At 44.7% G+C, this 144,179-nt stretch overlaps 3 protein-coding genes across 3 annotated transcripts; 1 reads left to right on the forward strand and 2 right to left on the reverse strand.

Moving 5' to 3' along the window:
- Positions 1 to 17,651: 17,651 nt before the first annotated feature.
- On the reverse strand, positions 17,652 to 29,011 carry DCTN6 (dynactin subunit 6). Its single transcript, XM_066616086.1, has 7 exons — positions 28,927 to 29,011; positions 25,312 to 25,376; positions 23,833 to 23,938; positions 22,676 to 22,764; positions 21,420 to 21,467; positions 18,961 to 19,103; positions 17,652 to 17,928 (listed from the first exon to the last, which is right to left on the reverse strand). Exons 1-7 carry the CDS (start codon positions 28,968 to 28,970, stop codon positions 17,830 to 17,832), a joined length of 594 nt encoding a protein of 197 aa, XP_066472183.1. The 5' UTR covers positions 28,971 to 29,011; the 3' UTR covers positions 17,652 to 17,829.
- A 2,248-nt stretch (positions 29,012 to 31,259) lies between these two features.
- Positions 31,260 to 40,025, forward strand: MBOAT4 (membrane bound O-acyltransferase domain containing 4). The gene is made up of 3 exons (XM_066612633.1): positions 31,260 to 31,378; positions 35,513 to 35,737; positions 39,026 to 40,025. Exons 1-3 carry the CDS (start codon positions 31,260 to 31,262, stop codon positions 40,023 to 40,025), a joined length of 1,344 nt encoding a protein of 447 aa, XP_066468730.1.
- Positions 40,026 to 47,443: 7,418 nt separating this feature from the next.
- PRAG1 (PEAK1 related, kinase-activating pseudokinase 1) lies at positions 47,444 to 97,611 on the reverse strand. Its single transcript, XM_066617584.1, has 5 exons — positions 97,276 to 97,611; positions 77,378 to 79,224; positions 60,613 to 60,770; positions 54,703 to 55,436; positions 47,444 to 48,659 (listed from the first exon to the last, which is right to left on the reverse strand). Exons 1-5 carry the CDS (start codon positions 97,609 to 97,611, stop codon positions 47,640 to 47,642), a joined length of 4,095 nt encoding a protein of 1,364 aa, XP_066473681.1. The 3' UTR covers positions 47,444 to 47,639.
- Between the last annotated feature and the right edge of the window lie 46,568 nt (positions 97,612 to 144,179).

Consider the following 144,179-nt stretch of genomic DNA (forward strand, 5'->3'; position numbering starts at 1 on the left):
TTGATGAATTGCTGCCTGTTTTCACAAGAGAGAAACAGCAGAAAGGACAAGTTCCCCATTTAAAAAAAAAAAAAAGATTGAGAACACTTCAGAATAACCTGACCACACAAAAACAAAGCACACTGCGGTGGTGCTGAATTCAAGCAACAGATTTCAGAAGGCCGCTAATCCAGGGAAGCCCCAATGAAGACATTACAGAACGTTACTGAAGCAGAGATTCTGAATCCTCTTTAAAAACGTATGGTTGGGATAGGAAGATAAATGGTGTTATCAGCAATGTGGAAAGAGCGAACACAAACAGGATTAGAACGTACTTGGAGAACTGACTGGAATGCCTTTTCGTTCTCAAGAAGCAACTGTGGGGGTGGGGTAGGGGCACAATTATTTCTTCATATATGTATTCACAGACACATGCCTCCTTTTTTTAAATGTAAGAGTGAAAGTTTGCCTCCAGTCTTCTTCTTCTCAACAAAAAGAGTTCACAAAGTGGGTTACAGACAAAATCAAATAACTAAATGGCTCCCTGTGAGCCCTTTTGGATTGTGATCTTTAGAAAGCACAGGAAAAAAAACAACCCAGCAAACAGCCACTAGAAAAGACACTGCTGGGGGTGAAGAGGGACAGTTAGGGCCAAATCCTATCCAACTTTTCTGCCCTGGTGTAGCCGTGCCAATGGGGTGTGTGCTGCATCCTATGGTAGAAAGGTAGTTATGGAGGCCTCCTCAAAAGCAAGGGAACATTTGTTCCCTTATGTCCAGGCTGCACTGGATAGGATTGGGCCCTTAGTTACTCTCTCCCTGCTAAATACAAGAGGGGCAGCACTTGAAATGTGCCTCTTTGCCCAGTTAGCAGAGGTATTGAGAAGAACATGTTGCTGCAGGCATCAACATTTTGAGGAAATGTTGGCTAGTGGTATGATTCCTGGTATGCAGCAATTTTGCCACCATCCTAGCAACTGTTATCCTGCACATCCCTGATCTTGTCTGATCTTGGAAGCTAAGCAGGGTCAGGTCCGGTTAGTACTTGGATGGGAGACTGCCTGGGAATACCGGGTGCTGTAGGCTTACACCATAGTCTTTTGAGACTGAAGGTTGCCAACCAACCAGTACTGGCTGGGACAAAGATGCTTTGTTGCTCACTGCTAGTGACAGTAGCAGTGACAGAGAAGTTCTACAGTGTTTTTGCTATAGTTAGAGGTGTTTGAAAAGCATGTTATTTATTTTACTCAGAAGTAAGCCCATTGTGTTCAGTAAGGCTGTGATCCTATCTCACTCATCAGAAACAAACCTTTCTAAGCTATAATAAACTGGCTAATGAGAGCACACATTTTTATTTATTTATTTAAACGATTTATACCCCTCCTTTCCTCTTCCAGAGCAAATGTTTGTTCCCCTCGTGGTTTTGTTCCTAGTCTCACTTCACCGTGTCATTTTAAAGAGGAAGAAAAGTCCCATTGAAAGCTTCATTTCTGATATAATTTAATGCTTGCTCTTCCTCAGCAGACATAGGTTGGGAGGCCAAGAATCTGCAGTAGGATGTCAAGCCTAAAGACAGAGACAGAAAATTACGGATTGCAAGAGACTGCCAGAGATAAAGGTGATGAAGAGCAGCTGTTGACAGCCTTACTGGGAATTCGCAGCAGCGAGAGCCTGATGGTGCACCACGTATGACTCTCCAGTTGGGCCTAATGTTAGGGCCTTGCGATTTGTTTAGTTGGGTTTTTTTGGGGGGGGAGGGAGAAAACAATTTAAAATGTCAGATTTCATATTTCCATTTACAAAAAATAGTCTTCTTGAGAAACAGGGATCGTGAAGGGTAAAAGTCACATAGATTCCATTGACAGCTCAGCTGAGGTGAATTCCACCCAGGATACTGTTGAAGTTGTGATGTCACAGCCAAGATCAGGGGAGATTTTTTAAAAAATGTATTTAATTTTTATTTTACATGAAAAATTGTATCCTGCTTTCCCCCTCCAAAACAAAAGCATCCAAAGAACGTAAGAGCCCCTGGATCTGGCCAAAGGCCATCTAGTCAAGCTTCCTATATCTCACAGTGGCCCACCAGGTGCCGCGGGGAGCGCACAAGACAAGATACCTGCATCCTGGTGCCACTCCACTGCATCTGGTCTTCTGAGGTAGCCTACTTGTAAAACCATCATAGCTTGTAACACGTGATTGACTTTTCTTCCAGAAATCCGTCCAATTCCCTCTTAAAGGCATCTAGTCCAGATGCCATCACCACATCCTGTGGCAAAGAGTTCCACAGATTAATTACACATTGGGTAAAGAACCAATTTCTTTTGTCTGTTCTAACTCTCCCGCCACTCAATTTCAATGGATGTCCCCAGGTTCTTGTGTTGTGTGAGAGGGAGAAGAACAACCCTCTATCCCAGCCATTTCCAACCACTGTGCCATGGCACACTGGTGTGCCACAAGTGGTCTATAGGTGTGCCACAGGAATTCGGGGGAGAGTCATTTATTAGTAAGGCCAATGAGGGATGTGAGTCCCCCTACTGGCAGCATGGTGTGCCTTATCAATTGTCAAAAACCTGATAGTATGCCTTGACAATTTTAGTGCCTTGTCAATGTGCCATGAGATGATAAAGGTTGAAAATTGCTGCTCTACCCACTCTATCCATCCCCTGCACAATTTTGTACTTCTCAGTCATGTCTCCCCTCAGGTGCCTCATAAGAACTGGCAACCGATCAAAAACAAGATCACAAACAATACAAATGATAAGTCCAAGAGAAATAGAGCTGGATAACCATTTCAACAAGAAATAAATGAAAACTAGTCCAAGAATCAAATCAGGAGCAAAAGAACTTGAATAACAGTGCAGCAAATCATTAAACCACCACACTGAATACAGAGAGCGCTTGGGCAGGGGTGTTGGCGTGAGAATAGGGTGTTAAGAATGTGCAAGAGAACCCCTATTTTCATCTCTGAAGTGCTGGAGGAAATGCATTAATGAAACCACACAAAAGCCAGCAAAGGAGGCAAGTTTGAGCACACAGATGGGAAAGCCAAAAGTCGCAGTGACCGAGTAGAAGGAAGTGAGGCATCTCTGAATGTCAGGGCTTTTTTTATCTCCCAGAGCCTTGCATAATTATTTTGTACAGTACCCCCCTCCCCCCCCCTCTGGTATAGAAGCTTGGATTGTGACATACAGAAACTTGAACTATCCCTCAAAAATGCTAGCTGTGTAATAAACTTTATTTGGCAGAATTGCCCATTTCCCTGTGCAAACGGTCACTGCCTGACAGCATTTTTTCCTTGTTATTCTAGCTACTGTAGTACTGTTCTCTTTCCAGTGGGGAATGGGCCTCCCGCTGGTATGTATAGAAGATAAACAATTGAGAAATGGAGCAGTTAATCATAGGAGCTCAGAGACCTTGGGTTGAGAGCCTGAGCAGCAGAATCTGAAGAACGCAGCGGAGAGCAGGAAATCAAAATGGCAATTTCGGTGTCCCTAGATTTAGGAATGGGGTCAGGAGCAGACCAGGTTGGGCACTGACTGCCGGCCCATCCCTATCTGAGGACCCTCTTGACCACGGCAAGTCTTGGACCCTCAGTATCAGGGGTTGTTCCTAATGCACCATCAGGGGTTGGGCAGGGGGAACCATGCAGAATTCACTGTGGGGCTTTGCCCCCTGGCCCTCAGCAGCCTCATGTCAGCACTGCCTTTTGATTTCAGAATATGGAGTTGGGGAGCAGGGCGCAGAGACTATGGACTGGTAGAGCTAAAGCAGGTCAGAGATGGAATCTGGAAAGAGATGGTTGGAGCCTGACAGAATCTGAAGTTCACTGACTTTTTCAGATCCCAGTAGTGTTTTCCCTGAAACAGAACACGGTTTTAATGGTCAGAGCAGTGAAACAGGGGTTGACTGACACCTCTAACCAGATTCTAAAGTAATTAACAGAACTTTTCCAGTCTTTGTTCACTAGTATTGTGTACAAATAACTAGCAGCTGAAAGGTCAAGCAATTTAACAATAAGCAAAGCAAGGCTTTTCACGGGATAAATGTCTTACAAAACAGTATCACAAGCGTTTGAGTTCTGAGAACTTTCCTCAGGCAAAATGGTATGAGAGTGATATGGAGGACAAGGGGGCACTGGTTACAAACCAAAATTTGCAGCATCTCTCCAGTTATATTTTCTGACTTCTAAAAACTCTTTTAGCTTTCTTTGAATGAGCCTCAGATGTCCCTTGCGTGTTTCACCTGAGGAAGAGAAGTTCAAATTCACTTCAAATTTTGGTGGCATTTCTCGTTACAAATACAAACATTTTCAAGCTGGGGATAGTTGTCTACCGATAACATTTTCAGGACCTTGACATATGTAATGCATTGGGCAATGGACTGTTTGAGCAAGGTACCCTGGATTCAAGTCCCCTGCTGCATACTTCCCTCCCAGTCTGCAGAGTCACAATCACAGTCTGAATTTAAATCAAGATTATTGCTAACTCTGTGTCAGATTATGGCCTCTGTGCAGAGGATACAGCCTAATGTGAATATACCAAAACAAAAGAAAATTATACCAATACCAATTATGCTGTTCAGGCAAGAATTATTTCCCCTTATTGATGGTATTCAGAACTATACATAGCCTCTGGAACAAATTAATTTCTTGTATGGTAACAGCACTCTGCAATGAACCACACTGTGTAAGACCTTGTCACCCATTCTAAACTCTGAATTAGTCCAACATAATGCGTTTATTTCAATTCAGTTTTTTTACTATGTGTTTATTTTGATCAATGAAACAAACAAATAAAACATAAAATGAAATTTGTTCATTTTGATCAAACAATTATCTTGTCAGAAATTTAAAAAAATAGATAGAGATCAAGTCATATATAATCAAATTACACATAAGAGACTTTATAAAGTTAATTAAAATATAGTCAGAAAAGAAAACAGTAGAATTCCTCGTTATCCTTATGGCAACCTACTTACTACATGGGTTTCCATATAAAACTGATATGGTTTTACCAGCACAAAAGTACACAAAGCCACCTTTTCTGATGTTAACTTATTCAGAGCTGGACCAAGACCTCCTTGGCACTTGAGATAGCATGCCAAATGCTACCCTTACTCACTTGGTGATGTGCCTGTTTCTGTTCCTCTCACTCCCTGGATTCGAGAAGGGAAAGGGGGATGGAGCAGAACAATTATGGATATAAGAAGAATGTGAAGAGAAAGAAATTCTTCTCCCATTCTCATAATATTGGCATTAGGATCGCTCAATGACATTGATTTGCAGTGGGTTCAAATCTGAAAAGAGAAACTGCTTCTTTGCACAATGTATAATTAAGGCTGCAATTCTGTAAATTACCCTGGTAGAAGTCCAAGCAAACTCACTTGGTTTTACTTTGAGGGAGACATGCACAGGATTGCTTGGTCAATTATGTACGGCATTACTACAAAATGCAGCGATGACTACCAGCATTTTGATTTATTTTTAATGGTTAGTCAAATCTATGAAGGAGAGGTTTATCAGTGTCTGTTATCTGTAACAGTGAAATGGACCTCCAATTTCAGAGGCAGCACACATCTGGATAGATATGATTTTTGAGTGGGGGACCGGCCACAAAGACCAACGACCTACTTCATGCTCTCCTTGTAAATATCGCAGGGACATTGGGATGGCTGCTGTTTTCAACCAAATGCTAACCTGGATGGACCTTGCTCTGTGCCAGTAGTGCTCTTCGGATGTTTCTATTAACCTGTACCCTCTGTGACTTCTCAGAAACAGTGCCTGAGAAATTCCCTAATGCTGTCTAACATAAACAGATAAACAGGTTTCTCTTCCTCTGTGGTTAGAGAACAGTCCTTCCATTGTTTTAGAATACCTTGGAGTTACAGAGCTTCTGATGAACAGCATTCCTTTCTCTATAGAGAGATGCCCGAGGACTCCTCAGTTTACGGTTCAAGCGCTCCTGGAAACCTTCAAGGTGTTTCAAGCAAAAGCCGTATTGATTATCAGTGGGTAGCTATAGCTCCCAATCTTTCATGGCTCCTGAGATTTTTGGCTATACAGGCATCCTGTTTAAGAACAAATCTTTTCCCTCTGAACGGCCTTGGGTTGTCCTTGCCTGCCTGGATATAAGCCCAGTTGCCTTAATTCACATCGGTCACGGTTTCTCAAATTTGCAGGCATAAGCAAGCAAGTTATCTTTCATTGACCAAAGCATTTGCTTTTACTGCTCCAAAAGACAATTGCCCCCCCCACCACCACCACCGGTCTTTGGGGGCTAGTTCCAGTGTATCCATTGGATATCCAACCCCATGTAAAGTGTTTGCCTTAGCTACACTACAAATTGATGTCAGGTTTGTTTTTTATACCACTTTAGACATCATGGCCCCCCCCCCCCCCAAGAATCCTAGGAATTGTATTTTTATCATAGAGCCGCAAAGTATGTGAACATGGCCAGCATTCCTGAACTGTCCCTGTTCCCAGAGTGTGTCTGTGTTAGTTACTGGTTTCCTCTTTGCAGTTAAAGCAATGACTCATTAATCTTTTTTTCTTTTTCAAGATTTCAGTTGTGCAATTACAATAATGAAAAAGAAAAGAAAAAACAGGAGCAGTTGCTCTGGCTGCAAAGAAAAAAAAAATTATTAGGCCCAAAACACAAACTGACTATATAACACATTTCAGATGTTACCTAACTGTAGAGACCTCGCCTGGTGGGAGACATCCCAAGAGCATGCTGGCAAGTCCCCCACCCAGGGCCAGCCAATCCATGAGGGTGGCTGATGCAGGTTACAGCAATGGCAGATTGCAAGGGGTTCGATGAGGTGGCAAATCTGGGGTATCTTTCACCCTGAGTCTTCCACTACTGCTGCCACCACCACTATGGTCACCCTCCTCCAACCTTCCACCAATGTACATCTCCTTCCACCAGAGCAAGAGCAATGCAAGATCTGCTTCCTGCTCTCTCAGTGTGAAGCAGTTTATTCCCCTCCTTACCATGTTCCACACTTGCTGTCATCAAATATAGAAGTGTGGGACTTCCGATTTTACTTACACGCAAAGCTTTGTTCACATTATCTCTGTAAATAAAACTGGAAGTCCTGCACTTCTGGGTTTGATGAAAGCAACCCAAGAGCACTGTAAATATTTTGGGGTATTTTTTGTAGCACAGAGGTGGTGGATCTGAAATTGCATCAGGTGGTGTTCCAGGTCAGAGGTGCCCAAACCCCAGCCCTGGGGCCAATTGCGGCTCTCGAGGCCTCTCAATGCGGCCCTCAGGGAGCCTCCAGTCTCCAATGAGCCTATGGCCCTCCTGAGATTTGTTGGAGCCCGCACTGGCCCGATGCAACTGCTCTCAGCATGACGGCCAACTGTTCGACCTTTCGCATGAGCTGTGGGACGAGGGCTCCCTCCATTGCTTGCTGTTTCACATCTGTGATGCAGCAGTGGCAGCAAAGGAAAGGCCAGCCTTGCTTTGTGCAAGGCCTTTTATAGGCCTTGAGCTATTGCAAGACCTTCATTCATTCATCAGTATTGGCAACCTTCAGTCTCGAAAGACTATGGTATCGCGCTCTGAAAGGTGGTTCTGGCACAGCGTCTAGTGTGGCTGAAAAGGCCAATCCGGGAGTGACAATCCCTTCCACACCGGGAGCAAGTGCAGTCTGTCCCTGGTCTGTCTCCCTGGCTATGGGCCTTCCTTCTTTGCCTCTTAGCCTCAGACTGTTGGCAAAGTGTCTCTTCAAACTGGGAAAGGCCATGCTGCACAGCCTGCCTCCAAGCGGACCGCTCAGAGGCCAGGGTTTCCCACTTGTTGAGGTCCATCCCTAAGGCCTTCAGATCCCTCTTGCAGATGTCCTTGTATCGCAGCTGTGGTCTACCTGTAGGGCGCTTTCCTTGCACGAGTTCTCCATAGAGGAGATCCTTTGGGATCCGGCCATCATCCATTCTCACGACATGACCGAGCCAACGCATTCATTCATATAAGTTCATCTTTAATATATTCATTTTTGTAAACTTATGTAAATTTATTCAAATTTTAAATGTAAATTAATTCTTTTTTTCCCCCGGCCCCCAACACAGTGTCAGAGAGACAATGTGGCCCTACTGCCAAAAACTTTGGACACCCCTGTTCCAGGTCATGCCACCTCTGGCCCCACCTTACCACTAACATCCTTCCTAGCTCCACGCCTGCTATCTATGGAAGTGGAGCAAGGCGGCTGTAGGGGAAGGGTTTCCTGGTGAACTCACCAGATTAACTGTGGAGAGCCTCCACAGTTAGATAATATATTACCTGAAAAGGGCTTAATTAACTAGGCCCTGTGAGCGTACAGGGAACATGTAATTAAAGTGGTAGAAGCCAGGAAGTGGAAGCTGGAAGTGGAAGGGGGAAGAGTAAAGATAAAAAGTAGCTCTCCACACAGCACTTTGTCAGCCCACCCTGGACAACCTGGCATGCTTTCAAAAAATCACCAAAAATCAGGACCAAAAATGGGGGAAGGCAATACAGTGCAATGGGTTGGCAATAATGTTGACCGGCTTCTTCATAAAAACTGAGTAAAGGAATAATGCCCATTTCATGACACATTTAACTGTGGATACATCCCAAATTTGGATGGCTTCTCCCACCACCCACTTTCTTAGACTAAATTTCCAGGGTGCTTTCTTTGGCTGGCTAAATCAGTCATAACACAGCAAACCATTTGTCTGGGATGAGAACATTCATACAACCATATTTATTGGGGAGGAGGGCGACAGGCACCCAGTGTTGGCAAGGCCCATCCTTTCACAGCTTGGGGGACAGCAAGTACCTGGCACAGAAGGGCAGAGTGGTAGGGCAGCATATTTCCCCCCCCCCCCAAAAAAAAACAGTTTGTCCCAACTGAGAGAAGGCAGCAGATGTTAGAGCTGTTGAACAGACCAGAGCATGAGACAGATTCCCCAGAATCATGATTAACAGGGCCTGGAAGATTCTGGCCTGTCGTTTTAGTATCCTGACTTGAACTGCCTGTTAGTGTCTTTTCTGATCTGGTGACAGAGAGAATAGGAAATTGGTGCTTGGCCCACAGCACTCCTGGTTTGAACCCTGTGGCGCCTGACAGGATTGATCCAAAGGGCTGCCTGCTGTTTAGCTTTGTAAAGGAAGTCAACCGCATAAACAGCATGACTAGATGTCCCGAATCAAGTCAATTTAGGCACACACACCCCCCCAAAAAGTGCAGGGTTGAAAAGCCTTCTTGGCAAGCAGACAAGCTGTCAACATGATGTGGAACACACCAGAACTCCGGCAGTGGGCTGGTAAAAGTCAAGATAACTAATGGGAGAATGGCAAGTAATATCAGCAAACAGACAGCTGGATAGAACTACAAACCAGTGGGAACACCCCAGAAATGTTCCTTTGAAGAGGAACCAAAATGTTTAAGCAGCTCCTGAACTTGTGTACAGACCAACACTGTACACAAGACTGAATGACAGTGTGATACAGCCATTGTTGCCTGCAGTGCCCACATTCGTTTTGTGTTTTCCTTCATCCATTGCACAGCGGTCTCTGTTCAGACTCGTTTTGAAGGCTTCTGGTATAACTCAAAAGCCTGCCAAATCTGGTTGACCAAATAGGACATGGAAGAGAAAATGTGGTTGCTATCCTATGCATATTTACCTGGGAGTAAGCCCAACTGAACTCGGCAAAATTGTTCATGAGTAAACATGTGTAAGACCAATCCATCAATGCACATTAAAGGCCGTACAGATTCCACAAGTGTCATAGTCTTATAACCCACAGTCAACTCACTACCCCAAGATGAGACAAACATATAAGCTAGATTCCAAACAGGATTAAACAGGATGATGGACGATAGTTCTGTCAAAGGCTGTTAGCTTGGATAGGACTTACCCCATCTGACTGTCCTTACATCATTAGGGCAGGACATGCAGTCAGAGGAGGCACCTCCCCTATCCTGTCCTGCTCCATTGAAAACACATCAAGTACAGGGAGAGGCTAGAACTTGTGGCAACAGCAGCTAAGCCTTTGTTGTGATTACACAGGCACTAGGGTAGCCCCCTGAATGCCTTGAGCTGTGATGTCATCACATCATCATTATACTTCTGGGTCTGCCTCCCCAGTCTTGGACCTCATTGTTACTGGGGTGCCGACTGATGTTCTGGCTCTTCCCCTTCCTTCCTATTTGCAAAGGCTTTTTGTTTGCTCTTGTGGCTGATGCAGACAGATCTGCAGGGTGAAGACATGGGTGTGAGAGTCACTGTTGCTGCCACTACCGCAGCGGGGTGGTTTCAAGTGTCCCGTACATAAAATGATAAGCTAGAGTTGGTTCCTTAATGCAAATGTAGGAGAATACATAGCTGAAGGAGACACACTAAGTGAAAATGCTGCTGCTGACCTTTATTCAGTAACATTCCAGCATTTCTAGAAATAAATAAATAGAAGTCTGGCGACAACCCAAGGTTCTGGCTTTTACGCAAACGTTCTGGCAATTGGCCTGAAAAAAAAATGGTTGGACTGATTTATTTCTCATCAGTTAACCACTCTGAGGCCCAGTTCCACATGATTTGTTTTTAATTGACTGGAAGATTACATGAAAGGTAACAGGTAAAAGAATTTAAAGTATGTAACAGAAATTATCCTAGACCAATACCGTCACCTCCAAGAGGGAACAATGAGTAAAATCTGGGATGAGTTAACCAAGGATCTGGCCCTTAAGTGTTTAACTACTGAAAACTCACATTCCCACTGCTCAGATAGACTGCTCCTGCAATCCCAGGATGACTCAACTCTGAAGCTGTTGCGCAATCACGCTGCTGATTCCTGCTGTCCGGTACGCAATAGCTCACCAGAGTTAAATGACTCCGACGGTCTCGTCCCCTTGTATTGGTGTGTCAGACTGCAAACACAATGAGAATTGTGCCATTTTGCCTCACGGACTGTCTGTACAGTTCCTCTGTGCAAATTGATATCTGGCTTTGCATTGAACGTGCATAATTATTCCAAAACGTATCGCAACTGAACATAATTTTAATACCTGTCAATGTATCATGCTCTTGATGCTGACTTTACATCCCCTTCCTCTCCACTGCACCCAGCGCAGGGACACCCCCTAAACTGATGCAGCCTCATACTTCCACTCTAATCTCAGAGTTAGGTAGATCTTGGGAGGTATTAGGAAAGGTTTTTACCTCCTCAAGGCCATTCCTATGGCACAGCAGGGTTACTCCCTTGTTGTCCAATTTCCTGTGCTTTCCTCAGCATTATTTAACATACTTACCAGTGTCTGCTCTAAGCTTTTGGGCCTCCCAGGGGTCTAGCTATACCAACTCTCTTATCAGTGAAATATTGACTCATTAGCCTCTCCTCTAATTACTTTTTACCATTGGAATGCAGGGAGGGAGATGTTCCCCTGCATTCCTTTGATATCCTGGAAGCATTGTTGCAAACCTTAACACGTTCTTGGGAAATGATGAAGAGTAACCAAAGAGCATATTATTGGAAAGACAAAATGATGACACTGATGAAAAGGCAATGTTTACCTGTTGCTGTTTGGAAGGATGCATTTGATAACGTCCTTAAAGAAAGCAGCCAGGATCCAAAGTACCATACAATAAGTCCTGTGCACCCAAGGGGAATCTTCAAGACTGTAATGCTCACTCAGCAACTTCCACTTCAGAAGAATCCTGCTGGATCAACCAAGGATCTGTTTGACTTTATGCAACCACCAGGTTTTAGAGGTAGCCTATCTCTGAATACCAGGTGCAAGGGAGTGGCACCAGGATACTACTATCTGGTTGCCTTGAATGCTCTCAGAGGCATCTGGTGGGCCACTGTGAACTACAGGATGCTGGACTAGATGGGACCCTGGCATGATCCAGTGGGGCTCTTCTTATGTTCTTAAGCATGCAACTAGTCTGCAATCTATGCCTAGCCAGGCTTCCAGAAAATCATCTGCAGGACATGAAGATTAGGGTCAAACCTTCCCCTTTTCCTGTCCCAGTAACAAACCAAACAAAGTGGAGGTTCAAAAGCCATTTATAAGATGGCAGAGAGGTCAACCCTTCACATAAAGACATGAATCATGCTACTGGCAGTGGACTGGGTATACCTAAAAGATCTTGGCCTGCTTTATTTTGACATATCTTTTAAAAGTTTCATATTGAAGAAACTGCTCTCTTTGCCCCAACCACCTGATCAAAGAATGAGAAACTAAAGAACACAGCTTTCTAAAATTATTCACTTTTGGTCAGCCTGTCTAACATCCCATCCTCCCCCCCCCCCCCAGCCTGCTTTTTGTCTTCAGTACTGTGAGGTTTCTGCAAAGGCTGCTCTCTTTCATAGGTGAAAGAGAAGGAGCTATCTTTTCCTCAGGGGACTTGATTCTCTGTTCATTGCCTACTCTGGACCATTCATTTGGCCATTTTGTGGTTGGGCTCTCTTTCTCCACCTATTGGAACTTCTTCCTTTTTCACAGCCTGTGCCACAAAGCACTCCTGTCCCTACGTCTTGGAAGAAGTTTTACATCCAGTCCAATTGACAATTTTCCCTTCCTTCACAGAAGCTGAACTGCAAACATTTGGATAAACTTTATTATCTGAGTAGTTGGAATGCTTAGGAGCTGTGTTTTATGCCATCGCAATAGCCAATCGGGCAGAGGTCTCACTGACACATTGCACTGCTAACACCTGCTAACTGGGCAAAGACCTTTCAAAGTTGTATCCTCTTAGATTTAGCAGGGGAAGAGTAACTGTCCTTCACCCTAGCATGATGCCTTTTCCAGTGGGTGTTGCCAGTGTCACTTCTGTACTTTTTTTTTTTTTTAGGAGTTCGAGCCCTAGGGGGACAGGAACCATTGATTGATTTCTATGCAAACCACTTTGTGAAGTACACTGTTGAAAAGCAGTATGGAAATATTTTTTAAAAAACACTTTTTAGTTTTATTAAAAGCAAACACACACAAAAATGTGTGTATGTAAATATTCTTAATGTATGCAGTATGCAAATATTCTTAATACAGGTTGAGGCTCATTATTCGCAAGGGTTCCCTTCCAAGAACTCAAGTGGATAGCAAAAAATGCACTATAGCAGTTCAATTTAAAAAACAAAGTCTCTTTGTTCTGGTGATTTAAAAACAGCCTTGCTGACCTTTGTAATGTACACAAAGTCAATCAGTCTCTCTCCAGGTGCTTAGGCTTCACTAGGAGGCATTCACCAGGAGCCCCAGCAAGGGGGAAAGAATGGAGAAGGTGATAATTGCTGCCATTTAGCCTTTAGCCATTTAGCCTTCTTTCACTTGCTCAGGGGGAAGGGAGGAGTGAAGCCTGCAGAAAGAATGATTGATGGATTGTCAGCCGGCTGCCCTCTCTGGCATTATTAAACAACCGTTTTCCTTTAATTTAAAGGACCCTTCCCCTCAGCTTTGAGAAAGAAAAATCTGTGGATACTTAGGTTATACCTGTAATCCCTTGTATGACTGTCTCTCTGCAACAGTAAAAAGCAGTTTTTTAAACTGTGATTTTAAAGGGATGCATTTTTCCCCTTCTCCAGGGATCAGCACATTCCTTCTCATTTGCAGGGGCCATTCCTGTTGAGTCAAATCCATGTACAGTATACAGGCTGGACCTGTATAATAAAATGGCCGTGTTGCTTTCGTGGCATACATGTACTACAATTAACATTTACTGAACCTGCAGTGATCTTTTTCCAAATACAATATCCACTGTTACTCAAAACAGTTTCAGTTTAAGCACAGGTGCCATTATTGATTTTTCACTTTTGTTTCCTGCCATTTTTTCATCAAGTGCAAGGTGACATACATAATATTACCCCATTTTATCTTCGTTGTTGCCCCATATAAACTGAGAGCATGTTCTACATACTCAGAAGTTCTCTGTAGTTGCACCCTGCAGAGATAAATAGGTAGCAATGTGTAAACTCCCTCTCAGCAACACCTGTGTGCCATTACTTGAAAACTAGGCTTTAATACATACAGGACATTCTTTTTTCCCTGCCAAAGGGAAATACAACATGATATCCACTAGATGGCAGTCAACATTTACAAAAGGTTTTGGCAGCAGCAGAATAAATTCTAACCATTGAATGTTCAGTTGTGGCTAAAACCTCCAATAAAAAAATATCTAACAAGGTTCACAACAAGCCCTAAACTCATATTTATGCAATGAAAATAAAAGGAAATGCCTGGGAGACACTCAGCCCACAGACATGTGTGATGAATGTGTGTGTTCTGTATACACAGAATGAATGTGTGTGTGTTCTGTAAAAAGATATAACCATCTTTTTAAACACATGCTGGTTGTGTTATGAAATCACATTGCCTTTTAAAGTGTGTGTATGCCATTCTATTTTGAACACTATAACACAGGCATGTCACCAGGGTTGATGTCACCGGGTGTAAGAAATCATTGTGGTACCCCCATGCACTTCCTCCCATACCAAATCATAGAGAATCCTTAGTATAGGTGGCGCCTCAGTATCTGTGAGAGATCTGTTCTTGCACTGCCCCACGGATTGGAAAAACTGCAGATAATGAAATCCATGTTTTTGGTCCATTTAAATAATCTGGAAGCCAACAGAGCTGTGTTCCAGTTACCTCCAGTCACTCAATGTGGGTCCCCCAGACCTGCAGAGGCCACTGGAGTTCTGCTTCAATTGCCTGTGAAGGGCTTTCTGTGGGCGCCCATGGCCTCTGTGGGATTCAGAATGGCCGTTTCAGCAAAAAGAATGCAACTTCCAGTTTCCCTAAGGGAAACTGCAAGTGACGTTTTTGCCCTTATAAGGCATTCTGAGGCTCAGGGAAGCCCTCCAAATGACTGTTTCTCCATTGGTGGCAAGCACTCGTATATAAAATCTAGCAGTCACTTACCGCAGACACTCGCCTATAAGTCGATCTCACAGATAAGTCAAGGGAGGTTTTGAAGCAAGAATCATAGAATTTTCTATGACCCTCAGATTCTAGGGGATCATAGAATTTTCTATGACCCTCAGAATTTTCTATGACCATCAGATAAGTCAGGTCAAACTTGGGGGGTGGGTGGGTGTCCGATTATAGTTTTGTCTGATTTTACCCTAGCCCAGATCCTGAAAAATAACCTACCAGTAACTGTTACCCAAGAACTGAGTCTCTAATTTATTAAAAATATAGCAAAAGATCGTAAAATTCATTTTTATTCATAAACTTTTAAATTCTGGACTTCACCATCTTTTTGTAAACACTATCAAAGAGTAACTGCACTGTAAACATACTAATAGAACAGTGGTTCCCAACCTGGGTTTAATATACCCCCAGGAGCACTCAACAGGACCTTTAGGGGTACTTGAAAGAGAATGGAATAGTGGCAGTGCTCCAGAATGCCTTGCAGGGCCAGCAAGGCAGGAAGGGAGGTAGCCAGTTGACTGTGAAAGCCCCACCACTAGCTAATTTTTGGCAATCAATTCATGTATGAACCAGTGATTGAAAACCAGTACAGGAAAAAAAACTAAAACATAAAGAGTGATCTATCACTCAGAATTTCTCAGGACATTTCTGATGCAAAACAGTGCAAAGGCAGAGTCTTCTGCTCTTAAGCCAGAAGCTCTACATATAACATACAACTTAGAACACAACTGGGAGTGTGCAGTTCAATTCACAGCAGAGATAAGCAACAGCAAATGGCTGTGACCAAGTGCAGCTGCACATAGCTAAAACCCTATTTACTCAGAAGCAGACCCACTGTTTTCCCTGGATGTTATTCCTAAGTAATGGTGCTCTGAATTGTAGTTTGTGAGACAATTTGATGGGAGTGTTTCCACTTTCAGGGGAGGTGCATCCTGCAGCTGCAACAAGCCCACCCTCACCTGAGGGTCTGGTCTGAGGGCTGATTCCTCCTCTTGATTTACAGCAGGATCAAGGCTGTCAGGGGGGTTTCACTCTTAAAGAGGTGGGGTTATTCTGGGGAGCCAGTTCAGCTCTGCTCTCTGTCTTGGGGGGGGGATGTGCAAATGGAAACTGCTGACAGTTTCCTAGTCAGTTCCCCTGATTGCATGGCTTGTAAAAATGGGGCCGAGGAAGAGGGACAGTGAGGAAGGGAGAAGAGAAGGGGGCACATCAGGTGGCTCGGAAGAAGCAAATGCAGAGCTGTAGACTCTGCATGAAGACATAGCCCTCCGTCTCTCTCCCCCCATCTTTAAGCTATGATCTTTTCCTGGGAGTAAGCTCCATTGACAATAATGGAACTTACTTCTGAGTAGGCATGCACTGGCTTGGGCTCAAAGGCTGCCATCCTATGTGCACTTTCCTGGGAGTAAGCCCCATTGACGACAAGCATGGGACACGCTCCTGCTCCCTTTCCTGTCCTTTCAAAGACTACCATGGGTGGAGGAGGAGGAAGTGAGAGGCGAAGAGACCAGGCTTGGGGAGGCTCCTTGCCCAGGAGGAGGATGGAGGGGCAGGCAAGCTGAGCAGCTTTGTCAGGCTCCTTGCTCCAGGTGGGAAGCACGAAGTGAGGGAGCTGGTGGCGGGTCACCCCCCTCCCAGCAGCACCACTGCTGCTCCACAGTGTTCCTGAAACAGCCCTGACCCTTAGTGGCCCCACAGATAAGGCAAAGGGTTGATTCAGGAGCTATTTGCTGGGACAAATTTATCGCCCTATAGGCGAGTATCTATGGTAGATCCATCTCCAACACTGAGCAAAACAAACAGGTCCTTTACAAGGCAGAGAACAGCTGTAAAGAGAAATGGAAAGAGGATCACAAAAAATCCAAGGGGCTGGTTCAGTGGGTATAGACCCAGATTCAGTAATGTGGCAGCATCAGATGATCCCAGACATTTTACTGGGCCCCTTAATCCACATAGATCTAAGGGTACGGAAATACCATCAAACACACTGGACCTTAAGCACATGGCACTAAACATTTAATTCCTTCACTTATAACAAGCTTAAGGCCTCTCAACATTCTCCAGGTGCACCTTTTGTGCAGCTGGAGGAAAGAGATCAAACCCATATTAAGTCTATCATCACTTAATCAGGTTAAAGCATGCGTGTGCACACATACATTTTCACTGTTAACTGGAGTGCATACAGTGGATTTCTGAACTGCCACCAGGAGGGAAGCAATTCCAGGTGGTATATTTAGGGGCTCATCCTTGCATGGATTTTTGTCTGATAAGAGGCAGTATATAAACAGAACAAGCACTTCTACAATGCTATTCAGAAGCACTGATTTCAATAAGCATGTGTTTCACCCCTGCTAACTAGTAAGAGGCACTCTTTCAAGTGGGTGCTCCTCTTTTATTCAGCAGGGGGAGAGTAACTGGCCCACCTCCCCCCAGCAGTGTCTTTTCTAGTGGCTGTCTGCTGGTGTTCTTTTGCATATTTTTAGATTGTGAGCCCTTTTGGGACAGGGGGCCATTAGTTATTTGATTTTTTTTCTGTAAACCGCTTTGGGAACTTTGTTAAAAGCATTATTATTATTATTATTATTATTATTATTATTATTACTTCATCATCTCCCACAGAAATCAGGGAACTAGAATTGTTTAACTTGAACACCACAGGCACAATTCAGGCAATGTACCTCAATACTCATGAGAGTGCTTCACCTTTGTGTTAAGACACGCTTCGCTGCATCAAATATTAACGAAATTAGGAAGATTAGAGACAATGTAGATAACCAAGCCCACTGGAAGTAACAGAGAAGTTTTATTTTTCTTATTTAATAAATAAAATCAAGCTTGCACACTGGAATGAAGGAATTACCAAATTAGTGAAAGGGCTATTACTTGAAGAAAAGGATGCACTGAAAGCACGGAGGCCTCACTCTTATTGGAACCTTGTCATCATGCAGGAGGTCAAATGTGGTCAGCTTTTCACAGGAGTTGAAGTTGCTTTCATGGTCTTCTTAAGATGGTGATAGTTGGGCAAGATTTTCATTAGGAAGTCCAGTTGCAATGTTTGGGGCTAAAAAGAACAGCAGTGTTAGAAGAACAGGACATGAGGCAACACAGGCAGTTTGAGCTGTTGCCAAACTCTACTCTGGTAGTAGCACAACATACTGATCTGATCATTAGAGCTAAACTAAAAGCACCACTGACAGTTAGGCAAGGATGGCCAATCCAGCCTCCAGAAGATTTCCATCCAGCATGCCCCTATACCAAATCATATCCCCCAGTGGTTTTCTCCCTCAAGATCACAGGCTGAGAGCTTTAAAAGCTCACTCTCCCTTTCTCTCCATTAGAGACTACAATGGAACCACTGACCAAGTTCTCTTTAAGCATCGCTGTCACAAAAGCTACCTGCCTTGTCCGAGTTCACACCAAGGAAGAGGTTATTAAAGAGCTTGTTGCTTGTATTTCTGTTGCACCATCCTCCTACAATCCATTATCCAATATTACTCGGTCCGTGCAAACCATGGTTTGTCAGTTAGCTAGTCCTGGTTTGAAGTACATTCAATTTTATGCAATGTCCGACTCAAAAGGCTATAGATACAGCAGTTGCTCCAGCCCTGCACCATAAAAATTTGAGTGTTGGACAGATGAATACAAGACCATATATCGGAGACAAACCAGACATAGGTTTGGCATGATGTCTATATTAAATGAGCATAAAGTGTCTGAGTAGATAGTGCATTTTGTTTCTTCAGAAAACAGTCAGTGGTTCATTATTATGCCACTGCTACATAGTGAACTGAAACTGGAAAAAGAAAGGGAATCCCGGGATGATCCACCTCTCTGGTACTCATCTACCTTTGACTGACCCGCTTCCCTTGTTCTTGTATTTCTGCATCAGGTAATCATGCAGACCACTAGCCGTTACCTATACTGTAGCTACACTTCTGCAAACCTACACATTTTCAGAGCTCCCTGCTCAGACAGATGAGCTGAACCCAAGTCATCTTCCCATAACAAACTGGGTTGCCAAAATGCACACTGCCTCAAGGGAGTACAGCGTACTATAAAGATACTGTGAATTGATCTCTGCTCATGCACTCACTTGCGGCCGCTCAGTCTGCACTCGACGAAGACAATCTGCTCCATAGATTACTGTGTTCTCCGGAATTACTTCATAGGTGTTCACATTGCAACAGGCACCAATGATGCAGCCACTAGTCAAGATCACATTTCTACCCACATATGCTGCAAAGGAGTGCAAGACACACATTACCAAAATGTCAAAGAACAAACCACCTGGGAATCAAAGACAAACAGATCATCCAGCCCAGTGCCATACCTCTAGACCAGGGGTGTCAAACATAAGGCACAGGGGCCGGATTCAGCCTGCAGAAGTTTTTTATCCAGCCCTTGGGCTCCAAGCTGCTGAGCAGTGCTGAGGTGTTACTGCTGAAAGGGTGGCCTGCATGATAATTGGACTCTGCTATATCTTGAAATATGATCAAGTTCTGCATACTCTCTCTTCTGTCATTTGCCGCTAATGTGTTTCTAAGTGAGAAAAGTGCTTCTTTCTGGTTATGACCTGTTTAAATCACATCACTTCCGGCCCTCAGCATGCTATTCGGCCCACTGTCTAAAACAAGTTTGACACCCCTGCTCTAGACAAAGACAACTGCTTGAGAAAATTAAGACTATGACAGGAAAACAATGCATGTGGTTCCCTCCAAGCCCTTTGTAGCAATTTCTAGAATGAAACTTGCCAAGCTACCCCGCACTGGGCAAGAACCTGCAATTATATTTCCAGTGCAATTCTATGTATGCAAATATGCACAGGATTGCAGCCCCAAACAAGATGGCCCACTCTTGCCTTCATTTGTGAACAGACTGAGGCAAAAAGGTTAAGGCAGCCTCAGTCCTGTTGAAACCTGCTGCCAGATTCTGATCTTTCCCATCTTAATTTCACTTTCTCTCAAACAGCATTCTGGTCAACTTGTTGCCACAACTACCAGCCTTTGCTCTCATTTCTGCAAAGATCTGGACTAAGTGAAAAATGCCCCTTTGGAAGCTCAGGCATACAAGAGGATTGGTGTAACAGATCAAGTGCAAGGTAGTCTTTACTAACTGCAAAGTTGGCTTCTCCAAGGTTTTACTACATACATCATTTGTGTCTACCATAGTGGTTCTCAAACCTTTTAGCACCAGGACTCACTTTTTACAATGACAATCTGTCGCGATCTACCAGAAGGGATGTCATTAACCTGGAAGTGATGTTGTGGCCGGAAGTGACATGAACAAGCAGGAAAATTTTTAACACCCCCCATACAACAAAAATCAATTAATTAAGTTTGCAGTAAGTTTAAAAATTTACTTACAATAAAAGAACCCTCCTAAGCAGTTGCTGATCAGTTTAAAAAATTTCCCAAACATCCCAAAGGCTGCAATCCTATCCACACTTAACCTGGGAGTAAATCCCATTGACTATTATTGTTTAAAGCATATACATAGTAGCTTGTTAAAAGTACAGATCTGTAACATTTCCCCAAATGCAGTCATACAATATGACAGCATCAAGTCTAATATATAAAAAACACACTGAAATGTATGGGACCCACCTGAAATTGGCTTGTGACCTTCCTAGTGGGTCTCGACCCACAGCTTGAGAAACATTGGTCTACCAAAATATGTAGTCAGAGAGCCATTTAATAATTCTGTAATTGGCACACTCCCAATTAAAAAGATCCTATGCCTTTATACACCATTATTCACCCAGTTCCAATGTTGGTGATGCTTTACAGACCACCACCAACAAAGGAGACAGAAACCTGCTCCAAGCAGCTTGCAACTGAAATTTGAATAGGAGGGAAGGGAGACAATGATGGCAATTGCAGCTAACACATACCTGAGCTTACTTTCTACATGAAGACATTAAAAATATTCCAAGTCACTTCCTTGTCTGAAAATGCCATAGTGCAGTGGTTTTCAAGATTGGGATTTTGACAAGCAACCCCTGTGCATCTGCCAGAGAACACCAACAGACTGCTGAAGATCCAGGGTCATGTCAGATACTGGCTAGGTATATCAGGCCTCATTGTTACCTCACTTGAAGTAAGAGTGAAGCACAGAACACATCAAGCACTTTCCCTGTGGCTGTGCCTTTCGGGGGGGGAAGATTTGCAGTGACAAACAAGATGTCACAGGAAGTCACCTGCCATTGGTAGTCCTCTCACTGACACCCTCCCCCCCAGGATTCCCTTATGTTGCAGAACACCATTTAACACACTGCCTTATTGAAACACCCAAGGCACCAACACCAGAGTTGAAATTCTATGCCTTTAGAGACCAACTTCCAAGTTTAATATCTGACTGGATGTGCATTGCAGAATACTTTGAAGTCTTCCAATATTTGCAGACTCAAAGCCAGTTTCTCACGTAAGTCGTTCCATTATCATCAGGCATGAAAGTGGTCCTTAAAAGGGGTAGGGAAAAATCTACAGAGAGCACATAGTACAATGCAAGAATTGGAGACATCACATGACCACCAATGAAGTTTTCCTTGCTTACCTTTGGATTCAATTACATTGTTATCCCCTATTTTCATTGCCTGTGAATCTACAAGTCTTAGTTAAGAATATTTCAGTGCTTTTGGTTTGCATACTTCTTTCAGTCTGGATTCCTCTGAACCAAGTTCCTTTTGCAGTTCCTTCCTATTCAGGAAATACAACTCGGGCAAGTACTGTACATTGCTGTTTCTATAGCACAGCAAGAGTTAAACTGCTTGTCAAATGCAGATACCATCTTATAATCAGTTAGTTGACAAAAGGCCAACACAACACAACTGATCCACTTCAGCTAGATGTCACTTGAAAGTTCCTGGAACACCCATTATTGTAACCTTTAGTTTAGTCAGAAGGAGCCCATGGGCCCCAGAGGGTAAATTCTAAGGATTCCCCATTGCCTCAAAGCAAGCAAATATGTGGCCCTAGGTTTGACATTTGAGCAGTAGGTTTACTTTCTAGAGGCATAAAGATCATTCTGCAATTTCAGAAGTTGGTTGCCAAGTTTCTGAACAGCAGATCAAGGGACTTGGGAGGGGGGAGAACAACAGCATTAAGTAAGTAGTGCAGTTCCTAAGAATGCTGCTTACATCCGAACTACAGTTATTGTGCTCCAATCCAGCAAGCAGTTATAGATGAGGCATGATGCACTCAACTACTCTCAGCAGAACAAGTTAGAAATAGTTGGAGCATCCAATCGTTGTTCATGAAGAACTTCAACTGTGAAAGAACCCCTACAGCCACAAAAGGTCTTTTAACTCAAGTTCTGCAGGCATAGGCAGAACAAGCATAGCGAGTTTAAGAGAACTCACAGCTTATTTACCAGGACACCTCTTAATGCACAAAATGTCATTGTATCATGAAGTTTAACCCGTTTTAAACTGCCTTCAGGGCTTGGAACTCCCAAGAGCTGATCTATTTAACTTCAACAAATCAAACCTCTAGGCCTCTTAACCCAGAAAGCTAAGCAAGACAGAAGTCACTGCCCATAATATATGCTTCCTTTCATGCAAGGGAACCCCACAGATGTTTTTATTGTACAGCCTGCCACTTTCTAAGCAGACACGCATCCTCTATTATTAGGAAGATGTCCTATTAAATGTGACTAAACTGCACTAGAGGAAACCCCTGGTTACAAAAACCAGTAAGAGATGGAGCATCACTGGAATGGTTCTTCATTACTACAGCATTCTCTAGCCATTTTTTTCCGGTGCAGATATGCAGCTTTCCCCATATCTTAAATACTGGTCTTCAGAAGGATACAACAGCCAACTTCAAACACGTTGTTGGTACCAATAATCATTGGTTTGGCTTCTACATCTTCTGTATCAGGGGTGATGTTTTCAGGATAGCTGTAGAAGGAAATATTTTACGTTAAAAAAAAGACATCCTTATTGAGAACCAGCTATCTTTGGCAACAGTAAAGGTTTTACAGTTAAAAATTAAAGCATATGCATTAGGACAAAGCTTATCTTTCCATTTCCAGAGGACAAACCTGTTTTTTCTGGAGTACTGAAGCAGAAACAAACTTGTAAGAATGCTTTGGCAAACAAACGTGCAACAGAATTTTGTCATTAAGAATAGCAACATCAGGAAACCAGAACATTTCAGTCTCTGAAATCCACCTGCCGCAGATTTTAAAGAGACAGTCCTTCAGCAGAAACCGTCTAAAGGAGATCAGATTGTGGAAATGCTGAATTAGAATTTACAAGACCGAGCACCACCACAGGAGGTCTGAATCATGACAAAGGCTTCCTTCATTATATCACACCAATGCCAAGTCAATTATCACTAAACATAAGCTGTCACTCACTTACCTTCATAATTTTAAATTTGTTACAAGATCAGCCTCACTTCATTTCCACTTGCAAATTCCCTCTGCTGTTTTCAATTTCTCTTCTATGCTCACTTCTAAAGATTTTCCTTCATATGTTGCCCACAAAGCTTATGCTGAAATGGCCTCCAAGATGTCAGAAAACTGTATTTGATGTTACAGAACAATATGGCAACCCCTCCTGAAGTTTTTACCAACGTTTGAACTCTTTGATTCATGAAGTGAATTGTGAACTGAAGTTCTCCTGCTTATTTAATACAATGCCATTAGTGTGCGTAGCACATTACAAGAGAGAACACATTTTAATGGAAGAATTTTTCTTCTTAGCTGTTGTATAAACTAAGTTGTAATACACTGACACTTCATACAGCATCCCAAAGAGGTTCAGTTCACCTTATGCAAGTTTAAATGTAATAGTGGAAAAGGCAGACAACTAAAAATCTATTAAAAATAGAAGTAATTTCTATTACGGTAGTTTATTGCATTTAGCCCCGCAGCTCTTGGTGGCAATTACTGCAACTACATTGGTTCCTTGGCAATGCCCTCGTTAATGACACTGATGTACAACATACCAAATGATACTAACCCATTTATGATAATTGCCTGTTCTTCTATGAGGTTACCTTCCCCAATCACTATTGGTCCAGCTTCTGCAATAATCCGTGCTTTGGGGTGAATCACTGTCCTAGGACCTGTGGAAGAGACCATAGCGCTGAAACAGGAGTAAACGTTATTTGAGGTATTTCAAGGAATCAGATAATCTTGATCAGGAGTCTCAACTGAAGACACCGATTTGTCTCCAGTACACGATTGCCACATTCATTACTCTATAAGGAACCAAAGAAAAATCTTCAGATATCTCACAGTTATATACTCAAGAGACATCAACCACATTTTCAAGCACTGGATAAGGCTTTTCATGTTTCCTGCAGCGAAAGAGTATTTCAGACCCAGTGCAATTCCCTCCCTGCCCCAAGCACCTATTATCTTTCTCACAAATGGCCTGTTCAGATTATCTTCTCCCCAAGTATAGTGGGGAACCAAGATTGCTTTCCCACTCAGCCTCATGGCATGCCTGTTCCCCACCCCCAGGCATTTATGTATAGGTGTTATGTTCACATAAATGCACAGGCACACACTTTAACACAATGATGCGTAGGTCCAAACAGCAGAACGTACGTACTACATACTGTTTGAGAATTGACTGTGCAACTTTAGTCTACAGTAATACATCTCACAACATGGAGGAGCCATTCCAGAAAGTTGGGTGCTGTGTAAACCACACTATTAAAATTATGTCTATGAGACAATAAACTGGTGCTAACTGGCCCCAGGCTTCCCAGAATATATTGCTCCGATTGGTTAAATACCTGTTAATCACGCTGGGACAAAGAGAGCTGTAACAAATCAGTCCTAAAGGAAGCAGCATTATGGGAGGTATTACTGTGCACAGATTGGATTTCATGCAGATAACCTTATTCAAAAGTTACACCCACATGTGGCTGTCCAGCATGACAGCAAAATAAAGTAAGAAGGTATTATATGCTCACTACACACACAGAGAAGCTCATCTAGTCTGGCCTATTTTAATCAGGTCCTTTTTTAAGAAGAGACTAAGTGATTTTAAAGCATTCTATGATTACAAAAATTACCTATAACAAATGCTTTTCACACACTGCTCCCACCCACCCCATGTTCATCTTGAATATATTCAAGGTTTTAAAATCTGGTTAAGAATTATGCACACACACCAAGAGTAGGGGTGGGTTAAGTTTTCAACTTTTAAGGCTCCTGGACCTTTAACAATTGTGTAGCAGGGATTTCAGCAGGTGCAGCTTGTCTTCTCACAGAGTTGGAAGGTTGACCACCTCTGATCTACAGCATCACTCTTGTATCCTCATCACTACTTCTGCTCATTCCAGCTTTGAACAAGTAGCCCCAGGGCCTTTTAAGTGATTCATTATCATCTATTATCCAAGACATATCACCTCAAATGCTTTTTTAGGTTCAGAGAGTTGTTTAATTAACCTCCAAGGTGCCAGTAGTAATAACAGCACACTCTTACCAATGGTCACATCTCCCTTGATTTCACTCTCCACACAAACAACTGCTCCAGGAGCAATCTTGACACTGGAAAAGAAAACATCAGCAGAAATGAAAACAATGCCTGGTATTCCTAGCCAAACAGACACATGTGAAAAGAAGTCCACCCAATTAATTTCAAGGGAACATACTGCCCAAACAAGCATACAAAGAGTTCTAAAGCTATACAGGCCAAGTTATTGAAAGAGCCAACCTGAATTCCCACAGCAAAAAAATTGCCTTTCTCCTACAGTTTAATCTAGAAAATGTTCTCCACCTGTTGTGACAAGTGCCCCATTTGTGACCCAATTTCCTGTATTTTTGGACATTTAACTCTCAGAAGTTCCTGCGCAAGTTTAGCAATTTTTGAGTTGCTGTTAAAAAAATTCTGCAACGGTCTTGTTCTTTGTCTAGAAACTCAATTATTCCAAAAACATTTGCTGGATATGGCTTCAGGGTACAGCTTCCTGTGCAGGGCATCTTTTCTGCTTAGCAACAGAACTACCACTAGGTAGCTAGCAGTTAGACTCTGGCAACTGCCCATCTCCTCTAAATCCAGATGATTAAAAGAGAGAAAATGTATTCACAGATATGCTTCTCAACATTGGTTCTTCCACCCTCTTTGGAACAGTGGATGAGAAAGGAAGCTAGCAAGTCCTAGATCCATAAGGAAACTGCTGTGGCTGCTCATTACTTGCATCTGAAATCTTTGATTAGTAGTACATGGCACTTGCCAACACATCTTGCACTCTGGAGCTGTAAAGTTTCACATTAAAGAGGCAAGCTTTTCTGGAGTTATGCCTAGAATCTGCAGCTCCTTTGCTTTGGAGAAGAAACAAAGGTGACAGGATCCCAGGAATCTCCCTTCCCTTGTACCAACTTTACACAGTAACCTATAAGTTGCTGCATCTCCATGCTCTTGCTCAGTCTTCACCTGACTCTTGGCATCAACCCTAAAATCTGCCTTCCATCTCTCCATTGCACTGCTGCCTAGTTTCCTCACCTACATTTTTGTTTACCCTTGTTGCTTTCTCAGTTATCAACATCAGCAGCCACTCCCACTTGCCTCCCTCCTCAACCCTCCCCCCATACCATCCTGCCAAACAGAACTCAGTCATCAGCAAGAGTGTTAAATAACTTTTCCCCCTAACAAGGCCAATTCCATTGTTTCAAATGGAAAAAGCTTTTCTTTTACATGTTTGATATAAGCACCATTTGCCAGGAACACAATGCCCCCCCCACATAAATTAGGAGCTACCTGTACCAAGATCTCCCCCCCCCCCCCAATTTTTCAGCCACTGGTCCAATAAAGGGAAAGCAGAAAAGGGTATGGGTGTACTAACCATGAGGCGCTAACCCCTTGGTCAGCCTGCCTCCTCCCAGGACTCATGCTCTCTGCCATTATTTGCCTCCCTTTTTCCTGACACCAGTGTACTGACATTTGGTGGTGGTGGGGGTAAGCAGCAAGTACCTTTTTCTGGAACACCACACATTCATGTCATGTACTTTGCTTGTCTTTTCAAATATCCAGCATAGGATTAAACAAGGAGTAACATAAAACCTGGCATGAGTTCTAAGCTGCAGTCCTAACTCTAAGTTACCTAGGAGTAAGTCTGAGTACAACAGGACTGCCTTCTGAACAGTCATGCATAGGATTGCACTGTTACAAGATATCTATACATTCCAAGGTCAACCTCTCAAGTTACACAAACATCCAAGACATCATTTTTGAAAATATGCCATTATGTAATAGTACATTTGCCTCAGCTGTATGTTTGGAAACATGCATCATTCAGATGTGTACATACAAGATAAACTTAGCTGCAGTGCCTTGCCAAGTACACACTCAATGGCACACCCACGTCAAAGAAGGGGTTTTTAAACCCAATTGGTCAGTCATAACCTTTACTGGCGTATATAAAATAGCCGTTGCAGTTACAGTTTCAAATACAAGTCATAATAATAAGAGTTAACTATCCCCCTGTACTCCATATCTTCATCTGCTGCTCTTCACCACTAGCTCCAGGAAGGCAGCTACCTTTTCTACCGAGCCTGGGGCATTAATGGACAGGATATATCTTAAGATCTCACTCTCCTGGCAATTGCCCTTCTTCTTGGAGCACAGCACTGGGTCTAAAAGCTTCAAACGGGCTGCATAACAAAGTGGGCAGTACAGGATCATATGGGCAAGCAATTCAACTTCTCCCAGCTCACACACAAGACACCTATCATAATAAGGGATCCCCTTATATCTGCCATCTGTCACAGCCGAGGGCCCTGCTGTCAGTTTCTGGTGCAGGAGAGCTTGAACCTGACATAAAGCAGAGATACTGCTGTATTGACTAAGAGCCCAAGCCTATCCAACTTTCCAGCGCTGGTGCAGCCACAATGCAACCTTGAGGTAAGGGAACAAATGTTTCCATACCTTGAAAAGGCCTCTGTGATTGCCCCACCAACACAGGATGCAACATGTGCCCCATTGGCACAGCTGTACTGACACTGGAAAATTGGTTAGGATTGGGCCCTCAATCAGGAGAGAAAGGCAGACCCCTTTTGCACCAGATCTAGCCAATTCACAGGTTTTATACTGCCTGCCAATTGCAAGAAGTGGCATTGCTGAGCCCCTAAGGCCTTCTGTACGTGAAAGAAGGGCCTCAAGCAAATGCTCCTAGAGCACTACTGTAAGTAACGTGTAAAATCAAAGTACTTTTGAGGATTCATCTTGCCCTGGGAGGGCCTAGGTGAATGGCACTTTCTGACAGCCCACAAACACACACAACACCTATCATTATAAGGCAGTGGGTATGCCTTGCGCCCAGGTATGCCCTGGGGTATGTATACCCCCAGGGGTACTTGAAAAAGAATTGAAAAATGGCAAGAGGCAGGTCAGTATCAGAATACCTTGCAGGGCTGGCATTAGAATGACTCGCAGGGCTGATATAAGGGGCACAATTTATGGAAATGGGTTGCCGAGGGGTACACAAGTGAAAAGATGCTGGGAGCCACTGTTGTAAGGAACTCCCTTGTAACCGTCATCAATCACCCAATTTGTTTTCCCTCTCAAAACCGAAGGGAGAGAGGGGAAGAAAATGACAAATCAAAATAAGCAATCAAAATTAGTGAGCAACCCACAGACAGCCCAGTCCTCTGTGTGTCTCCTCAGAAGTAAGCCCCATTAGTGTCAGTGGGGTTTACTCCCAGGAAAGTGTGGGTAAGACTGGGCTTCCCTTTTCTTCCTACAGAAAGCAAGAGCAGGAGCCACAGAAAAGGCTGGAGCAAAACAAAAACAAGCCGCAACTGCTGCGGCTCCTCGAGACCAGATTCGGTGCAGCAGCACAAGCCTTTGTGGGCTGCAGCCCACTCTGTCAGCTGCACCAGGCAGAGGGGTACAGAGGGAAACCGAGCATGTGCAGAGCGTCCCCAAGCCCAGAGCCCACCAGACAGACACAGACTGCTCTGCTCAATGAGTAGAACGGCTCAGCCACTGTCATGGGGAGACTAGCGCCTCTTGCGCTCTGCTGACTCAAGCTCTGCCACCAGCAGAGACTCTCAGCGCCCCCGCCCCCCAGGCAGCCACCACCAGGCCAGGTCGCCTCACCTCTTCTGCACCTTCTCCGCCATCTTTTCCACCCCGGGATCCATAGCTCGGCTTGCGACGAAGCAGCCTTCGGAGAGTGCGGTAGAACGAGCGAAGGAGGAGAGCGCCATTTCCGGATCGATTCATCCGGCACTCGATTGGAATGCACTCGGCGAATCAACCTTTGATAAAGGACACCTGGGCGGGGCTTAGCGCTGCTCTTCTCCAATGAGAACACAGGAAAGCGGACGGCCCCGCCCATTCCCTCCTCCCGCCCTTCCGACCTTCTCCAAGCGCACGTTCATATTCTCGCGGTATGGAAATCTCGCGGTGTTTCCATGAGAGAGCAGTGGTTCATGGTCACAGTGGTGCTAGTAGAGTTCAGGACAGGAGCTTGGGCTGGGGCTGCGTTTAACCCATTGGTGCCCAGGCAACATTTGATTCCTGTTGCGTATATGCAACGTTGGGCAGAAGCGGCTTTAATGACAGCCCCCCTATCCTTAAATTCATCCGGTGCAGAGCCTCTTGGGTGCTCACCTGTGGAATTTTGGTCTGACGTGTTAGGGGCACTGATGTCCCCCACCGGAGATGGTGACGCTGTCCGCAGCCTGTCCCCCAAACACTTCATAGGCCTCGCTAAATAAAAGTTTGTTGTGAAAGCGCAAGTGCCAGCACTGCGGTGCAGTGAGGAGACTGTGAAACTTGAACCCAGGACCCCTGGGTTTGAACCCCCTTCACCAGCGCAATCCTATGTACGTTTTCCTGGAAATAAGCCCCACTGAACACAGCAGAACTTACTTCTGAGTGAGGGCTGTGGCTGACCGTGACTATCAGTTAATTGAACCTACTTCACAGGGTTGGTGTTTAAATGCAATGAGCTATACAGTGGCGCAGTCAGAGGGAGCGCAAAGCACTAGGTTTTGCAGGGAGCCTTACTACTGACCCCTCCACTTTGGAGCCATTCCGGGCGGTGGGAGCAAAATGGCCTCCCTCACCCAGAAACGCCCCCCCATGCCCTCCCGCTACCCTCTCCCACCCTTTGCGCCACCTGATGCAAACCTAACTGCCTCAGCCAGCGCAGTGACAGGATCTGGCGCTGGCAGGCTGGTGCATGTCCTTATGCCAGCATGGCCTGCTGATCACACTGAATGTACGTAGAATAGGTGCAGCTTAATTACATTCAGCAGCATCTTACCTGGCTATACAGTTAAGAGAGTGGGGGGTGGGTGGGAGGGAAGCTGTGCAAAAGCATTTTGTGACCATGTGCGTGTTTTTACATTGCAAAGTAAGATGCTCTTGTCCTTCCTGCTTCCACCCAGATATTTAATGTCTAAGAATTCAGGTGACAACACTGAAACCTGGCGAATTCTAGTGTGTGTACACCAAGGGCCAAACTACGCATAATGTTAAATGTGCATTTTTTTTAGAAGCTTGACTTTACTCTAGAGAAGCATCCACATGGGGTTTCAAACCAGGACTAAGGACAGAGCACACACGCGCGCGTGTGCGCTCTCTCTCTCTCTCTCTCTCTCTCTCTCCCCCCCCCCGTGTGTGTGTGATTGTGTGTTTTACCTTCATGCTATTTTCCTGTTGAATATTGTCTCCCTCCATGTGGTCATTTAATCCTGAAAGTGCCATTTACTACAATGAAATAAGAAGAAAAATTTAAAAACATCTATATGCCATATCACATCAAAGGCAAGACTGGGACAGTGATTTATCAGGGGTAGGAACCAGAAAATAGGGACTACCCCTGGTAAATAGGAACAGATGGTGATTATGGCATTTGACTATCAGACTGATCCACGCCATCAAGTATATGAAAATAATGTTCCATGCCAACCACAGTTGTACTTCTCATCCAACCAGCATTCATGTGATGGTAACTATTGGAGAAGGTACATAAGATTGAACTTCTGCTCTTTTCATTCTTTAGAAAGATGACAACAGCTCAAACGATTTTCAGGGTCATGGTGGTGTTAAAATAATCTGGTATTTTGGCTCTTATCTCTGCTTTTACCTGTTCTTGTAATCAGTATTCGGAACTAACTCAGCAGAACAAGCATGCCATGTCTGTCAGTCCAAGGTTTGTAACACAGAAGCTCAGCAGAAATGGCATTTGGGCAAACTAAGGCTATATTTTCTTTGACTGTATATTTCAGGAAATCCAGGTCAGATAGCCAGGTTTCCTTAGCACACTGACAGATATGGCTGACCTTCGTTATCTAGGTGACCTCTGTTACTGGCTCACCCCAATATAGGGGAATAGGCAGTCATGAGCTGAGAGCATTGATTTAGCTGAGGCAGGACTAGGAGACCACCCGTAAATTAGCATTTTGAAAAGCAGGATCTCAATGACCTGGGAACAACCATTTTTATTTCATGCGACAGCTTTATATCAGCTGGCTGCTTTCCCATTTGCTGTTTTGTTTCATTATCTATGTGCCTCCAAGCATCTGTCTACAAATGCAAGGTAAGTCTGCACATTTAGTATGTTATTATAATTATTGGTTTATTTCAATAAAGTACCACCCGCAAGGACCACCAAACACCATCTCAAGTACCATCGGAGCTGATATGTTACCAAAGAAACTGGTAATACCTGTTACCAAAGAAGCTGGCATGGAGGAATTACAGTTGAACCTCTTTAAGTTGACCACCCAAGGGACTTGAGGAATTGGTCAACACTGGGGGGAAAAAGGCATTTAAATATTATCATGTTTAGCTCCCAGGACAACAAATGCAAGGCCAAGTTATTATTTAGATTGGATTTTTAAAAAGTTTTATTGTAAATATCAATGAAAACTGATCCTCCTGTGATGCTTACTATTTATATCATCTATATCTATATCAAGAGATAGAGAATAAACAGCCCACAATCAGTGTTTTAAAAACCCCCTGAAAATTCATAAGCTTAAAAGAAATTGTAAGTTAAAAAAAAAACAACTTGGTTTCATAGCAGGCAGGCAGACCAATGCTATCCTTTGCCAGCCCATAGCATGTAGCATGTTACATAGCCCCAACAGCTAAAAAAAAACACACTTTTTTACTTAGGCTGCCTGGCCTCCAATGGGTCTCCTCAGATTCACTAAATGCCAGAAGGTGTTAGATACCGTCCTTCACTAAAAGCTGTTGAGAAAACACAGTCAGGGAATAAGAGGACAGGTTCTCTCATGGATTGGGAACTAGTTGAGGACCAGGAAACAGAGAGTGGGTGTCAATGGACAATTGACAAAAAAAGTGGAAAGAGGCAGAAAGTGGAGTGCCTCAAGGATCTGTCCTGGGCCTGGTGCTTTTCAACATCTTCATGAATGACCTGGAAACAGGGATAAGCAGGGAGGTGGAAAAGTTTGTGGATGACAGTAAACTTTTCTGAGTGGTGAAGACCAGAAGGGATTCTGAAGTGCTCCAGAAGGATCTCTCCAAACTGGGAGAATAGGCAGCAAAATAGCAGTTGTGTTTCAATATAAGTGTAAAGTAATGCACTGGTGATGGGAACCAAAGTGAAAGGACAGTGGCTTCACTATGCACAAGCAGTATCATGTTCAGTGGGCAACTTACGGAGGGTAAATTAATATTCTGTGCAATGGTTGAAGTGGTCAAGATACAACTTACGGAGGTGGTCAATACAGAGAGATTGGTCTCCCATAGTGTATATGCAGTGTCTGTCCATACTGTGAAAATTAGGTCAACTTAAGAAGGTGGTCATTATAGAGAGGTAGTCAACTTTCAAGGTTCTACTGCAGGGGTGTCCAAAGTTTTTGGCAGGAGGGCCACATCATCTCTCTGACACTGTGTTGGGGGCCAGGGGAAAAAAAGAATTAATTTACATTTCAAATTTGAATACATTTACATAAATAAATAATATATTAGAGATGGAACTTATATAAATGAATGATAGTCTTGCAATAGCTTAAGGCCTATAAAAGGCCTTGCACAAAGCAAACCCAGCCTTTCCTTTGCTGCCACTGCTGCATCACAGATGTGAAACAGCAAGCAGTGGAGGGAGCCCTTGTCCCACAGCTCACATGAGAGGTCAAACAGTTGGCTGTCACACTGAGAGCAGTTGCATCAGGCCAGCGTTGGCTCCAGCAAGTCTCTGGCGGGCCAGAGGCTCATTGGAGACTGGGGGCTCCCTGAGGGCCAAATTGGGAGTCCTTAAGGGCCACAAGTGGCCCCAGGGCTGGGGTTTGGGCACCCTGTTCTACTGTATTAAAAAATATATCCATCTAAGATCATGGGGGACCAGCTCTTGCTGCAGCTTTCGGAAAGAAGAAGGTCGAGTTTGGTGTCACAAACGTGCTTTTCAGCACGTTCACAATACCCTAGGTCAGTGCAGCAGCCACTGTGCCAGCATTAGGTAAGTATAGAATTGCAAAGTATCTATGGCCCAAATCCTGACCCACTTTTCAGCCCTGGCATAGCTGTGCCAATGGGACATGTGCTGCATCCTACAGTTGGAGGGCACTCATGGAGGCCTCCTCAAAGTAAGGGAATGTTTGTTTCCTTACCTAGGAGCTGCATTGCCCTTATGTCGGTGCTGGAAAGCATTAAAAATATACCAAAAATTCTCTTTTATAAAAATATCAATACAAAAAAAAAGCAATTAGCGTAACTGCTTGCTGTCAAGGGTCTCTGGTATTCAATAGGTTTTTGAGAAGCTACCTACATGCATCTCTGAGAGCATGCAACTTACAGTGCCTTTACCCAATTACCAGGAGCCTGAAAGGGACTTGGGAGGCTTCTGAACTGGCATATAAGGGCCAAATCCTATCCAACTTTCCAGCAATGGTGTAGTCATGCCAATGGGGTGTGCGCAGCATTGTCTGGTGGGAGGGTAGTTATGGAGGCCTTCACAAGATAAGGGAACATTTGTTCCCTTATCTTGGGGCTGCACAGCAGCTGCACTGGAGCTGGAAAGTTGGATAGGATTGGGCCCTGTATGTGTAATGTGGATGGTGAATAATAGAGATCTAGGTGGGCACTAATCTGACCCAAATTAAAAGATGACATTTCTGCATGAAGAAAACCCTAATAAAATTATACAGAGGATGTTGCCCAATGGGTTGATCCAGGATGTCTCAGAGGAAACAGTCTAAACGCAGATGCGACTCTAAAACATAAAGTCACAAGGTAAATTTCTTAATGGGTACAGGGAAACAGGCAGGATGTAGAGATTACAAGCATGTGATATATTGAAAGGTTGCATTCAGTGGAGACAAAGCAAAATGCAGATACAACCAGGTTACATAATGACACATGTTCAATGGAAGCAAGAGGTACAGTGAAAGTTTGCTTGAACAGATGGCATTATCATCTCTTCCCAAGGTGTGTGGCACAAACTGTCAAACCGAGTTCAAGACAGAGTGTGAGGCCTGACCTGACTTTGACAAAAAGCAGTGTCATATTGTCCGTTTGAGGGACATGGATTCACAGCGCAATATAGTCCATATAGTGTGGCTTCGGTTGATGGGGTAGGCAGTTGATATGGGCAGCCAAGTTTAGTTTGAGTGATGCTGCCTGGCAACAGTGTGTATGTGGTCCATGATTAAATATGAGGGCAGAATACAATAGAAGACAAAAAGAAAATAATACCAGAAAAAATCACATGAAACACACCAGCCTATGTATGTCTGCTCAGAAGTCATCCATACCAAGTTCTACCTATCTGGGAACTTACTCCCAGGTAAATGGTATAGGACTGCAGCCTTAGAGTTTTAAGGATACCAACCAGCACTTTGAACTGAGCGAAGAAACAAATTTGAAGCCAGTGCTATGAGTGGAGCTCTTTGCCCTGCCTTAAAAAAGTGAGCACCAACTTAGCTTTCCAAACTGTCTTCAAAGCCTGTATAGCACTGGCAATAGAAGTGGGATTAATTAGGATTGCAAATTATTCTTTTTAATGGAGAACTGACAGCCCAATCCTATGCACATCTACTCAGAAGTAAGTCCCATTAGATTCAATGGGGCTTACTCCCAGGTAAGTGTGGATAGGATTGGGCTGTAAGTGGCTTAATAGGGTGCCACTGAAGATTTGATTATGTTGCTGATTTCTGGTTCAGTCAAGACTCTGGCTAGAACAAGATGTTACCCATCAAACAGGGGTGCCCAACCCATTTTATGAGGTAAAACCACATTGTGAACTTTGTTGTCATTCTGGAAAAGTGGTGAATAAATACTCTGAATAACAACCACTTCCACCACAACTTTGTGCTCATTGTATGACACCAGTGTGAGGGTGGGGGGAGACTTTGCAGGGGAGAAGCAATGGAAGGTACTTAATCCTTCCTTACTTTGCCTGAAAATCTTCACCTGCAGTCCCTTCAGAATGACAGCTGGTTGGAGTTAAAAAAAAAAGCAGTATGGTGAGAGAAGTTGGCAGCAAAAGCAACAGGCACAGGAAGACTTCAGCATTTCTCCTCTGCATGCAGATTAAGCTGTAACCAACAGCTTGATAACCCCTTGTTTGCCACATAAGATTGAGCGCCAACCTTTGAAAATAATTTTCTCTCCTGTAATTTATTCACTGTCACTTGGGAGCCTCCACAACAGACACAGACTGAAACGTTCCCTCACTGACTTTGGAGACATTTTCTATTCCTTTTAGATACCTTCTCGTCCTGGTCGGTGGTTTCCTCCTGGCCTGTGCTGCTATGGGGTGCTATGCCCTGCTGATATTCATATCTGCTTTCGGCTCTGTCGCTGTCATCTTTTTAGCCAGCCCACAGCAAGTCCACAAAAGGATATTCTTCTTCCAGATGTCCTGGCAGACACTGTGCCACCTTGGGCTCCATTATAAGGAATATTACGTTCAAGAAGCAGCAAGCGTCAGGTAAAGAGGTGATCATTCCAGGTTATTAACCTGAAGCAGTGCTGATGTAAGCAGTGATACAATACATGATTTGTTTGCTTTGCCTGTGTTTAGTGCATACAGAACAGCAGACTAGATACAGGATGCTAGAAAGTTAGTTCTATGCTTGGACCAGTGCAACTTTTTCCTGCCACAGCCCCAGTCAATCAATCAATCAATCAATCAATCAATCAATCAATCAATCAATCAGTATGAGGCTTGGAACCAACTGCAGATCCCACCCATCTGGGACTTGATCCACCCCCATCACCGGCATGCAGCCTGCACACTAGTGGGAGACTAACCGAACGTTAACATAAAGCAGGAACTGTCCTGCTTCCTGTTAACATTTGGTTAGTCTCCTTCCTGCAACATGCAGGCTGAATGTCTGCATGTTGTTCTTCAGTTAAGCAAGAATGTTCCTTTGTTAAAAAACAACAAGAAATATCTGTGCTTCAATCATTCCTAAAATACTCAGAAGGTAATGGGCTTGGGGGGGGGGTGTGCTATTTTCCGTATGGAGTTTCCTTATGGAGGAGCAGAACGGAATGCCTGCAAATATGGGGGGGGCACCTCCTGTATTACTTCCAATGCAAGCCTAGGGTTGCAGTCCTATACACACTTACCAAAGAGAGAGGCAGCGCAATCCTAACTTGCATTGGAATAGGGAGGCCAGCATGTCTGCTCCATATCCAGTGTAAGTTATGGGTGGAAAGCAGCTTGGCCCAGGCCAAATCACCTTACCCCAGGGAGATCCACTGCAGCTCCAATGGGTCTACTTGGATCTGCGCTACCTAAAGAGGTGGCGCAAATCTGAGCAGCCCAGAGATGGCCCAGTCTGCCTGGGAATGGCATCAGGATCCAGCATAACTGCCTGGTTCTGGCCTTGCTTCCTGCTCCCTACCTGCCCATCTATGGGCCTGCCTGCCGCCCTCCTCCTCCACCCCAAAATGCCTCCACCTCACGCCTGCCAGACAGTGTCATAGCTAGCGGGGGGCGGTCCACCCCTGGTACCACCCGGGAGGGGGGTGTAACACCATGAATGCCCCAACATCACTAACATCGCGAAGGTTAGGCATAACCCCATCATGCCATATACTGTTGGATGTGGAATTTCCAGCGGAATGCAATGCAACAACCCAGATTGAAATATCTCCTTTCCATCAAAAGTTAAGGCCAAAAAAACAGAAACAAAAAAATGCATGTAACCTTATGGAAAATGAAACTCAGCCATATCACGCGTTTACTTGCGAGTAGGCAAACTTGCCATAGTTCTTCAGAAAGGGCAGGCTGAGAGGAATCCAGTGACACCAAAATGGTTCCTATCCAATGAAAGCAGCCCCCCAAAAACACCCAAGAAGGAAGTCCCTCCCTCTAAGCAGACAAATGTATTGAGCTCTATGGAAAGCAAAAGGAAGCCACATGGTTGCATTTACTCACGAGTAAGCAAATGTGCCTTGGCTCCTGGTCAAGTCAGGCAAAGAGGAATGCAAGGCTAGCTGCATGGTCCCCATCTAATGAAAGTGGAGCTCAACAAATGCTCCAGAAGGTAACCCCCTCAAAGAATAAACCAGAGGCTTGAGCTGGTAAAGTGGGCCCTGGGGAGGGCTGAAAATCTCACTGATATTTGTGGGGGGTGTTATTGCAGGCAGCAACCCCCTCCAAGAATAAACCAAAGGCTTGAGCTGGTAAGACGGGCACTGGGGAGGGCTGAAAATCTCAGATTTATCTGTGTGTGTGTGTTTGGGGGGGTGTTCTTGCAGGCAGGCTACAGAAAAAATTCGCTTGGTGAAACAGGGCTGGCTTCCCCTTATTTATCTGTTCTTCTTTAATTTAATTATTTATAAATATTTTATTTGGCTTGATGATGTCACTTCCAGCCATGACATCACTTCCGGTGAGTCCTGGACAGATTGTCATTCTAAAAAGTGGGTCACAGTGTGAAAAGTTTGAGAACCACTGCCTTAACTCAAAACAGGCCAATGAGACATCCGAGGGGGGGGATGACATCCTAGTGACCAAAATTCTGGAAATTGTGGCTTTTAGGAATAATACCATCATGTTATATACCATTTGATGCAGAATTTCATCCATTGCTTGTGGGGAAACATTCACTGCATTTATTTTTCTGGCCATTATTATTATTCATTCCATGTCATGACTATTACTATCTCTGTCTCACCCACCTCACAGGGTTGTTGTGAGGACAAAATATGGGGAGGAACCATGTACATCAGCCTGAGCTGCTTAGAGGAAGGGTGGTATAAAAAGTGAATTAATTAATTAAACAATATAATTAATTAATAATTAATTAATTAAGTCATATAGGGTGACAAAAATTTATGGGCCCCGGGTGTCAAATGGCCTAGCTACGCCTCTGCTGCCAGACCCCCATGTCGGCCAAGCTCAGCTGGCATGGCTCTACCTGTCCCCATCGACATAGAGGCTGCTCCGGCCTCTGCAGGCCGACATACATCCTGTGTCGGCCCAACCAACACACGAGAAGGTGCAAACATGCTTTACGGCATGTTTACGATCCTCCCAGGCCGGTGCAAGGTACTTGCGCTGGCCAAGCACTCCTTTAGGATTGCGCTCTAAGGGCACAATCCTAACCAGGTCTACTCAGAAGTAAGTCCTATTGTGTTCAATGGGACTTACTCCCAGGAAAGTGAAGTTAGGATTGCAGCCTAAATCACGAAATAGGACCTACTTCTGAGCAGACATTCATAGACTTGGGCTATGTGTTTACTCAGAAGTGCCCACTTATTTCAATAGAGTTTACTTCTTTGTTATTATTTTTAGGATTGCTGTCTTATTAGGTTATACTGTTTCCAACAAGATATATTGGGATAATGAAGCACTGGTTAGTCCTAATTAAGGTTCTTTACTGCTGTCGATTTAGATTTTTTCTGATGGACCAATGGAGCTATCTGCATTTTCTGTCTGCATCTAAGGGCGCAATCCTAACTGGCAGTTATGAAGGGTCCTAACCGGAGGCCCTGGAGGGTCGCAAAAGTGCCGTAAAGCACATTTGCGCCTCCGTGGCCAGGAGGTGCGTCGGCACATTTACATGATGGAGGCAGGCAGAAGCCTCCGCGGAGCCACCGCTGCTTGTGTCGCCGCTCTCACGCAAGCGGCAAAGGTAGACTTGGGGGGGCTGCAGCCTTCTCTCCCAGCATATCTGCTTGCTTGCTTGCTTTCTTTTAACAGAGTCAATTGGGACTGGATCTCATACATGTAAAGTTTACCATCCAACTACCTCTGTTTCAGATTTTCCATCGCGCTTTCTGTTCTCATGCTGATGACACAGAAGGTCACCTCACTAGCTCTGGATATTCATGAAAGGAAAGTGAGGAAGGGATCTCCAAGTGATGAGAAGGAGTCCTTCTGGTGGCAAGCGCTGCAGTTTTGTGCTTATTTGCTCTCTTTCGCTACCCTGTTGGGAGGCCCTCTGTGCTCCTTCAGCAGGTTTCAGGCATGGATAAAGTATTCCAGGACTCCACTTCTTGCAAGTTCCCTCTGGGCTGCTGCTCAAAAAAGCCTGTTTGCTCTGATGCTGGGTTTCTTGAGAAATATTATGAGCGGATACATTTGCCCTCAGGAGGATCTACCTAGTTGCACTCACCTTGGCTGTGTTTATGTAATGTGGACTTCAGCCCTGTTCTTCAGGCTGACTTATTACTCTCTCTGGATGCTGGATGAATCTCTTTTTCTTGCCGCTGGTCTGGGGCAGGACCTTGGTCACAATCAATATGCAGGCGTGGTGGATGGAGTCCTCCTAGACACGGACATTTGGACCCTGGAAACAACTCACAGGATTGCTGTCTTTTCCCGATCATGGAACAGAAGTACCGCTCAGTGGCTCAGAAGGCTCATATACCAGCGCAGCAGTTCACACCCACTGTTGACCACCTTTGCCTTCTCAGCCTGGTGGCATGGCTTCCACCCAGGCCAGGTCTTTGGGTTTCTGTGCTGGGCTATTATGTTGGAAGCTGATTACTGTATTCATCACTTTTTTGGTTCCATTGGAAAATCCCAGTTTCAGAACTGGCTGTATCGAGCCCTGACCTGGTGTCACACACAACTAATTATAGCATATGTTATGATTGCAGTTGAAATGCGGAGTCTCTGCCTGGTTTTATGGTTGTCCTTGTCTTACAATAGCTTTTTTCCACTAGTCTATCTCGTTTTGCTCCTGATGTTAGCAAAGAGAAGAGTGAACAGCCCCACAGGCTCCTCACTTGCACACTTTTCATCTTTAGGAACATAACAATGTTCATGTTGGCATCCTTCAGTCTCCGAAGACTATGGTATCGCGCTCTGAATAGTTGTTCTGGAACAGTGTCCTCTCTGGTGCGCAAAGCCTAGGTATGGAGGATAGACTGTTTCCCATGCAGCAAATCCCCCCTCTCCACATCGCTGAAATGGTCCAATGGAAAAGCAGAAGCCAATACGGTTGGTTCCAGCGGCATCGCAGGAGTTGCCAGAACGTGACTGTGCTCAGCCATGAACTGCCTCAGGGACTCCGGCTCCAGATTGTGCCTCGAGGTTGGCTCCTGAAGCCTTTTCCATAACTGGATGTGGCCACAAGGCAGTGGAGGTTTGGGAGCAGAGTTTTCCTTCTCTCAGATGAGCTGCCTTCCCAGGCTAAGGAGTCCCACCTACCCAGTGGCTGTTCAGTCGCCTCTTATGATAAGTACAGCCAAACAGAGGGCCTATTCTTACCCACCCAGCCCCCAGAGGTTAATAAACCCTTAATAAACATAACAATACATGATTCTGAATTATTGACAAATGGGGGGGGGATAGATGGGTTGTTAAAAAGTCACAGAAAGTTTTTTTTCTCTCTCTCACAAACACACGCATGCACACACATTAGTAAGTCAAACGTAACCAGCCCTCTGTCTTGCCCTTCCCTCATGCCTTAGGTAGGCTGTCTGCCGAGCAGCCCAGCCCAACCCAAACTTTCCTGCGCTGATGCAGTGGTGCCAGCATGGCACAGCACCATCCTATGTAGATGCAAGGGAGCGGGCAACAGGATGCAGGTCTTTTGTTAACTTGTGTGCACCCCAAGGCATCTGGTGGGCCACTGTGTGACACAGGAAGATGGGCTTTTGGCTTGATCCAGTGGGGCTCTTCTTATGGCCTGTCCTATCCCCATCCAGACCTTGATCCACAGTCCCGGATTCACTCAGACTTGTGCCAGTGAGACAGCTGACTCAGTAGACCAGTTCCAATGCCAGAGGTTTACTCCCAGGTAAGGGAACAAAAGTTTCCCTAGAAGAGACCACCGGGACTGTCCCCTGCATGAAGCAGCATGTGCCCTGGTTGTGCAACTGTATTAGCAGAAGACGGAATGGGGCATTAGTGACATTTTGCCTCTGGTCTGCTAGAAGCAACAGAGAACAGGGAGCAGCATGATGCGGCAGAGGTAGGTGGGGCCTTACCTTTATGGCCTGGCTAAGTCCAGGGACTTCCTGCTCTTGCCTACATAATCCCTGTAACTTGGCAAGGCGGCATCTTTGACAGGGGGCTGTTTTTTATTCAGCAGGGTGATGCTGATAATTCCTATACATTCCAGGATAGTGTCTTTTTCAGTTGCTGTTTGCTTGTATCTCCTCAGCGCCTTTCAATAAATTGTGAACCCATTTGGGACAGGAAACCTGTTTTGCATTTCTTTTGCTATGTACTGGTCACCATGAAAACTTTTTTTGCTGAATAGCAGTACATAAATATTCATCATCATCGTAATTCTGAAGTAACACCTCAACGTTCTTGGCCTTGAGTAGCTTACACCAGCTCGGCTCCAGAAAACAACCTTGCTTGGAACAGCAAGAATTCTTCAGTGACGTCTCTGCAATTCCCAGGATCTTGGCTAGATCACAAATTGCAGACTAGCCTCGCATAGGCTGTGATTAATCAGTAAAAAACCAATAATAGCATCCTTAGAAAGCAGAATGGCTGTACGGTGGTATTCTATTAGAAGTTCACCAGGTGGCAGCATGGCCCAATGTTACGATTCATGCCAGCATCAGCAGCCAAGTCTCATTTCACTCTGCCTGTTAGAAACTTGTAATACTGGACTGTGATCTCCATCAGCTGGAAAACAAAACCATTGATTGGTGTTCTCAAGTTTCTTCTTATTCCCCTTTGTTGAACCATCTTAGGATTCTAGCTACCCGATTTGTATTTATAACCAGACATGACAGTACAGTATGTGTATATATCAAGTACACACAAATGACAAATGTGTTCTTGACATTCTTCCTGGCCCTGGGACCTTGAGTCAGTTCTTCTATGAACTTACTGATCAGAGGCCTAAGGCATGCAGTTACATTTATTCTGGGGCCTGTGCATCCCCTCAGCAGCACTGGCTCCCACCGTCTCTGGGATCTCAACTCTCTGCACTATTATGATGTTTGATCCTTCCTTCTGCTGCCACACCTGGTTGGTTCCTTCCTGTGCACTAGAAATGCTGGCCTAAACCATGGTACCCTAGAACTTATAATTCTTAAGGGAGGATGTCACAGAGTGGCACACACCTCTCTGCCTCTCAAGCTACAAAACTCTAGAGCAGGGGTGTCAAACTTGTTTCATACCAAGGGCTGAACAGCATTCATGATGCCTGCTGAGGGCCGGAAGTGATGTCATTAGGCAGAAAGTGATGTTGCTATTCAAGATACGGGAGAGCCAATTTTCATGTGGGCTGCCCTTACAGCAGTAACATCTCAGCACTGCTCAGCCACTGAGAGCCTGAGGGCCGGATAAAAAGCATCCACGGGCCACATCTGGCCCCCAAGCCTTATGTTTGATAGCCCTGGATTAGATTGTCTTTTAATTCTTCCCCAGGACTCAGCACTCTGGCACTGCAGTAAAAAGCGAAGTTAAGCCTTGACAGAACCTGATTGCGCAATCCTTTGCTCCTACTCTTTTCTCCCTCTTCCAAAACGGAGTTGTTTGTCTTCTACTCTTCCAACACCCCTCTAAAAAAAAGAAAACTTTCCTGCAATGCTGGAGTTTGTCCATGACTTGCTGGCTGCTCCAGTTTGTGGTAAAGTAGGCAATTGGAATTGTTTACTAGTCAGCAGCATTGCTGGTGCATGCTTTGAGGATATATTTCTCAGAGAGAAATGGATTCAACAAAAAACCAGATTCATGCTCAAGACCTACCAAAAACAGTTCAGGTGGGTCAGGACCCACCTAAAATGCTCATGACCCATCCGAGACCAACTGGTGCATCAGGACCCACCTGAAATTTTCATGTCTGGTGAGTTCTGACCCATCAGGTGGGTTTTGGGTGGGTCATGAGCAATTCTGGAAACTCTTGATGCACCTGGAGGGTTTTGAGCATTTCTGGTGGGTTCTGGCCCACCTGGTGGGTCTTGGATGGGCCCTGAGAATTTCCTGTGGGTCCCAGCCTGCCTGGTGGGTCTTGGGTGGGTCCTGAACATTTCCGGTGGGTCCCAACCCACTTTGTGACCCCGATCATATACATTTCTGGTGGTTCCCGGCCCACCTGGTGGGTCTTGGGTGGGCCCTGAGCCTTTTTAGCAGGTCCTGGCTCACCTGGTGGTTCTTGGGTAGGCCCTGAGCATTTTCAGTGGGTCCCACACACCTTGAGGTTCTCGGCTGGGCCCTGAGTATTTTTGGTGGGTCCCATCCCGCTTGGTGCTTCTCAGGCAGGCCCTGAGCATTTCTGGCGTGTCTCAGTCCACCTGGTGGGTGGGCCCTGAGCATTTCCCAGTCCACCTGGTGGGTCTTGGGGAGGCCCTGAGCATTTCCGGCAGGTCCCAACCCACCTTAGGGGTCTCAGGTAGGCCTGGAGCATTTCTGGTGGGTCCCAACACATCTGGTGGGTCCCAGGCGGGTGATGAGCATTTCTGGTGGGTCCCACTCGACCTGGTGGTTCTCTGGCAGGCCCTGAGCATTTAACAGTGGGTCCCGGTCCACCTTGTGGGTCTCTGGCAGGCCCTGAGCATTTACGATGGGTCCTGCCCTGCCTGGTGGGTGGGTCCTGAGCATGTCTGGTCAGTATTGGCCCACCTAGTGGTTCTCTGGCAGGCCCTGAGCATTTCCAGCAGGTTCTGGCCCACCTGGTGGGACTTGGGTGGGCCCTGTTTGTTTCTGGTGAGTCCCGGCATGCCTGGTGGGTCTTGGGTGGCCCCTGAGCATTTCCGGTGGGTCCTGGCCTATCTGCGCTGGAAGTGATGTCTTTAGGCAGAAAGTGAGTTTTAGGATGCTGAGAGGCACTGGGCCTTCGTGTAGGATGCTTATGGAATTAGCAACAGGAGGCCTCATGTCTAAATCTGGCACACGAATGTTGTGGCCCCAATTCACAACGCAGTCATCAATGTTGTGTGAGGAGGGAGTGGCCCCAGAATCTGCTAGCTATCAATTCTGGGTACTGTGTGTGCCCACTCCTCCACCCAACACCCATCCCTCTAAAGGCATTTTGGGTATTTATTTAGGAGTTTATCTGCAAATATGTGACTATGACCAGTGTTTGCAAAAACGTATCATGCAGGCACCTGACACTCAACCCAGAGCTAGGACCAACAATAGCTTTAAGTGCACATTTGATGGTCAACAGCTATACATGTGACCCTGCAGTGACCCTCCTGAAAAAGGAGTGGTGACCAGAGGCTCTACAGTGCAGGCCATGAATTCCCAGGAAGTGGTAGTTCGCTTCTTACCTCCTCCTCCCATAACAGGATATATGAAGGGAAACAAGTGCACTTCCAAACTGTCAAATGCCATGAATGTCTTGTGCAAAGAGGTTCATTGCAGGTCTCCAGTTGGAGCAAACAAAAATGTTCATGTCTTCCACTGTTTCTGCTTTAGCCTTCAGGGCAGAGGTCTTCTAAGGATGTTGTGCAACGGTTTGAACTTTGCTCAACTTGTCTGAGCACAACAGCTACCTTTTTTTTGTGTCCCATCCAAATATTTTCTTCAAGAACAATATGACCCTCCCATTGCTAATTACCTCCTGTTCTAAGATATGTGAGCAAACACAGTCTACCCACACAGAGCCTGGATGCCAGCTTCCCAGCTGTCGCCAGACTACAGACGAATTGTGACAATGCTGGTTACCTAACAGTGTTCTATTAAACATTAATGTACACCAGTTTGTGGACATAAGGTGGTGGGGTCAGGCAGGAATTCTTTCAAAGGATCTCTGTTGGGTAGCTCTTGTAGATCCTAAGTGGACAGAATCCTGGCATAGAATGATCAAACAGGTTCTTGTGTTCTCCACAACCAAAAATCTTCCCACTGCGCAGGGATTCCGGGATTTAAACCAGTGACTCTCTTCCTGGCAAAACTGCTGCAAATGCTCCACCCCAAAGGCAGGGAATTGGCCCTTACTGAATATATATCCTTCAATCCCATCTGCAGACCGTTGCTTATGCAGCAGGTGGCCTACAGCGCCTCACACAAGTGGCACTGACTTCTTTTTCTTGTTTGCAGAGTGCAAGTTGAACAAAAAGTAGCAAGTGTAACCAGGTGTAAAGAAAGTGGCTCCTCAACAGAAGAGGAGGTGTTCCCCTATCATATCCATGGGAATACATTCCCACCTCCCTGATACCAAAACAGCAGATAAAAGGGCACCCTATACTTACTGTGGAGCCAAACACTCATGTTTCTTCCTTTGCAGCCCATTATGGAACATTACAGGAGGAACGTGAGAAGTGAGCTAGACCACTAGAGGAGGGAGACTAAGAGAACACTATAGCATTCTGTCTCCCTCCTCTAATGTTCCAGTTGACCGCTCTTCTCCTGTTCCTCCTCTAGGATTCTATAACAGGCTGCAAAGGAAGAAACATGAGTGCTTAGCACCACAGTAAAGAAGACAGATAAGTAATGTGCATGCAGGGGGGAGCGGCGAACCACAGATGTGAATCTGTGAATATGGGATCCTGGACACAGGGGGACGTGCAAGTTGACCTCAGGCCTGCATGACAAGCTGCACATGTTGAAATTCAACCCTCTGATGGACCAGGGCACAGGATTTCAAGCTGCTTCACACAGGTCTGTTGTGTGCTCCCTGAAGCATTTGGTGGGTCACCGTGAGATACAGGAAGCTGGACTAGATGGGCCTTTGACCTGATCCAGTGGGGCTCCTCTTATGCCTCACTGTTAAAAATGCTCTCTGGTGCATTTGGGCAGATAATTCATTCTCCACCATTTTATTTCCACCCCCAGAAAAGCTTTACCTGTTTCACATTTAAACAGTTAAAAGCACAGCATCAGAATAAAGTGACCCCTTTGAGAGGCATGGTTTGCAACTGTTTCAACTCATTACACCTTTTTAATTAACTTGGTTCAAGTTTAAACAAATAGAATGTGGAGGTAAACAAAAGAGTAATGATGCTGGCATAATTTAGGATAAAAAACAATAGTTGGCCTTGGGTAAAAATCCATCCAGTATAATGCTACTGCGCCCCTCAATTCCAACCCCAGGACTGCAAAAGTGCAGAGAGAGGGATTTGGCTCACTAGTAAAACCAGTGGTTGATCAAGGATGTAATTCTCCCTTACAAATTCCTCTGGTCTGGTGAGCTATTCCAGTCCCTTTCCAGTACTGAGCTCTTAAAAGGCCCCACCTCTCTTTGGCTATCAGTTTTGCATGGGAAAGTGGAAAGATATCCAAGCCAATCGTGATATGACTAATAAACCACATCTGCTGTTCTTACTGTATGTGTGGTACAAAGCCTGCAAAGTAAAGTCTCCATTGTTCTTCCCCTTCCTCTGTAGACAACTTGGCTGGTAGGCCAAAGAAATCCTTGATTGCCTCCACACAAGTTAACCGAAAGAAAGGATGTTTATCACAGCACAGCACCCGCTCTACTCCAGAGGTTTTCAAATTACTCACATCGCCCACAGCAGAACACACAAACATACACATTAGAGCATAACAGGAGACACAGTTTCCAACAAGGAGATTCATCTCTTATGGATTCCATTTCCTGCGAACGTTACAGAAGGATGCTCTATGAGGCTGAAATCCTATACATCCTTAACTGGCGGTAGCTTTCACTGACCTCACTGGGACTTCTGAGCATCCTGCCTGAGCCACTTAGCTTTGCTGGGGGTGCTTTTGCCATCCTATACAGTGACTCTTATCAGCACTTTTCCTGCAAGGGGTTCATAGTAGTTTTAGTAAGTCAGTATGCTGCTTCCCATTGCATTGAAAACTTTTTCATTCTTTACATCATATTGCTAATGGAATGTCTATTGCATGTAGTTTATTGGTTGTGATCTGCACTATTCGCACACTTAGGTGAAAACTGCATGGTATGTGCCAAGACATTTAAAAGAGCTTCAGTGCCTTTAAAGCAGAGAGGAATCCCGAGTGAGGAAGTGTCAAGGGAAGGGTGTTTTACTCTTTCTCTGCTCCAAATTTCAAGTGGCTTTTCCCCTGCAGGATTTCAAATGGAAATGTGTGCACACGCGTGTGCGCTGCAAAAAGAAAAGTATTGGGGAACTGGCTTTTTAAAACATATGTTTAAAACATTTGTTCCAAGAGTGATCACAGTTGTCATGAAAGTAACAAAAACACCCTACGGAGAGAAAAATCATCCACAATAGGAAAAACACACACATTTTGTTTACGGCTTGCTTCTGAGTGTTACTTGGCAAAACATTTGTTGCTGGATTCTAGATACACTGTTTACAGTTTACAACACTCACAATGACATTTACCCTGAAATTTATGTGACTTTGATCTACTCTGATGCAACTGAATGTGAAACATGGTCCGTTTTACTCAATGAATCATTTCACACAGAGAACTGCAATGTGTACCATTTTCCATAAGGAGATCGCTCCGAGAAAACTCTTTTTCAATTTCCCTTCAATCTTATGCCACATTTCAAAAGCTGTGGAGATCAAAGCAGCTGCAGAAGTTTCAGAGACTTAGAGAGAGAAAACGGATCTGCAGAGGCTAAATACTGACAACACAGCCAGTCTTCCAGTTCGACATTCCGCTCTGCGTCCACAGCCCTCTCCGCAAACTTCATCATTAACAAGACCCGTTTCATGTCAATCCAGTTGTGAAGAGCATTGTGAAGAACTTCTTCATGGTTAAGAGGCTGCTCTGTTAGGTCCTTCCTGGGACCCCAGAGCAGACACTGCAGTATTCGTTTCGCCTCTGTGATGCAGATGCGTTTGATGGGGTCTGCTTCCAGGAGCAAGTGAGCAAGCTGCTGGAGACCCCGAGAATAAATGGAGAGGTTGGGGAGTGGGGGGAGGTCGTCCTGGCTGTACTCCTGCCCTCGGAGGTGGGCTCTCACTTCAAATGGATTGGGCTGGTGCAACAGCTCATAGATGAGGATCCCAGTTTGGAACTCGTCAAACTTTTTGTACTGGGAAGCGGACACAATCTCAGGAGCCAGCCGGGCCTGGTTCTTTTTCACTTTAGACTCTGTGGTGCCCGACTTCTGCTTAGCTTTCAAAAAGTTGCTGATGATAAGCCTGGGCAGGTGCTTGTCCTCTTTGGTTTTACTGCAGGGGAGAGGAGGTCTGCAGTGTACCAGCAGCAAGTTCTCTAGGCAAAGATCTCTGTGGATGACGCTGTGCTCCTTGAGGTGCTCCAGGCCATTGCAGAGCTGCAGGAGCAGGAAACATACCCGCCTCTCGTACAGCTCCGGTTTAGTTTTATGGAGAGACCCAGCGCCCCTCACAAAGTCCGCTGCAGTCTGGTGTGGTACTTCACGGGTGATGACAACCACGCAGTCTTGCTCAGTAGTAGCACGGGAGGGGCACTGGCCATCTGCAGAGGCATTTTTCAACATGCTGGAGGGCACGGAGGCGACAAAGTGCCCACAGTCCTGCTGGATGTTGAAGTGAATGGGAACGGAGGGGGTGCAGCAGGAGGTGGCGGCTTTAGTGTCTTGAGATTTACAGATCTGTGGATAGAAAAGTAGAAAAGTGACAGAAGCAGAGACCAAGACAGTCATCTGATGGGGGGGGGGCGATGAAGGAGAAGATGGAAACAAATAACAAAGAGATGGCTTCAGAGAAATATGAACCCCCAAAATTGTCAGAAGTATTAAGCAGGCAGGCTGCCTGCTCAGTAGGGCAAAGTTCTGAGAGCATTTCAGTGTGTATCTGACCAGGTGCTCAGCTGGAATCTTATTAGCCCACCAAGTCCTTCTCAGCTGGTAGCCGCAATGTGCCCCCCCTCCAGTCACTTGCAGAGGGAGAGCTGAGAGTAGGAATTCAGGGTCTATTTTCCCTTAAGATTTGGGTACCACAGAATGGCTATTTTTATTGCCTTTTTATTCCTTCCCTCAAACGGATGTCAATTTATTGTTTTGTTCATGAAACAAAGTGACAACACAGTGACTTCAGGAGTCTCTGTAGAAAAATGGGCTTGTTCCATTGTACTCTAGGCTCTCTAAGCTGCAGTGCCTCTCAACATTCTCTTCATAAGCACTTTTATTCAAAGGTTTGATTCAAGGGTTTATTTATACCTGATCCTGGATTGGAAAGTCATCTAAGAGCCCACACATCCCTGAAGCAAGTGTACCCTTCTTAGCCTGGGTGCAAAAATAAACACAAGAAACAGTTCTTTTTGTATTCTGTAGAAAATGCTACAACCTCTATATTCTGAAGGTCAATAACTGTTTCTGACTGAGCAATAAAAAAGAAAGATTTTTTTTTTTAAAGCTGGACAAGAAAGAAAACAGAGACTGGATATTAAGTGGAGATGGCCTGATGCCCTGGACTATTTTTCTCTCTCTATGTAAAACAAATTTTTTGTTTGGATAAAGCAACAGAGTCTGAAAACATTCAAAAAGATCTATGAACAAAGAAGTGTATTTAAAATGCTGTATATTTTGAGGTCAAAGCTTGTTGTCTTGCAGCTGCAAGAACTCTTTTAGAGAATTCAGAGCTGGGGGATGAGAAGAAGGTCATTGAAAAGGACCTCGGATAGCAAACTTATTTTAATTGCATTTTATATTGAAATATCATTAACAAACCATTTTTGAATGCTCTTGCCCCCTTGGAGGCATTGGGAAGGCGTGCTTGATGCCACTCAACATATTTTTATTTTCTTGACAGAAGCATCTGAATACTATACAGAATATTTTATGCAGCTATTGTTCCCTATTACTGTCATGCCAAGTATAATTAATTAGGCTGTTGAAAACGGTGTTGATTTTAAACGGAACATGTAGTTGCAAAGATTTCAACCAACATTTCCTATTTCATTGCACTTACACTTTGTAAAGAAATAAATCAAAACAACACAATTATCTTGTTATCACAATGATCTTGTCACAGAATTGCCAGCAGGCTTATAGGGGTAAGGTCAGCAAAGGGGGTCTTGCTGCAAGTGTTGTCTCTGGCAGAGGCCGGGTGACAGCAACCAAGTGTAGAGCCCTCTCTGTGGTGGCACCTTTATTACAGAACTCCCTCTCAGTGGGAGGGAACAGCCCCCTCCCTGCTAGCCTTTGGAAGACTAGCATTTTGAAGACTTTCCTTTTCTGTTCAGTCTTCCCTTCTTAAATAGCTGCTCTGGGTTTTGTTGCTGTATTTTGTTTTAATTTTGTTGCTCTTTTGGCATTATACGAGTTTCTCTCCATGTTGTGTGCAGCCTGAGGCACTCTATTTTGAGGGAAAGGCAGGATATAAATAATTTAAATAAACAAACATTCACAGCATGCTGAGATCTTGGAAACGGATTCTCTACTCAACATCTTAAAAGTGCATGTGTGTATTTGGGGGAGATGTGGCAGACAGAGGAGAGGACTACTTCCCACACTCCTCTTCTGCTTCAGTTGCTGTTCTCTCAGATGTGGTATCTGGGAACCTGACTGGGGAAAAAGAGGTGACAGAGGGAAAGAGTTCAAGCATTCGGTGAGTAAAGACCTAAGGACCCAATCCCATGCAACTTTCCAGTTTCGTTGTAGCTGCAATTCAGCCCCAAGGTGAGGGAACTTATTCTCTTACCTTAAGGAAGCCTCCATAACTGCCCCACTACCACAGAATGCAGTGTGCATCCCACTGGCACAGCTGCATCCGTGCTGGAATGGTGGATAGGACTGGACCCTAACCATTCCTCCCTAGCCTACCACTTCTCCCCTCCAAATTGTGTCTTCCTACTGCCTCTGTTCTTCCCCCCCCCCGTGAATACCTGTGTTCTCAGTCTAGAGTCTTCTGATGCATATCAACAAGAAGTGTTGAGAGTGAGCATGTTCTGACTACACTTTCTCCCAATCATGTGTGTGAGAAAGATAACAGTATCTTGATTCTGAGGGAAGAGAAGAACCTTGTCTTAGTTCAAACTTTCAGATAGTCAGGCCTGTTGAAGCCTGACTTCAGGCAGTGATCTGATCTCCTTTCATGTCTGAAATTCATATCACAGGCATGGATAAAAAAGAATATTTAGCTGCTAAGCCCTGAAACTACTGTCTATCAGAAATATTCCAGCAATGAAAATGAAAGCATTCCTGAAAACTGCCTAGCTAAAATTTCCCCACTTAGAACATGTACAAAGTAGCCGAGCTTGTGTCTCAGTTCTTTGGCTCAGCTTCAGTGGCCTACTGTCTGCCGGCGTCAGACAATAAAGGCAATTTTGTAACAGAGGGGCACACATGTCCTCGGCAATGAGCACAAAAAAAGGTCTCTCACAAACACACTCTCTCTGTAGTACGCATCTGCCGGGAGTCTGAACTGAGTCAAGTAACCCAAGTGACAGGGAGGCGGGCCTTTTTTCTTTGTGAAGCGGCAACAGTGCAGACGGCGCTACGTGTGATGCATTGAAAATGAGTACCCCCAACTCACAGTATCAAGAAAGAGATGGCGGGACTAGAAATCACACAGGTTTCAGGCTCTCTAAGCTCTGGTGAGGGTTCAGTCAAAGGAATCTGTAGCCATTTGTGGCCTTTCAAATGTTAAAAAATATGGACACTCTAGAGCAGGGCTGCCCAAACCCCGGCCCCCGGGCCACTTGCGGCCCCACAGAGGGCCCCAATCCGGCCCCCCAGGGAGCCCCCCATCTCCAATGGGCACTTGGCCCGCTGGAGACCCACCGGAGCCCCCGCTGCCTGACTGCTCTTCGCAGCTACAGCGAGGAAAAGGCTAAGCACTCACAGGAGAGCAGGAGCCCCGCCCATCCGCAACCCTCCCATTAGGTTGGGGAGGCTGCAGCTGAGGATGGGGGTGAGAAGTCCTGGGTCTGTTTGTCCTGCTTGAGTTTGGCTTGGGGGGGGGCAGGCACTGAGGAGGGAGGGGAAGCTGTGAGTCTATTTGTGCTGCTTGTGTGTGCTGGGAAGCAGGTGCTGCAAGGGAGAAATTGCGAGATGTTTGAATGCCGCTGGAGAGCATGTCTACTCGGCAATAAGTCCCATAGAGTCAGTGGGGCTTACTCCCAGGAAAGTGTGGATCCAAATGAGCTGTGAGTGCTTGGTGTTGGAGATGGGCGCTGCAGGGAAGAAATCACAGGGATGTTTGAATGCAGCTGGAGAGCATGTCTACTCAGCAGTAAGTTCCATTACTGTCAATGGGGCTTACTCCCAGGAAAGTGTGGATCTGATTGGGCTGGGTGTGCTCGGCGTTGGAGGTGGGTGCTGCAGGGAAGAACTCATGGGATGTTTGAATGGGGAGGAAACCTACTGCTTTTGCTGATTGGGGTTGCTGGCAGAGAGGGAGGAAGGTGGGGGGTCTGTTTGCGAATGGGGAAATACGCACAGCTCTCTGTCTGCTTCTAAGTTTGTTTGGTGCTGGGTGCAGGCTGGGGAAGGGTCTGCGAGGGGGAGACAGGCAGTTCCCTTCTCTGTGTGAATGAGGAGAAACAAACTCCGGTCCTGAGGTGCCCACCAGCTCCCTGACTGATTGTGTTCCTTTGCTGCTGCTTGTTGCCAGGATTGGGGGGGGGGAGAGTGAGAGTAAAAACATGCTCCTGCATGGGGGGAGGAGAAGCCCACTCTGACTCCTCTTAAGTTTGTTCTGTACTTTTCCCAGGGAAGAGGTGTGTTATATGTGTCATGAATTATTTTAACAACCCCCCTTTTCTGGATCTCACGTGCATTACAAAAAAGCTCAGTAAAATTCATTTATTCATATAAGTTCTGTCTCTAATATATTCATTTATGTAAATTTATTCAAATTTGAAATGTAAATTTCCCCCAGCCCCCAACACAGCGTCAGAGAGATGATGTGGCCCTCCTGCCAAAAAGTTTGGACACCCCTGCTCTAGAGCAAGTGTATACAGATGCAGCCAATGTGGCCTTTTTAAATGCCCCATCTTGTTAATATCATGGAAATGTTGGGGTGTATGTGTGTGTTTTATTTTGAAAAAATAAGTTTCCAGCTTTTGTTACTGAAGAAGAACTTGAAAATACGATAGTCACATTTCAAAAACATAATGCACTCTACAACGCTCAGAGAAACTAAGGCTGCAGTTAAACGTACAGCTAAATCAATAGGACTGACTTCCAAACAAACGCACAGGATTGGGCTGTAAATATATTATGATGTGTGTGCAATACTGTGTGATTTCTTATATTAATCTGAATGGGCTCTCTCTTGATTCTGAGACTTTGAGACAATGTACTCGTTTGTGTTAGTTGCCTCAAAAGATGAAATAGTGCTATTTTTATCAATAATGACAACATCAGTCTCTAGCAATATCCACCCTGGCTAATTTGCACAGAATTCGGCAAATGTTCAAAAGGCATGTTAATGAGCACAAAGGGTCTCTTTGTGGGGAAAGGGATATCTTAACTGGAACCAAATTAAAAAGGCCTGGGACACATGAATCAACCAGAAATATATCCTACACAAGCAAAATGATGGGAGTTGCACTAGAGAGCAACTAAGGCGGCCACATTTTTACAGGCTCTACTCCTGTGCCTTTACTAGCAGTCTGGCGTACAGAAATTTAGCAAAGTTTTTCCTTTACCTTTTAGCAAAGGTAAAGTTTTCCCCTAATTTATCTTGGCCTTGCAAACAAGTTCCCAATCATCACGATATTAGGAAAAGCTTCACTTGTTAAACTTCCATAGCTCAGGGATAGGAGAAGGGCTAGGGGTACAAGTGTTAACCACAAGCTCAACTGCCATTCGTTTTGATGGAGCTTAAATGAGTGAAACTGCCTGGTGAATCGTACCTGGTGCCTCGCAACATTCTTTCACCAGTGACCTGTGCCAACATAGCATCCCATGGATTACAGGGCTACATGACTTGTCTGCTGTTGGCACAACACCAGATGGGAGTGCAGGTGTCAAGACTTGCTCCTAGCCTGACTCTGCAACATTGGTGTTGCAAGTATCACCATGGCAACCAGGCCCAGCTGCACCTTACTGGCTTGGTTCCAGCTTCCCAGCAGGTCCGCTTTAGAAAGGGGAAGCAGCTGCTAGCAGGCTGGTCAGCAGATGCTGTAAATGTTGTGCTCTCTCTGGTTTTTATTTGGTAACCTTCAGGTTGATCCCTTGGAGTTGGCTCAACTCTGGATTTCTGCTTGCTTGGACTAGACACTGCAAACTGGCTTGATTTTGAAGATGTGACCTCTGGTCTACCTAGGCAGCTCTTGAGCCCTATGTTGGGTTGATACTGTGAGGTGTGTGTTACCCCTGAAATTTTGTTTGAAGTGAAAGCCTCCACAGGCAAAGCATCTAAGAAATTTCAAAAGACACCAGAAAGATTTTGATCTGACGAGAGTCATTTCTAACGAGAGTCATGGCAAATTTCTCCTAAAGTGAAATTCCCCCTGAAGTGAAAAACAAGGAGGTTCTTTCTTGAACAACATATGTGAGAAATTTTGAAGGAAGCCAAAATTTATTTCTAAGTAAGGCTAGCTATATTTTTTCAGGGGGACTTGGTTTGGGTTTTAATAAAGGAGGGGGTTCCTCCTCAGCTTAAGTACCCAAAGTACCACCTCATCATTTTGGGAGAGGAGTTTCAATAAGATGCATGAAATTTCTCTTATGGAGCTCTACGTACCTTCACCGCATAGGTGCTAGAGGGATCCTTGGAACAGGTTGCGCAGTAATATATGGCATCCCCTGAATCGCAACAGGGCTTGTTGCACGTCAGTTTGAAAAGAGACCAGTTGTTCTCGTTGAAATGCAGCTCACTTTTCTGGTCGCGCATAAAACAGTCTTCACATTTTGAAACGAGGCGGCGCAAGGATTCCGCATAGAGCCCTCCTAACTTGGCATACACACCCTCCTTGTTGTCAATGTTGCTGAGGAGGTTGTGGAGCTGAAGGCTGGAGCCTGAGGAAACCTGGGTGGACATAGTGTGCTGGGAGGAGGATGGCAAATTCTTGTTCTGGATGCAGCAGAGGTTGCTGTGCTTACCAGAATGCGGAAATGGGGAGTGGGCTCCTTTGGAGGTTTTTTCCAGTGATTCAGAGGAAGAAAGTGTTCGGTGGTTAAGTCCCAAATTGGAGGCAAATGGAGAATCCTCACGAATACAGACGTTACTTTCTGACTGACTGAAGCTCAGCTTGGGGCTTGTGGGAATTGCTGCTCTAGCTGGAGAGGCCGGCCCCCAGTAAAAACCATCAGGTGAGGAAACAGCTCTGCTGACTGTTTTCTTTTGCGGTAGAGGGGGTGGCTGTAAGGGTGTATAGTGTGGCCTGTCTTTGCCGGAACATGCAGGGAAACGGACTGAAGGAAAGATGTGCTTCTCGGTATGGGTGGGTGAATGAAGACTCGTTTTGCATGACAATCCTGAAATATACAGATAATAAACCCATTATAAGCCAGAGATTACTAAGAGCCCAACCAGCATGGATAAATAAAGATGTTTTACGATGCAAGGCTTAGTATCAAGTTCTATCCCAATAGGTAAGCATACGAGCAAAGGATAATGCTTATTAAAAGACCGAGAACTTCATGTCTGAGGGAAGATTTAAATGTGACATAGGAACTGCTGTGGCATCGTCCTGTAACATTTGTGGAGAAAGACCACGTAGTTTCAAAAATAACTTCCACAGAATTCAATAGGACTTAGTCCCTAATAAGCATGCTTATGATGAAGATTTATACTAAGCCATTCTTGCACCTGTATATCTTGCACCTCCCTTACCCCCTGGAAGACATTATCTTCCTGAAAACGTTCCAAAATCACCACCTTGAATCTTAATTCCTGTTTTGAAATCTAAGCTCTCTCATGTTACTGAAGAAAGAAGCTGAAATACCAAACTAAATGATTTTACATGGATCTGTTCTGTTAAAACCTCAGTCATAATCACACTCACTAGGAATTGAGGCCTATTTAATTCAGTGGGACTTTTGAACAGACATGCATTGTTATATGCTTAGAAATGTCTGTGAGTGTGTTCTGCATTACTTCAAGACATGGATGATGGAAACTGTTTGGATTTTTATGGTTTAGACACTTGAAATGACAAGCACCATATTTCTTGGGCATAAAACCCTTTTAGTGAACTGTCTGGTTACCTGAGAGCATACTTAATTCAATATGTCAAAGTGCATCAGAGTCTGTCACTCACAGCAGAAGCCTCAAGCTTTCCCACTCTCTCCTTTCATCCTGTTGGATAAGTGATGCTAGTCTGAGTGCCCTGCACATGATTTAGACTTAGAAAAACTTCCAGTTTCTTGCCAGAGTACTCTGTAGGGATGTGAGGTGTACCCCGACTTTTCTTTAGTAAAACTAATGGCTCTGCACTTAAAGAAAGTCCAAAACCCTCCTCCCCCCACCCCCAGTTTAGTATGAAAAATGAGAACTTAACAATGACTAAAGCTTCTCTGATGGACTGGTATATATCTGGCCCTGCGTAACTGTGGCCAACATGGATTGGCGCAAGTTCAAAACAAGGGCTAGGCTGTCCTTTTCCCCTGTGAGACTGCCTCCGTCTATTAAAATACCGACCCCTTCTCTTTGTCTGAGGAAAGATTCAATGGAACCATGGGATGAACCTCATCATTACTTAGGACACAGACACGGACACGGACACGGACACGGACACGGACACACACAGAGCTTTCGAACAAAAAAGTGCTCATAAAGGTTGATGCAGCAAAAGGAGCTTTCTGCATGGCCTCTTTATTCCAAAGAACATGCCTTTATTTGGAAATGGCTTGAACAAAAGGATTTTTGAAACCAGGTAAGCTTTTTGAAGGACCCTCCCTAGCTATAAGGCAGAATGAGAAAGAAAATGCCTCAGTGATTTCTGTAATTTATTATGTATTTTTGGCCTTTTAGTTTTAAATGCCATTCTAAACACAGCCTATTTTACTTTTAACAATCATTCTGTGCCTTGTGCATTTCCGTGTCACACTGGGTTAGATCTGATTTTGGTGCTTGATTACTGTGGGCTCTTTTCATAAGAGAGGTAGGTTTATAGCATTCACGGCCTCGAGGGTGGTACCATACCAAGGTTATTCATTGGGAGTTACATAGGAGAGCAAGAGAACTTCATGTCTTCATAAATAACTGTTCTACTCTATCCCATCTGCCACAACAAGCAAGAATAATTTTCATGTTGACTTAAGGAAGATCATCAACAATTATCAAAAATTATTAGGCACAATCCAGTTAAACACAAGTACTCTGAAGTCCCACTGTTTTCCATGGGAGAGATTTAGGCTACAATTCTATCCACTCTCCTAATGGTAATGGGAGTAAACCCCATTGACTATAACGGGATTTACTTCTGAGTAGACATACATAGGATTGGGCTCTTAAGCACGCTTAACTTCAAAGTTCTTTGGTGAATCACAGCCATAATGACTTAATCCAAAGGAGGGTTCAAACCGAATATGGGCTAATGGTAGAGAGTCAATACCTTTTAGTAGCAGTTTTCCTATAAGCTCAGAGCAACTGTAAAACCAAGGAGTTCACTGTTAAATGTTGGATTGTCAAATATATCTGGGCAAAGGCAAATCCTCACTTGGTTCCAAACCATCCAAAGGGTCTTTTTACTACAGACATTAAGCAACTATTACAGTCAGCATCTTGTTCACCTATATAGGCAGGAATCAAGACATAACCATTTTAACAAAAATGACTTATGGCCCAAACCTGTCCTCCTGATGCAGACTCCACTGCATCCTGTGGGCTGGCACAGGGGATTAGCCATTTTATCCTCACACACAACCACTCAGTATCTTGTGTTAGGCTAACGGCTAAACCAGATGTGAGAGGAGCTAATCCATGTGCAGAACTGAGAGTGCTACATAAGCACTGGGATGAGTGGGTGGAGACAGCTGAATTCTTCCCCCTGCCAGAGTCACTTTTTAAAAATGATTCTCTCTCTCTCTCTCTCAGTGGAACTCCATAACCAGAAGTAAATCCCTTGCAAAACGGCTTGTAAAAAGCAAGGAAAAATAAAGAACGGGAGGATTCAACTCCTTTACTTTATGTGGAGTGGGTAGGTTCTTCTGCAGTCATCTCTGGTTGCAACCTGAAAGACAATGACTGGCTCCAGAACTTTCAGTGAGCTTCTTGGCTGAAAGGGTTGAATCCATGTCTCCCTAGTCCAGTGTCCACTGCACCACACTGTAGGGCTCTGGTACAGTCAACAATTTTTTTTTTATTTAAATACCCACCTTCAGTTTAGAAGAAAAAGCTCTTGAAATGCTTACCTACAGGCTCTTCTGGAGATGTTTCCTACTCACCACAGGCTATTGACAAGCCTATGTCTGCCTGCCTGCCTGCCTGCCTGCCATTTGTTCTCTAGTCTCTGAAATGATGCAGCCTATCATTTTCCCATGAATCCTATCAAGCAAGTTCCTTGCCAAAATTGCCTCCCTCCAATTCCTTGCCGTAACCCTCAAATGCTTGGGCACCTTAGCCCATTTCTGCCTGGCCCACAGGTGTACACATTTGATCCCTGTTGTGTATAAGCAACATTGGGCAGAAATGGCTTAAAACTGAAATGTGACTGCACAGACATGTGCGGTTCAAAGCATGTTTCCACTTATGGAGGCAGTACTAATGACGGACAAGGCAGCCTATATTACCAAACTATACTATAAATGACTCCATCTAATTGAGGAATGAAATGTTATTTAGGATGATGGAGTCAATGTTGTATACTGATCTGGAGAAAAATGGCTATCTGCCATAGAGCTGGACACTGACTGCCAAAGAGTAGGGAAGCTGGTACTGGGTAAATATTTAAGCAACCTGGTAAGCCCTACAAGGCCTTGGAAAAAAAGCATATTTCCTCAGAAACACATATTGAAAAAAGTGTGTTTGGCTGTGGCATGGCATTCTTTAACAGGGCAAGCCACACATTCCTTCCCGAACTCCTAGTATCTGAGGCTCACTTTTTTCTGAATTAAGGCTGGAAGGACATCTCACTCTCACACTCAACAAGACTTGCTTTTCGAGTGTGTTAGGAATAAGAATTACCTACCCCAAGCTTCAGAGCAATAAATCATGCAGAGACACAGCAGGCAGCTTCATCTTTCGGTGGAACTTGTACTCGTTTCATTTATTTATTTCTCTCAGCACACAGTTTGAGAAAAGCACTCTTGCGATTACAACAGAAACAATCTTAAATTGTGTTCCTAGGACTCCTGAGGTTCCTCAGATGCTTATCAAGAAATGCTCAGTAAGAAAATCAATCATGGCAGACAAACTTCCCTGAGTGACAGCATTCCCACCAAGACTGAACTTTCCCTGCAACATGCAACTGCAAGGTATGTTCTCAGTTTTGTGTGGGGCAACAGCAAGGCTGGACAACCCCCATGAGCAGAACTCCACATGAACGGATTGTGAGCCCTATGACGTGCTCCAGAATCCCCTGCAGCCACACATGAGTTTTATGCTGCTTTATTTCTCACCCCTTTCCCTTTTCACTACTTTTTCACGGTGCAAACATAAGAGTGAGACAAAGAGGCCTGTTCAAAGGACAGCCGCTGGCTTTCCTGTTGCCCGTTTTATTGCCAGCAGCCTTCCCTAGCTAGTTTTGCAGCCCCAGCTGTACAATCCAGTGCCTGCAAGGGCACATGACTTGCTCCTCATTCTACAGACATGCTAGGAAGTGTGATCAACAAGTTCACTGACTGCAGACAGAACAGAACAGGCCCTTCATCACAAAGAGACTTGTCAGCTGTTTGATCCAAATTCAACCCAAACCCAATTCAACCCAAGTTCTCAATTTCTGTTCTGGGTTGTGTTATCCTGTTATGCACAGCTTCCACTTAGCTTTGGCATAATTTGGCCACTAAGAATGAATCCTAGTTTATTCTCACTTTGAGCATTTGTATGTTAAGTAGAAAAGTGGGGTATAAATACTAATTAATAGTTCACATTTTTTATACAGTACTGCCTTTCCTTCAAGGAGCTCAGGGTGGTGTACATGCTTCATTCCCACCTTGTGAATTAGGTTAGGCTGAAAGACAGTGACAGATTCAAGGTCACCCAGGAAATTCCTAGCTGAGCAGGGATTTGAACCTGGATGTTCAAAATAATTAATGGGCAAGCAAGGCAGCCGACACTCAGGACAGGTCACACCCACTGGACATATATGGAGAGGAAGTTTAGTGCTTCTGGTTCTGGTCTTATAACAAACTGGGATTTGTCTTTGTGTCTGAACCTGCCAAAATGCAGGGTGTTCATACCATAGTCTGTGGACAAGCCAGGATATTAAACTGAGCCTAGATTCTAAAACAAGCTGGGATGTGGTAGGATTGGATGCATCACAAAATCTCTGTTTTAAAGCAGGAATAGAGGCAGCCAGTTTCCCCTTTGCATGTGTGAAATGGAGAGGGAGTTTATGAACACAAGACACATTTGAGTAATGCTTCCATGGTTAATCATGGTTTATCTTAGCATTGCATCAAATTTGGCCAGTGTGTCACCATTGAAACGGTATAGACTGCATCTTACAAAAACACTGAAATTACACACCCATACACAAAATTTAACTACCTCCATTGCTGAACATAGCTGTGTCCAAATTCAAACTGTCTGTGGAGCCCGCTGTGAAAGCCATGTGAATCCCCTGGAAATGTGGACTGAGGTTTTCCGTAGAGCAACTGCTGAGCTTCTCCAACTCTGAATTACTCTTGTTCATCTTTAAAAAATGCCTAGAGGTTGGAGAAATGACAATACAAGAATATTGTGAATTCATGCAGGACACACTGCACCGGGTTTTGAAGATTGTGGAGCAACAACAGCTAAAACAGAGGCAAACAGGCAAATCACAGAATGCTCTAACCACATTATGCCATTATGTTGGAAACATTAAGCAAGTCTCAGCCTGATCAGTGTCTGGATACATGACAGCTTGGGAGAACTATATAAGCATTCTAAAGGAGAAGCAAGACACTGCAAAAAATGAGTAATAAAACAATTTACTTCTGAACAGACATACCATTTCAGGTGACAAATTGGCACCTATGGAATTTTTTCTCAAGGACAGACAATCAAACTTGCCATTTAAAAGGCAAGCTGCAGCATCTATCTACAAGTACATTTACTCAAAGGTAGGTTCTCCAAGATGCCTCAAGGTTGGGAAAAATGACCCTTATGATGTTTGTCCACTATTAACACGGAGATATGCGTTCATCCCTGCACAACTAGCTAATCTGTCCACAATGTTGAGTTAACGATGTCCACATTTTGTCTGTTTGTTCACATGCAAGAAAACAAATATGCAGATCTACCAGTCCACCCAGGATTCCTACATTTTCTGTTTGAGTTTCTGCATGCTGAAGGCAGGGGAGTGAATGTGCTCTTATTTTCTGCATAAAACACAACAGCCTTACCTCATATAGCAGGAGGCAGGAACAGAGGGTTGATCACTTTAAAAAAAGGTGCAAGCTGTCCCTGGGATGGTTTGGATGATATTTTCGTTCCAAACTGACCCCATGTGATTACTGGCACGTGCATATGTCTGTACCCCTCTGTTTGTGACCTGGAGAGTTTTCTCAATTGTGTGACAAACCTTTAAAGCAAATTTAGCAGCATGTGCAGAGAGAAGTTTGGATGAACTTCCTGCCACTAGCTACAGAAATTGAGAAGCAAGGAGAGGGCCTAGGGCATGCATTTATTGGGAGTGCGCATGTCCGTAATTGCATGGGGCTGATCAGATGGGAGAAGGTATTGTCTCAACTGGCCCTTTCTGAGTAAAAACAAAATTTTACCCATTCAACATTTCTTTTTCAGGTGAAGATCACAGCAAAAGCCTGGAGGAATTTTCTTAATAAGTTGTTTACTGAGACCATGATTTGGAATTCCCTTTCTCCACTACAATGATACAATCGTAAGGTAATACAATGCTATTTTCTGATGTTATGTCTTCTCAGTTATGAATTTTTTTTTAAATAAAACAGCTTTCCTGAACACTTTGGATTGCAACGTCAGGCACTCCAGCTATGTCCACAGTAATATTTACTTCATCTATGGCACCTTTCCCAAGCTCCCAAAGTGTTGCATCAGTAACTCTTTTAACAACCCTGTAAGGTGGATTAAGATAACTATACTCGTGTTAGACACAGGACATGGGAAGTGGTTGAGACTAATGGTGGCATGCTCTAAGGCCACTCACAGTGAATAGAGCGGCAAAATTTGAACTGGTGACTTCCCATGGAGAAACATTAAAATCAAGGTGTGCCATTAACCAAAGTGATAAGACAACTCAGTCACCTAAGCAACATTGGCAGAAATAAAGCATTCAGCAGCACGATTTCAGGACTGGAAAATCTTTTCAAAAACCAGTTCCCTCTCTTAACCACTATGCTACACACAATGTGCAGATTTCCTAGTCAATTGGCAAGTAACAAGTTGGTTCTGTTCATGTTTCATTTCTCTTTCCTGACAGAAACAAGAGAGAGCAGGGGGAGCACCGCAAACCATGTCTCTATATTCAACTTTGTTGAGAGGCAAACTAAGGAAAATGTGACATGAAATGTGCCCCACCTTCCACCAGCAGGAGCATTTATCCTCCCACAGAGCAACATTAAAAACAAGGTGTGAAATTAACCACAGTGATACGACAACTCAGCGAAAGACCTAGATATGCTCTCTCATCAGTCTCATCGAGTTTTGCACCATCAGAAATCTTCTTCATTTACACACACAAACTCACCCACCCCAAATTTCAAGGATTGCTCCCTCCTCCCTGTAGCCCAATGGCATTCCAGGCCACTCCCAAAGGTCCCCTGATCCTCAGAAGAAGTTTTTCAGGGGCTAAGAGGGCAGTAGTGAGAAGAAGGGGAAAAGGAAAAATCCCTTGCACCAACAGTTTTACCTTTGCAAGTTTTCACCGCATAAAGGGTCATTAGACCCCACCTGCCTTACCTGGATCACACAGCATTTTGTTCTCCCCCATTCACTTTCATTTATTTTGTTCCGTTGAGATAGACCAGGATTCAAGCTATTGTTACATGTCACTGTGAGTTTTTTTCTTTCAGAAATTATGACTATATTATGGTCTACTTGAGTCCAGTTTTGAATTAGTAAAGTGCTTCTTTCATGCACAAAAGGATTAAGATTTAGGTTGTTGTCCTGTAACCCCTCTTTCTTTCTCTCTTTCATTCCTCACACATACATACCCTGTATTTTAAAAATATCCCACAGAAAGACCACAAGCACACAATCTGCTGATTTTTAGAAAACAAATATGCAGTCACCTTTCAAACACACTCATCTAGAGACTACTTACCCACCAACCTTTCACTGATTTTTGCAGAAACATAAGAAAACTTTTTAAGTAAAAAATTTGTATATTGGCCTTTGGTCTAAAAACCTCCAATTCTTGTGATCTAAAAATGTCATAATTCTTAAAATTCACAAAACAATAAAAATAGCTGTAAAAAAAAAAAAACCCCACAAAAATAACACAAACAGCAATAGTGAAAAACCATTAGAACCATTAACGTTATGCATACATAGGGAACTCACCATCCTAGGGAGTGGTGTAAAAACAGCACATCAAACTTTTGTTCGGAAGGGTCTGACATCCTAACAGCCACGCCAATGTTACCCAAGCAACAGTGGCAGAATAAAGCATTCGGCAGCACAATTTCAGGACTGGAAAATCTTTTCAAAAACCAGCTAGCTGCATTTGCAAAATGCACCGTTGATTGCTGTGAAGTCATATGTGAGGAAAGCCTTTCCTTTATTCTGACTGCCCTCATGCCTTATGCAAAATGCACTTTCTGAATAGGGATAAACCTGAAATCATTGCTGCTTAGGGAACAGCAGCTCCGGGCCTCAAAAATTACTGTTATTCTAGAGAACAACCTCCAGCACTCTCTGCAAATATTATTTACAATAGTACAGTCCCATAAATATATATATTTAAATGCCCCATGGCATTTTACACAGTAACAAAAGCAAACAAACACACACTCACGCAACCAAAAGATGGGTCCCTGCCTAGAAGAGCTTACAGCCTAAACACTGACAACCACAGGAGGGAAGGCAAAAAAAGGAAATGGCAAGGGACGGACATGAATAAATGGAGCTTTATGTACCTTGATTTCCCTGGGTGAAATGAGGACCAAGGGGTTAAACCACAAGCTTCAGGGGGAAAGCAGGATGAGAAGGTACGTAAAGGAAGAGAAAGAAAAGATAAGCATTCTGAGAAAGAATTTCAGGCATCATGGGTATGGTCGATTAAGAGGAGAACCTTTTGGGCAGCTAAGGGTGGTAGAACTGGAGGTCTGAAAGTTATTGGCCAGGAGGTTTAAGAAAATAAAAACAAGAGTGGGACAAGATCATGCCTTAAAGCAGTGGTTCTCCAACTGTGAGTTGCAATCTGATTTTTGGTGGGTTGTGTGACTGGTGCAACCCAGAAGCCTCAAGGCATTCTAGGTCATGATGTGGGTCACAGGTCTGCACTACCTGGAAACTGCAAGGCATATTGGCGCACTAACTGGAAGCCACAAGGCATTCTGGGATGTGATGCGGCTGTCCTCTGCCACTGAAGTGGGTCATGGCAGTAAAAATTTTGAGATTTGCTGCCTTAAAGGACAATGGAGTTGTGATGGATGCAGATGGGGATGGGAAGTCAATGTAGGGTTGGTCTGAGTCCTTAAAATCAAATGCCAGGATGGAATAGTGGTTAAAGGGCTGTGCCAGGACCAGAGGGTACCAGGTTCTAATCCTGCTCAGCTATGAAGGTCACTGGGTGACCTGGGGTTGGTCAGTCTCTGACCACTGGAGTTGGTCAGTAATCCTAACCTATCTTCCAAGGTTTTTATAAGAATAAAAGGGGGGGGCATGTATGTTGTCCTGAGGCCCCTGAAGGAAGGGGCAAGATAAAAACATAATAAAATAACAATCACTGAAATGTTTTCCTTGACTCTACTCTTTCCTGTCTTTATGTAACTGATTAAAGACATGGCATGTTTTTATGTTGGATATCAACTGAGATCGCAATTCTATCTTCTTCTTCGGCCAGTGCATAGCTGCTGTGCCAGCTGAAAGCATCACGGATGTGCTTGCACCCTGTGGGTCCACATCTGACCTCTGCCCAATTCTATCTGCGCTCCATTGACATTTTCAAATTTTAAACACATAGTAAGATTTCTGCTCACAGTTTCACTGGGAGGAAGAAAACTGATGGGGCAGGAGGCAGACGGGTGTGTTGAAATTTTCCAGCCCAAATGTCAACTACAGGTCTCATCTACTTGAAAAGCAATTCCTATGAAGCTATATGACCTCATTTGCCTCTAAGTTTCACACAGTTTCTTTCTCCATTTCAGGAAAACACTTTCCCTCCCGTTTCTGGATGGAGCTCTGTGAAATTTAAAGGCTTAGGCATTTTCCACAAAGGGTGGCCCGTCCAAACAAGGATATTGTGTTGCCAACCCATTAAGTTCAGAAGAATGCAATGAAACTAACAGCAGCCCTCAGCCTCTTTGTCATAGCCTCCAAAAGAAATGACGCATTGGGCTGTGAAATCTCTCTCACCTCAACACTTTGTCAGCCTCTGTTTTCTGAGGTCACAGCGTGCAGCCTATTTAAAGTGCGGGAACAAACGACAACAGGTAGAAACCAATTTGTCTCCCTTTGTTCCCAAGTTTTGCTGCTCTACAACGAGCACATCCTGCACTTTACTTATGGAGCAATTAGAATGATGTACATTTTGTTTGCTCAGCACAGAGACAAAGGTTTCGGACAACTACAGTTCCTGAAACAGGGCAGGCACAAATTAAATGCTCCTCATTTGGATTCAGAACCTCTCTCTCCTTCCCTTCCTCCTGCCTCCGATCCTTTTTCCTTTGGGTAGAAGAAAAAGTATTTTAGATCAAAATGTGAAAAGTGTGCTACATTTTCCAGCTTCATCTATAGTTTATAGCCACGCAGAAGACAGAAAAATGCCAAATACACTGTGCCTGAGGGTGTGCAGGGAAATCTTCAGGAGAGGGAGTGCCAAATCTAACACTTCGCAGAGCTTAGGAAACCTGCAGTTAACTTCCTACACTTTCCAAAGTTCATAAAGTATCAGTCCCCACTAACCAAGCCCAACTTAGTTAACACAAACACGAACATTCCTAACCAAGGCAGTTTTACATGTGAATAAAGCAAAGATCCTTTCCAAAAATATAAAACTCTTTTAGGAAGAAAGCAAAAAAACAAAGAAAACCCACTCAGGGCGCAATCCTAACCCCTTATGTCAGTAAGGACAATGAAGCTCTGAGGTAAGGGAGCAAACATTCCCTTACTTTGAGGAGGCCTCCATGAGTGACACCCTGCTACAGGATGAAGCACATGCCCCATTGGCACCACTATGGAAAGCACTGACATAAGGGGTTAGGATTGCACCCTTAGGATGCTACTGAGGTAGGGTTTACCATGGAAAATCATTCCTTCCCCCTTCTGAAGTTCTATCCAGGGGGTTCCCAAAAAGAAAGGAACAGACAAAACTTTTGTTTTTACATTCAGTTTACCACAGAGATCAATGCACAGCATTTGATGGAGCAAAACAAAAATGTAAGCTATGTATTTTATCAAGCAGAACCAAAATTAAAAAGAAAACTGCTATTGTCAAGATTTGAGAGATGCTTTTCCAACTGCAGTAGAAACAGGAAGAAAATAATTAAAACTATACTTGAACACATGTCTAGACATTTAATACATGTCGAGACAATACACATGGCTTAAGTGTGAAATAAATCAGGGTAATGGCAGTTCAGGTGCTCCTGAAAGTAGCCATCTTGGAAAAACACCAATGGACCATCCCCTTAGTGTTGGATGATGAAACTGAGAATTAGTTCTCACTGTACTGGGCACCATATTCTTTTAAAGGCCCAAACCACCAAAACACTCATGAGTTCTGACCTGTGGAAAATCTCTTTGTTGGTCCAAGAACTGAACCAATTCCTACTAATAACTATAGTAGTGTTTACAGCCTCAAAATGGGTTCAGCCTCGCTTAAAAAGATCTATTTAACTTTTATGCTTGCATTCCAAATTTGGCCTATGGAAAGTTGCCGAACATAGTCCCAAGGATATAGAAAGATAGTCACTTCTTAAAAGACTCTTACAGCGCAATCCAAAAGGAATGCTCGGCCAGCGCAAGCCCCTTGCGCCAGTCTAGGAGGGTCGCAAACATGCTGTAAAGCACATTTGTACCTCCTCTGAAGTTGGTTGGGCTGATGCAGGGACACATACCAGCCCGCGGGAGGCTGCATCCAGCCTCCATGTCGACCGAGACCGGTGAGTTCACGCCAGCTGAGCTTGGCTGGTGTGGGGGTCTGGGGAGGCATGGGGAGGGTGGAGAGGAGGCCTTTTGGGGTGGCCAGTCAGCCTGCCAGCCCTAAATTTGCACTGGATACAGCGCAGGCCAGCCAGCCTGCCTGTTCCAGCACAAGTTAGGATTGCACTGTTTAAAAACCATTAAACACAAGTTTCCTGTTAACAAGAGACAGGAAGTCTCTCTACCAAGTGTCAGGTTACTGTAGTTAAAAGTTAGAAAAAAAGAGGTTAAAATAGTACACAAACTCTAGCTGGTAGCTCTATTCTGAAATAACTCTTCACTGTACTGAACAGATGTTTTGTCAAGTCTTCCTTACAATTTATTCATCTTGTCTTAAAATAAAAATACAGGGGGCCCAATACAGATCAGTGTCCCAATCAGACAAACACTGAGAGTGACCCAATGCAAAAGAGAGCAGAGCTCTTGTGCCTTAATACCTGTAGTAAGCAGCTGCCTTTGAGGCAGTTAGACCTGTGGTGGGTCCAGCCTGGCATGGTCTATTTTGGTTGGCAACAATCTCGAGATCCTTTAGTAGGAAAGGCCAGGATTGAATTTGGGCCCCTACGAATGCCAAATCAAACACAGAATGCAGCAGATGAGAGGCACCAATGTATTAATCCAAACAACAACAACAAAAATCTCACTCCTAATATATTTGAAGCCCTGTGTTTTACATCAAGGGACAAGGAAAACCAGACATCTGTGATGGCTTCAAAAGAAAAATGGCTCCAGAAGGAGCTTGCTGGTTCCTGCGATGAAATGACTAACTTCACCTCCAACACTTGGTGGATTCTCCATGTATTTGTTTTGCAGTGCTGCCATACCAGGATTTTGACAGGGGAGAGACTGGAAATGGAAGTTGGGCTTGCATGATCCCTCGCCCGCCTCTTCCTCATTACAGAGAAGAGGCAATGAAGGAGGTTCCATGTTTCTAAATGAAAACAGTCTGGCGGCTCCTTTATCCTGTAAGAATGAAGGATCTTTTCAAAGACAGAGAGCACAAGCCTACAGTCGTCTCCCAATGTCACACCAAGTACAATCCCAGAAGGGGCAAGGGGTGGGAAATAGCATTGGAAAGACCCTTCAAGGGAGAAAGAAATCAGACAATGTTCAAAAATGCAAGGAAATACAAGTGCAACCCATTCCTAGGCATGCTTCCTTAGAAACAAGTCCTATTGATTTATTCCCAAGTACGTGTCCACAGGGTTGCAGCTATAATTTTCTGCACTTTAGGCTGTAGATAGAATTTGAGTTGCCTTGAGTCAGAATTTACAGGTGGGAGGAGGGTGGAAAAGGAGAATGGCTACAGACTCGGTACATTGTCAATCATTATGATTTTATATGTCTGTTCTATAATTCCCTTTTCAAAGGGACATGGCTTTAAGTACTAAAAATATGGTCAACTTCTGTTGCCTCTCAGCCCTTCCCTCCTTTTAAATGCTGGCTAAGTGCTGCCTGCAGCATATTCTTGGGTAGTACATGAAGGCTCATTTTTCTCCATGTAACGCGAAATGGATGATCACATTTTATGGGATTACTTGCTCACTGACCATTAATGGAAATGAAAGTTCTTTCCCAACATCCTCTCTGCTGTTTCATCACAGCAGTTTCAAAATTCAACACTCTCCATCTGTATATCTAATTTATTCAAGTATGCACAGAATTCAATTTAGAGGGAGAAGATGCAGAGCCCAGAAGCTAAGTAGGATGCCAATCTGAGTACTGTGATAGTTTCTCCTTTTTCATGAAAGGTGGCCAATTTGGAGTAGGGTGTAGAACTGCGCCATGACATCCCCAGAAAAGGAGAAACTCTTCCAGTTTTCATTCACATTCAGGGAGGCTCATGTGGAAAAAAGATGAGGTTGCAGAGATGCCTGAACCAGACTGAAAGTAGTTTTAACACCAGCAAACTGCGAAACAAATTAGGAGCTACTGTGGCTCACTCAGCACAGGGATAAAACCCTGGAAATGACAAGTCCTTGTAAATGACCAAGGGCCCAATCCTATCCAACTTTCCAGCACTGATGCAGTCATGCCAACAGACTGTGAGCTGCAAACTGTGATGGCAAAACAGTCATGGAGGCCTCTTCAAGGCAAGAGAACATTTGTCATCTTACCTCAGGGCTCCATTGTGCCTGCATCAGTGCTGGAAAGTTGGATAGGACTGGGCCCTGAGCTGCTTTGTTCTTGACTAGACAGAATTTTCTAGATGCTCTTTCAAGACACCACCATGTAGAGAACATTATAGTAATCCAGCACAGAGGTTGTAGTAATCCAACACTGTAGTAATCCAACACAGAATGCCTTACACTGGCCAGATGCTTACATACCATACAAACACATTTCAAACAAAAGCTGTAATACAAGTAGTAGTCAACTCATACTCAAGGTTCTGTCGGTGGATATGAACAGAAAGTGAGAGCTTTTGCCTACCCCTAAGAACAGAGCCCTGACCAATAGGTGACGTTACTCTCCAAAGGAATTTGCATGGGAAAACAAAGAGGAAGGGCAGAATTGGTGTGCAAGAGTGCCATTAATCCATTCTTCCCAGTCATCTACGTATATTTCTCTCTCCCATGAACCATATACTTTACCCATAGTTAATCTTTGATCTTCCAAATAAATAATCACAGGCCTTTCCCGCTGACCTCTTTCTCACCTTTAAAAACGAAGCGGCTCAGCAGGAGGACTGTTTGAAACAGATTCATTCAGAGAAATGCAATGCAGTTCCTGTCAGAGCACTGAGTGGTTTTGAGTCACAGCTGATTTCTCCTGATCATCAATGTGTTTTTGCATTCACTGAAGGCTATGTATTCTGGAAAAAGTTACTGATTCACTGCTAAATCACTTCAGAGACATCCGTTTTAGTTATCAGCTACATGGAAATATCAGTCCAAAAACATGGACAAGACTGAAGTCTGACTCAAATGTTGCTGTGTGGGCACTGTTTCATGCGCAATGCTGGCAGCTGTTTCCTAAGAGCTGTGCTGCACTGGCCAGATGAAAATTGGTGGAGGAAAACAGAATGGAGTTGACCTTGACAGGCACTAAGAAAAAGATTGCGGTAAAACAATGCTGAAGCCCAACAGGTTCTTCAGGGACATCTTAATTTCATGTATCGCATGATGGGCTACAGCACTTCTTTATAACAGACCTGTATGGTTATATCTTCCTGGTTCCTCTACGCTGCTTTCTATTTTTGGTTCTTGGTTAAAATTGGGCAAATCATGTAGGAATTTGCTCAACATCAGCAGTCTCTTGCACAGAACTGCAGCCACTGAATCTATATTTTTCATTCTATATGTCTAATTAATAACCAGATCAGCCCTTTATCACCATAAATTGTGGCCAGCATGAATCAGGTTGCAGGCAGAGAAGTAACCCTGTGGCCCTCCCACCTTTACTCTTCCTTTTCTCCCACTTGGATGCAGGGTGTGTTAAGCCCCCTCCTTCACAGCACTTACCTACCTCCTGCCCCCCACTCTTAGCAATATGTGCTGACTTTTGAAATGGCAGAATCTGGGGAAAGGAACTGGAAGGGAGGATTGGAAGCACCTTCTTTCTCATCCCTGTCTGTTCACTGGGGGTGGCCAGGAACAGGATAGAAGGAATTAACAGGTGTAATTAATCTATGGAATTCCTTGCCACAGGATGAGGCAACTGTGTCTGGCCTAGATGCCTTTAAAAGGGGATTGGACAGATTTCTGGAAGTCCATCACAGGTTACAAGCCATGATGAGTATGTGTAACCTTCTGGTTTCAGAAGCAGGCTACCTCAGAATGCCAGGTGAAAGGGAGTGGCAACAGGATCCAGGTATCTTGTTGTCTTGTGTGAACTGGCCCACCTCACCCCAGCAGTGTCTTTTCTAGTGGCTGTCTGCTGGTGTTGCATCTTTTTAGATTGTGAGCCCTTTTGGGACAGGGAGCCATTAGATATTTGATTTTCTCTGTAAACAGCTTTGTGAACTTTTGTTGAAAAGCAGTATATAAATATTGTTGTTGTTGTGTGCTCCCTGAGGCATCTGGTGGGCCACTGTGAGATACAGGAATATGGACTGGATGGGCCTTTGGTCTGATCCAGCGGGGCTCTTCTTATGTTCTTGGAAGTAGCTGCTGTGTGGCAACAGCAGCAATCTTTAGCATAGTTGCTGGGTAAATGTGGGACAACTGAGGGAAGCAATCACGTGTCAGTGATCCTGTCAGTGTGCTACCATGGATCCTAGGGTTCACTGGGGATTATTAATGGGTTGGCCTTGCAGAAAAGCTGCTTGAGCAAATGCTGACTAGCTTATATGTCACCAATTCAGAACTGGACAGAAGATTCTGTGCCATGTTTGCTCAAGGTGCAGTAAATCTAGATGTTTGCCACCATTCCTTCTATAAGGAGGAACAGTAGTGAAAAGTAATGAAACAGTAGTGAAAATAAAAACTCCAACTAACTGTGTGAATGCTAAAGACAAAAAAAATGTAGTACAGGCGCACACCTCTAAACAACCATTCACTTAATAACGGAACGTATATACCGCAGTGTTAAAAGCACAACAAAGGCTCTTAATGAGGCAGTCAGGTCTCCCATAGCTTGCAGCAGAGTGTCTGTTTACACAACAAAGAGGCTCTTAATGCAAAGAAGAGGCAATCTGTCTCCAGCAGCCTATGCAGTCAGCTAGTGTCTGGCAGGGAGTGTCTGTTTATACAACAAAGGCACTAGATTGGGATGAATGTTCACTTAACAACCTAATCACACAACATTGGAGATCGGAGAACGTATCCCTGTCGTTTAGTGGTGTACCTCTATTCTTGGGACAGAATTCAGCTTCCTGAGAATCTCAGCTTTCATTTGAAAACAGCAAGCAAGTTTCTAGTCCTTATGTGTGCCAAGATATACTTGACAGTAGCAAAGCCTGTTCAAATCTTAGAAAACAGAGGATTAATGAAATAGAATCTCCACTTGTAGGAGTCCTGGCTTCTGTTCACCAGTTAGCCCCTTCCTTCTTTCAGTGATTAATAAAACCAGAATTATGCAGAATTGAAAAAGTTCAGTCTGTTGTGCAAATAAATTGTGCAAATGTGCTTCATTTGCAGAATTCATACATGCTGCAGAAATCAGCTTTTTCTGCGTTACCTTGGCACAATGTTTTGAAAACGTTTGTTCTTAGTTCAGAGTAAACACAGTCTTGCTAATAAGCTTGGGCGCCCAAAGGAAATGATTACATGCTCATCTGTCCTTGATAAGTTTGCAAACAGTTCACTGCCATTTGCAAATTCAAGTCTGATTCAAAAGGAAGAAAAATTAGATTTGTGGCATGAAAAATATGGACTGATATTTTGAACCAGTTGACCTTTCCAGATACCCTTTAAGGACAGTCCTGTACAGGGGCATTCTAGGAACCTAACCAGTTGAAATACTGATTCAATCCATAAAGCATGTAGCTCTAACAGGAAATCATCTCTGAAAGTCAACCACTTTGAATATTTCATAGAAAAGGCAGGATGTAAATTAAATACTGATATCAATAACAAGGGCAGCCCAACGGGGCTGGAAATTTTGCTGGTGCAGATCCAGGTAGCCCGATGTAACACCAGGCTGCTTGGGAGGGGGTTTAAGATACGGTCTAGGTCACCCAGGCTAGTCCTACCCCCTTCCCGGGTCTGGTCCACCCACCGGACCACCTTCGCCCCACACCGGAATGCCCCAATTCTGCCCTGCTGCCACCCTCCCCAATCCCCAGCACTGGCTGCCCCTGGCCAGTGCAAACTCACCCTTCAACGGCCTGGATCCAGCACAGGGAGGCCAGCGTGTGTTCTTGTGCCAGCCTCCACAGCTCACAGGGAGGCAAAAATGTGCCTTACAGCAGGTTTGTGACACTCCTGGGCAGGCACAAGGGACTTGCACCAGCCAAAGACCAGGCTTGGATTGCGCCCTAAATCAGCCAAATCTTTAGCCAATTAACTAGAGGGGGAAATTGTAATCAATGAGCTAATACTGAAGAGTACGCTTGTATATTTTGGCTTTACTGCGATCTAGTCTTACATAATGGCTAACAACATAAGTTGTGAGCTGCAAAATCCCCCATTCAAATTTTACCACACTCATGAATCCTTACACAAAACACTATTGCCTCAACCCCACACGCTCCTACCCATTTGCAATGCAGAACAGAAATGCTAAGCTCTTGTAAACATTATAAACAGGCAAGTATCAGAAGCATTTGAACACTTGAAGTACATTATACATGCTATTCTTATCGCTGACACCCTTTCATTCTGGGGGATTATGGTAAGAGGAAATGAAAAACGAAATATTAAAGATGGCCTTTTCCTCTGACAATCAGCAACAGCGCTTACTTTTCAAATAACTTACTCTTTCTTCAATATACTCAAAAGGAGCAATCATTGTATGCAAATTCAGTTAAAAAGGAATAATATTATTGTTATTATTAAAAAGGAAGGAAGAAGAACAACCAGGGAAAGTCAGAACCAGCCATTCAACCCATTTGCTTAAGGGCATCTCAACTAGATCTTTTTTTTTTAACATCCAGCTTCAGGTCATGGAACTGAAAAGTTGTTATCCTGAGTAAGCTGCCAGGAGAGCCAAACTAGGCATGACATGACATGACTAGGAACTCTTGACTTTGTATTCTTTTTTAAAAAGCAGCCTAGGGGGGAAGGTGGGAGGATTTAGCATGTAGCATGTGTGTTTAACACATTGCTCCATGCCGATTCCCCAAATTAAATTGCTCTCCAAAGTTACTGCGAGCCATAGAAGGGTTAAAACATAACCTAGGGAAAGCATATTACTAAGACTGGGACTAAGGTATAGCGGGGGAGTTAGATCCCCCTTGCAGTCCTAATCCAAATCCCCCTCTTATTGCTGCTTTTGAAAAAGAAAAAGGCACTGGAAGTTCCAGTCACATAATTCCTACATCACATCCAGTTTTGCCCTCATTCCAGCTAAACAATTTTGGCATGTATGTAGCAGGAGTCACTCCAAAGGCATGAGGTGACTTGCAACTCTCAGTTGAGCGTTAGGTTGCAGTTAACTTGTTGTGCCCTGACTAAGAATGGGGAGCTATGTGAGCACTAGCAAGCAAATTTGGTCAATGAAAAGACCAGGTGAAACGGAAGCTGCCAAGGAACAGTGATGCAATCATGCACACAGCGGCATGCTCCAAAACTGTGACAAGTTTTAATGTGAAGACCGAGTCCTACACATGGCTTAGCTAAATGGAAGAAGCCCTGAGATGGGTGACAAAGACTGACAGTTGTGGCAAGCAAGCTTAGCATGGACAACACTCTTTACAAATTCTAAAAACTCGAGACAGACGGGGAGCAGAAAGGAGTTGCACTGGTGCTGCTCCAAAAGTAAGACCAAGTAAATCACCATAAAATCTAAAGAAGGGAGGGAACTTAGGAAGCAACTCTAGTTGTGATTAAGCAAATATTTTCCTTTGTGACTCAGTTCCTGATCCTAATTCAGCATCTTGGCTTCAGCTGGGCTGCCAGATTTCTATCACAGATCTGGTGGCTGTGCAACCTTGTTATTTCTCCTTCTTCCCCTTCATTCCAACTAACAGTATACTGCATAAGAACATAAGAACAGCCCCACTGGATCAGGCCATAGGCCCATCTAGTCCAGCTTCCTGTATCTCACAGAGGCCTACTAAATGCCCCAGGGAGCACACCAGATAGTGCAGTTGATCATTCTCTCTAAAGGCCCAGTCCTAATGGGGGCAGGCAGCAGTGCAACAGGTAGCAGTAAAAGGTGGCAACAAGGATAGGGATGGGAAGACTGGGTCTTGTAAGGGGGATGGGTTCTGCAATGGAGGGACCCTGCCAGAAGCTAATCCTGTGGCATGGGTCCACATGGTCCTGTGCAACCAATTTCACTAGCAGAGGTCCAAGTAGACCCCCCCTCCGTGCTGTAGAGCCTGACTCCTGAGTAAGGAAACAATTGTGGAGACCTTTGCAACTCCCCCCCCCCCCCCCCGCAGGATGCATTGGTGGACATTTTGGTGCCACTGCAGCAGTGAAACAGGCAGCAGACAACAGGTGGGAATGGAAAATAAGATTGCCCGTTTGTCCCCAATATATTTACTGGTTCAGTTCTGGAGGTATGGTCAGGGAACGCACGTACGTAAAATTAGCCGGCTTCTGCTGGCCCAACGCTATTGCACCTGTGCAAAAGTACCGCAACAGATGGACTGCGCCTATGTGAAAGTGCCATCCATAACTCGGGAGCCAATGTATTTATAAATGCAAACACAGCATTCATATTGAATTCAGTGCATGGCTCTTTAAGGAAGACTTCAGAGTCAGACCAAAAAATGTTCTCTACTCTCAACGGAAGGACCAATATATATTACTCCAAAATACACCTGTGTAGCAAACAACTGCCTGTGGGGCAAAGTGCTTACCTGACTGCTCCATCGTACAGCTAGATTAATTTTCAGCATTCTATGAGTGGGATAATTTCTACCACTTATCCCACTACACCCTGAAAACTGATCAGGCAGCATAGCAGATCCATTAAGCTGACCATGTCACGATGCTGTCATTTGCATAGCACACCAGATACATTTCTTCACCCCCCCCCATTGGCTGATTTTTGCATCAGTTGTCACAGCTGCATGAACTGTCTTGCTTAGATAGAAACAAATGTTGCTTCTATGTTCAATTTTAACAGCATTCTAGCAAGTCACCTCCTGCTTGTCTCTAGAAACATACAAATTAAAATAAAGACATGGGCACTGTTTTGATAAGGTAGGAAGGTCTGATACAAATAATAACAACAGTATCTTTGAGTTTTGTTTCCCTGATCATGATTGCTATAATTCACTGTTCACAGAGATAAGAAGTCTCCAAGTCAACACTTCCAATGAAAGCTAACACAGGTGTATAGCCTTCACAGCAACATTTCCACATGTCTGATAAGGATTCACCTGAACCTTCTCCAAAGAGCACTATGAACTTCATTCTACTCATTACACAAAATAAGATAGTAGACTGAGATAGTGGAATGCAAAGCTTCACTCTAAGGCAGGGCATTTCAAACCGGGGCATCGCGAGGCCCAGCCTGTGGGCCCTGGCCACTTTCACCTTAAGGGACGGGGCAGCCTGGAGGCAGCAGTGCGATCCCCAGGATCGCACTGCTCAGGGGGCTGCAGGGGCTTGGCTGCATGTACCTCAGCCTCCTGCAGCCCCCCAGGTGTGTGGGGAGCCCTGCACGACCTTCTGCAGGGCTCCCCGCAGCTTTGAAAGCGAAAGCGGAGTGATCGCGCCGCTCCTCCGCTAAAGTGGAAGTGGAGCGTGATCGCTCCACTTTCACTTCTGAAGCTGTGGGGAGCCCTGCAGGAAGCTGCACAGTGATAAGCCTGGGAGGCTGCAGGAGGCTCAGGTATGTGCAGTCAAGCCCCTGTAGCCCCCCTTTCTTTTAAAGCAGAAGAAACAGGAGTTGCTCAGCTGCAAGAGGGCCCGCTGCCGCCCCGCCCTCTTCTGCCTCCACTCCGAGGCTGCCGCCTTCTGTGTTTGCTGCATGTTGTTTCCAAAGCTCTTCGACTCCAACCCCCATCTGGCAAGTACCAAGCATGCTCATTTTGCAGTCCTTGTCCTTGCTGACCCTCAGAAAGAAACCCTCCTTGATCCTTGTCTGGTTGGTTCCTAGTTCCCAGCCTGGGATCGCTTCTCACCAAAGTGAAATCTCTCTTTTCAACCCCCTCCCTCTTCCACTCCCCCCCTTTGATCTCCAAACCTTCCCGCTTTCCTCCCCCTCCCCAAATAAAACGCTTCCTATTTTACCAGTCACCAGGGGTCAAAGTTGTTTCCATGCAGTTGGGAAAGGGGAGGGGAGAGAGAAAAGCACACACTTTACTTGGTCAGGAGCAGAAAAAGGGTACTGTTTTTAAAGTGATTTAAAATTTACAATTTTATACCCATTTACATACCTATGACTAAACATAAGCATGTATACAAAACATTCATTTCTGTACCTGGATTGTTTCTTTGGAGGAGGAGGAGGGGGTGCGAATTCCTCAATTCCATTCTTGTCTTTAGGGAATTCAAAGGCAAAAGATGCTGATTTGCTCATTCCTCTGATCTTGTTCTCTTGAGCAGAACATTTTTCCCCCTGACAGTGGTTAGATGTACTTGGAGGACTGACTGCACCATTCTCCAATTCGGTCTCCGGTGTACATTTCAAAAATCCCGGCTCTTCTTCCTCTTCCTCCTCTATCCTGCATTGCCTGCTCCAGGACAGGTTGTAGTATTTGTGCCTTCTCTCAGAACCAGAGGATGATGGACTCCTGTTGGATTCCTCAAGAGAGATTTGGTTTGTATGAGAACATGGGAAAGGTGAGGAGCCAAAGTTAGGGCTATCTGCATCATTCCTTGGAACGTCAGCATCCTTGTGGCTGTTGCCATCACGGCTTCCTCCTGCAGGAGAACTGAGCGATCGTGTGAGACACCCCACACCTCTAGGTGGACTCCCTTTGGACAACTTTGGGGGAATAGCAGGACCCTCACCAAAAACATTTTTGCCAGATGTTGGTGACGGAAGACCAGAGCTACTGTCCCTTGAAGCACTCATCTCACTGCTTGTCTGTGGCCCCTCTCCATGCTCAGAGAAGGGTGATGCCGTCCCAGTCTCTGGCTGAGAGGTAGGGCTAACACATGGCCACTGAACACCAACTGCTGAGTCTGGGCTGCTAAGAAAGATTGTCCGATTGTCATCTTCTGTGCAGGCAGCCATAATGGTAATCGTTGCTGCTACTTGGGCAGAAGGATCTTTAAAGTCCCTTTCGCAGCCCAAATGGAGTGCCTTCTCTCTCCGAAGATCATCCACTTGATCTTCACAGGGACTATGCGCTAAGATATCACTCCCTGCATGTGTGCTGGAATTATGAAGCTGCCCCTTTTTCCTTTTTGTGCTCTCAGCATAAATGGGCTCATCTTGAGGAGGGCCCATGGGACAGGCATGAGCTTGCTCCAAAGAACCACTACAGTTTTGCATTTGGTTGCCTTCAATTTCATCCGATTCCCTGACCAAGGGACAGAAATAATCTCCTGGAGTGATGCCGAAGGGAATGCTGCCTTTTAGCACAGCATCTGATGGAAATGCTAAGGTTTCTGTTTCGGAGCGCAAGTGGTTATATACAGGATCGTGTGGACAGTGTTTCTCCCTTTGAAAGGCTGAACTGGAATTTAAAACTCTGTTTTCCCCTCCACTGAAATTCACTGCCCTAGGCTTGGTTCTTACATTCACTGTAGCATCCTGTCCCAGGAGCTTTGGCATGGAGTTTGCACTTTCAGGCTGTGTCTCTTTGCTTCTGGTACTGCCCAAAACTTGGTGGGCAGGAGCCTCTCCACGATACTCTGCAATGAAACAATACTCCCCACCTTCACTCTCTAGATCAGGAGAGGTGGATGAACCAGCTCTCTCAGAAACTGATGCCTCCCCTCTTGGATGGGTGGGAGCACATCCTACAGAATCCAGGGCAGAGCCAATACATCTGTCGCTACAAAGGGAGGGCTTGTGACAGAGGCCCCAAAGCGGTACGGTCAGCTTCTCCTTGCTGGGCATTTCAGCTCCATCTTCTTGTGCACACGTATCACCTGGAAATGTCATATTGTTGATGGACATGTTTCTTTCCATCCTGCTCTCAAGGCCAGAGGACCCAACTGATGATGCATCTTGAGGACCATGGGGAGTACAAGTCCTTGAACTATTCTGAATGAGAGACTTCCTTAGGGCACTGCTGCCGAAACTGTCAATGTATGTTCTCTGTTCGTCGGTAGATTTCACCAAGACATGCTTTCCAGGTCCCATCCTCTTGTTGATCTGCATTGATCAAATATAATATATTTAGACTGCAGATTACACATGCTTTTAATATTTGAGCAACAGCTTTTCTAAGATCTCTCTAGAACTGGCTCTCTCCAGTTGTAAAAAATGGAAATGATTCAACAAAATTGTAAAGGCCCACTGAGAGAGGCACATATTAAAATACCTCCCGTGAAGATCAACTGGACTTTGAAGAGCTGGACTGTGCCCTCCACATTTATTAAAAACAAACAAGAAACAAAAACAAAACAGGCACCCACCTTGCCGGGGTCAACCTCCAGTAGTGGTGGATAGGCCCAATGACCTCCAAACAACTACATCTCTGACTTGAACCATCGCAATTTGAAAGAGAGGGGGAAGAAAAGTGACCCCCTGCAGAAATGGAGGGGAGACAGCCCACATGACACATGCAGTGGAAATGAAACCAGCAAGGGCTTGTTCCTCCTCTGCCTGCACCTACCCTGACCCCTGCAGATGTCAAGAAGACCCCTGCAGATGTTCCATGGGAGGGGTGAGGCCAAGTCCTTCATAGCAACCTATGAGCAGTCTACATGAAAGATAGCATCCCCACCATGACTACATGAAGCACTTGAGGCCTCAGTTCAGTGCCCCGGAGAGTGTTTCTAATGCTGAGTTAGCCCAGGAAGACAGAAATAACCATGAGCTTTTCAAGCCGAGGGGCCAGGCTAGACTGGGACTCATCCCCGAGCACTCCCACAGCATTTGGAAGCAACCCTCAACGAGCTTATGAGTTGGACTAAGTCTGAGAGATGTGGATGACAGCGTAGGAACAAAGACCAAGGATGAAGTCTTCTCACTATTTGCCAGAGGACGTTCAGAGGGCATTGTTCTAAACACCCCAAAATCATCCAGGAAGCAGGTGGGTAGGTGGAGCACAACACTGTGGGTCTGGAAGACCCCTTCAAGCAGAGCAGCAGCTTCAACATGAAACCCCACATGACCATGTGAAGGGACCACCATGATGAAATGAGTACCTTCCTGCTCAGGCAGGACTCCTGCTGAGAACTGGGAGATTGCAGATCATGATAGGTATGCTGTGTCTATGGTACTGAGCAAGGTCTTAGTCCAGCCATTTTCAACCTTTTTCAGCTCACGGCACACCGACAAGGCACTAAAATTGTCAAGGCACACTACCAGTTTTTTACTTACATTAAATCACTACATTACAATTAATTGTTAATATAATTAACACAGTTATATTATTACATGACAAAGAAATTCACAAGACGCTTGGAGAGGAAAGGATATGTGATTGTGAAAAGGATGAAAAATGTTATTAAAGCAGGGGTGTCCAAACATTTTGGCAGGAGGGCCACATCATCTCCCTGACACTGTGTCGGGGGCTGGGGGGGGGAAGAGAATAAATTACATTTCAAATCTGAATAAATTTACATAAGTTTACATAAATGAATATATTAAAGATGAACTTATATGAACGAATGAAGGACTTGCAATAGCTCAAGGCTTGCACAAAGCAAGGCTGCCCTTTCCTTTGCAGCATCACAGATGTGAAACAGTAAGCAGTGGAGGAAGCCCTCGTCCCACAGCTCATGAGAGAGGTCAAACAGTCACCCTCACGCTGAGAGCAGTTGTGTTGGGCCAGTGCAGGCTCCAACAAATCTCCGGAGGGCCAGAGGCCTCAAAACTGAGAGGCCTCGAGGGCCGCATGTGGCCCCAGGGCTGGGGTTTGGGCACCCCTGTATTGAAGTGTTATGTGAGAAAGTGCTAGCAAAGAATGGTCAGATTGAGCACATGGGAGAGCTGTGGGGTGAGGGGCAATGAAGAGGCATGAGTGAAACAACTACAGGATTCAGCTGGAGTGGGGGGAAGAGAGAACTTGAAGCAAGTGATTCTGAACCTTTGGAAGGTGCGGAGGACAGTAAGAGAGGTGCTGACTGCAGTTGTGAGATTTGGGGGGCAATGTGCCTGTGGGAGGGAGTGGGGTGGGGAGAAGTGCCAATTGCCTGCTCCTGTATTTAAGAAAAAAAAAGTGTGACCAAAAGCCTGATTCTAGGCATGTCTACTCAGAAGTAAGCCCCATTATAGTCAATGGGGCTTACTCCCAGGTAAGTATGGAGAGGATTGGGGCCCAATGCCCTTCCCCTAAAAGGCAAAAGGCAATGCAGGGAGGTTCACTTTGGGGAGTTGCAGGCAAATTGTGGCAAGGAAAAGGGACTTTCCAGGACCCTTTGAGCCAGCCAGTTCTTAGGCTGGTGGCCTCAGCAGACTCACTCGCTTCACACCTGCTTGCCTGCTCCTGACTCCCTCGTTCGCACTCACTCCACCCGCCGGGACCTCCTCCAAACTTCTCTGGTCGCCCAATCAGCATGCAGGGGAGGCAAGGACTTAATACCCAATCCTATGCATGTCTACTCAGAAGTAAGTCCCATAATAGTCAATGGTGCTTACTCCCAGGTAAATCAGGATCAGGTTGCAGTCTTCGTCTCCCTCAGGAGCAGGAGCAAAGCAGCTGCGACCAGCCCCTTCGCTGGCTGGCTGCCTGCTCCTTTTCCTTCTGCTGCGCATAGGGCTCAAAGCAGCCGCTTCCCCCGCATGCGTGGCTGCTGCCTGTCTGCTCTGATCTCACGGCACACCTGAGGCAGCCTCGTGGCACACTAGTGTAATGCGGCACAGTGGTTGAAAAACGCTGCCTTAGTCAAACCTGTGGATATGGAGGCAACAGGGGTCAGGGTGAACAATCATAGCCAAACCAGGTTTTTTCTCCTAACTGAATCTGTCTCTGAGGCCAAGCTAGAAGGGAACACTGTGCAAGCCAACACTAACCTCAGCCCCCTGCCCCCCCCAAGATGAAAGCAGGCCTGAAGCAGCAATTCTGAACCTGGTCACAAAGGTTATGTTCCAGGAAGAGCAAGAAAAGGAGTCTGACAGAGGCCATGTAACAAGTGCAGAGAAACCTCCTGCCTCTCCACACATCCCTGCAGTCCAGCTTTGTGTTGGACCAAGAACTTGTCTACAACACAGAATCTCTCCCTGCCAGGTTCCAGAGATGGTAGCTCTTAGCTGCCCAGACATCAAGAACACTTGTCAGAATTCCAATGATTTTTGCTATGGTAGGTTGATCTGGGATGGCAGGAAAGCTCAATGGGACTCTGAGGACCATAACAAAAGGACCCAACAACCAAAAAAACCTACAAAAAACCACAAAAAAAGAGAACAGTTCTGGTGCTTCAGAAGTTAGACCTATTATTGGGTATATTTGGGCACTGATTCCAAAAATGTCATTGGTTTGGCCATATCAGCTCTAATTATTTTATGAGTGTATATAATCATTGGCAACCTTCAGTCTCGAAAGACTATGGTATCACGCTCTGAAAGGTGGTTCTGGCACAGCGTCTAGTGTGGCTGAAAAGGCCAATCCGGGAGTGACAGTCCCTTCCACACCGGGAGCAAGTGCAGTCTGTCCCTGGTCTGTCTCCCTGGCTATGGGCCTTCCTTCTTTGCCTCTTTGCCTCAGACTGTTGGCCAAGTGTCTCTTCAAACTGGGAAAGGCCATGCTGCACAGCCTGCCTCCAAGTGGGCCGCTCAGAGGCCAGGGTTTCCCACTTGTTGAGGTCCATCCCTAAGGCCTTCAGATCCCTCTTGCAGATGTCCTTGTATAGCAGCTGTGGTCTACCTGTATGGCGCTTTCCTTGCATGAGTTCACCGTAGAGGAGATCCTTTGGGATCCGGCCATCATCCATTCTCACGACATGACCGAACCAATGCAGGCGTCTCTGTTTCAGCAGTGCATACATGCTAGGGATTCCAGCACGTTCCAGGACTGTGTTTTAGGAACTTTGTCCTACCAGGTGATGCCGAGAATGTGCCGGAGGCAGCGCATGTGGAAAGCGTTCAGTTTCCTCTCCTGTTGTGAGAGAAGAGTCCATGACTCGCTGCAGTACAGAAGTGTACTCTGGACGCAAGCTCTGTAGACCTAGATCTTGGTATGTTCTGTCAGCCTCTTGTTGGACCAGACTCTCTTTGTGAGTCTGGAAAACATGGTAGCTGCTTTACCGATGCGTTTGTTTAGCTCAGTATCGAGAGAAAGAGTGTCGGAGATCGTAGAGCCAAGGTACACAAAGTCATGGACAACCTCCAGTTCATGCGAAGAGATTGTAATGCAGGGAGGTGGGTCCACATCCTGAACCATGATCTGTGTTTTCTTTAGGCTGATCGTCAGTCCAAAATCTTGGCAGGCCTTGCTAAAACAATCCATGAGCTGCTGGAGATCTTTGGCAGAGTAGGTAGTGACAGCTGCATTGTCGGCAAAGAGGAAGTCACGCAGACATTTCAGCTGGACTTTGGACTTTGCTCTCAGTCTGGAGAGGTTGAAGAGCTTTCCATCTGATCTGGTCCGGAGATAGATGCCTTCTGTTGCAGTTCCAAAGGCCTGCTTCAGCAGGACAGCGAAGAAAATCCCAAACAAGGTTGGAGCAAGGACACAGCCCTGCTTCATGCCGCTTCAGATGTCAAAGGGGTCTGATGTGGAGCCATCGAAGACAACAGTGCCCTTCATGTCCTTGTGGAAGGATCTGATGATGCTGAGGAGCCTGGGTGGACATCCGATCTTGGGGAGAATCTTGAAGAGGCCGTCCCTGCTGACCAGGTCAAAAGCCTTTGTGAGATCTATGAAGGCTATAAAGAGTGGCTGTCGTTGTTCCCTGCATTTCTCCTGCAGTTGTCTAAGGGAGAATACCATATCAGTGGTGGACCTGCTGGCTCGGAATCCACACTGCAATTCTGGATAAACGCTCTCTGCAAGTACCTGGAGCCTCTTTAGTGCAACTCGGGCAAACAACTTTCCTACAACGCTAAGGAGAGAGATGCCACGGTAGTTGTTGCAGTCACCCCTGTCGCCTTTGTTCTTGTACAGCATGATGATGTTTGCATCCCTCATGTCTTGAGGAACTTCACCTTCTCTCCAGCAGAGACAGAGGATTTCATGCAGCTCAGTGACGATGATCTCTTTGCAGCACTTTAGGACTTCAGCAGGGATGCTGTCTTTTCCAGGTGCCTTGCCAAAGGCAAGAGAGTCAAGGGCCACGTGAAGTTCTTCTAGGGTTGGTTCACTGTCAAGCTCCTCCAGCAAAGGCAGGCACTCAATGTTGTTCAGCGCTTCTTCGGTGACTACATTTTCTCTGGAATATAGCCCAGAGTAGTGCTGCACCCAGCGTTCCATCTGCTGCGCCCGATCCTGGATGACCTCGCCTGCGGCGGACTTCAGAGGGGCAATTTTCTTCTGTGCTGGACCTAGGGCCTGCTTGATACCGTCATACATCCCCTTGATGTTGCCCGTGTCAGCTGCTATCTGTATCTCGGAACAGAGCTGGAGCCAGTAGTCATTAGCACATCTCCTGGCAGTCTGCTGGACTTTGCTGCGAGCAGCTCGGAGGACCTGCAGGTTGTGCTCACTGGGACAGGCCTTGTGTGCTGCTTGAGCTCTCCTCTTTTCCTCAATGACTGGTGTCAACTCCTCAGAGTGGGCTTCAAACCAGTCTGCCGCCTTGTTGGTCTTCTTGCCAAATATGGACAAGGCGGTGTTGTAAACGGCATTCTTGAAATGTTCCCATCTGTTGGATGCATTTGCATCGACCGGGCCTGGAAGAGATTTCTCAAGCGCTCATGCAAATTCCTCCACTTTTCTCTGATCCCGGGTCCTGCTGGTATCAATGCGAGGTCTTCCTTTCTTTTTCGTGTAATACAGTTGCTTTGTTTGCAGTTTCACTCTGCTGCACACCAGGGAGTGGTCAGTGTCACAGGCAGCACTCTGATAGCTGCGTGTGATCATGGTGCTGGGAAGGCTGGAGCGTCTGGTGAGGATCAGGTCGAGCTGGTGCCAGTGCTTTGATCTTGGGTGTCTCCAAGAGACTCTATGTTGGGGCTTCGTGTTGAAGAACGTATTGCTGACACAGAGACCATGACGACAGCAAAACTCTAGCAGGTGTTGGCCATTCTCGTTCATTTTCCCAATGCCGAACTGACCTAAGCAAGTGGGCCACGAACTGTTATCAGCACCAACTCTAGCATTGAAATCGCCGAGGATGAACAATGGCTCTTTTACGGGGATCTTCTTGATAGTGATAAAAATCCGGAGCCGGAGTCCCTGAGGCAGTTCATGGCTGAACACAGTCACGTTCTGGCAACTCCTGCGACGTCGCTGGAACCAACCGTATTGGCTTCTGCCTTTCCATTGGACCATTCCAGTGATGTGGAGAGGGGGGATTTGCTGCATGGGTAACAGCCTATCCTCCATACCTTCTTTACCCAGGCTTCACGCACTGGAGAGGACACTCCAACTTCGCCATACGGCGTCGGCACAACACGGGAAGCAGCAGTTTACCGGTTATAAGTCTTCGCTCGATTGGCGTAGAGCGTGACGCCAGGGGCTGCTTCCGACGGTGGGAGAGATCATTGCATCTCATTGGGCAGCTACCGCCCGCCTTAAGCTGGGCAGTCCCCAGCCAGTAAGGTGTTGCCTCGCCACAGTCCGTTAACCTCACGGGGTGCGTGGGGTTTAGGGTGAAAACCGACAAGCGGATCGACAACACTGCACCATGCAACAGAAAACAGAAAACTTCTGCCCTAAAGCTGGGCACCTGGAATGTTAGGACAATGACACCTGGCTTCTCTGATGACCTGCAAGAAATAGACGACACATGCAAAACAGCTGTCATCGACATGGAGCTGAGCAGACTGCAGATGGACATCGTCGCCCTTCAAGAGACGAGGCTTCCAGATTCCGGATCTGTCAAGGAGAGAAATTTCTCATTTTTCTGGCAGGGAAAACCACCAAACGAAACCAGGGAACATGGTGTTGGCTTTGCAGTCAGAAATTCCCTGCTGAAGTCCATCATCCCACCTACTGTGGGAAGTGAAAGAATTTTGTCCCTGCAGCTTCAGTCATCAGCAGGACCTGTCACTCTCATCAGTGCTTATGCACCGACTCTGTCGTCTCCAGCAGAAGCCAAAGACAAATTCTATGATGAGTGTACAATGAGTGTATAATTAGAGCTATAGACCAATATACGAGTATATTTCTGTACATCAGGATAGATGGTGGCTATGCTTTACCTCCAAAACTAGAGCCAATAGAGCAAAACTGATGCCTTTTTTGGAATCAGCACACCAAATATATCCAAGAACAGATATAACTTTTAAGGCACCAAAATGTTTCTGTGACAGTGTAATCAAAAGTTTGCCATGTTCATTCCACCAAGTGGAGCATATCATCACAGTCTGCTCTTTGCCAAGGTCAGTTCTCCCATCCAAGCCTTGATTTTTCTTCCTTTGAACTCATACATGAGAGAGGACAGGGTTTGGAGCTGGTGCGTGAATAATGGGAGGATTCAACTGCTTCTCAAGGACGAACATTTTAGACATTGTGGACAGGCTCCAAAATGCACTCAAGGAGGTGCTGGCTTCAGTTGGGAGAACCTGAAAGATGCCCAGTTGGAGCAAAAGGATTGGCATGAGAAGCATGCAGGCTAAAAAAAATAAAATTGAGACAGCCTGGGAGGATACCTAACAGATTAAGGAGTGCCTCAACAATGTCAATTTTCTGGTGAATGTCCAGATACAAAGGAGAAAGAGATACATTTGTGTGTGGACTATTGCAGACTCAGTGCCATTATCTTCCACCCCAACAGTTACACCATACCTTGCATCAACTATCTGTTGGAGAAATTAATTGTATTTCCAGTTTGGACTTAACATTTTTTTGATCATTTTTCACTTGCTATGGACCTTTCACTTGCTATGGACCTAATGCCTCATCATCCCAAATGGGCTGCTAAGTGCCCGGTCCTATCCACCTTTCCAGTGTCAATGCAGTTACAATGCAGCCCCTAGGTGAGTGAACAAATGTTCCCTTACTTTGTGGAGGCCTCCATAACTACTCTTCCACCACAGGATGCAGTGTACACCCCACTGGCACAGCTACACCAGGGCTTGAAAGTTGGATAGGATTTGCCCTAAGTCATCCAGATGCAGGAGCCACTGATTCCTCTGTTGCTGCTGACTTGTCACCATCTGTCTGGTAAACAAAGAACTTTGCTTTAAGCCAGTTCACTGGATTGTGAAGCTCAACTGACTTCCAGGAGGAGGAAATTCAGGGGCTCAGGTGACTGCCCCCAGAATCCAGTCTCACAGATGAAACCTGGTTAATGCCCACAGGTTTTAAAAAGCACAGTCATGCACTCCCCACCCTCCTTTGCATTTTGCCCAGGTCTGACAATAGGCAGAACTACTCCAAGTGTGTTTATGATTAAAGCTTAATGCTCACTGAGATGGTATGGCATAGTGGTTCTGGTTATAGGACTTAGAGGTGGAAGATCCAGGTTCAAATCCCTGTTCAGTCATGAAGCTTCTTGGGCCAGTCACTACTTCCCCACCTCACCTTTCGCACAGGGTTATTGTGAGGACAAAAAGAGTGAGTGTACTCCACCCTGAGTTCCTTGGAGAAAAGGTGGTATAAAAATGTGAAAAATAAAATGAACTTGAGACAGGACTATACCACTTCAGATGTAGGCTCACATGACTGAAATGCTTTTCCATATGAAAGAATGTCTTCTAGTCCAGCCTCCCTGTTATGCTATAGGGAAATTTTCCTGTTTTGGTAAGGAGGAGCATTTAACAGTGGCGTCACTAGGATTCGTGTCACCTGGTGCGCGAGGCCTGCGCATCACCTCATGCAGTGGGTGGGGCAATGCCCCAGGTGGTGGGCATGGTGATGTACCATCGCCACACCCCCACTAGTTTTTTCGCTGTACCTTTTGTTGGAACACAGATATTTCAGTGTGGTTTGTTTCATTGCATTCTGCATGAAATTACGCATTGATTGATATATAACATGATGGTATTATTCCTCCAAACTCTGATTTTAGTGATTCTGAAAACTTGTAGAGTCACACACACACACCACTGTGTCAACTTACTAACAACTTATTGCAGCAGTTCTCAAACTTTTAGCACTGGGACCCACTTTTTAGAATGACAATCTGTCCAGGACCCATTGGAAGTGATGTCATGGCCAGAAGTGACATCATCAAGCAAATTAAAATAAATAATTATAATTAAATTAAAATAAAAGGAATAATTAAATAAGGGGGAGCCAGTCCTGTTCCACCAAGTGAATCTACTCTGAAGTAAGTCCCATAGTGGTCAATGGGGCTTACTCTGAGGAAAGTGTGGGTAGGATTGCAGCCTGTGAGCCCAATCCTATGCATGTCTACTCTGAAGTAAGTCCCATAGTGGTCAATGGAGCTTACTCTGTAGCCTGCCTGCAATACCCCCCCCCCCCCAAAAAAAAGAATCAGTGAGATTTCCAGCCCTCCCCAGTGCCCAGTTATAGTTCTTCTATTTCAGGCATATCAATACAAAGACCCTCCTGGCTTTGTAAGTGCAAAATAGAACACACTTCCCTTACCAGCTGAAACCTCTTTTTTGTCCTTTTTGGGGGGGGGGGGGGAGGCTGCCTTCTGGAGCATCTCCAGCTCCATTGGATCGGGACCATTCTGGTGTCCTCACATTCCTCTTTGCCTGGCCTGACCAGCAGCCAAGGCACGTCTGCCTACTCACGAGTAAACACGAGGTGAGGCTGCTTGCTTTCCATAGGGCTCAATAGACTGCAGCTGGGAGGGAGGGAGGGAACTCCTTCTCCCTTTTGCGTTTTTGGGGGCTGCATTCATTGGATCAGGACCATTCTGATGCCCTTGGAGACCTCTCAGCTGCCCTTTCCGACGGACTACTCGCAAGTAAACGTTGCCACATGGCTTTGTTTCCAGCTCAGACTCGCAGCTGGGAGGGATGGGACCTTCTCGGGTGTTTTTGGGAGGCTGCATTCATTGCATTGGGACCATTCTGGTGTTGTTGGAGTCCTCTCAGCCTGCCCTTTCCAACGGACTATGTCAAGCATGCCTACTCATGAGTAAACACACAGTACGACTCACTTTCACTTTCCATAGGGTTCCATGCATTTTTTCCTTCCAGTTTTTTGGCCGTAACTTTTGAACGAAAGGAGCTATTTCGATTCTGTTTTTTACATTGCACTCTGCTGGCCATTCCACATCCAACGGTGTATGGCATGACACAGTAGCTCCTAAAGCCACAAGGTTAGCGCATCCTCCTCAGGACGTCACCCCCCGGCCCGCACCCCCCTAACAATACCAGTGCATTTAATCGTGTGAGTCCTCGCCTGTAGAATGGTGATTACCCCCACAAAAATATATTAGCTGTGAGAACTGTGCCCAAACCAAGGGGATTGAATGGAATATAGTTAAATGGAGAAAAAAGTGGGAAGAATATTAGCAAAAGAAAATGCGCTCTTTGTGATAAAAGCACAACACTTGGTAAATTCAAAGAGCATCTTACGAAGCTGAAATTAACATAAAAAGGCAATCTTAAAGTTAATCTTTTCAGAAGTCTCACTGAGTTTATTTCAAGAATATTCGAAATGCCCTCCTGTTGTCATTTGAGCTTCACTGGATACCCTTTATACATATACTACATTTTGTGCTTTTATCACAAAGTGAACAGCTTTTCTTGGCTTGGCTGCTGCAACTAAGGGAGAAAGTGACCCTGATCAGTTGCAGTTCATAGTTATTTTATCACTGCAGTCAAGAATTTTTCTCCCCCAAGTTCAGGAGGACTGATTGTTTCCTTTCTCTTCCCTTCTGTTACAAAATGAAGTCACCTTATGGCTGCCTCTATCAGCTACATTACAAAACTGGAGGTGTCAAGCTCTAGAAAGTGGCAACTGGTTTACTGTAAAGCAGGGGTGCCCAAACTCCAGCCCGCGGGCCACTTGCGGCCCGCTGCGGGTCCCCATCTGGCCCCCAGGGGGTCCCCCATCTCATATGGGCACTCGGCCATCACCCCAGCGCGCCCTGGCCTGCTGCACAAGCTCTGCGCCTTGCTTTCCCTCGCTGCTGCTGAGCTCAGTGGCAGCGAAGGAAAGACAAACCCAGCACGTGCGCAGGGCCTTTTATAGTGGGAAGGTAATGTGAGACTTGCAGGTCTCGCGTTACTTCCCACTATAAAAGACCCCGCACGCTTGCTGGCTTGTCTCTCCCTGCCTTCCCCATGGGCTGGGCTCCGCTCAGCTGGGCTTGGCTCCTCTCCCCTCCCGCAACCTGAGCCAGGAGAGAGAGATCCCGCACATGGGAGGGGAGGTCTCTCCCTGCCTTGCCCATGTGCTGGGATGGGCTCCGCTTGGCTCCCCTCCCCTCCTGCAACCTTAGCCAGGGGAGTGCAGGAGAGAGAGAGAGAGAGATCCAGCGCAAGGGAGGGGAAGGGAGCGGAGCCCAGTCCAGCCCGCAGCACATGCCTTGGCTGGCCAGGAAGGCAGGCAGGCAGCAGCAGCACATGCCACCCTAGCTAGTGAGGAAGGGTGGTTAGGTGGGCAGGCGGGCAGGCAGGTGGGCAGACAGGTAGGCATGCAGCTAGGTGAGCAGGCAGGCAGCCAAGCGGGCGGCCAGGCAGGAGCACATATCGCCCAAGCAAACGAGGGAGGGAAGGAGGGAGGGCGAGGGGGCAGGCAAGCAGGTGGGTGTATGTGTGTGAAAGTGTGAAAGATCCCCCCCCATTTGTGTGTATGAATGAGATCATAAACTGGCTTGAAGATCTCCCCCCCCCCTTATTAGGGTGAATGGAATCATAAACTGGCATGAAGATTCCCCCCCCCCATTAGGGTGAATGGAATCATAAACTGGATTGAATTCATTCATTCATTTTCTGTCTCTAATATATTCATCTATGTAAATTTATTCAAATTTGAAATGTAAGTTAATTCTTTTTTCCCGGCCCCTGACACAGTGTCAGAGAGATGTTGTGGCCCTCCTGCCAAAAACTTTGAGCACCTCTGCTGTAAAGCAAAGGCAGTTCAAAAGTCTAGACCCAGCTTAAAAAAAAATCTACATTAAGGAAGACAGATGCTTTCAGAAAAAGTTCAGGAGGAATGACGACCATCTTTCCATAAACGACTGTGGCATTGCTTGAGTCTGAGAAAGTTTTAATTGATCATTTCCCATCTCATTACTGACAACAAAGAGAGGCGGCCATTGTTAATGAACACACCCATACACTTTTACAGCCTGATTCAGAATAACATAAGGGTTGCAATGCGGCGCAAGCTTATTTGGGAGGAAACGCCATGAACAAAAATGGGGGGACCTCTGATTAAACATGCACAGAATTGAAATGTTGGATTCATTTTTTTTTCTTGTGCATTTCTTTTGGTGAGTAAAACAGGGGGCTTTGGTGGAAACATTACGAATTGCCACTTGAAATTTCCAAGGCACGACAGTGGAGAAATTAAAAAAAATTCCTATCAACAGAAGAATGAATACAGAAACTGGGCGCACAATGCTTATGAACAAGTTAATGCATCTGAAGCATCACTGGGGCACAACGAAGTCTGGGGAAGAAAACATACTTTTGGAGCAAGGGCACCCTTTCATTCTGTTCCCAAATCAGATCAAACCAGATGAGAACGGTAGACAAGAAATAGGAACTATGGTCTGAATATTTTTTTTCCTACCAACTGCTGTAACTGTTTTCCTTGAATGATTTTGTTTAAGAAAATGTATACGAAAACAGTCCTAATCCTTTAATGTTTGACAAATATCCCTCCCCCTTCATTGTCCCATAGTTTACTGCTGTCACAAAGTGCAATGATTGAATGCTAGAGGCAACGGGAAAACTCTGTCAGCTGTGGGAAGACAGCAGGTAATTTGCATATTTATTTAACCAACTTCATATTTCATTAACACCTAATTAGCATATTTTGCATCAGTTCCACAGACCTGATTGATTCCAGATCACAGCTGGGAAGCAGAAACCATTCTTGCAATGCCACTCAGGCAATATGTGATATTAGATGTGTTAAGGCCTTAAGCGTTCTATTGTTGAGAAAGGCCTATCAATTGGTATGAGAATTTTTAGTGGAGCAGTCACCTGCCCCTAAAACAATCACCGCAGATACCTGCCCACAAGTCGATCCCACAGATAAGTCGAGGGCAGGTTTTGAGCCAACAATCATGGAATTTTCTATGACCCTTGGATAAGTCGGGGGTTAAACTTAGGGAGGTGTCTGACTATAGTTTTCTGATTTTACTCGAGGCCAGATGCTGAAAAATAACCTACCACTAATTGTTATCTAAGAACTGTAGTCCCTAATTTATTAAAAACATAGTAAAAGATCATAAGATACATTTTTATTCTTTTTAAATTCTGGTCTTCACCACCTTTTTGTAAACACTATCAAAGTAAGTGCACTGTAAACAACATACCAGTAAAACAGTAGTTCCCAACCTGGGATTCATGTACTCCCAGGGACACTCAACAGGACCTGTAGGGGTACTTGAAAAAAAATGGAATATGGTAGAAAAAGGCAAGTCATGCTCCAGAATGCCTTGCAAGACAGGAATGCCTTGCAAGGACCAGCAAGGCAGGAAGGGAGGTAGCTAGTTGGCTGTGAAAGCCCCACCAATAGCTAGCTTTTGGTCATCAATTCATGTATGAACCAGTGATTGAAAACCAGCACAGTAAAAAAGCTGAAACATAATATGGAAAGTGATCAATCACCCAGAATTTCTCAGCACACTTCTGGTGCAAGACAGTGCAAAGGCAGAGTCTTCTGTTCTTCAAACAGATAAAAGAGAAAACACTGTAATAAATACATGAAGTCTGGGCTTTCATATAGAGGAGATGAGGGCTTGTATTATTAATTACAAACGTTTTGCTAATATGAAGGGTACAATTTATGGAAATAGGCTGCCAAGGGATATGCAAGTGAAAAGGGTTGGGAACCACTGCAGGAGAACCATGAATCAAATCCACCTTTAAGGTGTTAAGCCAGAAGCTCTGCGTACAACATACAACACATAACACATAACTGGGAGTGTGCAATTCAATTCACAGCAGAGAGATGGAGCTGCATATATTTGCAACCCTTTTTACTCAGAAGTAGACCCACTGCTTTCCATGGGTGTTATTCTTAAGTAAGGGTGCATTGAATTGTAGCCTGCTTCAGATGGAAAGGAGGATTCCCATCCTGGTGTTTCAAAATACAGATCTGCTTTGCAAGCATTTGCCAAGCAGAACCAGGCTGCAGCAGAAGGAAGGAGAATAAAAGGTTAACAAATTGCTTCCAAGGAGCTGTGCCTGCCTGCCTCTTGAGAAATTTTTCAGAGTTGAAAGACTTTGCCCTCTGATTGACCCGGAGATAAGTCGAAGTGATAATTGGAGCTTGATTACTTGGCAAAAATTTCAAGTACTATAGGCCAGTATCTACGGTAGTTACATTTACTGTTTCTTGATTATAAAAAGTACAGATCACTTTTCTATAAAACAAAGTACTGAAAGTACGGAACAGTGCAGTATTAGTAACAAGGACATTTTAAATGCTTTCTTTTTCATGATTACACCAACCATCAGAACTCAAGTAGCAATAAGTGCATCCCTTTAATGTGCAGCTCCACCAATACATACCGGCCTTCACCAATAAATCAACTAAAACGAGTTGGTTGAATAATCTGCCAATTAAAGCAGCAGATGTACTTTCTTGATTCAAATTCTGCAGTGAAAATGGCAGCACTTATCTTTGGGTATGAAAAAGGGGAGACAAGTCTGTATCAGGCAACAATTTTAAGTATGCTGAAAAGTGTGACAAGTCCCTGCCTCAGTCATTCATCTGAACAAATCAACATCATAACCCATTCTTCAAAAACATTAAACGGTTGTTGAAATAAAAAATTTGAACACTTACAGGGCAATCCTATCTGTTGTGGAACAGGCAGGCCAGGACGCCTGCACTGTATCCAGCGCAAGATTGGGGCCAGAATCAGCTCAGCTGAAGGCAAGAGGAAACTCTTCCCCTTACCTCCGGATAAGCCATCACAGCCCAATGGGTCTCCTCGGACCTGTGCTACCTCCGGTGTTGGTACAAGTCCGAAGAGAACAGAGTGGCATGGAGCCACTCCATGCTGCTCGGGAAAAGGGGTTGGATCCGGCCTAACTGCTGGGTCCCAACCCCGCCTCCTGCACCTCATCTGCCCCCTGGAATACGCTCCGCCTGCCCTTTCCCATCCCGGAATGCCTCCCTCCTGCCTCCTCCCAGTCTTCCCCAGACCCCTGCATTGGCTGAGCTCAGCTGACACAGACTTTCTGGCGCAAGCCGCCACAGAGGCTGGATGCAGCCTCCACGCTCTCCAGCACACCTCCGTGCGCTGGCGCGGTTTGCATTCAAGAAGGCGCAAACGTGCTTTAAAGCATGTTTGCAACCCTCCTAGGCTGGCGCAAGGGACTTGCACCAGCCTAACACAAGGTTAGGATTGTGCCCTTAATCGATGCAGGGCCTTTTCTGCAGTGACACAGGTGGTGGAAAAGCTATGGAACTACCTCTTTTATGAGTTAAGAAAGCCATTAGAAGCATTCTGGCAGGGAGCTGAAGGAATTTGTATGTCAGCTAGCATTTTAGGATGGTCGGGAGTGGGGGTTAGCTATTTTTATTCTTTCTGCTGGTGGCATTATGTTTTTAATGGTTTTAATGCTGCTTTGGCTATCTTATTCTGGATGCTTGATTTTAGTAGCTTCTACAGTTATTAATTTACGCTTTGCTTTATGCTGTTATGGTGATTAATGGGGCATGACCTGATGCTCTGGAATGTTATACATTTGTTGTATTTTATTGAATGTGAATTTGTTAGCCACTTTGCACTGTGGAAAGGTGGGATAGCAATATTTTAAATCAGGGGTGCCCAAACCCTGGCCTGGGGGCCACTTGCGGCCCTCGGGGGCTCCCAATCAGGCCCTCGGGGAGCCCCCAGTCTCCAATGAGCCTTTTGCCCTCTGGAGACTTGCGGGAGCCCATTCTGGCCCAACACAACTGCTCTCAGTATGAGGACGACTATTCTACCTCTCACCTGTGCTGTGGGATGAGTGCTCCCTCCACTACTTGCTGTTTCATGTTTTGATGCAGCAGTGGCAGTGAAGAAAAAGCTGGCCTTGCTTTGTGCAAGGCCTTTTATAGGCCTTGAGCTACTGCAAGACCTTCATTCATTCATATAAGTTCTATCTCTAATAAATTCATTTATGTAAATTTATTCAAATTTTAAATGTAAATTAATTCTTTTTTCCTGGCCCCCAACACAGTGTCAGAGAGATGATGTGGCCCTCCTGCCAAAATGTTTGGACATCCCTGTTTTAAATAAATAAATAAATAAATAAATAAATAAATAAATAAATAAAAAGCATCTCTCTCTCTCTCTCTCTCTCTCTTGCGGCTTTGGGGCACACTGCTGTCACTGTTTCCCATTTTCTCTACAATAAAGAAGACAAGTGAAATGCTTTTAAAAATGAATGAAAAAAGAAGATCTCTAGGATTCTAACAGAAACCCGTAGGTGCCATAAAACCCTTTCCCCCCTCTCCATCACAATACTGAGATATGACTAATTCATTGACTGCCTCAGAAGGCATTCGGTTCCACATACAGGTAGAATTTCAAAAGGACACCAACACTGCTTTAACTAACTGCAATGAAATTTTGCTCATTACAAACTAAGCCGAATGAGCGACACCACTACTTCAGTATAGCACATAAAGAGAACTGCTTGTTCTGCCCATCTTTCTTGTCTTGTAAAGAAGTTTTATCTAGAAACTAGAGTTGCCTCCAAGATTTTCCTAATGTAAAATTTGGATGTTCTTGATTGGGTAGTACATCCAAGGGATTACATGGGAAGTAAAAGGTCATCTTGTGCTACTTATACTTAGCCTATGCATGTTTACTTAGAGGTAATTTTACTGCATTCAGTGGGGCTTACTCATAGGTTATATTGCACAGGACCGCTGCCTTAGGGCACAATCCTATTGCATTCTTGCACCAGTGCGTCAATTACTGAGCTGGCATGCGCTGTTGCAAACATGTTATAAAGCACATCATGACCTCACAGAAGATAGGGGCACTGGTGGGAATGTGGGTGCCATCCCGCTGGTGTCAGTGTAAGGAGTGGTGCATAGTAGAGCAAGAGTTGTTCTGAGCAGCACAGGGGGAGGGGGGCAGAGACAGGGGTGGGCAGATCAGGTCTGGGAGGGGGACAGGATTGGCAGCACTGGCACATGTCATATCCTATTCCCCTTCCCAGGCCAGACCTGCCGACACAGGTCCACGTGGACTTGTGCCAGCAAATCAGCATGTGCAGGTTTTAGTAGACCTATTGCAGCTACTGGGGCTTTCTACAGGGCAAAGGACGAATGTCCCCTTACTCCAGCCTGCTCAATTTGCACCGAGGATGCACCGCGGCCACAATGCCCCCCCCTGTATCTGCACAGGTTAAGACTGGTCTGCACATCTTCCAGCCTATACAGCTGGAAAGCAAAAACAGAAAAGTAAATAGTAGTAGCCTTCTATTTCACCTGAACATAAATTTCACAAACGTTTCTATTTGGTTTTAATGAAACATATGTGAACTATCTGTAACACGTACATTTTATGGACAGACTGCTGTTTGCTTACAAATGTACTGTGTGTTGAGTACATCCCTACACCCCTCCCCACCCTCTCACCAGCCCAGTTTGTCTCCTGTGACACACTCCCCTGCTCTGGGTGCAGCTCCAGTCACTAATGCCAAAAGAAAGACTTTGGTCTTCCTGGCGCTGCTTGAAGGCACACAGTCGCAAAGTACTTCAGGCACTTTTGTGTTGCCAATGCCGGCAGAACACATGCTCTTCAAGTGCTACTGGAGGATAGGATTGGGCCATAAGGATTTGAAGCTTTCTGATTTCCTCTGAAATCAGACTTTGCCCACAAATGCCTAGGAACATACCCCAAAATTACGCAACCGTTTTCTATGCTACTGACAAGCACAAGAATGCCAGGTAATTAATTGCATAAACTCTCATTGATCATTCCCAAAACAAGGAGAAGCAAACGTATGGGAATCTTGCCATAATAAACCCCCAGACTGCTCTAAGGCAAATGCTAGAACGCAAGTAACCTTGTAGAACACACCGCACCCCTTGTTAATCATTACCTGTGGGATATCTGCACTCAGGTTCCCATCCGCCCACACATCAGAAGAATCTGAGTTTATCATCGTTGGCTTCACAGCAATGGTTGGCTTTGAGTAAGGCAAGGAAATTACGCTGTCATCCTCCAGGGCTGCATTCTCGGCTTTGGCTCCAATTCCATTCAGGTCCTGCAAGAGTCCACTGCCACCTCCCTGGTCTAGGGATGGCGACTGCAGCTGGTGAAAGTTTCGGGGGCAGAAGCAGTTTTTGCAGGAGCCAGGCTTCCAGATGTGTTCCACAAAGTCACTGCACGCAGACATCTTCAAGTCCTCTTGCTTTACTTTAACTGCCCTCTGCATCTTGAGTACTGAGCGTCACTGTTCATTTTGTGCCCTTCCTTTCGGTAGTCGCTCTTAATAATTTGACTGGTCCTGTAACAAAACTATCTAGAAAGACGAAAGAAAGCATAGCTATTAATTTTATACATGAACATCTGATATCCTTTTACATGATCCCACTGTTTTCAAATATACTGAAATCATCCCACCCCAGTCTGAACTTCCAATTTCCTAGACTCCTTCTCCCATCTCTTTGTTAACGAGGAGGACTGCTCCATTTACAGTCACATATACTACTAGTGCACCAGCGACACACTGGCTATTTCTGCATGAAGCATGTACTATGTAAATAGTAAATGAGAGTTCTTAAGCACTTTCTTCCTGATGTGGTCATACATGAATGCTTGAGGATGTGCGTCACCCTTCATATGTCTGATGAAGGAAACATCAGCATGCACGCTGGCTGCCTAAAGACTTAGAGATGCTCTGCATGCACAGAGGTTCTTCTACAGGGCAGGCTGCATTCTGTGGTTGCATGCAAAAATGCATAGATCAAAGTAAACAGGCATTAAAGATCATTTTATCCAGAGTGGTTCTTTTCAGCTTCTGCTTGCAGAGTTCCTACTCCAAATTTCATAGGTGGGACAGGACATCTTCCAGCCACTGCTTAATTAGGAGCAAGAGGTCACTCATGGAATCCCAATACTCACAACTCCTTCTAACTCCAGGTACCTTCTGACTCCAACACAGGCATCTCAACTGACAGCTTGAGAAGCCAGCTCTAAAGTCTCTCTCTCTCTCTCTCTGAAAAACACCAGGCCTTCCCATATAAACCCATATAATGATGAGCATTTCACTAAGAATACACCTAAACAACCTTATTTTTGGAGGGTGTAATCAAATTCATTTTATTTAATTTAGAAGATGTATATACTGCATTCTGTGCTCAAGGCAGTGTACAACATAAGAATAAAAACAGAAAAAACGCATGAATAAATGAGGTCTGTGGCAAACCTCCCCTTTATTTCAGCTATTATTTCCTTTGTCTAACGATGACAGAAATAATCTTGCCTGCAAAGGCATGATTTCACCCAGGCAAGTAACTTACTAGTCACTTTTAGCCAAAGGACTATAAACCTAAAGCCACATAGGAAAGCCAATGCAACACCATGTAGGCTGTGAGTTTTCTTCTATCTATTAGGCTGGTAGTAAAACGAATCTAATTTGCTTTAACCATCAGGTATAATGAGACTAGAGAGGAGCCTTTAAAAAAAGGCAATGGAAAAATACTTTGCAAAAAGTGGTGACACATTTGCTGTGTCAATATACTAAAAGACATCTTTTGACACACCACCTTTTGCAGGAACACTGCCCACAATACAAGTGCATGAGAAAACCTCCCATGAATGAAGACTTTGACTTCAATATTCTTAAGGTATAACTATGTAATACAAGGAACAAAGAACTGAGGCTTAGGTGGAAACCCTGTGTAGAGTCTTGTTCTCCAACACATCATTGGCTGCTGTGAGAAACTCCTGGTATAATGATATCAGGACACAGGGGAAGTAATACATTTAAGATGTTATGGACAAGGAAAACTCAACAGGACTGCTTTTTTCATTAGCAGACCCATGTTTCATCTGAAGGCAAGAAAAACCTCACTGGATTAAGCGAAAGGCTCATTTAATCCAGCATCCATTTATCCATAGTGGCCTTGCAACTGAGATGGCCCACCAGCATAAAAGAAAGGTCTACTTCTTCTCTGCCACTGGCATTCAGAGGCAACTACCACTGAAAGCAGCACATAGCCATCATTACTGATAGCCATTGACGAAAATTCCTGGTTTTCCCTTATTTTGCCTATTCCCCCCTTTCTAGCAATCAAGAGGCTTCTGTGAGGCTTCACCATGCTGAAATTATTGCTAAGTCATCCAGATGCAGCTGCCATAATCCTTTGTTGCTGCTGTTTATTGTTTGAGCATCTTCTTCCTCAGATGACAGGCAAACAAAGAACTTGGGCATGAGCCAGTTGGATTTTGAAGCCCATCTGATTTCCAGGAGCAGGAAATTCAGGAGCTCAGGTGACATAACCCACCATATTCACTGGCTGATCCCTGGTTCTGGTATTGCGAGAGAGGCAGAAAAATATTCTCTGCATTCACTCTCTCTACACCATGTATAATTTTCTAAGTTTCAAGAACAGCCTATCGAAAAATCTTTTAAATGAATGAATGAATATCTTTTTTTTTCCTACGATAAAAAGCCCCGAACATTATGGCCTTTCTTCATAAGGAAAGCGCCCCAACCCTTCAATTATTTTGATTGTCCTCTTCTGCATCTTTTCTAGCTTTACAATATCCTTCTTGAGGTGTGGTGACCAGGCAGTTTCTTGCCTGCCTCCCAGCCCAGGGAGCCCATATTTTTGCATAATCAAATGCTGGCAATCCTGTGTACAAACTTCAGAACTGCACCTGAAAACTTGTCCTCTATACATATGATCTCTGAAATAGACACCTTACTTAATCTGGACATGGATCAGACCTGGAACTATTTTTAATGCCAAGTTTGAAAGCCAAATTACGCATGAAATGTTGGGCCTCCCAACATGTTTTACTTTTAATAAAGGGGCAATTTGGAAGGACTGAAGGAGGAAGAGGAGTTAACTCAGTGGGTCCCAATCGTACCAGTGTGGCCTGCAGACCTGCCCCAGATTGATTTCTATAGACCAAACTAGTGGGTCATGACCACCAGCCAGGGAAGTACTTGTCCCTGGCCCCTTAAAGGATGGGGTAGAGGATGGCAGTGACGCAATCCCCAGGATCACACAGCTGCCGGAGGGGGGGGGAATGGGTTATTTACCTAAGTGAGCATTAGCCTGCAGATGCCTCTGCAGGGCTCCCCAAGCCTCTGAAAGCTAAAAATTGCGATTGAAAACTACTTCTGGTTTGCTATAGCTAAACTGGAAGTGGTTTCAGATTGCAATTTACAGTTTTTTAAAAGGCCCCAGCAACAACATGATCCTGGGGATTGCATCACTGCCATCCCCCTGCCCCCACAAAGACTTACTGTGGCCCCAAAGTCCAAGTAGGACTTTGGGAACTGCTGCTCTATACTCATAATGTTCAAATCACCCACGACTTAGGAGGTCCCTCCCTAGAAGACTATTCAAGGCACAAGGGAATATGGATTCATGATCCAAGAAACCAAGTCCCTTTTAAAGGATCATTTCTCACTTTCCCATAATGATGTGCTCTTTACCAGAGACTCTTGCTCTTCACAATAGCAAGAGATGCATAGTGGGACACCTCTTTCATGTCTCAGAAGGTGTCATTCACATACCTCTCTCAGTTTCTCCAGATCAGCTACCTTGTCTTCAAAGGAGAAAACTTGTTCATTACACCAAGGACACACTCACAACTTATTCCCTACAGACAGGCTCACACACATTGCACTTTAACCATTACACTGGAAAGCACCCATCTCCCTGTTGACTTTCTATCTTCAGAACAAGTGACTGTTTGCTTTTGTTTACTTGCCTGGGTTATGGTTTGTTTACTTGGAAAGCCAACTCTTACTTTGCATTTTATTTCTGTATTTCATTTTAGGGAACTTGGTTTTGAGGAGGAGGAAAATTAGTGCCCTGGCCTCCTTGCCCTTCTGCTCAACTCACGCAGATGCTGATCTGCTTGCTTCCTACTTAGCTTGATGCATTGTCACCAGAATGTGTCATCGCTGTGGCTCCCTCACGTCCATAGAGCTGGTTCCCCGATAAAGGGTACACTAGCTCCAAGCATGCACCCTTGGCACCTTCCCTCCAAATCTCTCTTGTGGCCAATTAGAATAGGAAGCCCTCATTGAATGGAAGTGGGTGGTGACTCAGCTTCTGGGTTGCACACTAGACCACACAGAGTGCTAATTTAATGGAAATCAAGGGAGTGTCAGTTCCTGGGAACAGTAATTTTCTCAGGAGAGTGGAACCATTTCTTATAACAAGCAGTTCCCTGCCCACCTTAGTTCTTACTTCTAACTTGAACAAAGCCAAAGTATCTGTAGCTTGCATTCCTACCTTCTCTTTGTTATTGTGTACCTTTCCCTATTCCTCTCCTCTCACTAGACAGACACAAACTGTAAGCAACTTGAACCAGAGGCCTACGTTTCAATGGGAAAGATTATAAGCATGTGCTTCATTTTTCAGTTAAAAATCAGTGGGACTTCCAAGGTGCTTAATTTTGACCAGACGGGGCTCCACACCTTCAGATTACTTTTAAATAGAATTCCACAATTATGACCTCTTCAAATAAGCAACCACACAACGCCTATTGTCAACCCAGAGATAAGTTCTGTATCTCACACACACGCTCACTTCATTCTAAGACCTGGTCACTCTGACGTCAATTTGTAAATATAGTGGAACTGTAAAGAGCATGCCGGGCTGGTGGGGCCTCTGAAGAAATAGTTCTTGCATGAATGAATGAAAGAGGAACTTGATAAACAGAATCATAAAAGAAAGTCCATTTATCTATGGGTTAATAATATAATATAATATACAGTATTTATATACCGCCTTTCTTGGTCTTTATTCAAGACTTTATTCAAGGCGGTTTACACAGGCAGGCTTATTAAATCCACGCAGGGATTTTTACAAATTGAAAGAAGGTTCTCTCTTTCAAGAACCACCACATTCAAGGTGTTACACTCCGATCTGGTTTTAACATTCTGGCCTCCATCCTCCCACGCTCTGAGCAGATGGAACAACTCAGCTGCAGCTTGTCAGCTGCTTCAAGGTCGCACGGTGCCGGTGGCCTCGAACTGGCGACCTTGTGGATGTTAATCTTCAGGCAAATGGAGGCTCTACCCTCTAGACCAGACCTCCTGCCCATCAAGCAGGTTAAAACATCAAGCTGTAATCAGATAAATCCATCAGGAGTGGCATGCATACGCCTACTAAGAAATTGATTTCAAAAATTCAAACCAGACTTTTCTCATTCCATAATATTAACAAAAATATTAAAATGCAGTCATTCACAAAGAAAAGCATAATCTATATGATACAATAGGTCAGGTACTATCGTGGAAATTATTTATAACTCCATTAACCAAATATGTGGGCATTTATTTTTCCATCTCATTAAGAAAACACCACTGTTGTGTTCAGTAGGTACCAACTCTTGCTGGGGTTCTTTGTCTTCTCACATTCCTTCCATTTTTAAGTGCCCCCTCCTCCACCAAGCTCCACACTGGCCCCTTTGCAATGTGCAGCACAATGTTATTCATGAAGTTGGTTCCACTGTATTCAGTGGGGCTTTACTCCTGGGTAAGTATGCATAGAGATGCAGCCTAAGGTCCTAGTCCTAACAGAGAGACACTATGAAGTGTTTTGTAACAGCGTGAACACTGCATGCACTGGTGGGAAGGTCAGAGCCTTCCCACTGGTGCCAGTGCACAGAGCTACACCTACAAGAGTAGGTAAGTGCAGTGCAGAAGTAGGGGGAGGGCAGGGCAGCAACAGGAGTTGGTGGTGGGTAGATCAAGTTCAGGAGGGGACAGGATCTTCAGTGCCTGTGCACACCAGATCCTATCTTCCTTTCTGGGCCTGATCTGCTGGCATGGATCAATGAGGACTTGCACCAGCTATATAGCTGGCACCAGTTTGAGCTGACCCATTTTGACTGCTGGGCTTACCCTGGGGCAAGGAGACCTCCAGCAGCCAAAATTCCTGCACCGGAGTCAAAACTAGTGCAGGGGAATTTAGAAAGGATTGGGCTGTATGTGATCTTGCTTAGTATCCTTGCATGTATACAGAGAAACCACACACAAATCCATTAATTTCATAACTTCCCTTTATCGCTACAAGTGTAAAGTTGTAGCATGGGCTGTAGGATCAAAGGTTTAACATTATCATTATAGATATATAAAGGCTCTACTGAGTTGCAACCCTAATGCGTTTTAATTGTCACAGTAACCAGTGACTATTCATGCTTGTTCAGGAAATCATATGAATTAAAAAACATTTAAATCTGTTCCAGGCCTTCCCGACAGGAGGCAATGTACAGTATAAATCATACATTTGTTGCAGTATAAATTATATGTTAGAGTTCGTTTTCGTTTTTTAGGTATATAAATCCTGGAACTAGGCAACAGCTAGAGCAGTCCTATAACATTTATTCATTTCATTCTCAATTCTAGAAATCACAGTTTAATCAACTGTACGCTGCGTGGAAAATTTTTTACTTGAGCTGATTTTCCAACTGAACGTATTTTGGACACATTCCAGACACCATAAAATAAATTAAAGCTACAAGTTTAATTAATAAGCGGGTGGTACAATGTCATAGTTATCCAATTATAAATATTCTGCAATGATCTCTAAAATAGTCTTTGTTTGCTTTTGCTCCCCCCCCCGGACCCCGCCACTCCAGATTTTTTTCTCTAATTAAGCTCTTGCTTCACGGTCCAGCAGTTAATGATTTTACATCCCTGAGTGCCTGTGCCCCTAACAGGGTCAAAATTCTCTTTTTATACTAATAATTGGATCAAAAAGAAGATGACAAAGAATTATAATGGAAAATGTTAATTGCCCTCATTTTTAAAGCTAGGCACACTGCTAATCATAAAATCACATGATGATCATCTGAAAAATGTATTGTTACTACCACATAAAGAAAACCGAAGGGGCAAAAAAGGTAATTAACATCTGCTTCAACTGAGCCATCAAATGACAAAAGGTAACAGAAAGACAAAGAAATAGCCAAACTATAGCCAAACAATATCTATTTGGAATAAGTTTCACTTGACAGCACAATTATTCTATAATGAGTGGTCAAAGCTTGAGGGCTTTGATTTTTATTTGTAAACAGTTTATGAATTTAGGCCAGGTTTCTAAGAAGATGATTGCGAACCATGGACTTGGAAGTTCTTCTCAAGTCTCTGCTTTATAGGACACAAGATTTTTTCCATTCAGGGTCCATGCAAATGTACATCATTTTTAGTGGAAGACCACACATATGTTTGTTTGAACATATGATTTGCTCAGGGAAACCGAGCGCAAGAGAAACTAGTTCTGTGTATTTGCAGCAGAAGCTGGCTTTGGCCAGGGCTAATTGGTAAGAACTTGTGACATCACCAAAACTTGCCAAGAACCCTTACTGAAACAATTTCACATCTTTTAAAAATGATTAATATACATTGCATGTTTTAAATAAGGCAAAGAATGAGCTTGGACATTGGGGAAAAACTAATGACTAACAGCCCAAGCCTATGCATCTCTATGTCTGCTCAGAAGTAAGTCCCATTACAGTCAATGGAGTTTACTCCCAGGTAAGTGTGGATACAATTGCAGCCCAAATCAGTGTCTGATTTGAACACACATGTACAGTGATGTGTCGATTGTATTGTGAAGGCAGAGATAAGCTGAGCTCACCTGGTGGAAGAAGAAACCAAAGCAATATCCTAAACCAGGGATGTCAAACTCATTTCATATAGAGGACCGGTGCCTGCTGAGGTTTAATGACATCATTAAGCAGGCAGTGAAATCATCAAGCAAATGATGGTCAGAAACAAGTGCTTTGTTCTCACTCATGAGCTACATGACTGAAGAGCTACAAATGACAGAAGAGAATATGTGCAAATCTTCATAATTTCAAATTATGAGAGAACCTAATTATCAAACTGGGGAAGCCCAATGATAACAGGGGCCAGATAAATTGCTTCGGGGGGGGGTGCATTTGGCCCATGGGTCTTCTGTTTGACAGCCCTGTTCTAAACAGTCACATTTGTCAGCATACCAGGTTCTGAACTTTCTCAGCTCTCTCAGAATCACTCACAGATCTACTTCTGTAACAGTGAAAGCTATGGCTGACTTTCCAAAGACCCCACTTTGAAACATTTCAAGGTTGGAGGAAAATTTCCCCCTGTATATCTAACTCTCTAACATATCTGCCTGGTGCATTTTTTAAGGGTTTACTACAGCCTTGTAAATAAGTGCTCAAGAATTACAAGTCCACATAAATTTTACTAATTCTCATGGCTAGGCCTGTTCACGTGTCTATACTAGATACAGTAGTCGGTACCTGGCCACATATTTCCATGCCAATGGCTGTATCTGCTTTCATTTTTACAGGTCAGCAATGTGTGACCTATAGAAAACTGCACACAGATGGTACCTGCACTGAACAAAATGTGTGAATAGTTGTACCAGGGCTATACCCAGCCTTCCTTGGGGGAGCCATGGCTGGCGGTTGACAGGAGATGGGAACTGGTGGGGTGACCCCTGGCTTCACGCACAGCCTCTACTATCCCGACCTCCTTGTCTTGCCTAGTCCTGTACTGTGCCAGTCTCAACCACTCCTTTTCCCACTTTCATGACTTTAAAAGACTGAGAGAAGCAGAAGAGGAAATGTGTGAAGGAAATAAGTGGTGATCACAAGTGTCTTCCCAGGACAAAATCCTATGTGAGGCAAACCAGTCGGCTAGGTGGGGAGACACATCCACTGGCCGCACACTGGCTACAGTCCTGAACAGAGGTAGAGACTAGCAATTACTGTACCCAGATAAACTTGACCTGGTTACATCTGTGTAACATATGAACAGCTTTCCAGTTGTCAAATAAGCAGAACCTAATTTATTACATAATTTTTGCTAGGTCTTCACATACTATCACTTCAGATACATCCTTTCAGTAATGATCATAGCCTTCCTGTAGAATAGGGATGGTCTCCCCTGTCTCCAACATTCATCCTATGAGGGCATTCATCCAACATTCACCCTATCATGGGTCGGACACTGGGGTTGCAGGGAATTTCCTGGAGTGCCCCAAACACAACAATGGATGACCGGGCTGCTGCAGTGTAGCCTATTGGCTCCTTGTATCACCTATGGTTATCCTCTCCCCGTTATACTGTTCTCTTGGCTTCTTCTAACAGGCCCAGATGCACCAGTAACCCTGTTTACACTGACCCTCTTTGGACTGCGTAAGCTGGGTATGCTGGTTAGAGTTTGGGTGCTGATTTGACGGATGCTCCCAGGATACGAAGCCTAATGCTGACCTGGACACCCCTGTAGACATTTCCTCTTCCCCTGGTAAAGGGGGTTGACTCACCCACATCCCAGGGACACCCTTTGCTCCAGAGTGTTAAGCCTAGTCCAACAGCCCATTAGGGCTGGGGGGGCAGCCTTCTCCTCTGCCCTTGCTCTTCTTTTGTCTCACCTCCATTCCCTTTTCCTTCCCCCATGCAGTCTTTTCATCTCACTGGGCTTTGCCCCTCTTTCTTTTCGTACTTTCCCCTCTATTTGTGGGCTGCTCCTTCCACCTCTGCTCTTTCCCCCATCTCTGTCCATCCTTGCTCACTTTCTCCAAATCCAGCACTCTTTCCCCAAATCTAGAAAACAGAGATGATATTATTATTATTACTTATATACCGCTTTTCAACCAGTGTAGTTCACAAAGCAGTTTACATGGTCAAATAATACTGACCTGCTGCTCAACATTACTGCAAGGAGTTCCAGAAGAAGCACTTTCATGGAAAGAAATACTGTACAGAAATACTAAGAATTATGAGATGAACAATCCTGTTCCTAATTTAAACAGTTTGCCTTATCAAGGCCAGCCTTCTGATAATTTGTGCCTATCTATTTCTTGATTATTCACAGCTGAATGTGTGAATTGTTTTCATTGAAAAGTACATTAGAAGTGACATCAAAAGTGCATTAGAAAAGTGCATTCGACATTACATCAAATGACATGAAAGCTCTGTCTGTGGTGTTAGATCTGTTGTAGCTCATTTACACATGCAAATTATCACTCAATATTGCAGTCAGCTAGAGAGGCTAACTAGTAAGCACAACCGTCTTCTATCCATCATTAACTATTTTCTCAACTCTGTCCAGTAAGTAGCCTGTTCAAAATGTCTTTCATTTCATTAGAATTTTAATTTCTCTGATTGTCCTTAATTTCGTTAGTTATTAATCACTCTTAGAGGCCCAGCGAAAATGACTAATTTTCTGTACTGACAGTTTGGTTTCTGGTTGCTTACTGCCTCTACCAGCATTAATGCTATTTTTCCTAGCCAACTTGCATTTTAACTGCCATCATCTGTGTGCCAAATCTGCATAACCAGGCTATTTTGGAGCCGATAATATTATGAAATCAGTACTTTACATGTAAATTTATGCTGAGTTGTAAATCATGGATTATGCAATGGGTAATATGCTACTGAGACATAAGTTATATTTTTGCCCCTTCAGTTTAATTAAAGCTCACATCTTGCAGAAAACGGAATTCTGAATCATTTGGAGATTTTTAGCCTCTACACCGGGACTTTTCTGTAGTCTCTGTTGCAACCACAAACCATGCATTAATGTAAGTGGTCCAAATGTATAAAACGTCAGCCCAAGCTAGTGAGGTTGTAAAGTAAAGCTGCAATCTTATACACACTTGCCTGGAAGTAAGTCCCACTGAACTCAATGGGACATACTCTTGAGTAGACATGCATAGAATTGCACTTTGATGATTTAGCACTAGGGATATAATCCTCTGGGAAATTCTTCAACACCAGTCCTAACACAATTAATGGAATCTGTACAAATGCACACATGATCTTCCACTGCTAGCTGTGATTTCAATGGGGCCATCACAAGGGGACTTCCCAGAGGGTGGTGCTTAAAGTCTACGCCTGGTTGTGCAAAAAAGCACACAGCTCTACCATTACATCCAATGCAAGAATTTACATGAAGAGGCAAGAGCCACTGTGAAACTTGAATCTCAAATATTCCACACAGGAACATCAAGTCAATAATAGGAAGTATTTTGCGGTCTGGTACCAGAATACACTGCCAAGGTATGTCAGCCAACAAAACTTACTGAGCAACCTCAGAAAAATAACATGAGCATAAGAAAGTACCTGCCGGATCAGACCAAAGGTCCATCTAGTCCAGGATTCTGTTTCCTACAGTGGGCAACCAGACACCTTTGGGAAGCCCGTAGGCACAGCCCACTCCTACTGTTGCTTCCCAGTGTCTGGTATTCAGTGGTATAACTGCCTCTGAACTTGGCAGTAACACATAGCTATGTCAACTAGTGGCCACTGACACGTTGTCAGACCAATCCTATTCTACTTTCCAGCGTTGATGCAACAATGCAACCCTGAGGGAAGGGAATAAATGTTCTCTTACCTTGAGGAGGCCTCTGTGATTGCCCCATCACCACCACCACCACCACCACAGGAGTCAGTGCATGCCCTGTTGGTACGGTTCCTTCAGTGCTGGACAGCTGAATGGGATTGGGCCCTAATTCTCCATGAATTTATCTATTCCCCCTCTAGCAACAGATTCCACAGATTATTTATGAAATCCTTCTTTTTGCCTATTCTAAATCTCCCATCAACCAGTTTTATTGGGCACCCCTGAGTTTTGGTATTATAAGAAAAGGAGGAAAAACTTCTCTCTGTCCACTTTCTACACCCCATGCATAATTTTATAAAGTTCTGTCATGCCCCCCCCCATGTCGTTTTGCTGAAATATAAAGCCACAAATCTCAAGAGCCCAATCTTGAGCTCACACCGCCAGGACTCTGCCGGTGGTGAGTGTCACAAATGTGCCATAAAGCATGTTTGCGGCTCCCAGCACTGGTCTAGCACAGGTGCTGGCTCAGCGCTGGCCAGTGCTGGGCTAGCACCAGTGGATCACTGGTGCTCTGCCGCTTAGTGGTTGCACAGACCATAGGGCGGCAGAGGGGTGAGTGGAGGTGGGGAGGTGGCGTTTCAGAGGAGGAGGAGGGAGGGCGGGGAGGAGGCATGCCGGAGGAGGGAGCGAGGCGGGAATGAGGTGGGACCAGTGGAGCTCCACTCCACTGGATCCTGAGTCTCTGTGTCAGGTCCACTGCCCAACACAGAGGCTCTTGATTCTATGGCAAGCCAAGGGTTGCCGTAGAATCAAGCAGCCCTATTGTGGGGCTATTTTCCTTATCCGAGGGAAGAGGCAAACGTTCCCTTCCCCCAAGGAGCTGGCAGTGGCTGCCCAGTTGCCACAGGCAGCTCAGCCTTTCCTTGTAGGATGGTCTATGAATGACTATTCAGAAGGAAGATCTACTGTGTTCAGGTAAGCATGTATAGGACTGTAGCCGCAAACATATTTTTGTTGTAAATAATTTACTCTTTGCGATTCCATAAATATTCTGTTTCCCATTATATTTTAATTCTTAACTACCATTACAAGAAATCACACAAAGAAATATGCACAGATCCTAAAAATTAATTGCATTTCATAGACATGATGGGATATAAGCAGGACATTCATCAGACTGAGGCCACAGTGCAAAACACTCAGTCCAGAATCAAAACGTGACATGAATGTTACAACTAACACCTGAAATCCAAACATGTGGACACAATCTAGACAAAGCAAAGAAATCCCACTGGTTTCAGCATCAGAGATGTAAGCACTATGCTGAACTCTTCCACTGAATTCAGGGGAACCTGCATGAGCTCTGCTTTGCTGATGATTATAGCAATAAGAAAAAAGAATTGACTGTCTATTTAGAGCACTGAGTTTCAGATCAGAATGTAGTATAAGTTAGTACAACCAGTGATGTGTATGGCTCACTAGACGAGCATGATAGCCTGCCAGACGCTTGATTCCTCCCCTCCACCACCCTTTTGTGGTCCTAAAGAGGCAGCAAAAACAGGAGTTTGGCACATCCTGACAGAGCACCTTACATCTGATCCATACACAGCAGACTCCATTTGACTTGATGGATTGCAACTGGTGAAGACCAAGTACAGTAGATGAAACATGACTTAATCATTTTGTGGCAATTCATATAAACTTTACTGTAACTGATAGGAGCTTAGAACAGATTTGCAAGCAAGTCAAAAGCCCTTATTTAATAGCCCTTAATTTTTTTGTTAGTGGTGTGTCTGCCCTGCATAAGCATGTGTTAATAATGTCTCTGTGGCCTGAAAGAATCAAGAACCAACTTTTGGAAAGCAGTTTGAGATTTTTTTAATGACATCAGAAACTGTACATAGGGGTATATGGGAAATAGATTTGACACAAAACATTATGGTTGCAACCCTACATACGCTTCCCTGGGAGTATTCACCATCACACCAGCAGTTCACAAACCTTGGGTCTGCGGCCCACCAGTGGGGTCACAACCCACTTTTTGGTGCCTTGCAAAACTGACAAGGCAGATTAGGCTCTGCGCATCAAGATTTAAACAACCTGCTACTGGGGGGGTGGGGAGTACAGCTGCCCAATCTCCATTTGTATTTGTGAGTAAATACATAAGTCTAGGCACAGGGCCAGTTTCACGGAGCAACCTTCCCCTCCATGGGTGGGTCCCTGAGAAGTGACCCACTTTGCCCACATCACCCTAAGGCACTGGGCAGAAGTGTTCTCAGGGATCAAAAGGGGGCCCTTCTACCCCCCCCCCCAGCAGCAGCCCAGTAATGCTGGCAGCACTGGCCCTGATGGGGTTGCATGACTGCAGTCTTGTGCATGCTTACCATGCAGGAAGCACAATTAATGACAAACAGTTGGACTTCCTTCCAAGGGAATAGAGGGTCTGGCTGCACAGCAGTCATAGATAATGATTCACTATCAGTTAGCAATCGCAAGCACAACCCATAAAAATGCCATGGACAGCTATCAACTTTAGATGTCCATATGGCTAAAACAGGGAGCGAATGAATGTACTGTGCTGTAGCCAGGATGGTGTAGTGTTTCAGGAATTGGATGCAGACTTGGAAGATCAGGGTACAGATCCCCACTTAGTCATGAAACTTCCTGGGTGACCTTGGGTCAGTCACTGCGTCTCAGTCTCGCCAACCTCACAGGGTGGTTGTGAGGCCAAAAGAAGGGAAGGAACCATGTGCACCAGGAAGGGCAGTATAGAAATGTGAAAAATAAAAATAATCCTGTAACAGGCAAAAGGAGCAGGGCTTGAAATCTTGCCAAACTTGGGGGAAAAAAATACAGAATACGCTTATTTCATTGTATCCAATTTCGCTCTTGGACTTTCCAGCTTTTTCTTCTTATGGATTATTAAGGAATCTGGTTTGAAAAACTCGGGATGCCTACTGGAAAATGATCCAGGTGCACAGTCAGCTTGCTAGGCTTGCTTTGTATAAGAAGAAGCCATGTGCTTCTGTTAGAATCGCCCTGCCACCACGTCAGACGTTCACAACCCAGCAAGCAGATCCGTGTCGGTCTTGTTGGACCTCGCAAGGATATCACTGGCGAGACAACATGCACTGGGACTTCTGTGTTGGCGAACAATTCACGGCTGGGGGCGACGTTTAATGCAATGCAACGCCTTCCGTTCAGCGCTACTCTCTGGCAGCCAAACAAAGAATACCTTTTTTTTTTTTTGGCTCTTTTAGAGCTTGGACCACTCAGCTCGCACAGAGCCACGGAAAGACGTGGTGGCCCATGAACACAACACGTGTGCACGGGAAAGCAAATGTGCATTTCCCATCCTAGTCTTGCACAAGTCCAAAAGACCTCTGGCACTGCTACTGATTGAGATCGCATGCATGGCGACTGGGGACCAGGCAGTTCCTTAGGTACAAGTCAGCGGCAGAAAGTTTTGCCCTTTGCCTCCCTGCAGTTTGGTCTCAGGGTGCCACACACACAAACACAGAGCAACACAGAGAGAGGGAGCAACACACACACATACACAGAGCAACAGAGAGAGAGAGAGAGAGAGAGAGAGCAACACACACACACACAAGAGCAATACAGAGAGAGAGAGAGAGCAGCACGCGCACACACACAGAGAGCAACACAGAGAGAGGGAGCAACACACACACATACACAGAGCAGCGCCCAGGACCTGCCGAGAATGAATGACAGCCCAATCCTCTGCATGTCTACTCAGAAGTAATTGCCACTGAGTTCAATGGGACTTACTCCCAGGAAAGTGTGTCCAGGATTGCAGCCTGACTGGCTCTCTCGCCGCGTGGCAAACGTCACTTTGGGTAGCAAGCCCCCTCCCAATGCCCGGGTCGGACCCTCCCCCCCGATTCCCTTTGCACTGCCGCAGCCGGACCCCGCAGTGGCTGGTGCTGCTGCCCGCACGCTGCGACCCCCGGGATGAATGGAAACGGCGGGGGCGAGCGGCGAAACTTACCTCCCAGACCTCCCGCTGCAGTGCATGGAGCGATCATCCCCGGCGGGCAGGACCCGTCCTCCTGTGTCGTCCCCCCGGCTAGGGAGCAGCAGCCGGGAGCCCGTGCGAGCCCCGTGGGGTGGCAAGCATTGTGTGAGCGCGCAGGCGAGGGAGGCTTGCCCGGCTGCAGGCGCCCGGCGGAGGAGGAGGAGGCGGCTCCTCCTCCCGAGCCCAGCCCATCCCCCTCCGCCTCCCCAGATATCCCGAGAAAGGGGGCACCTCCCCGGGCCGCGTTTGTAGGCCCTTCTCCTGGCGTGTCCTTTGGACTGTTGCAACTCAAGTGCTTTCTTGGCAACGGGTCCCCCGCCCTGCAGCCTCCCTCCTGCTCCTCTCCCAGCTAACCCTCCTTCTTTGCACCACTGTGAGTCTGCAAGCCCCCTTCCCATTACCTACTTCTGGTCTCTGCCCATCACCCACCCATCTCTCTGCAGTCCAAACTGACCCTTGCTCCTTGGCTTTCTGCACTCCAAAGCACAGCCTCTTCTATCTGCCCCCCCCACTACCCCTCTCTCTTTCCACAACCCACCAGGACCCCTGCCCCATGCCATCTTTCTTTTCTAGGCCTGCTCTTCCATTACCCTCTTTCTCTCCTCTGTCCATCCCACAGGTCTCTCTGCCTTTCAGCCCCACCCCTTCAGTTCCTTAAGGCCCCAATTCTAGACAACTTTCCACCGCTGATGTAACTGCAGTGCCCCCCCCCAATTGTTCCCTTACCTTGATGAGGCCTCTGTAACTGCCTCCTGAGGCTGTAACAGGATGCAGCGCACAGCCCGTTAACACAGCTGCGTCTGAGCTCCAAAGTTGGATAGGATTGGGCCCTAAATCAGTGTTTCTCAACCAGTGGTATGGGTAGCACCAGTGGTACTTAGGGTGGTGCCTGATGGTACGTGTGGGACCCCTGGACCCCTGCTGCCTGGCAGTGAGACCTGCAATGCAGCACACCAAACGTTAGTAGGCGGCTTGGCTCAGCAGGAAGAGCTCCAAAGCATGTTTTTCATGTGCTCGGAAAGCCCTCTCCTCCACCCTGAGCCTCTTACCAGTGTATGTTGTACCAGTGATATGGTAGTTGTACCACTGGTATGTATATATATGTTGTACATATACATACCAGTGTATGTTGTATTATGAATAGAAGTAACTTCCAATGACATCACCAGTTACTTCCAATGGTATTTCCAATAGGTGGTCCATACGAAGTGATACAGCGGGGACAAACGTTGAGAAACGCTGCCTTCAGTCTCTGTCTTTGCTGTTTTCTCCTGGCTGAAGGGCTGGACACACATTAATGATGAATTAATTAGCAGTCATGGTTAGCTTGTACCTGGGTACAGGCATTCACATGTTCCATTCAATGCAAGGATAATCTGTGTACAAGGATTGCTGTTCAGTATCAATGAACCTAGTGACAGCTAGTCATTCACATAGAAATATACACCCTGGTCCACGCAGTCATACCTGGCTCCAGACATCCTGCATCACACAACGTGTGTGAAAAGCCATTTGGTTTGGCCGGATCAGCACACCAGGGGTTCATTCTCCCAGCAACTCACTCAGACAGACAGGGAGCCTCCAGGGCCAAACAGAAGATATCTTTGTCCTTGCCTCAAAGCAGCCCTTGCTACCATCTTTATTTTGGCCCTCAAAAGAAATCTCAAAAGAGTTACGCCCATTTTCAACCACTGTGCCGTGGCCCACTGATGTGCCATGGGTGGTCTCCAGTTGTGCTGCAGGAGTTTGGGAGAGGATCATTTGTTAGTAGAGCCACTGGGGGATGTGAGCCCCTGCTGTCAGTGCAGTGTGTCTTGCCAATTGTTAAAAACTAATAGTGTGCCTTGACAATTTTAGTGCCTTGTCAGTGTGCCTTGAGATGAAAAATGTTGAAAAGCACTGAGTTATGGTTAAAGACTCAACAGAAATAAACCTCGAAAATAAGAAACAGAATGAAGGGAATCAAAATAGAACGTCAAATCCAGAAAGAATATATGAGACTCCTCTGATATTACACTCCTCATACCAACAGGTCCTAACATGAGCAGTGAGTGGCATGAGTAAGCCAGCTGCTGAATGGGCTCAGGCAGTCCATGCCAGAGGCTTCCTCACCACGGCTGCCATAAAACCCCTCAACACACTGTCACACAGATGTAGTGAGGACAGACCTTCTTCAGCAGAAATCTGGTTGCTGTGTTTGCTTCCTGAATGACACATAGGCAGCAGCCCACTTCTCATCTTTTCACATGGCTGGTACAATGAACTCAGCGACTCATACAACCATTATCCTTTTGTGTGTGTTTGTGGACTTGTGTGCGGTGAAAGCAATAAAAGCCCACTTTCAACAAATCTGCCCACAACTTGGACGTTGGTTTTTTTTTTTTTTGAATGGTCTGCCAGATGTCCAGGCATTCTCTGCCGTCCTAAAAAAAAAAAAAACATCAGTGAGCTGATTGAAAAAGAGATATCCATTGAACCAATTCCAAGACCAGTACCACATGTGCAAATACACTGAAGTCATCAACTCATGTTAACTTCAACTTACTTCAAAAAAGGAAAGAAAGTGTACAAACAGAAAAGGTGCTACAGAAGGTCACACAATGAAACTGCACTGAAGTCTCTCTGGCAGTAGCATCGCTAGGGGGTGTGGGCCACACCAGGTGATGCGCACTGGGGGTGCCACCATTACTCACCAAAATTTTTTAAATCTTGGTATTTTTGAATAATTCCATACTTGTATCAATTGATGTGTAATTTCATGCAGAATGCAATGAAACAGACCACGTTGAAATATCTCTATTCTATCAAAAGTTATAGTAAAAAAACCCAGCTCTATATCATACATCACCACGCCCACTGCCCGGGGCATTGCCTTGCCCACTGCATGGGAGGAGGTCCATCATAGAGGTGATGCACTGGCCTCCTGCACCAGGTGATGCAAACCCTTGTGGCGCCACTGCTGTCTGGCAGGAGGTAGGTTTTTTTTTTTGGTTTTTTTTAACTTGCTGGCCATTTGAAACACAGAGTACTGCTCAGGTTGTGTGCATTCATTCCCCTTTCTCTTTTAGATTTGGCTTTGTTTTTTTTAAATCTTTTGCAAAAACCTAACAACCTGCTTGATCAGATGTAACCACAGGGCAGAAAATATATGCATGCATGCCATAGGAAGCAATCCTACCTTCACACTCTTAAAAACTATTATCACTTTACAGACTAATGTATCACACGGAGATGGCAAGTCACTCCCAGGTTGTAGCAAATATCCCAGGAACAGGCAGATACATCACCTAAGGGAAAGATAATCATAGTGGGGGGTTCTTGTGGTTCCTGACTAGGGATCCTGAGATGCTGGTCTGTCTTCCACTGCCACCAGTCCCCACCTTGCAAGGGTCTCACTTTCCACGATGCCTGGAGAGAGATGGGACACTCCAGGGTTCTGAACCCTTGAGTCTGTTTTACCTACCAGTAACTTGGTGTTCCTCCAGAACTGAAGGCAGGCTTGAAGTAGAGCTGGCACAGCTCTTTAAATGAAACTCAGGCTGCAATCTTATACACACTTTCCTAGGAGTAAGTGCCATTGAACAAAATGGGACTTACTTATGAGTAGACATGCATAGGATTGAGTCCTCAGTTTAAGTACAAAGAACACAAGCAAAAAACAGTAGGAATCGTTCTCTCAAAAAGTTCAGCAGTGTGCTTTAGCAGTGACACAGCTCAGCAGTTTTAGCTCTGGCTCCAACTTCCCACCTGAATGTCTAGGACAGTGATTTTCAACCTTTTTAATCTTGCGGCACACTGACAAGGCACTGAAATTGTCAAGGCACACCATCAGTTTTTTGACAATTGACAAGGCACACCATGCTGTTGGTGGGGGCCTCACATCCCCCAATGGGGTTGGGGGCCTCACATCCCCCACATCCCTACTAATAAATGACCCTCCCCCAAACTCCCACAGCACATCTACAGACCATTTGCAGCTCACCAGTGTGCCAAGGTACAGTAGTTGAAAATGGATGATCTAGGAGCTGGCCCTTCTATACTGGCTGGTTCCCTGAGTTACAGACATTCTGTGCTTTCGTGCAGACACAGTCTGACATTCTGTGCTTTTGTGTCCTTTAGGGGTTCTTTTGCACAGGCTCAAAGAGCACTTGGGCTGCCAAGAGCTAAATATCTTGAGATGTGTACATTTCAGCTTCCATATATATCTTCAGAACCAAACTAGTAGGGGGCAGTGAACTTCCGGGCTGCTTAGTTCCTCCCCCTTCCAGTCGACCATTTGAGAGGGAATTTCAAACCAAACTGCCCCTCCCACCTTTTAAAAAAAAAAACCAACTTAAATGGTTGCGGAGAGAAATTTTGTAGTATTCTAACCATTGTGACACAAACAGGAAAGGAACCTCTCGTCATGACATATACATGATGAGCAGCTCTGCCAACATTTCCCAGATTAAAATAGGGAATCTTTTGTACTTGTATTGATCGCAGTACCCTCCCAGCAAAGATCAGTGCCTGAGCAACCCCTTGCATATACGATTACACGTTGTGGAAGGCTCTTCTCCACCTGCCATATGTTATAGTCATTGTCTTGCAAGAGCATTTTTTTGCTTTGGCTTTTGAAGACGGTAGCTCAGTAAGCTCAGCACAATCATTTGGTTTTTCATTTTAAACTTACGAATGTTTAATAGAACATTTGATTTCCTCAATGGATCTAATTGTACTTATGGAAACAGCTACATTGCAACTCAAGCACATTCAGTGAAATGAACTGCATCTGGATAGACTGGAGGGAAATATTCGCACCACCCCAGAATGGCATCTTTTCCCAGTGTCTGTTGCTGGTATTTTGTCTATTGTTGTTGTTGTTGGAGTGTAAGCCCTTTGGGGGCAGGGAACCATATATCGATTTATTCTATGTAATCTGCTTTGTGAACTACTCTGTTGAAAAGCAGTATATAAATATTCTTAATATAATGCACATCTTTGTCATCTATTCAAAGGAAAGTCCAGCAGGCAAATAGTAAAAAAACAGGATCAGTAATTGTTCAGAGGCAGAAAATGGGTGGGTCACCAGAAGGTTGGCTGCTGGGTTCTCAACTGTGGTTGTAGTATAATTGATAAAGGAAGCATTTAGTTTAGGTCAGGATCTGAAATGACAGTCTGATCCAGGGGTCTCCAGAGTTTTTAGTACAAGGGCCACGTTGTATATTTTACATGTTTTGGGGAACTGAAAAAAATCTGTTTTATAAAAGAATGAATGACATTTAAATTTAAATGAACATAGTAAACCAGCAACATTTGTGCATTGCTTTTATATATTTATGCAAAGATGTGTAACTGCAAAGAAATCCATATTGACCTTGTTTATTTTTTTAAATTTTTAATGACAATTATAAATATTAACACCCCAATTACAAGCTCCTATTTCCGCCCTTCAAAATGGTCTCCTTCAATAATTAAAACTTGAAACAGAAGCTGCTGCAAAGACTGTGGTTTTCACACTTGAAAATGTATGTCTTTGTATATGTGCACTTCTCCAGTTTCTCCCTAGGAACATAGCAGGAAGGAAAGGGGCACATCAGTAGCAAGGGAAGAAGGAAAGTTTGCTTGTTTTAACAAAACCTAAACATACATGATGTTTGACAGTTCAATCCTAACCTGTATCCCGTGCAGGTTAGGAGGTGGCTAGAGGTCTCTTTTTGAGTAACAACCAGCCTGCCCAATGAGGCTACTCAGATCCCCACCAGCTATATAACTGGCAGAAATCTGAGCAACCTGATGTAATGCTGGCTGGTCCAGGAGGGGGGTTATATATGGCAGTGGAGGCCTCTGCTGATCCTGCCCCCCTTCCAGGTTCAAACCGCCCCCCCCGTTCGGCTCTCCCTCACCTTTGAAATGCCCTCCCCATCACCCCTTCCCATCCCCTGCATCGGTCAGCATGAAACTTGCCTCCACTGGTAGCCAGGGCCTCAGATTCAGCACTGGCGGGGCTTCATAAAGGGGCAGGAGCAAAAGAAAGGTGAGTGGGAAACCAGCTGGAAGTCAGTTAAATGGTCTTTGTTCTGGGAATTAGAATTCTGTGATGGACCTAAGACATTAATTGCCAAGTTATGTGCTAGGACACACTAGGGTACCACAAGTGAGCTGTTAGTGTACACAACAAATAGATAAAATATAGCATTAAAGAATCCTGTGAGTCCAAAATAATTTACCACAGAGAAGGCTACCCACTAGATCTCTTCAAGTGCAATCCTAACCCCTTATGTCAGTCCAGCACTGGCATAGCGGTGCCAATGAGACGTGTGCTGCATCCTGTAGTTGGGTGTCACTCACGGAGGCCTCCTCAAAGTACGGGAATGTTTGTTTCCTTACCTCAGAGCTGCATTGCCCTTATGTCAGTGCTGGAAAGGTTCTACCAATCAGAACTAGAATATTCTAAGATTGTTTGTAGCAGGAACTTCTTTGTGGTGGCAACTAGTCTTTGGAATACGCTCCTTACACTTCAAGAGGAAGCAGTTGGCATGTTAAAAGATTTTTCATGTTAAAACATATTTAACATATTAGTTAAAACATATATCGATAGCACAGTTTAAAATTATTGAATATGACCCATTTCTCTGCTAACTCTTTTTTATTTTAAATTATTTTACTGTTTTAATGTTAGGAAGCTTGAGTAATTTATATGGTAAAATTCCTTGGGAAATACAGTACTTTGTAAATAATAACAGTACAGTAGACTCTGGTAATGAGTGGGACCTACAGATTATCAAATATGCTGGACTATCAAGAGGTACTACAAGATGGCAGCTCGGAGAGGATAGGAAGGAGCCTGCTGTGCAACTGTGAGGCTGGAGTGGTCCACAGCGGTGAGCAAGGGTGGTTCCTCCTGCCCCTTCTGGGAGGGGTAGGGCAAGAGCAAGAGAGACATGGTGGAGGTCTGTGCCCATCTAAGGCACTGCTGATGCACTCTCCAAGCCTCGGCCACCCGGACCTTTTGGGGGAAGATTTAATGTGGTATTTTTAACTTGCAACTCCCCTTACAATCTTTCTTGCCTTTTCCCTCGCAACAATTTTGTAAAAGAAGACCACAGGTCTTAAGAAAGAAAAGCACAGATAAACAAAATGGGTTTGCCGCTCTGAGAGCAATTTGAAACCTGTTTTGATATCAGATTATCGGGAGCGCCGTAAAATCGGGTGCTGGACTATTGGAGTTTCACTGTAAAGAAATAGTGTCAGCTGCTATAATCCTTTCTAGGAGCAGGGGGCTTAACAGTTTTAGAACGCATTATTTTGAGATACATTTGAATGTGTTTTGGTAGTGGGAATCAATATTTGAAAAAGCTGAAAGAGCCCCCTCCCTCCCAACTTCTTAATATCACAGCAGGCTACCAGCCCTAAATCAATCACTTTAATCCATGTGATGGATGACATGTCTTAATTTTTTCCTCCACATCAAGTCTTTCAATGAATCCCCAAGCTGACCAGGAACCAGAGAAGTGACCCCTTCGTTCTTGGCGCTGGGTCAAAGACAGGCCCTTGCTTCACACATACACGAGGGACAGTAGTTGCTAAGAAATTCTGAGAGAATAGCTCTTTTGACTCAAATGTGTCGCTTTTACTTTTGAAGGCAGTGGTGATGGCTGGAGAAGGGGACCACAGGCCATGTGACAGAGCTGATTAACAAATGAGCTTTGTCATGTGTTGCTACCAGGACACCTGCAGCTGCTCCGGCATGCCTCTCACAATGGGGGTTCTTTGTTCGGCGACCAGGCTCCAAAAGATGGAGCAAATGAGCATAAAAGGGGAAAGTTTTTGCCTATTAAGTCACTGATGCCCCCCCCCCTTTCAAGTAAAGCTGTGTTGTGCAAGAGCGCTCCTTGTGTGTTAACTTCTAAGTGCCGAACTGGCTGGATCATAACAGATGAGTCCTTCTGCAGTATTTTTCAGTTTTGAAAGAAATTGGCTACTTTGTACATCGCAATTATTTTCACTTGCTTCAGACAGCATTCCAGATCACAGCTGACAAATGGCCCTTGGCTAGAATGGTGTGGAACTAGTGCGAGACCAACATGTGTCTTTAAAAATAAGTGTATAATACTGCTTTTGTGTATTGTACAGTGGTAGTATTTGTAACATTCAATGACAAAGTTAATGATATTTTTAAACCCAAGATGTAGTGTCCTCTGATAGCAGCATCATAGCATGTATATGAAGAGATGAAGGTTGCAATTCTATGCACATCTTTTTGGGAATAAGTCCCTTTGAATTCAGTAGAATTCACTTCCAAGTAAACACTGGGCTGATTTACCACTTCGTCCTGTCTTGGGACATCATGATTTGAGAAAAGTTCTATATTCCATTTCCACAGAGAACATTGAAAAACCTGAGGCTGCAATTACATTTTATTACAAAAACGTTCAGATCAGATCTGGGAGGGTGGGGAAAGGACCCAGAGGAAAGGAACACAGAAAATTCAATGATATGGAAATGTAAACTGGATGTCGCTTAGAAAGTGAGTGAACAAAGGGTGGACATTCCAGAGAAAACGGGCTACTGTGGAAGCACCCCATGTTTCTTGGCAGTAAATCTAAACTACTGAAGTTATAAAGCCCAGTTCTGTTGTCACTGGCTGGTTAAATTTAATTCTGCAGAATTATGCAACTTTTCTACCAGGACAAGTCTTCTATGCATACAGAAATGGTCTTTAACGTGCTTTGAAGCCATAAGCAAGCAATTTCCAGTAGCACTGATATTGGCACAATTTATTAACAACAAATAATCAGCAGATAGCCCTGTCAAAAACACCTGACTATAAGAAAGAGTGGGCTTTGCAGAAGTTTCTTCCACACCCTGTCATCATCACAAGACTGAAGGCCAGGTATGTGTAACTACCTGGGTGGTGCTGATTATTTCAACAAAGATCTCTTTATCTGAGCCAGATTACAACCACTTTGTCAGCAATACAGGTTCAGGTTTTAAAATAAGTAAGCATTTCTGTGGTTCTGTGCTATGTTCGCACTGCATTCTTTTTCTCCTTCCACTGTAGAGACCGAGTACTAAATAATGATTTACTGTTCAGTAGCTCACTGAGGATTTTAGTTAATGTTTTAAAAAACTGACCATCATGAAAATCAGGTGCACACCGTGAGGTTTTTGTAGACTTCAAAAACAGAATTAAAGACTCTCTCTCTCTCTCTCTCTCTCATCCTAGAGTGCTTTCCTGCAGTTATGAGACAGCAGCAATGGGATGGGGGGAGAAGTTGATTATTTTGAATGTGACTACATGAGTATTTGCAAAATAAAATGCCGGTAGGATAGGAGATTTCCCTGGTCTTGCAAAGGTCAGATGACTACACCTCATTCCACAGCAATGCAGAATGACACATTTTTAACTGTTTAGGACAGCGATTTTCAACCTTTTTCAGCTCATGGCACACTGACAAGGCACTAAAATTGTCAAGGCACACCATTAGTATTTTTTACAATTGACACGGCACACTGTGCTGCTAGTGGGGGGCTCACATCCCTCACTGACCCTACTAATAAATTATCACACACACACCCAATTCCCAAAGCGAACCTGTGAACCATACATGGTACACCAATGTGCCATGGCACACTGGTTGAATATAGCTAGCTTAGGACTTGTATAAAATTTGAAAATCATTTACTGATGATGCATAAGAAAAGCCTGGCTGGGCCAAAACCAACAATCACAGGCAGGCCAATCCTACCTAAATCCTTGTTCAATGATGCAGTGGTGCTGGTGCAGCTACTGCTGTATCACATGGGGGATTTTTGGCTGCTGGAGGTCTCCTTGGGGTAAGCCCCAGCAGCTGCTATGGGTCAGCTTGGACCTGTGCCAGCTCAATCACTGGTACAAGCCCACATTGACCTGGGAAGGCAGATCAGGCTCAAGAAGGGAGCTGGGATTCAGCATGCGCCAACATCTTCACCACCACCACCACCACCACCACCACCACATCTGGTGTACTGTCCTTGTGAATGAGATGGGATGGCCTAGGACCAGAGCACCTGAAGGACAACCTGCTCCCATATGAACCTCCATCTTATTTTTACTGTTTATTTTAATCCTTTCAGGTACAGTACTTTACAGTGGTACTATTGTTTTGATGCCATGAACCACCTCAGTAACTACGCTTGAGAGAAAGGTTCTAAATCTTTTAAATTAATACTTGCATGTCACATGTGGCCAATGCGCCCAGATAGCCCAATTCAGTACTTCTAAGTATATGCACGTAGGGCTGCTGCCTCAGTAGAAAGCAACACTTAGTTCTGCACAGCCTCCAATGTTCTTGCTTCTATTCTGAAATAAAAATCGCCCAAGAGGGAAATCAGTGTGAACAAAGCACTTACGACCCCTTTCTCACTAGTATGATCCAAAGAAAAGCTGACGGGAGTTGTAGCTGCATGAGATGCTGAAGTGTTCCCAAGCAAAGTGTGAATCCTGTCAAGTGAAAAGGGATAGGCAAGGGCTTGTCGAGTCCCTTGAAGAACTGAATCCATTTTGATTGCTTCAAATGAAGCTACAGGCCACATCAAAGTCTTTTCATATTTGAAAAGGATGTGTTACATAAAATTCCCAGGTAGTAAAGCATCACTTGCCAAAAGGTATGTTTGCAAGATGAATGAACTACAAACAGGAGTCAGCAATCCAATTATATAAACAGTATTTATCCCAAAAATAACCAGCAATTTGAAACTTGCAGCTGTAGAGCTGTGCAGAGCTCGGAATTCTAGCCCCCTCCCCAGCCAGATGACAGTTCTTCAGAGATTGTCAGTGGGTTTGTTTTTTTAAATCTGTTTCATCCATGCATTTTCATTGCTGTAACTTCACTAAAAGGATGTGCATCTCAGGTACACATCCACGATCTCATTGCGCTGTCCACTTTGGAAATGGATATATCCCACAGGGAGCTCACAGTACGCTATGTGACATACATTTGGGCTGGAAGTCTTGAGGGTTTTGTAGGTATCATACAAAGAAGTTTAAAAACACTTCACACATTTCATTTTTATATGCATATCTAACTATCAAGTCCTCGGTTCCGGCTTCTTGTGCCCTTTGTGGCATTTCATCTTCAAAGAAGATGCTATGGCTGGGGGTGGGGGGAGAAACCGCCTCCTGCTTGCATTTCCTACAGACTGTGCTTGAATAAACATGTCAACAGATAGTATCCTCTTGGTGAGAAAACATATTTTGGAAATTCCGCAGGCTGGGACCAGCTCAACAACTGTGAGCAGGAATGACACCGAATCCTGTTTAACCACTCCTTCTGAAGATATGCTAACAACCTCAGCAACTCTAGCACAGCAGGGCTGCTAATTAGGTACAACAGCAAACAGAGATGTTTGTAAATGGAAGATGGTGGGAAGCTCCAGCACCTGAAATATCCTTGCATGTGCTGTGCTGTTTAGCTATAACAAGAAAAAATATATGTTTTCCAAAACTGGCTCCTAAATTCCCTGGAAAGGAGGTAAAGAATGAAACAGAGTCTGATCTAATTCATACATGTACCGATGCAGTGGCCACTGAAAATGGGAATCACATGGGTACCATTACAGATGGCTATGGCAAGGTGAAAGAGCAGTTTCATCTTCTTGAAATGACATGTTAACATATATTTATTTACTACATCGGTATGCTACCATCCCTCCAGGGCGCTCACCCATCAACCAACATGCACATAACCCCCTCACCCCCATTATAGCCTCATAACAACCACCCTATGATGTTACTTGAGTTGAGACAGTGCCAGATTGAACCGTTGCAACCATATGCAAATTTGAACCCAGGTCTCTCCAAGTCAAGTCCATTATGCCACACTGGCTCCACATTACAAAATAGCTTTTCATAGACACCAAGCTAATATAATAGTGGGACATGTACACACATCTTCGGCAAAAATGCCCCCATGATGGTTGGGAGCAAGAGATCATGAACACGGCATCCTCCTTCCTCCCCATAACCAGGGTGACCAGATACAATAGAGAACAGTGTGCCAATACCTTTAACCCTTGTATAGAAGAGGGAATTTTGGCAGGAGCAGTTTTTCAAACCCTTCCAATGTTGAGCTGCACCTACCAAAATTCCCTCTGCTATGCAATGTTTAAAGGTATAGGCACACTGTCCTTCATTGTATCTGGTTACCCTGCCCACAACTCACTCTTATTCTGAGATAAAACAATAGTAACTAGTGTCACTGTCAAGGATGTGGGCAGACAGAGAGGGGCCACCTTGGAGATCTCCCTTCTCATGATATGGCAGGAGCCTCAGTTTCCTGGGGGGTCCCCAAAACAGATATAGTAGCTTTGGGTTAACAGATATGGGGATGAGAAAACATGCTCTCTACTGAGTCATCCTGGCAAAGCAAGTTAAAGGTAAAAAGGAGAAAGAAGTTTATGCAAACAAGGGTAGTAGGCAAGATATAAATGGCAATCACAAGCAGTCACATACAAAAGACAGAAAGAAAGAAAATGGGCTGAGGGGAGGAGTTGTATGCATTCAGCAGTTGTAGAAGTGAAGGAGCCTGAAGTCTGCATATTGATTTGAAATAACTTGTCAGATCTTGGGCCACAGGCCTCTTGGTTTGTCTTTTTCAAGCACAGATGTATTAGCAAAGAGATGCTTTCTAGGCTTTGACTTAACGGCTAACCAGCCTGCAACTCTGTACACTGGCAGTCTTATTCTCTCCCAAAACACGTTCCATCCCAAGAGATGACTCTCAGAAGTGCTTTTGATTTGACTTCACTGGTGCAGTTTTCATGTGGCCTGCACAGGGGCGTATGAGAGAATATGGGTGTTTTTTACATCCCTGTCGGCTGTCTCCTTTGGCTGTCTCCTTTGAAGACTTAGGTTTTTTGTTTCTGCCTTTTGTTTCAGCCTTTACTTCTGCCTTAGGTTTTTTTTTTTAACACGGCACGAAGGCTTCAAAGAGAATATTTCCTCATGATTCTTGTCGCTGTGGGGGATTGCGATGCAAGAAATACACGCTCCATGACTGTTGGCAGCCAAAGGGAAGGACAAAAGCAGCTATTTCCATCACAATTTTTGGTTACACGATCTACATCATTAACCTTTACAAGGTCTGAAGGGGAGAGGTGAATGACACTTTCATCTCATTGGCCTTCTGCAAGAATATCACTTACAGTCGAACAGCTTGAAAAAACACACCATAAAGCTATCTGCCTCTTATAGTCATATGCATCTCACACACACAGAGGAATAGCATTTAGATTATTATTTTGAATAAGGTTTATAGTTGTTTGCTTTTAAATTTTAAAAATGTTGGTCATAACAGGGATGCTGGGGGGGGGGCAAAGCTGGACAAAACCCCAGCACTACATCTAGGTAAGAGACCTTTGGAAGTCTCTACGTGGGGTATTCAGATGAGGGCTGCTGACTGTTTGGGAAACAAGACTGCAGGTTTATACACTCTGAACTTTTATAAAACATACGTGCAGCCCAGACACATGGGCAGCCCAATTCTGCCTAAATCCCTGTGCAGCAATGCACCAATGTGGGTGTGGCTTCCACTGCATCCTGTGGGGGATTTTCAGCTGCTGGAGGTCTCCTCAGAGTAAGGACATTTGTCCCCTTGTCCCAGGGTAAGCCACAACAGCTGCCATGGGGCAACTCAGACCTGCTCCAGAGATTAAGCTGGCGCAAGTCCACATTGCTGTGTGCAGTTGGATCAGGCACACAATTGGAAGGGGGTATGGATTTGACAGATGCTGTCGCTGAATCCACCACTCGCGGCCCGATCCACCCATCCACTACCCCATCTCTTCCCCATTCTGCCCACCTCCGGCCCCATTCCACACCCTGTGCTGGGCTTCCTTGCTCAGGTGGGTCTCCCAACATCCACCAGCACATTTGGAAAGGCTTCAGCATTCCTGCCAATGTGCCAGCAGCTTGCACTGCTGCAAAGCACTTTACAGCTGCTTTGTGGCAGGCTGTTCCAGCGGAACATGTGTTCCGCCAGAACTAGTTTAGGTATGATGGGGCAATGTGCATAAGACTAGTCTAAGATATGAGGATTTTTATTTGGTATGAACTGAGGTTAAGGGAATGTGGACAGTATGAGTGAATTGAGGATAAAATCATAACAGTAAGTTGGTTTGATTATAAACTGCTGGCCAACTCTCAGAGGTTATAAAGGGAGAGAAGTGTCTCTCTTGGTGCCTGGCGCACTGCACAGCAATGCGCAAGTGGCCCCTGGGAATGTTTGTTCCCTTACCACAGACCTGCATTGCCCCCAGTGCTGGAAAGTTGGTTAGGATTGTGCCCATACACTCATATTTATAAGGCTGTATTTAATAGCTGAGAAGTGACAGTATTTAATATTTTGATATCTGATATATTATTTAAATCTATTCAGTATTTTTTTTAAACATTTGATAGATGATCTTCAAGGCTGCACACTGATCATGACTTGTGATGTCATCAAACATATTTTCAAGCTTGAGTGCAGCATTCAGGGGGCTTGTAGTACTTGCCACAGCTGAAGATGACTTACAAATCCCAAATCTTTCTCAGTACAAAGAATTCCCCTTCAACTTACCTTCTACCTGCTGATCTCCCAAATCCCTATCCTTTTCCGTTCAATTTATGAGGCTGAAATTGCACTACCCCTCTGGAAAGATATATTTCTCTTACTTGTGGAGGCCTCCATGATTGCCATCCAACTGTAAGGTGCAGCACATGCCCCATTGCACAGCTATGTCAGTTTGGGAAAGCTGGTTAGGATTTGGGCCAATGCTACCTAAAACAAATACAGTCAAGTACTAAAACTTTATGTTGAATATCAGCTATTAACACTTATTAAGCCATTGATCCCCATAGTTCGGGATCCTTGTTTGCATGGAACCCAAGATTGAACACTCCAGTTTGTCATATTTGGACATAAAGGCATATGTTAGTTTGCCACTAATCAGAAGCTTCTAATCACCTCCTTTCTGTGCATCTGGAGGAAGACAGCATGCAAGCCCAAGGCTTGTGTCTGCTCATGTAATGGCAAATTATGCTTTGACACTACATCTGGTCAAACAGATCCAAAATTATCAGCCACTTTTGAACGATCATCTCTGGTAGGCAACTATGTTCTGCGATGTGCCTGAATATACATCTACAGAACTGAGACGGGACATGGAATCGTACTGAGCAATTCAAATACTGAAATTAATTCTGTAAACTGCCTGGATGGGAAACCACCTGGCCTCCATATATGCTCCCTAGAGAAAGAGTGGGGTATACCTACAGTGCAATAAAGAAAATCTGCACTCTCTCCTCTCATTATTCTGGGATTTAATCATAAAACTGAGATGGTGCTTAGCAAAATCCCAGTGGTTTCAGAATAAATGTTGCTTCTTTTTCCTTCGTAAAAGACCGCAGATAACAACCTTCCCCAGAGTGAGATTCTGGCAGTGCCTGCCAGCTATGAAATTAGATGGCTCCCTCTGCTCACACATAAATCCACTGATGGCTGTGAATATTTGGACCACAGGCCACATGAGGCGAGTTCTTACAGCTGATTTAGGACTGGCTGATTGTCAGGTTCAGCAATACATTCCACATAAAAACAACCCGAACGCCACAGATTTAAAAGAACGATGAGCCAACAAAAGAAGACTGTCTTTCTACAACAAAATATGGACAATGACAAGTTGTGTTGACAACAACATATTAAAAGTGGCTCAGTTAGTTGGGCTTAAATTTCAGATAAGGCCTAAACTCCATGTTATGTTAAGCCCATCATTGACTGACACACAGGAAGTAGACCCAAAGTGCCTGCTTTTAGTAAAGAAAAACAAGAGGGGGCCCAATCCCACAAAATATGGCATGTGGGCAGGGGAGTTCACACCTTTTCCAGCTCCAGTTTCCCTCCAAAAATTGTTCCTCCCCAACATCTGTTTCCTGCAAAGAGATGTTTTGAGTGGATTTTTTGTTGGAAAACCACACATGAGATGCATATGAGCTTCCAGTTCAGGACTGCAACACAGGATTCCCTGCACCCAAAGCTTTTTTTTTTTTTAAACTAATCTACTTTCTGTAATAAGTCAGTTAATGACAGTTTGGCCCTAAAACCTTTTATCTAATCTATCTATTTTCATCCTTTTTGACCTCTTCGCACACTGACAAGGTGCTAAAATTGTCAAGGCACACCATCAGGTTTTTTTACAATTGACAAGGCACACCACACTGCTGGTAGGGGGCTCATATCCCCCAAATGCCTTACTAATATATGACCTATCCCCAAACTCTCATGGGAAACCTGCAGACCATTCATGGCACACCAGTGTGCTGTGGCACAATGGTTGAAAATTGCTGATCTAATCTGTCTATCCTTTCTCCAAGGAGTTCAAGGTGATGTACACAGGGTTATCCACACTATTCTCACAGCAATCCTCAGAAGTAGGCTAGGCAGTGAAAAACCCAAGGTGATCCAATGAACATCATGACTGAGCAGGAACATGAACTTCCCGGTTTAAGCTCAACACCTCAGGGTCAGCACTACACCACATTGGCGTTCAGTACACTAGACACTGTTAGGCATAATGGAATGGGCTGGGTGGGGGGAAGAAGGGGAGAGGGAAAGATACCAATGTTAATATTCTTAGCCTCACTGTTGTCACCTGAGTTATTATATCCAGCAGGTCCCATTTTTTAAGGGCCTATGAAAATTGAATATGTATCTTCAAAGACTACATACTCGTAACCTTCATAGGACCTTGAAAAAATGGTGCATGACTGAACAAAGGAATATGTGACTGGAAGGACAATGCAAGTAGAAGAGCAAAAGGTACAACCAACACTAACAAGGGGTAGTAGAAATCACTTGGCAAGAAGTTCTGATAGAAAAGTTCTTTAAAGGTAATAAGAGATAAGGAGAAACTTCCTCAGGGAGGGTAAGTTATTGTCATTGATCAGACACAAAGGCTGAGAACAGACAGTTATTGGTTTTTCTTCCTTTCAAAAAGTTGAAAGTGGTTTAAGAGAGGCATTGCTGTCCATAGAGAACACACTCACCCCATTTTTGTTCACAAGTCTGCATGTTTTTAGAGCTTCAAAAGCTTTAAACCATTTCTGCCCAGTGTTGCATATATGCAACAGGGATCAAATGTGCACACCTGCGGGCTGGGCAAAAATGGGTTAACTACTGTACTGTATTGGTTTCAAGATGATAATAATAATAATAATAATACAGGTATTTCTATACCGCCTTTCTTGGTCCTCAGATTTCTCCTTAGACTTTATTCAAGGCAAGATGGGATAAACCAAGATAATGATGGGACACTTTAAATGCATATGCACTGCAGGAGACTGTGCCAGCGTGTCCAACACCTTCAACACTCTTAAAACCCTGTTGCCTGCCTCCAGCCAAAGATAGCCAAAAACTGCATGGCATTTAGGTGCTTCTCTACAATGCTAAGAACTCCTTTTAACACCCCCACCCCCGTGCATCACCCATAAATGAACCACAGAAGGTGGAAGAGGCACATTAAAAAAAAATCCTCAACAATAAACATATATATATTCTGATCAACATGGCTCTTTCCTCCTGCTTATAAGCTTGGGAAATTCAGGAGCTCTTCTTAAGGTAGCTTGCAGAAACGTTTTCTATTTTCACAGCAAATAAGGGCTGTGAACCCGGTGATTGCCAAAACAGACACAAGATTAGCATCATAAATATTATGAATGCTGAGCTTCAGGTATCTATGGCTTTGGTGGAGAGAAGCTTATCTGATATGCACACATCCCAAACTAGCTCAGAAACACGCAGATCTGCTTTAACAAAATATGTTTTGCCTCTTATTTACAATTCAATTTAGTCTAGTCAGTTTCCCTCCTTAGATCATTCTTCTTATAACCCAGGCTTTTTGGACAAAGTGTCACAAATCAAGTTCAAAGTAGGAGATAATGCCTCATTAGTGCACTGTTGTACCTATGCAGCTTCCCCATCCACGTCTTCTTGTGGTTTGTCCCCAGCCTACTGAGCAGGGCAGGCAACAGGGCACTGTGGGAGACTCCAACAAGACTATAGTCCTCAATGTAGGGCTGTCCACATGGATTATTACATCCAAGTACAGCTATGCACATGTTCCATTCCATGCAATCAATGTACGATGTACATGGAGGGTTCATTTGTAAAATGAACTCACATAGAAGTATGTGCCTCTAGACAGTCTGTACTTGGATACAGCAATAAGTTGTTGCATATACAAAGAAAGTTAGGATTACATCTAACATAAATCAATGGGACAAGTTAGCCATGACTAACTTAAGTTCCTATGGGTGCAATCCTAACCAACTTTCCAGCACCGAGGTAAGAGCAATGCAGTTCCAAGGTAAGGGAACAAACATTCCCTTACTTTGAGGAGGCCTCCGTGACTGCCCCTCAACTGCAGGATGCAGCACATGCCCCATTGATAGAGTTATGTCAGAGCTGGAAAGTTGGTTAGGATTTGGGCCTATGGTGCTTAGTCATGACCTAATCTTTTGGGTACCAGTTGTCTTGCAGGATGTGTTTTCCTACATGTTTTAGATGAGAGGGGGAGAACTCGACCTGGAGATTCCACATTCGACAGCCTCCAAGTACACCTGTGATGTTTAGCCTGGCTCAGCGCATGTTCACACCACACCTTTTTCAGCACAAAAAGGGGGCTTTGGGAGGCCCCGGAATGCGTGTTGATGGTAGCTCCTTTCTCCTCCTTTTCTGTGCTGATTATGTCATTGTAGCCAGTTAAGGATCATGTAGCCAGTGAGAACAGGAAGCACAACCCCACTGTAGGTGACAGGTGGAAGGCGTGTGGGATGCCTTGCCTCTTAAGAAGTGTAGCACCCACCTGATTTGTTTTTAAATGATGGTGTTGGAGAGAAGCCTATTCATGTTCCCAGACCAATGTGGAAATAACTGAGGAGGCAGTGGCTTCTCTAGGGTTTGTGGCACCCGGTGTGGGAGGCCAGCACGCCACCCTACGATGAACCTCCCCTCGTGCCGTGGGCGGGGCAACAACCCAGGTGGTGGACATGGTGATGCACCATTGCCCCTCCCCACTGGTGTTTTGGCTATAACTTATGATAGAATAGAGATATTGCACTGTGGTTTGTTTCATTACATTCTGAATGAAATTCCACATTGAATGATATATAATATTATAGTACTATTTGAAAATACCAAGATATTAAAATTTTTGGTCAGTAGTGGTGTCACCCCCCACCCTGTGCACATCACCTGATGCAGCCCTTGCACCTGGCACCCCCCTAGTGACGCCACTGAGTGGCAGCAGTGTTGGTGAGCACATGCGTAAAGGGAATCTAAATATGACTTCTGCATCTGTAAAATGAAAATATTAGAATCCCACTTCACACAATTACTGTGAGGATAAGCGAGATAAGAATATCTGGTCCCACTGAAAGAGCCATAGAAATGATTAATAATACACCAGGGTTTATGATAGCAATTTCCTCAGCCACCTATAATTCAAGCAACCAAGCTGGGGATTTTTTGTTCTCCCTCCATGCTGCCTGTAATGGATAATGCACAGAGAGGGCAATTTTATTTCCATATGAAATCTCTGCATTATCTCTACTTCTTTCCACTGTTAGGAACCACGTAGAGAATAAAACCTCAGCAAACAGACTGGTAGTGTTTGCTTTCCTCTGCCCTTATCATGTTTAATTAAAACTCTTAAGAATGTTTCTGATAAAGCAGAGAGAAGTCAATTATGTACCTTCTGCAAACAACTGTTCTCCCACCATCAATGCTTTTGAAAGTCTTAGCAAGGGGGGAGTGCTGTGTTTCAATGGGATTAATTGACAGGATTTGACCTGTTACTTTGCAGCCATTATTATTATTATTATTATTATTATTATTATTATTATTATTATTATTATTATTATTATTATTATTATTATTGTCTGACTCAAGGCTGGCTTGGTTTAGTGCTTCTCATTCTTGAGGTTCCTGTCAGCCTGTTGATCAGTTCTTGCTGATGCCGAATAACATTTGCTTGTGATAGGGTTGCCAGCTTTTAATTTTCAAATACAGGCCTCTCTGGGCAGGTGAGGTCAAGGCAGGCCCAAGATCTCCTGATGCCCGATGTGGCATGCCAAATGCTGCCCCGCATTACTTGATGATGTACAGCCTCCACTCCTCTCACTCTCCACTATTCTGGCTCAGCACTCTCCTCTTCCTCTCTGTCCCCCCTCTTCCTTTTCCAGTCCAGGAAGTGGAAGGAGGAAGAGGAGCAGTAGAGGCAAGTAGGCAGGTAGACAGCCCAATCCTAACTCTCAGTGTGGTGATGCAGTGACGCCAACACAGCACCCACCATATCGTGTGGAGGAGTTTTGGTCTCTGGAGGCTTCTTTGGGGTAAGTAAACTTTGGTCCTCTTGCTCAGGGGTAAGTCCATGCTGGCTCCATAGCTGGCACAAGTCTGCACGAACCCTTCCTTGATTGGAGATCGAGACCAGGAACGGGGTTTGGATTCAGCAGTTGCCAGTCACCCCCTTCCCAGTCCCAATCCACCCTCCTCTCAGTCCCTATTCTATTCACTCCCACCTCCTTCCAACCCCCTGCAATAACTTACTGGAGCCAACAGGCGTCTGTCGGTTGCTGGCATGCAGAACTGGCCATTTACTGCATACGCTGGTGGCCAAGCTGCACACTGCAGTGTGCTGTTTTTGCCGCTTGTTCCAGTGGAATTACATATCCATAGGACGGGGCCAAGAGATGGGCACTATCCCACCAAACTGCTGCCCGTGGCAACTGCTTCAGTTGGCCTCATCAATGGGCTAGCCCTCGTCTAGGTGCAGAACCAGACAGGTGAGAGGAGGAGCCTGATGGAATACGATGGGTGATGGGGCACAGCCAGAGAGTAATTTGGTGAGTCAAGGTAGAGTTTAGCACACCCAGAGGAAGATGAACAGCAAATAAGGGTACAATCCTAACCAACTTTCTAGCAGACATAGCTGTGCCAAAGTGGTATGCACTGCATCCTGCAGTGTGGAGGCAATCAACAGGGCCTCCTCAAGGTAAGGGCATGTTTGTTACCTTAACTTGAGGCTGCACTGCGGCTAGGCCAGTGTTGGAAAGTTGGTTAGGATTGCACCCTACGTTACTGAACAAAAATCAGGTTTGCCCATTGTAAGACCAATTATAAGGCAATTGTGAGCCAATTGCATCCCACTCCCTGACTCTTTGTGTTTTCTGGGGGAATTCCAAACACCAGTTGTTTAGGCCTTTTCCCACCTTTTGTAAGACCATCAAAGGCCCACCCAAGCCCCTCAAAGACTGGGGCTGGGGGAATACCTGAATCGCAACATCTGCATTGCTTCTCTTTTCCTTGGATTCAGAGACATGTAGGGGACTTGGCGCCCGTTTTACAACTTGTTGTGGCAGAACATGCCACATGGCCCATCTGCGTCTCAGAGTCATTCACTGATACCTCCAAGGCCCCAGTCAACCCTTTTAATTAGCTGTTTTCTATTTGAGACCCAAACACACCCACACTTTGCTTGGTTGATTTTTTATTATCGCAACTCTACAATTGCAATAACACATCAAATAAAAAAAATTAATAAGCAAATAGCACGACTGCTTGGACTGTCAATAGGAAGCAGCTAATTGAAAGAGCTGCTTGTGGCCCAGGGAATACTAGGAAATTACTCATTAAATAGCAGTAACAGGGGGAAGTGGGAGCTTTGCAGTACCTTTTTTTTTTTTTTTTTTTTTTGAGCAAGTACATTTTAGAAATGTGCCCAAAGGGGCAATGTTATTCCCCAGTGTTAAAGGGAATATACAGGGTGTCTCAAAAAACGCATATCCATTTTAATGAGCTCTAATTCATACATGCTTCATTGTAGAAAAATTGCAACACACGGACATTTAAAGGGAAGCAATTGAAGAGATTATGTGGAATCATCCCAGCACACACATTGGTGGATGTCTGTAGATCCTTTAGTCAACAATGTCAGCAGTGCATAGACCCCAATGGGGAACATTCTGAGCACTTGGTTTAATGGATGAATGGATTGATTAATAAACTGGATTAAGAAATTGCTTCTAGGCACACCATGTGCAGTATATGAGTGAATTCTAATAAATCTGACACTATAAAGTGTGTGTAAATTTTCCTGAGATGCCCTATAGTGTTCCATGAAGTGTCATATGGCATTGCCATTTTAATGCTTTCAACCCATTGTGAAGGGCATTGATACTGATACTGCCACGCCAGCACTGAAGGAGCCTTCAGCCACTCCACTGCCACCTACTCCCACTTTCCACTGTTCTTGCCATGGAGTTGGAGTGCAAGGGCACTGACAAGCATGTGGCTCCCTTTTAAAATAAACCTTCCATTTAATAAAACACATACAATACATTAATCCTGTGTGTTTTTCCTATGAAGCAAATCCCAATGTAGCTTACTCCCAAGTGTGCATAGCATAAGTTTTACAATGCAGTCCTCTGCATACCTACACGATGTAAGGCCCACTAAATTCAATGGCAGTGTGTACGATTGCAGCCCTAATCACTAAACTTAGTCAACCACCAGTACTTTGGGTTGGGTTTTTGTGTTTGTTTTGCAACTTCACATTGGCTTACAGTGACCTTATTGGCTCACCATCACATTTCTGGCTAGCTTTGTATTAGTGGAAGTGATTATAGGAGTAAAGGAAACAGAAGATTCCAAAAATAATTTCAGTTCAAATGGTTGGCAACCTTCAGTCTCAAAAGACTATGGTAGAAGCCTACAGCACCTGGTATTCCCAGGGCGGTCTCCCATCCAAGTACTAAACAGGCCTGACCCTACTTAGCTTCCAGCTTTGATTTAGGTTTTTTGGATGCCTTCAGCTGCAATCCTAGACACACTTGCCTGGGAGTAAGTCCACTGAACTCAGTGGGACCTACTTCTGAGTAGGCATGCACAGTATTGCACTGTTAGTTGTTTTATAAACCGAAGCCATGAATCACTGAGCTCTGCTTATATTCTGAGTGTAAATCAGATTAAAAACCATACCTAAATATTTGACAGCAAGGCAACATAAAGAGATTTTAAAATGTGAAAACCCATCCACAGGCAAAGGCTTCCTCTGTCCTGTATTTTTTATCAGCATGTATTCATGAAGTCATCGGGCCTATTCTTTTTTTTTTCTTTCAAATATTTTGAGGCCTCTAAAAACCCAAGGCCCGCCACATATGCCAAGTCTGGCCCTATTCAAATATTTGGAACATGCTGCAGGAGCTCAATGAGATTTCGATTCTTATCATGCTGACAGCAGTCCCCACGCTGTTGAATCAAAACCTAGCAGGCTCCCACTAAAGGCACAATAGAAAGTTGTTCATGGGCACAATCACACTTTTTACAGGATGAATGCCTCAGCAGTGGCTTTCTTTAACCTATTCATCAACAATACAAACTGCACGGGTTTCTGTATGCATCAACATGGCAACAGGCAAAGTCTTAACAAGGAGGTTCACATTCAAGCTTTTCCAGGGCTGGAACTTGCATTTTACTCCCCACCCCCATTGCAGATATTCAACCACGGGACCCACAATTAATATTTTAGCAATTCTCCTTTTGACTCATTTTCTCCCTCATGACACTTTTTTTTTAACCAAAGGAAGTGGCATGGAGAGAAATATTAATAAGCATTTCTCTCTAAAAGACACAGAGGGAAGCTACAGCTTCCAGAGAAAATGTACATAAAGGGACGTACATGGCTCTGCTTGATAAAGAGTACAAGTCTAATATAGAGCAGTGTTTTCAAACTGTGCGTCAGGGCAGGCAGGATGTAGAGATTGCAAACATGGGACACATCGAAAGGTTGCATTCCGTGGAGACAGAACAAACAAGAGGTGCATTGGAAAGGTTGCATAATTACTTTCCATGGAAACAGGAAGTTGTATACATCCTTCCAGGTTGTGCAATATGAAATGGCAAACAGAGTTCAAGATGGTGTTTTTGAGGCTTGATCTGAGTTTCAGAGTTTATATTGTCCATTCAAGGTAAATGGATTTACAGCACTTAAGTTCATTATGCAATGCAGGTATTCGCCGGCAGGGGTAGTTTGGGTCACACTACTTGGCATTAGATGTATACATTGTTCATCATTAAACATGAGGGCATCATAAAATATAAGAAAAAACACCACAAGTTACGCCACAAGTGGTGCAAACAGTTCTGCACCAGTGTTTTGTTGCTGATGCAACCTGTTGCTGATACAAGCAGGTACTCCATAGGAGCGCCTTACTTTTCTTCACACACATGACTTTTCCTCTTTGCTCTACTGCTCCTGTAACTACCAGTGGCAAGGAAAGGAAAGTGGTGACAGCCGCCCCATTAGTATGACCCACCATAAGTCAGGCCAAGCCAGACTAGAGGAGCAAGAGAAGTACTGCTCTGTTGACCTAGCAAGGGCACAAGCAGCGGCCAACTTCCCCAGCCCCACATCCAGGGCAAAGATCCACAATGGAGCCCCTGCATGCAAATCCATTCCCCCACTCACCACAACATTATGGAGCCCCACGCAACTCCAGAATGCACCAAGGAAACCTCCTGAGGCTTCTCCAAAGTCTTAAACTGTGCTTCCGGCAAACAAGAAGCACAGTTTCTGACCACATTGGGAGCCTCAGAGAGGCTTCCACATGGTCCTAGATGTGTGCGGGGCTCTGCACCTGGGGCATTTGCCCATTTTAGTTAATGGCAGGTCACAAGGCCAACCTCCTACCAGAGAAGACCAGCTTGGCCAATGCAGAGACTTCATACTGCATATCAGTTATTGGGTCTGATGACCCTTTCTGTACCTGAAGAGGAAGCCAACGCTGTTCACAGGAGTTCAGTAAGTCAAGTCCCACTCAGTCTCAGGCATTGAGGCTTCCAAGTCAAGTCCCTGTCAATAACTCCCTTGTGTGTTCCAACCCTGCAAAGGAGCATGGGAAGTCAAAGGGAAGTTGGAAGACCTTGAAACTGGGTGTCACAGAGAAGCCAATTGAAAAAATATGCATCTCCAGAGAATATATAGCTGAAATGTTGATAAGGGAGCTCTTGCAGCCTGTCAGCCCACAACACAATTTTCAGGTGAACATAAATGCACAGTGGGAAATATTAACCTAAATTACCTTCATAAATCACAAGACAGTGTTTGCACCTTGACTCATCCAAGTTACTTCAAGTTCTCAGCTCAGGGGCTTTGACTGGAACTTTGCAGACAGCCTGCTTGAGTCCTTATTGCTGGCTATATAGAAGAGCAGAGGGTGAAGGTGGTTATTAGAAAGGGGCAAAGGAGGACAGCTGAGCTCCAGCACCTTGAATAGTTGGGCAGAAGAACGCATTTCAGTAGGTGGGGCTTGGCATGCAGGAAAAAAAGTAATGACACTTGCCAGGGGTGGACACTTGACTCAAGACGACTCAACTCAAGTCGTGGAAACGTTATTTTCCATGGGAAATTTCAGTCGAACCTGCCCTTCGATGTGTCAATCATCTTATGCCAATCATTTGTGCAGATGTTCAGGTCTTCTTCTGAACTCACATGGCTGACATATTAACATGAAAGTCATATGAACCAGGTGCTTGAACAAGGTGGAAAAGACTGAAATCACAGCTGGGGGGGGTGGGGGGAGAGAGAACAAACTGTGTCAATTCCCTGGAAGAACAAGCCATTGCTGAAGAGATCCATATGGAACAGCAGACAACCATAAAAACCACATGTGAAAACATCAAAGCCACATGATTAGAGTAACATTTGTGCTGGCCCTTGACATAAGGTTTGCCAACCTGTAGTGGTGTTCCCTGAAATATTTCAGTCATTTTGGACAGGTATCCTGATTGGAATGATGGAAGTTCAGAACAGTGACTCAGACAATAGGTTGCCTCCTCTAAGGTTAGGTAATTCTCTGTACCTGATGCAGAGATGCAACCAAATTACCTCCTCCCCTCACAATAGAGGAAAGGAGAGGAACAAAACAAGATGCCAACACAGCAAGCAACCTCCTCTTTGATTCAGTATTTGCAGCTTACAAGAGCCTTTTAGTTATTTGCTTAATTTATTTCTCCCAGTACTGACTAACAATTCTCTCAAGGTATGTGCCACAACACACACTCTGGGAATTACTGCTTAAGAAATAGCCACCTACACATCAATATTAATTAGCAATCAATCAAGATATATAAAAGAGAAGGGAAGAAAAGTGCTTGCTTTGTGTACAGAAGGTCCCAGATTGATCTCTGACATCTTCAGGTAGGGCTAGCTGGGAAGCTTCTTGTCTGCAATCCTACACCACCATTGCCAGTCAATGTATAATGTCATGGGCAAGATGTCTCAGGGCCCAATCCTATCCAGTTTTCCAGTGCTGGTACTGCTGTGCTTATAGGGTATACACTGCTTCCTGTGTTGGGGAGGCAGTCTTGGAGGTATGGGAACATTTGTTCCCTTACCTCGCGGCTGCATTGCGGCTCCCCCCATGCTGGAAAGTTGGATAGGATTAGGCCCTCAATGGTCTGACTCTGAAGCAAGGCCAGGCCAGCCATGAGGCCAACTGAAATGGTCACCTAAGGCAGCAGACTGGCAGAAGTGGGCTCCCACTTCTGTCCACCCACTCTCCTTTACTGACCCTTCTTCTCCCTGGACTGGAAAAGTAAGAGACCAAACAGAAGTGTGGTAAAGAAGAGAGTGGTGAGCTAAAGTGTTTGAGGAGCAGAGGCTGGCACATCACCAGGTAAACGGAACAGCATTTGGCATGCTGCCTCAGACAGAAAAAGACCTTGGCCCATTCTGCTCCAAAGACATCTTCTTATGATTTTATCTTCACCTGCCAAAATGGGCAAACATTTCACAGTTAGAATGTGTCTACATGTGTGTGTCAATGTGCATCTCATGTACTCTCATATATTCAGCACTGAACCAGAAGGAGTTGCCCTCAAATAGACACACAGCAGGTCGGGAGAACCTTGGGCTGATATCACCCCTTCACGCAGGCAAACATCATGGCCTACAGCAGCTCTGCTATGGTCCTCTTTTGCCATGTGAGCATCAGGGGATCATCTGATCATGTCATTTCCCCCACTCTCCCTCCCTCCCAAAGCTCTGAGCAGGCTAAATTGCACACAGCTTCTCCAGGAATTCCTTCCCATGGTATTGACGGAAATGTCTGAAATAATCAAGAGCACTAAACAGCTTAGCTGAAAAGTCCTTCTAAAGAGTAAACAATAGCCCAACGGGCTGCATATTCAAAGTGCTGGACAACAGGAAACCAGAAATGGCTTGCACCTCGCCTAGAGCAAAGGTGGAGCTGACATCCAGCTTGAATAGAGTTGTGGCCAAACAAAAAAACAAGTCCATATATGGGAGCTAGGGAGCTTGCAAGGGGGAATAAAGGGGGGAAAACTTATAATGTATTAAAGCCCAACCCCTGAATGGCACGGGGCCTCTTCTACTAGCTAGACATAAACTGTATTGCTTATCTGCTTGTACATAAGCTGAATAAAGTGATGAAAAACTGAACTGCTGGTGTTGTCTATACCCAACAGTTGGACAACAAACCTCCTTGAGGTCAGCTGGGGGGAGCACCTTACACATGTTGTGTTTCTTGCTCTAACATTTAAAGAACCCTGTCATAGGGCCTGATGCCTTTAAAATCCCTAGCCTTAAAATTCTAGCCACCATAGGGACCAAAGTCCCATCCTGAGAACCTGCCTGGCTGATGTTTCAGGAAGTGAGGCTACAGCCCTTTATAAAGCTGTCGAAGTGTAGTTGTGAAATGCTCTTTTAAGGCTAAGTGAGCAACTCTGGGCCTCTCTGCAAAGAGCTAGGATATTTGGTGTCTGCTGAAATTCCAAAGCAAATTTCTCCCCATCAAGCTGCTTTCTTCCCCTGCAAGTTTTGATGTGTGTTATGATGAGGGATGCATATAACATTCTTTCATGGGTGTCTGCATGCAACATGCTGCTATATGGCTTTTCTCATTGCAAATGAGAGTAGAAACCATCTAAATTCATACAAGAATCACCAAATCTGTGGGTTCGTCTCCCTCCCTCTCTGCATGAACTGGGGAAGCCAGCACCAGAAAATGTAGTTGTGTGAGACTGCTCCTCTCTCTGACCCCTGGAAAAAAGCACGTGAACCAGACGATTTCATCTCACTAATTCCTGCCCGAAGTGAAGCATACCTTTTCAAATCCTAGCTGGTGACAGCTATGCTTGCAAAACCAAATACCATCCAGGCAGCAACTAATCACTTTGTAAATCACAGAAGCCAGCGATAAAATATTTTGCAAACCTGAGTTGGTCTAGCACAGGTCTTGCTTTGTTTCAATCTTATCTAATTCTCTAGGGCGGTTTGCAAGAAGCATGTGTTTTGCTGTTCTATGTTCCTCTTTCAGTAACTGGCACAATTCTTCAAGCATCTGCCTCTACGATTATGGTGATGGCAACATGTTGCAGCTTGGTGGGACTTTCTCGTCATGATGGTGGTGATGCCACAGAAGCACACTGGCAAGTTTCGACCAGCTGAATTCAGCATCAGGTCAATACCTGCAAGCGCCATGCTACAGACAAGAGGTTCTCAAATTTGCATAATATATACAAGTTTATACAAATTTGCATAATGCAGACAGAGAGCATTATGTTTTTAAATAGCAGAATAAGGGTCACATTACCATAGTGTGTGTGTGTGTGTGTGTGTGTGTGTGTGTGTGTGTGTGTGTGTGTTAGCACACAAAGCCCTGCCAAAAGGTTTAACTTTGGCTGGATAACGTCTATGAGAGGTTCATGCTTGGGTACAGAAGGAACCACAGCAATTGGAAAGTGACTATAGGTGTGGCAAACCTCTGGAATGTAGTAAAAGGTGTTCTTTTTTCTGTATTGCTTATCGGCACACGTTTGTCTGCTTGTATTCCCTGTGTTGTCATGGAGACATTTGATTCTGGCCAAACACATGAAAACCTGCCTGAGAATGTAATGTGTTTTCTACAAACAGGGGGACTGAGCCTACCAGACAGGTAAACTTGCTTGTTTGCAGTGGCTGTAGGCTAATTCTTTTGGAGAAATATCAGTAGAAGGCAGAGCCCCAAATGGGTGTATAAAAGACACTAGGGTGCATATACTGGGCATGAAGCCAGAGCACATAGTCATAAGAGGCAGAGCTGTACTTTCAAAAAGAACATCATTAAAACCCAAACTCAAAGAAATATATTTGAACAGCCTGACTTCTGTCTGACGGAGGTGACATCACCAACCATTTTGTCTCTCGTTTGCCGAAGTGGCTTCTTTGGGGCGGCAGCAGACCGATGTATGCCTTATGATGCAGAGAATATATGCTGATCGATAGTCGCTAGCAGAATGGCTGTCAGGAAGGTGGCACAGGGGGAAGGTCAGCACTTAGCAGAGGCACAGTGCTGGTGGGCACAACAGGGAGACCACTTTGTGTTATGGCTTATGGTCAGTGTCGAAATAAAATGAAACTGACTTGAACCCTGTGGATGGATGAACAGACATTGGTGTCAGGACCAGAGGCCAAACACTTTTTTTTCCAATAAAAGTGAGTGGTAGCCATTTACTCATACATCTTGTTTCACGTTCTCTCAGAGATAACACACTATCAGAGATCAGGGCTCAGCTTACTTCTTGCACTAAATGGTCCTGGAAAGGGAGAGCCAGCTTTGGTGCAACTGACATTTATAGTTTTTGTATGTCAGAGTGTGCTATATTGTCATCTTCACATGTGAGAAATGTGTACTTTTGGCAGGGTAGGCAGATGACAATAGCTCAAAACCTCTGGAATCTCTAAGCACCTGGGGCCTATCTTCCTGCTAACATAATCCTAATCACCACCACTGGGTATCGCCCCTAGTCTTAATCTCTCCTTGTGTCATTCTGTATATGTCTGGAACATACCACATCTCCACTGGTATAAAATATTCCACAGCTGACATGTGGTTATTCAGCAAACTGTCATGTAATTCAGGAACCAGATATTTTTTCCCTGGCCTAGTCTGACTTAGCAGGTCTATCAGCCCCCACAGTACCCATTCAGATCATTCCTCCCTAGTGATGAAGCAGTGAAACTTCAGTTTTCAATCTGAACCAATTATGAGTGCGGAGGGCATCAGTGGCAAACAGGGTGGTGGTGGAGGTGGAGAATGAGGCTTTCAAGAAGATTCACTTGTGCCTGCTAGGAAGTGACCAGATGCGAAAGTGGTGTGGGCTCCTGCGCTTTTCTCCCTGGAATGTTTTACTACTCAGGGAAGTGGTGAGCTGCATGACCAACAACATGTTGCTAAGAACTAAACTGCTCACAAATGGTAATGGGTTAATTCCAAGTGTCAATGTAATTCTTGGAATTCTGGGAATAACTCACATTGCATTCAGTGTGCTTCCAGGGTGCACAAACCAGGGCACAGAGAATGCTGCAAATTGCTCCTACACGCAACGACAGCAGCATCCTTGCCTCGTGCGGAGAGTGTAGGAGAACAAATATTCATAGCATGCATGTGTGTGGGTAGAAGAGGACAGTGGTCATGTAAGGAGATGAAAGTGCCGCAACCTTGTTGGAAATGAGAAGAACCTCTCTCACTTCGGGGCTCTACCACTGGCTCTTGCAATGGACCCATAAAAGTGCCATAAATCACACAATCACGTCTCTTACAGACACATTCATAAGCCTTCTGTTCTTTCTCAAGCCACTGTTCCAACAGTTTCAAACAGATATGTATCTTCATCACAAGTCAAAGGTTCATTCAACCATTTTGGAGGGTCCCCTTCCTTTTGCTATACAAAAGGGATTATTTTGGTATGCCTCATTTTCAGGGTGGAGAAGCTTCCACCAAAGGAAAAATAAAGCACTGTAGCACAAAGCTCAGAAGGTGCAAACACCCAAACTATTATGTTATTCTTGAGGCTGGCTACTACAAAGTATCAATTTTGTATTTCTGACATAAAGACTGAGGGTATCACCCAATGCATGTCTACTCAGAAGCTCCATTGCTCAAGTCTCATTGAGTTCAATGGAGCTTACTCCTAGGTAAATGTGCATAGGATTGCAGCTGTACACTTTCAAAGTTCAGACTTTTAAAAAAAATTTCTGGTTAGGATTATCGTCTGTCCCGTCCCGTCCCCCCCCAGGTTCACATGGCGGAGGAGATCAAAATGAACCACCTTGTTATGTTAGAACTTGGAAAATCATGATTTGTTGAAACAAACCAGGAAAGCTCTACTGGTGAAGGCCAGAAGCTCAATTAGTCCAACATTCTGTTTCCCACATTGGCCCACCAGCTGCCTCTGGGAAACCCACAAGCAGAGGAAAGACATACTTCTCTCCCATCATCAATTCCTAGCAATTGCTATTCAGAGGGCTATTGCTTGTGATATCACTGGTGCAGGACTGAGTAGACCCAGTGGGCCAGCACGCTTGCCCCAGG

The sequence above is a fragment of the Tiliqua scincoides genome, chromosome 2 (assembly GCF_035046505.1).
Source record: "Tiliqua scincoides isolate rTilSci1 chromosome 2, rTilSci1.hap2, whole genome shotgun sequence".
In the NCBI taxonomy this organism is placed as follows: Eukaryota; Metazoa; Chordata; class Lepidosauria; order Squamata; family Scincidae; genus Tiliqua; species Tiliqua scincoides.

What these genes read in the sequence shown, in the direction of transcription:
- DCTN6 (XM_066616086.1), bottom strand. Translation starts at nt 28,970, where the DNA reads ATGGATCCCGGGGTGGAAAAGATGGCGGAGAAGGTGCAGAAGAG. An exon ending in GCGGAGAAGGTGCAGAAGAG is followed by an intron (nt 25,377 to 28,926) that starts GTGAGGCGACCT and finishes TTTCTTTTCCAG; the next exon opens with TGTCAAGATTGCTCCTGGAG. An exon ending in TGCAGACTGAGCGGCCGCAA is followed by an intron (nt 17,929 to 18,960) that starts GTGAGTGCATGA and finishes TGTTCTTTTTAG; the next exon opens with CCCCAAACATTGCAACTGGA.
- MBOAT4 (XM_066612633.1), top strand. Translation starts at nt 31,260, where the DNA reads ATGACCTGGGAACAACCATTTTTATTTCATGCGACAGCTTTATATCAG. An exon ending in CATCTGTCTACAAATGCAAG is followed by an intron (nt 31,379 to 35,512) that starts GTAAGTCTGCAC and finishes TATTCCTTTTAG; the next exon opens with ATACCTTCTCGTCCTGGTCG. An exon ending in CAAGAAGCAGCAAGCGTCAG is followed by an intron (nt 35,738 to 39,025) that starts GTAAAGAGGTGA and finishes CCTCTGTTTCAG; the next exon opens with ATTTTCCATCGCGCTTTCTG.
- PRAG1 (XM_066617584.1), bottom strand. Translation starts at nt 97,611, where the DNA reads ATGCAGAGGGCAGTTAAAGTAAAGCAAGAGGACTTGAAGATGTCTGCG. An exon ending in CCTCCAAAGAAACAATCCAG is followed by an intron (nt 60,771 to 77,377) that starts GTACAGAAATGA and finishes TCCAACCTCTAG; the next exon opens with GCATTTTTTAAAGATGAACA. An exon ending in CTAGCACCTATGCGGTGAAG is followed by an intron (nt 48,660 to 54,702) that starts GTACGTAGAGCT and finishes TTCTATCCACAG; the next exon opens with ATCTGTAAATCTCAAGACAC.